The sequence below is a fragment of the Paramisgurnus dabryanus genome, chromosome 11 (assembly GCF_030506205.2).
Source record: "Paramisgurnus dabryanus chromosome 11, PD_genome_1.1, whole genome shotgun sequence".
Classification (NCBI taxonomy): Eukaryota; Metazoa; Chordata; class Actinopteri; order Cypriniformes; family Cobitidae; genus Paramisgurnus; species Paramisgurnus dabryanus.
Window position 1 is genome coordinate 2,224,523 of NC_133347.1, and position 144,179 is coordinate 2,368,701.

General features: G+C 36.5%; 5 protein-coding genes across 12 annotated transcripts; 3 read left to right on the plus strand and 2 right to left on the minus strand.

Annotated features, from left to right (window-relative positions):
- The first annotated feature begins 1,434 nt into the window (after positions 1-1,434).
- Positions 1,435-32,132, plus strand: trim33 (tripartite motif containing 33). Of its 4 annotated transcripts, none has more exons than XM_065248105.2 (20): positions 1,435-2,081; positions 8,031-8,149; positions 8,584-8,731; positions 9,463-9,595; positions 12,254-12,370; positions 12,823-12,937; positions 14,855-15,001; positions 18,578-18,695; positions 18,958-19,304; positions 19,542-19,709; positions 20,224-20,433; positions 22,121-22,256; positions 22,371-22,434; positions 22,891-23,041; positions 24,335-24,723; positions 24,958-25,081; positions 26,442-26,516; positions 27,604-27,756; positions 31,085-31,135; positions 31,309-32,132. In XM_065248105.2, the coding sequence occupies exons 1-20, from the start codon at positions 1,547-1,549 to the stop codon at positions 31,525-31,527; spliced, it is 3,519 nt and encodes a 1,172-aa protein (XP_065104177.1). In that variant the 5' UTR covers positions 1,435-1,546; the 3' UTR covers positions 31,528-32,132. The 4 variants fall into 4 exon arrangements, with proteins under 4 accessions (XP_065104177.1, XP_065104178.1, XP_065104179.1 ...); XM_065248104.2 differs by having other exon boundaries at positions 1,436-2,081; positions 24,332-24,723; XM_065248106.2 differs by lacking the exon at positions 31,085-31,135 and having other exon boundaries at positions 24,332-24,723.
- Positions 32,133-33,572: 1,440 nt separating this feature from the next.
- On the plus strand, positions 33,573-40,486 carry slc66a1 (solute carrier family 66 member 1). Its single transcript, XM_065270358.2, has 9 exons — positions 33,573-33,708; positions 34,352-34,409; positions 34,514-34,685; positions 36,623-36,752; positions 36,855-36,942; positions 37,191-37,351; positions 37,439-37,531; positions 39,305-39,489; positions 39,845-40,486. The coding sequence occupies exons 3-9, from the start codon at positions 34,516-34,518 to the stop codon at positions 39,930-39,932; spliced, it is 915 nt and encodes a 304-aa protein (XP_065126430.1). The 5' UTR covers positions 33,573-33,708; positions 34,352-34,409; positions 34,514-34,515; the 3' UTR covers positions 39,933-40,486.
- Positions 40,487-43,517: 3,031 nt separating this feature from the next.
- Positions 43,518-54,895, plus strand: nr1h5 (nuclear receptor subfamily 1, group H, member 5). 2 transcript variants are annotated; one of them, XM_065248109.2, is made up of 11 exons: positions 43,518-43,991; positions 46,635-46,767; positions 49,645-49,992; positions 51,118-51,258; positions 51,460-51,608; positions 51,695-51,790; positions 53,087-53,174; positions 53,267-53,383; positions 53,474-53,563; positions 53,676-53,789; positions 54,509-54,895. In XM_065248109.2, exons 2-11 carry the CDS (start codon positions 46,671-46,673, stop codon positions 54,718-54,720), a joined length of 1,452 nt encoding a protein of 483 aa, XP_065104181.1. In that variant the 5' UTR covers positions 43,518-43,991; positions 46,635-46,670; the 3' UTR covers positions 54,721-54,895. The 2 variants fall into 2 exon arrangements, with proteins under 2 accessions (XP_065104181.1, XP_065104182.1); XM_065248110.2 differs by having other exon boundaries at positions 43,521-43,991; positions 54,512-54,895.
- A 3,752-nt stretch (positions 54,896-58,647) lies between these two features.
- On the minus strand, positions 58,648-74,088 carry brpf3b (bromodomain and PHD finger containing, 3b). 3 transcript variants are annotated; one of them, XM_065248112.2, is made up of 13 exons: positions 73,669-74,088; positions 69,865-71,377; positions 69,627-69,783; positions 69,389-69,520; positions 67,029-67,157; positions 66,400-66,712; positions 65,918-66,199; positions 62,946-63,500; positions 61,979-62,057; positions 61,795-61,889; positions 59,786-59,874; positions 59,509-59,663; positions 58,648-59,401 (listed from the first exon to the last, which is right to left on the minus strand). In XM_065248112.2, the coding sequence occupies exons 2-13, from the start codon at positions 71,340-71,342 to the stop codon at positions 59,218-59,220; spliced, it is 3,648 nt and encodes a 1,215-aa protein (XP_065104184.1). In that variant the 5' UTR covers positions 71,343-71,377; positions 73,669-74,088; the 3' UTR covers positions 58,648-59,217. The 3 variants fall into 3 exon arrangements, with proteins under 3 accessions (XP_065104184.1, XP_065104183.1, XP_065104185.1); XM_065248111.2 differs by having other exon boundaries at positions 69,621-69,783; XM_065248113.2 differs by having other exon boundaries at positions 65,957-66,199; positions 69,621-69,783; positions 73,669-74,087.
- A 1,369-nt stretch (positions 74,089-75,457) lies between these two features.
- On the minus strand, positions 75,458-94,311 carry mapk13 (mitogen-activated protein kinase 13). 2 transcript variants are annotated; one of them, XM_065270386.2, is made up of 12 exons: positions 93,934-94,309; positions 92,074-92,203; positions 91,695-91,753; positions 91,114-91,219; positions 89,268-89,297; positions 86,653-86,700; positions 86,450-86,564; positions 83,793-83,864; positions 83,164-83,243; positions 82,823-82,901; positions 78,135-78,308; positions 75,458-78,044 (listed from the first exon to the last, which is right to left on the minus strand). In XM_065270386.2, exons 1-12 carry the CDS (start codon positions 94,044-94,046, stop codon positions 77,962-77,964), a joined length of 1,089 nt encoding a protein of 362 aa, XP_065126458.1. In that variant the 5' UTR covers positions 94,047-94,309; the 3' UTR covers positions 75,458-77,961. The 2 variants fall into 2 exon arrangements, with proteins under 2 accessions (XP_065126458.1, XP_065126459.1); XM_065270387.2 differs by lacking the exons at positions 75,458-78,044; positions 78,135-78,308 and adding an exon at positions 78,315-79,696 and having other exon boundaries at positions 93,934-94,311.
- Between the last annotated feature and the right edge of the window lie 49,868 nt (positions 94,312-144,179).

Consider the following 144,179-nt stretch of genomic DNA (forward strand, 5'->3'; position numbering starts at 1 on the left):
TGTTAATTTGAGGATAAATGTATTGTTTAAAGTTTGTGTAACTAAAATACTCAAGAAAACATACAAAATTGTAATGTTATTGGTTACAGATTCTATAGTGTTATAGATTTCAGATGGATGATTATTGGTTTTACCAAAAATGCATTTTCTCTCATTTTTAAAGCAGCAAGGTTAGCGTCCCTAAATTAGCATTTTTTTTATGTTTGCATGCTTTTGTAGAAGAAAATGTAAGAAAACAATGATATGATACCGTTCAAATAACATTTTAAGTGCTAGGGGGAGGAGTCAATTATAAACAATATAATGAGAATACTTTAAAGAGAGTACATGCTTGTAAAATATGGATAGCTTTTTGTTTTTTCAAGGGAAAAATTTTATTAAATTTTTTTAAGGTATTTTTTTTTCTGAGAATTTACACTTTTGAATGTGATTTTTTGCCATTAAAATAAAAGATTATTAATAAGTGTGGGTTTGTTTATCATTGGAGATTACAATAATACCTAAAAGAACATTTTGGCAGAAAAGAGAGACATAATGACCGTGCCAAAATAAATGAACAGCTGTCTCTGGCTTCTGTTTGCAAAAGCTACAACTTTTATCTATATAGTTTTGAATTTGGTTAAATAATGTTTAGTAGGATAGGTTTGGAAGGTTTATGTGCTTTTGTCAAACTCCCCATTCAAAGTTGTTTTGATGTAATAAGTTTGTGTGTTATTTGCTTTTTATTGTGACGTTATTTTATTTATGTACAAAATGTATAACAGTTAAAAAAACAAAATGAAACAAAGATATACAAAACTAAAGCGTGATTAATTCTATAAAAATAAAAAACAATACAAATATTAATATTGCTGTAGTGTGATATAACCCATACGCCAAAAAATATATTTCTCTGGCCAAAAATATGTTTTAAATATATGGTAAATAAATTTTGTTGCAAGTAAAACCTAATAAATATATATTTTGGATTTAGAAATATATTTAGTTTTAACCTTCATATATTAATATATATTTCAAAATGTATTTCAGGGGCAACAAATACATTTCTAATGTTCAACCCATACGGCAACAAATATATTTTTTTCTGGACAAAATATAAAAGTTTGTATAAAATGTATAAAGTACAAGTGGAAAATGAATACGTATGTATAAAATATAAAATCATAAGTGTATATATAACATATAAAGTTTTTCTTCCAATGCTAATTAAATATATATGCTTTAAAATCGATTTAAAAAAAAAAAAACTATATTTCAAAATAAAAAATGGCTAAAAAATATATTGATTTAAAATACATTGCTGTATATTTCAAAATGTATTTCAGCACATACATTGTTGGCCATTTTTGTATAAATCTAATATAACTAATCAATCTAATACATTTAGCTCTCTATGCATATTTTTATAAAAACATGCGAGCTTTTTAGAGAAAGTGCGTGAAAACGAGTCAAATATCTGTGACGAACGCGAGAGCGACGGCATGACGTCAGAGCCGTCGAACATTCTGAGCGCGTCGAGCGTCAGGCGGTTCAAAGAGGAGCAAAGATGGCGGATAACAAAGGCCATGATAGTACGGAGAGCTCCGTTAACATGGAGGTAGCGGCTTCGGGAGGAGAAGATACCGGTGATGGCGGCGCGAAGGACCAGGACACAGCCGTCTTAATCGATGCGGAGCCAAAGGACGGAGGGGACGGGGTTAAACCCCAAGAGACGGTTTCCCAAGCGCCGACGGCACCCAGCGACGGAGCTCCAGACGGGACCCCGAATGTTGAGAACAGCGAGCCGCCTTCGTCGTCCGCGGAGAACAGCGGCGCGTCTCCCGCTCTTACCACCGAGATGTCGCCTCCTCCACCAGCAGCACCAGCAGCATCATCATCGTCATCCTCTACTTCCTCAACGCCTGCCGCCCCGATAAACCTGCTGGATACGTGCGCTGTATGTAAACAGAGCCTCCAGAACCGCGATTGTGAACCCAAACTGCTGCCCTGTCTGCACTCCTTCTGCCTGAAGTGCATCCCGCAGCCAGAGAGGAAGATCACGGTCCCGGTGCAGGGCCCTCACGGTCAGGACACTCACATCGGTAAGATGGAAATGGGGAACTAAAATACTTCAATTTAGTGCCTATTAATTCAGATGTGCTCTAACTGTATGCATGCTGAAGACTATTGCATGAAGCTCAGTTGTGTTAGCAACGCAAAGATGAAGGTTTGAACCCCAGGTAACACACACACACACACAAATAAATATCGCACAGCTAGTTTTTATTTTGTGTCTGCAGAATGCAATTACTTTACTGTGATTTGGCTCAGATCAGGGGTTTTCAAACGTTATGATGCCAAGGACCCCCAAATATCACAAGCCCTTTGTGAGGGACCCCATACATAAAATATATATTATTATTTTGTAGCAAATTAAATTATTCTCTACGCAGCGATTCGTATGTTGAATTTTAGTATCAGCTGTCAGGGCTGTTTTAAGTTTGGCTCTTATAAGCATGTGAAGTAAAAGGAATAGTTTACCCCAAACTTCCTCGAGTTAAACACAAAGGGGTAACTTATATTGAAATGCTGTCATGTTATCTTCTAATAGGGGGCTTAACATGATAAAGCTTCAGAAAGTACATCCATCCTTCATGAAAGTAATCAGCCCATCTGTTTAAAATGTCTTCTGAAGCAAAACAATATGTTTGTGAGGAAAAATAATTGGTATTTTCTGATTCTGAAATTGTAAACAAGCAGATCCACTGGCAGATAATAAGCGATTACATCTTGTTGTCATGCGACCCAATCTCAAGCCATTTTTGTGGTATAGTCACAAAATATTATTTTTTTATTTGTGTTTTTTGACAAGATTTTCAATTTTTTTTATAAATAGATTTTTGAGTCATTTTAAGTATTGTTTTTTTCTTTTCTATTTTTAAATCGTTGTTGCTTGCGTTGTGGTTAGATTTGGGGTTCGGGTTAGGATGACATTTTATGTATTGGTTTCTACATGTTTTTCTTCCGATTTTTTTACTTTTTTCACTTGTGATTGGGGTTTGGATGTCTGAAATGTAACAAAGTTGTTCTAACCCCAACCCCAAGCAACAATGAAAAAAAAATAGAAAGTTAAAAGGAAAAACAATACATAAAATGACAGGAAAAAGAAAGTCGTCCACTAATAGGGACACAAATAACTTTTTATAGAAATTCATGGTCAATGACACAAAAAGGCCGAAAATGGTCTATATGAACATGAATAAATCAATCAAATATTTTGTGACTATACCACAACTCGCCTTGACATTGGGTTGTGTCATGCGCGTTTAACAATTAATCGCAACTAATCGTTTACATATAGTAAAATTTGTATAATAATTATATAAATACACACACACACACACACACACACACACACACACACACACACACACACACACATGGATGTATATATTATATATTTTTATATTAATAATATATTTATATATCATTTATATTTGATATAAATACTTAATATATAAACTTTTTTTCTTGTGTGTTTATATATATACATCATTATTATACACAGTACTACACACATATATGATGTAAACAAAACTTTTATTTTGCAAAAGATTAGTTGCAATTAATCGTTATGCAGCCCTAGCGAGAACCAATGAGATTTAACGCTACAGACATCCTTTCATGTTCAAATTTATCGCTGAAATCTGCTGACATCTGTGTTTTATTTTAACATAAAATAATTTGTTTATGTTTAACTGGGAAAGAAAGTCAACACCAGCAGACGGTTCTCTGTGTACATTCATTAACCAGAGTTTACATACTAATGATTGATTCTCTAACCAGTTAAAGTCTTAGCTGAGGTTGTTTCATTTAAGTTATCTTGAAAGTGTGCACACTCGGACCAAATTATGTGACAGGTGTCGGTCAGATTGATTTTACTGTATAAACTCTTGCTTAAAGACACGTTGCTTTTTCTCAGTTCTGTGGCTTAATCCTTTTGTCAAATGCACGTGGTCGTGATTTTGTAAGAAAGGGGTTTTCCCTGTTTTGGCACCATTGAATCAGTGCTGTGTCAGTGCCATAGGAGTCACTGATTATTTCATAAGGATTAAGAGTCTAATGGAGGTGATACTCCAGGACCTGTACCCTTCTGAATGCTCATCTGCAGTGTGTGTATGTTGTGCTTTTACCATCATGCTGTGTGTTTTTGACCCTAGACTAGATTGGGGGGGGCCTTTCTGCAGGACCCTGTGGCGGCCGATTTGTATTTACGATGCATGATTTAGCACAGTGGGATTCAAACTTGCGATTGTTGAAGTGTGGTCAAGCAACGTAGACGCAGTTTGTTTTGTGTCATTGTTGGTGCAGTGGAAACAAAACATGAGCTGCTGAAATTTTAATTAAGTGCAATTGGGTTGCCAGTTATTGCAGTTGGCAGCCTTTTAGTTGAATGACAAAGGAACAGTTTTGTATATAATAAAGATGTTTGATGCCCTGTGTTTGCTCAGGTACTGGTATACTAACGTTTAAAAGCCTAAAGGGCACACGCATCACAAACTCATAAAAAAAATCTGCGTTGTTATAAATGAATAAACATTTGCTTGTACTGCAGAGTATTTACCATCTATAGAAGTAAAAAGTTCATTTCAGACCTGAAGTATAAATGATGAGATCTGCAGTGCATTGGGAGCTATATGTGGAAAAATGAGTTCTTGCATTATAAGGTTTAGTTGGTACTTTTCATAAATAGTGTATAGTCTAGGGCTGCATGATAAATTGCATGCGATTGTTTGGCAATATTGCATTTATATTCGCCTGCAATAATGAATGGGATATTACCTAGTTTATCAATAAACTACTGCGTAGTAAATGCTAAAACTTTAATTCTGCAAACAATTAATCACGATTATGCAGCCCTACCGTGATCTTGACCATTTTCACGTAATCTTTTAAATTCATGTTCATTTTGTTATTAGAATAAAGTACTTTCTTAAAATTAACCAAAACATTATGACCATTAAATGATGTTGGTGTAGTGCTGTTTCCTAAAATAGGTGAAATATTTTATTTTAATTTCTGTATTCAATGTAAATTCATGGGTGTCTCCTAGGGCTGCATAACGATTAATCTTGATTAATTGTTTGCAGAATAAAAGTTTTTGTTTACATTTTATATGTATGTGTATGGTGTATAATTATTATGTGTATATATATATATATATATATATATATATATATATATAAATACCCACACATGCATGTATAAGTTCAAGAAAAAGCTATATTTATAGAATAAATATTTATATTATATAAATGATATATAAATACAAAAATGTATATACACATGTAAATACCTCTTAAATATCTACATGCATGTCTATTTATTTATACATAATTATTATACACAGTACACACACATATATGATGTGAACAAAAACTTTTATTCTGCAAACGATTAATCGCAATTAATCGTTATGCATCCAACTCTTTTTGTAAATGCTGATGAACATGAGAGCGGGTATTTTGTTTGTGCTTTTTTTACTTTTAATTTCGATATTAAAGCAGCATGAAATGTTTATATCTGTTCCTAGATTTGGTCAAAACTCGTTTTATTATTTATGTTGATTTTTATTTTGACAATGTAATGGAGCTTTAAAGGAAACATATGTTTGCTGTCCTTTTTTGTCTTGATTTTTTTTTGGGGAATTTTGTTGATTTAAATAGATTTGTTTTGGAAACTTCATGGGGCGATACTCATACTTGATCAGTGTGACTCATCGAGTAACCCAACTAAGAAAACTGTGTGACGTACTCTGAACGCTTGTAAATACTCAACAGGCCTTTGCTTAGTACTGATTTGGCAGATTAAATCACAAAGCGACGATTGTTTTGTTAACTCTTAGAAATGTTAAATTTTTAATGACCCTTAAAGAAATCCTGAGTAATCTTGAGTAATAAGTTATTATTAATGGATTTACATGTCTTTGCATGTGCACATGTGTCACAGATGATGCATGATTGCCTCCAGTTAATATCACTCCAGAGCAACAGCTGCGAGCTGCAGTGTTTTAGTGCAGTGTTTGAGTCTCCAGCTGTGCCTGCCAGCCAATCATCTGCACCTGGGGCTTAGGAGAAACCGGCTGAGAGCAGTATGAGCCAGTGCAAACTGGCTTAAACCGGGTTGATCTGGTTATAGCTGTACTGTGTTGTGTGTGAGGATTGATGGGCTGTCAGGAATGTGAGGTGGGGGAGGGTTGACAAATGTGGGAGGGGTCACACTATGATTTAAAAACTGAGGTTTACGACGGGTCGTTTTTGTGGGAAAAGCCAGTGTGACACATTTTAAGAACAGACTGTTATTGTGGTTGATCTAATAAAGCCAGATTAAACTTTATGAATAATTTATTAGACAAAAAAATCCCATTTTGGCTTTTAAAAGCATAAACATTTGTCATTATCTGCTGTATTTAAAGTGCCCCGTTGACTTTCAGTTATTGTTCCCAGTAGTGTGATTTAATAGCGTTATAGTTAATTTCATTATTACATTTGATAGTTTCCGCAAATTTGTTGAAGAATAAAGCGTCAATAAAATGTTCTTCTAACTGCAAGTAATGACATCCTGATTACGTCAATTCACAAAATAATAATGAACCAAAGTAAATTAACTTTAGTTTTTCACAAGTATGCTTATAATTGTGCAATGAGATGCGCATGACAATTGCATGTGATTTATCATGCAGCCCTAATCTGGGTCACATCTTCTGGTAAAAAACATAAAAATGCAACATTAGCAATTCATTAGCAATTCATTGAAGAATAAATTGCCATAATGAAATTTCGTAATTTTTTTTGTCCAGTCTGTAAGTAATGACATCTTGATTAAGTCATACATAAAAAAAATTTGTACCAAATAAATAATAGAAATAAAGTGCCCTGACTGTAAAAACCCAGCTAAAGTCATTTATTTTTGATTTACAACAAATCATCCTACATAATGTAAAGGTCATTTTGTGACTATATAATATTGATATGTTTAATATGAATCATGTCAAACATTAAAATTAATGGTTGAAATCAAACTTTGATGATTGTTTTCTAAGAATTTGATTAGGAGACTTTAGCTTGGTTTTTACAGACAGGGTCACGTTTAGTATCCTACCCATCAGGCCGGGTGCCACGAGAGGACAAAAGGGGGAATTGCCCCCTCAGATGTGTTTTGTGCCCCCTCAGTTTATTTTTGGTTATTTATTGCAAGGTTTAAACACAAGGCTTCACAAAAAAGATAACTAGTTGAAACTTGAAACTGTATTGTGTGTTTACAAGACTAACTGAAATAAACTTAAAATTGAAAGAAAATTCCTTTAGGTTTCGTTATTTTCTATTTAATTTATATGCAACATGGCTGTGTCTGGCAATGAAGTATAGATGAATAATGCACTAAAAGAAAATTATCCATTATAAATATGCGCCATTAGTTTAGCAAGTTTTAGCTACACTTTGTGTTCAAAGATTACAGTTTTTCTAAAGATTTTTTTTCCAAATTAAGATGTAAAGTTATAATTTTGTTATTTTTCTCTGCTTGGTTAGCAGCGCAATATACAAATATTGTGTTTACGGAAACGCTGCGTTCAAAAATCTGCCAAAAGCAAGTAATCTGTGTGTTTTTATAAAGTTTAGCCCCCTTAAAAAAAACTATTGCGTTTAGTTTCGCATGTGCACGTGAAACTTTTGCGCACGCACGTGAAACTAAACGTAAAAAAAATTCTGCACGCGAAAGTTTCACGTGAGGACGCGAAAGTTTCACGTGAGGACGCGAAAGTTTCACGTGAGGACGCGAAAGTTTCACGTGAGGACGCGAAACGAAACTTTTGATTTTTTTACTCCAATGTCACCTTAGGGGCTCGGCACATTTTCTTTCTGCAGCCGGACCTGCTGCCCATACTGTCCAAGTTGTATGTTGTTGCATAAATTTGAGTAGATTTTGACATCTATCTTTCTCTTCTCAGACTTCACTAACGCTTTGTGTTATTCTTTTGTTTTGTGCTTCAGTGAACGTCATGCGTTGTACAGTATGCCATCAAGAGTATAAACAGACTGACATGGTTGACAACTACTTTGTCAAAGATACTTCAGAAGCCACAAGTGCTTCAACAGAGAACTCAACACAGGTGAGCATCAGCTGGGTCTACATTTCATGGGTCAATGCTTTATCCAAGGGACGCACACATACTCATTTAAAATATTGGCAAGTTAAACTCTCTCTCTCTCTCTCTCTCTGTTTGGAAATAGCTGTAATGCATTAAAGTAGAATTGAATTTGGGGTGTGATGATTTATACTTTTATCTTCTCAAGGAATCAATTTCAATATTGCTGATTCGATCTTATATCAAATAAGAAGTATCTTAAACGCATTAAAAAAGTACTAAATTAGTTTGCTGTTCATTGTATTAAAATAAAATTGAATTGTTTTGAAAAGTGTTTTGAACCAAAACAATTATTAGATTACACTCCTAACATGTTTTCTTAGCTTGCTTGCATTCACGTTGATAAATATTTGATTTTGAGCTAATTAATCAGCTGTTTTATATTTGCTTTATGACAGGTCTGCACCAGTTGTGAAGATAATGCCAGCGCTGTCGGATTCTGCGTGGAATGCGGGGAGTGGCTTTGTAAAACCTGCATCGAAGCGCATCAACGGGTCAAATTCACCAAAGACCATACAATACGCAAAAAAGAGGAAGTGTCTTCTGGTATGCATTATACAAAAATGACAACTGATCTAGGGCTGCTAAACGATTAATCGCGACTAATCGTTTGCAGTATAAAAGTTTTTGTTTACATCATATATGTGTTTGTACGGTGTATAATGAAGTATATATAAATATACACACACACACACACACACGTATAATTTTAAGATTTATTTATTTATTTATTTATTATTTATTATATATATTGTTATATATAAGTATTATTAATTATATATAACATATAAATTATATTTAAATATAAAAATGAATATACACATGTAAAAATATGTGTGCATGTGTGTGTATTTATAGTACATACATAATTATTATACACAGTACAGTACACACATATTATTTAAAACTTTTATTCTATAAATGATTAATCGCGATTAATCATTCTGCAGCCCTAACCTGATGGATTTTGTTTTGCATTTTTCACTTTTTAAACATCAAATGCAGCTTTGATCTAGCAGTCTTTCTGTAGTTTGGTTGCTTCTGTGACCGTATGAAGGATCTGTTTTGCACATGTAGCAGCCTGAATCGTAGTATGGTTGCTATGGCAACAGGCAGAGTTTCGAGCGAGCCGTAGCGCTTTCATTAAAACCTAACGCACTTAGTTTGGCGAACGGCTTTTAGAAACACATGGCAGGCATACGCTGAGAGAATCAGGAGGGGATCATGAGAAGACTCGAACATAAATTGAGCACTGTTGTTGTGTATTCTCTGTGTAGAGTCGGTCGGGACATCGGGCCAGAGACCGGTCTTCTGTCCGGTGCACAAACAAGAGGCTCTTAAACTCTTCTGCGAGACGTGTGACACTTTAACCTGCCGAGACTGTCAGCTGCTGGAGCACAAAGAGCACAGGTCAGTGCTTCATAATGATACTTCATCTGCTGTTCATCAACTCTGTAATGTCTGTGATAGAGCCAACCATGGATATGGCCCACAGATTTTATAGATCCAATTAGTGTCCAGTTTCACTAGATTGTTCGTTGACATGTGATTTAATGACATGTGACTTAAATCTGTGCATGACTGATGAGTTTAGAAAGTTATAATGACAAATGTTAGCATTACTTTATAATAAGGGTCCATAAATCATAATGAACTAATACCTAAATTAATTCATACTTAATGCTGAGTTAAAGCATGTACTAATAATAAGCTAATGAAGAGTAACCATTAACTACAACAACATGCATGACTGAACACATGAATTAATTGTTAATTAATATATTAACTAAAGCCCTGGATACACTCCACGATTTTTGGCTGTCCCAGTCGAAAGATTACCATCGTAAAACAATCGTGGCAATTTCTGTGATCTGTTATCGTATGTCGTACAGTGTGAGAGGTTCAAAGACGGACGCTTTTTCTTCAGCCTTGCGTCCAAAGATAGCCTACGATAGTTTTCTGACAGTGTCAACTATCAACTATTTTAACACAGCTACCAGATCCGTGTATTATAGTGAAGACATTAGCATATGGCCAAATATAAAGTGCCCAGGTACATATATACGTATATTATATTAGTGCAACCAAACGCAACAACCAGACATTTTGAAGCTGGGAAACCGTTAATAAACTTTCTGAGTTGCTAACACGTTAGAACCACTGGGGAATAACACCACTTACGTTGCCTAAATGCGTGCGCAGGCTATTTGATCACGTGGGCTGTAAAAGGGTCTATGTGTTTACCAGTAGCACATGCTGGTGACGTTGCGCTTACGTGTGATGCAGCCGTCAAAGCCGCCGACTCAATAGGTGTCATCATCATGCAATCTACATCAGGGTTCCTCAAATCTTACCCTGGAGGGCAGGAGCACTACAGAGTTTATCTCCAACCCTTATCAAACTTGCACACCTGTGTTTTTTTTGTCATCATGAAGACCTTGATTAGTTTGCTCAGGTGTGTTTGATAGAAGTGGCAAAAACAAGCTATTCGCGCGTAGTTGGCATGTCTTCCTGCGATAACAGGACTATATTTTTAAACTTGTGGCCCGCATTACTGCAGCACACTTTGCTTTCATCATACGTATTAGTACAGCATAAGTAAAGACAAAACACCACCTGAGACTTATAACATTTTATTTAAAGACATGGGAGAAATATGTTTAGTGTAGTTTTCAGACTTCCGAAAAATTTTCAACTCATCAACTTAAAGAATAAGGAACTTACCAATTACAATCATTTTAATCTCTTTTAAAAACTTTTATTAACGTTTTGTTGTATTGTCAGCTTTATTATTTGTCCACTGTCATTTACATCCACACCAAACAATCCAAGCTCAAGTACCCGAAACATTTTTAAAACCATAAGGCCAAAAAAAATAAAAAACACATCATAAAAAGAATAACAAATGAACTGAGAAATCAACACGCCACCCCATTGATTTCCCACCTTATTTGCAATCCTTTTTTTTTTGTAATGTGTTTTTTTTTGTTTTTAGTAGTGCTGCGCCACGATTAGTCGTTTGCAGAATAAAAGTTTTTGTTTACATAATATGTGTGTGTACTGTGTATGATAATTATGTTTATATAAATACACACACATGCATGTATAATTTTAGGATAAAATATATTTATATAATAAATATTTATATTTATATATAATATAAATATAAATGTGTATATACACATGCAAATGTTTCTTAATTATATACATGCGTGTGTATTTATACATAATTATTATACACAGTACACCCACATATGTCAACAAAAACTTTTATTCTGCAAACGATTAGTTGCAATTAATCGTAAGGCAGCACTAGTTTTTATGCCAAACAATGGGCATTGTTGTATGAGTGCACAGTGAGTGTGCTCTGACCTCACATAGTAATCATGATATGACCGCAAGGCTAGTGTGCCGTGACCATGATTTGAGCGCACCACCAGCGGACAGTGCGGACATGCGTCCACTTTATACAGCACCAGCTGTGAGCTTACAATTAAAGTCAGGGGATGGTGCTTCATACAACGAAGATTAAATTATGTTTATTTATCTGTGGCTACATTTATTTACCAGCACATCCATTATTTTTACCAGTTTTTTATTATTATTTTGACATTTAAAGATGTTTTACTATTTAAAACCTTTTTTCTTAAAATATAAAAATCAAAAAGATTATATTAGTAAACCTCTGTAGTAGTGTGTGGCTTTTGCACTTTTAAAAGTAAACTTCTGCAGGTGAATACCATAATTCAGTGCCTTATTTGATAAGTGAAAAATCTAATTGAGTAAACATTAAGATTTTTACCCGATTAGTCGATTAATCGGAAAAATGAATACATAAATAATCGCCTAATTAATCGATTATGAAAATAACTGCTAGTTGCAGCCCTAGTGTGGTGTGTGGTTACACTTTTAGATTACTGTGACCCACACATCGTGAACACATCATGAGTATCTTGTAAGCTGAAATTGTTGACTTGGAAGGGAACATACATACGTGAGAAAAAGTATACCTGTTTATGTTTGTTTGTTTTAACAGTTTTTGAGGCATTTTTATTTTTGGATATGCAGGTACCAGTTTCTAGAGGAAGCTTTTGAGAACCAAAAAGGCATCATTGAAACATTTATGTCTAAGTTGCACGAGAAAAGAAACTTTGTGGAGTTCTCTGTGTCTCAGGTGCAGAACAGGTGAGGCTGCTATTGAACGTTTTGGCTGTTTGTTAGCACAATAACTCTGTTTTCAGGTCCTGAAGCCTTAACTTAACAGTGCAAGGTTTTGAGAATGGCAGCATTTTCCTGTGCTACTCAAGTACTCAAGTTTATTAACACTTTTCAACAAACTTTACAAAACTTTTTGGTTGTGGGTCAATTATAGTTATAAGCTGCATTTCTAGATGCATCATCGTCTTGATTGTTTGTGTTTATCATTCTGTAGGAGAATGTGTTTGTGTGCAGGTTTGCAGTGTTTCTTTACAAAGTAACTTCGCCATCTACTGGCCTGGCACGAACAATACAGCGTTTTTAATTATTTGAATGTACTAAGTAAATGTGTTTGCACCTAATGACAAACATGATTGGATACTTGGCAGAGATTGCAGTGATTTTTCACAACTCACTGAACTTATCCAACTTTCCCACAGAATCAAAGAAGTGGCAGAGACACACAAGAAGGTTGAACATGAAATAAAGATAGCAGTGTTTACTCTCATCAATGAAATTAACAAGAAGGGCAAATCTCTACTGCAGCAGTTGGAGGTATGTATGCAAACAATTGCAATGAAACTCTGGATTTGGTGTCCAAAAGTAACGAGGGATGATATATTAAAAGTCTTTGACAGAGAAATGTACAGTCACCTGGTCATTACTGCAAAATAATCCTTGATCAAAACCGTTTATGTGAAGCAATTCAAAAATATTTATTTCAGAAATTATAACATTTTTTGGAAAGGACAGATGGGAAACTAGCACAGCTATGTTAGAAATTGGTTTGAATCTGCATTCAGAGATGGTTGTAGACAATGATTTGAAGATGTGATTGATCGCCTGTCAGTCAACCACTGCAACGCCGTCTCGTCTGAGCTGGATATTTATCCCAGGTGTTAACGGTTGTTTTAGCCATTTGTCTTGACTGATAATGGAGACAGATGTTAAAACAGTGTCATTTTAGTCCCCACATTGAGTGAACCTTATCACACATCATAGATCTTGTAAATTGCTTTGTGGAAAGTGTTGCTAATGTTGTGAGTCGCCAGCAGAGGTGTAAATTGGAGCAAAACTGTGGTGGCAAAGATTAAAGGGCGATGATTTACAAACAAATGGTGCACGACTGAAATCCCTCCAGACGAATGCTTGATGTGTTTGTTTTGGTCAATCAGATTACAAGTCGCACTAAATACAGGTGTGAAACGAACGTGGTGTGAAACGTTTTGCGCTTTCACCACAGTAGTAAATGTGGGGCACAGTAGCCATTTTGTCTTGGTATGCATGATTTTTTTTTATGATTAAATGAGTCATATGACGTTGCTAAAATTAACATAATTTTGTGTAATGCAATGTGTTTATGTGGTTTATGGTTCAAAAAACACATTATTTTCCACATATTGTACATCATTGTTGCTCCCCTATGCACTGCAGTGTAGTGATTGGCCGAATACCTCAAGCGTGTTACGGAAATGTTACGCCCCTTACCATATTTGGGAGATCAGCTCCCAAAGCAATACTGATAGGTGATAATTAGGGCTGTGCAAAACATTTCCTGCGATTCTCATGCGTGTTTCATCAGTAAAGCCGGTTCGGTGATTAGTAGTAAATCGGCATTACCTGCTTTCAGATGGAGCGGCATTTACTACACAGAGCCGTAGTTCACAGAGAAGCTAAGCAAAATCGCGTACATTATTGGAGTCGATTTTCCTCTATTATGAATGCGATTTTTGCCTAGGTTCTCTGTGAAATACAGCTCTGTGTAGTAAATGCCGCTCCATCTGAAAGCAGGTGATTCACTTTCTAATAAAGGTCCGCATGTATGCATTTCATCTCGTCACACCCCTACACATCGACTGACGGCTCAGGTGTCTGTACAGAAATTATCATGTGAGACCGAGGTAGTGATAAACATGATGTGCAAACATCTATTTGTGCTGGGCAATTTTGTTTATGTGGCTGTCTGAGGAATGAATAAATGAATGTATGAGAAACACTGCATTCCAACGATGCTCGCTCGCACACTTTTTGTATGATGTCACAGCAGTAGGCAGCGCAAATATAACGACACATCTATAATCCAAAAGTTAAAAAAAGATGGATAAAAATACCAGGTGTAAACATAAAGGTGTCTTTTTTATTTACTTGTGATCTGATCGACCAAAACGCATCTTAATACCAGGTATAAACGGCCTACAAGTCAATATTAAACATATCATGGTTATATTTTCCTGGAATGTTGTTTACATGACTTTAGCTGGGGTTTTATATAATTGTTTAACTCAGTAGGTGGACATAAACACTACAACCGCTTAGTTTTACTTCTCAAAGATTTGTTACTAAACATCACAAGTGGTCGTGTGATACACATTGTTTTTGGGCTGAGGGGATTTAAACTTTGCCAATCTGTTCTGTCAAAATGTATAATTTGGTTGTCTAATTTGGTTGTCATGTTCTTCTCATCTCATGTAGACTGTGACCAAAGAGAGAAGCATAAAGCTGCTCAGCCAGCAGAGGGACATCAGTATTTTAGCACAGCAGATCATTCATGTGCTCAACTTCACCAACTGGGCCATCAGTAATGGCAGCAGTACAGCATTGCTCTACAGCAAGAGATTGGTCAGTCACAACACTTCATTCATTCATTTCTCTCTCTTACTTCTCTCAAAGTACTGTTTTTGCACATCTTCTAGCCATAGATGACAACATCAGGGTGCTGGAAGTAAAAGTGTCATTTTTAATTCTATCTAGTAAAATTGATTTGTTTCTGTAATTGACTGTCTCTGATCTGGGAGGATAATCGCTTTTATTTGCTTCCATAAAAAAACTGTACCCATAATTCTGATAAGACATTAATCCATATGAAAAGTTGCTGTTACCATGTTTGCTGAAGAAGAGCTTTACACAATCCCATAAAGCATTGTGAATGATGTCATCGTGTTGGTATCACTACCCTTTCAAACTACTCGAAATTAATGAAAAAAATAAAAAAAAATGTTTGGGAATGATGTGGTATTTATTACAAATGACTTATCTGTGAGCTTCATTATTTTTTAAAGTTTGTGTGCCCTAATCATATTTCATCAAAAATGCCAATCTCCTCCCCTCCTCAAAACGATCTCGCTTTACTTCCGGTCACAAGCTATGGCACCTGGGTGGGCAGGGAGATTAGCAATTAGCAACATGACTCAACTTCAAACAATTCAATCAGTTCTCGATGGACCAATTCAAGTCCCGTCTACCTTTTTATCATTTTAGGGGCAGTTTCACTTGGTATACGTCACCACAGGGAAAATAATTCAATTCAATTCAATTCAATTTTATTTATATAGCGCTTTTCACAATTTGTGATTGTTTCAAAGCAGCTTTACAGTAATAGAAGCAGTGGAAAGCTTAAAAAAACGACAGATAGCACAACATAATACACGATAGCAGCTAAATTTGCTGCGGCTATGAATCAACATTATAAGCGTGCGTATTGCTAATGTAACGTAAAGAAGAGGGTGCTAAGTAAAGCCCAAGAAGGCTGCCTCCCCGGGTTGAAAAACCCCCTATGAGAAAAAAAAACCCCAGACTCAGCAGGGGAAGTAAAAAAAAGTCTTAGGAGGAAAAAACCCTTGGGAGATATATTTATATATACATTGAAACGATTAAGGAGATTAGGCGGAGGTAAAGCGGGTTCTGCTGGTGGTCGTTGGTCATGCATCAGCTGGGCATCACGTTGACGGTCTGCCGGTGAGTCAGAGGTGTGCCAACTTTCACATTTACCGGAACTGGGTCTGTTTGTCTCAAGTGTCCTCGGAGACGAGGACGAGACATGAAGAAAGAAAAACAAAACCCAATTAGCGTAGGGGCCATTCATATGTATACACATGTACATATAAACAAACATACATATATATATATATATATATATATATATATATATATATATATATATATATATATATATACTTATACATACATAAATACATACATACATACACACACACATACATATACGTATTGAAGATACGTCATCCCAGTGACAGACTCTGCACAGTTCGGTTTAGGGAGAACGAGAAAAATGCACGGGATGGCGAATGTTTTTAGGAAATGGATGCAGTGACGCCCTTTTAAGGACTGAAGTCCCGCCCCCGACTAGTGGGCTTAACACCACAAATCTATACCCACCGAGCTTTATTAAAATCCGGACGAGCAAGGGAGTAAAGGGGAAAATAAGACAATCGCTACTTTCGTTTCATGGCAACTTTAATACTTTGTTAAAACTGTCAAAATAATAACTATTTTCTAATCACCCTTGGGGGTCCAAAGTAGTATTATTTTAAATTCAGAAAATTTTTTTTGGAAAATTATAATTAGGCATCAAAGAAAAATGCATTAATTGACTAAAAATAAAAATTGAAATGAAAATTTACACACAATAATAATAATAATAATAATAATATATTTAGTAAATTTAAAATGTAATATAGGATGTTAACAGTATGTGACTGTTTACCAAAAATTTTTATTTTGATAATATATTTAATATAATTTGATACATGTACATGTATCACTGGGCGATATGGCATAAAATTTAATCTAGATTTTTTTTAGGGCATTTGACCAATTCATGATTTTGTTTATTTTTTACTAATCAACTTAAAACTAAACTACAACAAAACTGCAATAACATTCCCTTTGAAAACTGCAATAATTTTTTTGGTAATTCCCACATTTAAAAAAAATTAAAACGTTAATTCAAATTAATTGAAAAAATCTGTTAAATCACCCAGCGTTACATGTACTTCTCTTCCATTAAGGGTATATGGCCTGGAAAAGTAATTTATTTTCTTAAAGTGGACATATCAAGAAAATGTGACTTTTTCCTATGTTTAAGTGCTATAATTGGGTCCTCAGTGCTTCTATCAACCTCGAAAATGTGAAAAAGATCAACCCAGTAACTTAGTTTTGGTAAACCACTCTCTGAAAGCTTGTTAAAAATTTGGTTATTCAGATTTCGCCTGTTTTGTGTGTATGTAGCTAGTCTCATTACAACAATACCACCCCTTAATCTGCACTATTCAACCACTGGCACTGCCATTTAGTGCAGAGAGAAAAAGAATTATTGTCAGCACAATTGGGTTTCATTTTCAACAAACCACCATTATTGCGATCAGCCTTTTCATTTCATCTGCTCATTTGCATTTTAAAGGGCACACCCAAAAACAGCACATTTTTGCTCACACCTACAAAGTGACAATTTTAACATGTTATAATAAATTATCTGTGGGGTATTTTGAACTAAAACTTCACTCTGGAGACACCAAAGATTTATTTTACATAAAAAAAATCTTAATATGACCCCCTTAACTCTTTCACCGCCAGCGTTTTTAAAAAAAGTTGCCAGCCAGCGCCAGCGTTTTTCATGATTTTCACCAAAGTTTAATGCCTTCCAGAAAATGTTCTTCTTTAAATAAATAAACATACAATATACCAAATGAAAGAACAGACCCTCTGCTTTGAAACAAAAAAAAACGTTTCATCCTACCTTTAGTGGTTCTTTTGCAATCAGCTTTTGAATATGGGTAGGTTTTTGCAAAAACACCATATTTTGAGCAAAAAGCAGAGATAATTCCATATTTGTGACGGACTTTTCATAGAGATCCAATTCAGAGCGATCTTTAAAACAGACACGGACATGCAGCAGCTTGCCATAGGGCAATACTTCCGGTTTTAAAAAGTTGCGGAAGGGCGCCACCTGGTGGATAATAGCGGTATTGCGGAAAGACGGAAAATCTCGTCATTGGCGGGGAAGCGTTTTCTCTTAATTGACGAGATATCTCGTCAATGGCGGGGAAAGAGTTAATAACCATTTAACATCAAACATTTTTGTTCTACCGTCATGTTATTGGTTTTATTCAATTATAGATGGCGTGTCTCCTTTATGTTCTCATTAATTTCCGAACTGGTTAAATTGTTTAAGGGCTTAAAACTTTTTTTGAAGAAGTTCTTGAAATGTTTGTATACAGTTTCTATTGCCCCCTGGAACAGTTCTATCGTTGGATATGCTACTTGAACAATATCCAACAACTGACTTAGAAATAGTGCAAGTGTCTAAATGTCTCTATGCATCAGTTACAGCTTTATAAACTTTGTTAACTTTGTCTTTTGCATTTTCCCCTTACGTTTGTTATTTTGTCACCACTTTAGATAACATACCAGCTGCGTTTCATTATGAAGGCCCGTGTGGACCCGGTACCTCAGGCTAACGGTGCAGTGCGCTTCTTCTGCGACCCCACCTTCTGGGCCAAGAATGTGGTTAACCTCGGTATTGCTTTTACACTGACTTAACTAGCAGATTCAGTACACTAAGAATAAAGGTCCTTTTACACCAGTCTTGCAAAAGTAAAACATTGACTGTGATCATTTTTGTCATATTTATCTGTAGGGCAAGTTTTGTTTATGCATACATTAGCAAAAATGACTCTAGTCTCTCAAAGTCCGCTTGCACATGTTTGTTTTATCTTTGTGTAAACGGACCTTTGCATGTTTTTGCCCATCGCTCTGAAACACCCTCATTTTTTTCGTAGGCAATTTGGTCATCGAAAAAGTGCAACCAACTCCTCCACCCAACATGATGGTCGGTCAACAGATCTCTCCCGGTCATAATCACCCCGGAAAGCACTCGGGTCAGATCAACCTCGCTCAGCTGCGACTGCAGCACATGCAGCAGGCTGCATTGGCTCATAAACAGCAGCAGCAACAACAACAACATCATCAGCAGCAACAACAACAACATCAGCAGCAACAACAGCAGCAGCAACAACAACAACAACAACAACAGCATCAGCAGCAGATTCAGCAACAGATGCGAATCGCCTCACAGATGTCTCAGCATCCCAGACAGGGAGCACCCCAGCAGATGATGCAGCAGCAGGTAGGTTAGAGATCAGTGCGGCCCTGATAAAAACATACATTTCAATGTAAACATTGGCTGGTTTAAGATCGCTCTGCCAATTACCATGAATCTTAAAAAAGCCAGTAGACCAGCATGATCTGTCTGAAAAAGGTTGCTACATGAGGTCTTGCTGGTCAAGCATAAAATTAAGCCTAATGAAGACATCAACACTCTCAAAACCTCATCTTAACCTAATTTTCTTCGTCTGTCTTTCAGCCGCCGAGGCTCATTAGCATGCAGGCCCTCCAGAGGGGCGGAATTAATGGCTCCTCCCACATGTATCCACCTCAACAACTACGCTTGGTGTCAGGGCAGAACCGTATGCCTTCAGGGCAGCCCAGACTCAACGGCCAGGCGTATCCCATGATGCAACTTCAGAGACAGGTCAGTACAGAGGCTTCAATCTGGTCACATGACGAACAAATTGCGACACTTCATCATCACTGCTAATATGCAAACTGAAGATAAGGCGTAAACAAAGGGCTGCTTTGCTTAATTTGGTGAGATTTTGGTAGATGTTGACCTAGAATCCAATTTAATACATCTAAAGTGACATTAATGCCCATACATTTAAAATAAATTATGCACCAAGTTTTAACTATTCATATAGTACGAGTTTCAACACTTCTGCTTTGGAGGAAAAGTCCTGCTGATGTCAGTTAAGCATGTGACTGAGGCTTCTTTGGGTCACATGACCACACTTAATGGTTCATATAATCTAATAGTAGTATTTTGGAAATTATTAACATAGTCAGCTCTTTCGAGTTAAGACTCAAGTGGACTAAACTTGAATGATTGTGATTGGACATTTACATCAGAAGTCAAACTATAAGCACTGTAAGAGAGTGCGTTTTCCAACCTTTTCATGTTTTTTATCCTTTACCTTGTTTCCTCATAGCACTCAAACCCAGGGCACGTGGGGCCTTTCCCTGTAACATCGCTGCACAACGTTAGCGCTGCCAACCCCACCAGTCCCACCAGTGCTAGTATGGCTAATGCTCTTGTTCACCGAGGTCCCACCAGCCCTGTCATGGCCCCCATAGAGCTCATACCATCAGTCACCAACCCTGAAAACCTGCCCTGCCTGCCCGACATCCCTCCCATTCAGGTAACTTCACCTTATGCTTTTTGTTAGATTTATTATTGGATCCTGTAGTGGTGAGGCTTAGTGGTCAAAGATCCGTGCCAGATACCCAATAGTGTGTGATCATGAGGGCACAAATGCAATAATTGGTTGTAAATGTAATAAAGTACCTAGATATAATTACGTTTGGCCGTAGATGTAATAAAGGACCCAGGCGTAATTGGGTTAAATTCTTAATCTAATAAAAGATCTAAAAATTATATTTGGGCCTAAATTTAATAAAGGTCCTAAATGTAATTATGTTTAAGGCACCCAAGTTAACTAAACCAAAATGGTTCCTGTTTACGTCTGCTATTATTATTATTTTTTTTATAAAATGTGTCCTTAATAAAAGCAAACAACTCCAGATAATTCAAATGGGCTTTAGGTTTGGTATTTGATTCATAGAATTTATTAAAAAGCTACTTTAGTTTAGGAAACATCTAAAGCAGGGGGGTCTTCAACTTTTTGTCTTCGAGGGCCAGATTTTAAAAATATAAATATGATGCAGGACAAACTTTTACCCATAGTTTTACTGTTTATATATTTTTACCTTTTATATATATTATTATTAAATATGTTATAATCTATGTGGTTTTTGTTACATTTTGTTATATATTAAAAAATGATTCAAAAAAGTTGCACACAATATTTTGCCTTTTAATTACTGAAAACTCATTTTTTTTCTTTTTTATATTTGAAAAACAATTGCAGTTTAACATTGCAAGAGCCAAAATGTTAATAGTTCAACTATGAACATTGCACAAAAAATTATTTTGTTTAATTTTCATAAATTGTTTCATTTCAAGTATTCACAAGTATTTTGAGTATTCACAACATATAGCCAGCCTTCTTCTAATGACTTAAATTGCACTTTGGTTTCTTTTTTAATATTTTAAAGATATATCGGCTAAACTGCCTTTCCTTTGTACGCTACATTCGGACACGACTGTCGGAGTTCGCCCCCAGTGGCAGTCGTAATGAAATTTCAGTTTAATCTTAAATCCGTGTCAACATAGAAGACAAGCTCATTCCAACACAACAGCTTTTAATCTATGAATATATTTATATTTAATATAATTTATATTTAATTGACTTATCAGTAATCAATCATTTTAAAGGATTCAGGTGTTACTGATAAAGTTAAACAAAAAAAGGATTATTAATTTTCACCTTGCACACAGTGTTTTGATTAAAACGCACTGAAATGCTTCACTTCCGGTCGACGTGTCACATGCGGTGTAGGTGCACACATTTTTTATGCACCCAAAGCTCAAACTAGATTCGAAAATAATGTACCAGGGGGCACAGCCCCTTTTCAACTCTGCTTCTGGTTTATTGGCCGTCATTTGTCATGAACAGTTGAAAGGGGGCTTTAAAGGTGCAGTGTGTAATTTTTAGAATTTTTTATCTCTTGACAGAAATGTTAAATAATATATCAAACAATTTCAGCAGGGGTGTATAAAGTATAAATATACATTATATGCATAATAATAATAATAATGCAAATTGTCTTAGTTTTTGTTAGTTTTAGCATTTACTAACACAACACAAATAATTGTATGGGCACTAACTAATATTACCAAAGAGTAAGAAATGCTGAAAAACTAAACTGATTGAAAGCCAAATTGATTTGTTTCCTAAATGATGTGACTCCTTTTTAAATCTCCAGCTTGAAGATGCCGGTTCGAGTACGCTGGATAACATCCTCAGTCGATATATATCTGCTAGTTCATATCCTCCTGTTGGCCCCACCAGCACCTTAAATCCTTCACCAGGACCTTCTACACATTCTCCAGGATCATCAGGTATTTCAGCCGCTTAAGAAACCAAATCGAAACATTACAGCAGTAACGACAAAAGAAAAAATTATTTAGTTTTTAGTCTTCATGTTTTGATGAATAATTTTTCTTTTTCTCTAGGTTTATCTAATTCTCACACTCCAGCTCGTCCCTCCAGCACCTCAAGCACAGGCAGTCGAGGAAGGTCAGAAGTTTATGCATTTCTATATGGCTAAAAATGCTTGCTTTTTAAAATAATGTAAGCGTGCACTCAAACATCATCCAAACCGAACTGCGCCTAAGCCTGGTTCATTTGACTAGTGTGAACATTTAGGACAACTGCGCTTGAACACTAGTATGAGTGTGTCTTAAAAAGACGTTTTGTAATCTAATGCTGTGTGCACACTACCAGCGACTTTGGCACTGTGTGTCACCCATCTCTTCAGATTAAGGTTATTATTAGTTCCTTGTTCTTGTTGTTATGGGTAGATTTGAGTACATGAATGTAATGTGTGTTAAATAGGATTCCACATGAAGGCTGAATTAGATGCAGAAGTTTTTTGGGGATTTGGGGACAATCCTTCACAGCTATACAACATAGCATTAGTGTTGAGACAATGCATTTAAGATTGTGTTGTCTTTCTGTTTATGTGTGTTTTAGTTGTGGGTCAGCTGGTAGACCTGGCACAGGGAACACAACTGTGGACCAAATAAAGGTCAAACAGGAACCAGGAGCAGAGGAAGAGTGTAGCTACTCGGGAACAAACGTCAAAACAGAACGAAGCAAAGATGGCAGACGGAGTGCTTGCATGGTATGTGTGTTGTTTTTCATTGGTCACAGAGATCATAAAAACAGTTTTAATATTCTGATTTTTTTATAATGATTAAAAAAACATAAAAGTTATGAACAAGATATAGGAACACTATTTCATATTCTTTTATGTATAGATCATAATGCACAGAGTTCAGCTTTCTGTCTATCTCTCTCTTGGTCTGTTTGTCCATCTTTCTGTCTGTTTCTCTTTATTTGTCTGTCGTTCTATTTCTCTCTCTGTCTGTCTCTCCCTCTCTCCCTGTTTGTCTGTTTCTCTCTGTCTCTCTCTGTCCGTCTGTCTCTCTCTGTCCGTCTGTCTCTCTCTGTCCGTCCGTCTCTCTCTGTCCGTCCGTCTCGCTCCGTCCGTTCGTCTCTCTCAGTCTGTCCGTCTGTCTGTCCTTGTCTGACTGACTGTCCGTCTGACTGTCTGTCTCTCTCTCCCTGTCTGTCTGTCTGTCTGTCTGTCTGTTTGTCTGTCCTTCCGTCCATCTGTCTCTCGTTGTCTGTCTGTCTGTCTGTCTGTCTGTCTGTCTGTCTGTTTCTCTCACTCTCTCTGTCTGTCTGTCCGTCTGTCTGTCTCTCCCTGTCCATCTGTGTCTGTCTCTCTCTCTCTCTCTCTCCCCCTGTCTGTCTCTCTCTCCCTCTCTCTCTCTCTCTCTCCCCCTGTCTGTCTGTCTGTCTGGTCTGGCTCTGTCTGTCCGGTCTGTCTCTGTCTGTCCGGTCTGTCTGTCCGTCCGGTCTGTCTGTCCTTGTCCGTCTGTCTGTCCTTGTCCGTCTGTCTGTCTCTCCCTGTCTGTCTGGTCTTTCTCTCCATGTCTGTTCTCTCTTCTGTCCAACTGTTTCTCATTGTCTGTCTGTCTCTTTCTGTCTGTCTGTCTGTTTCTCTGTTGTTCCGTCTGTCTGTCTCTCCCTGTCTGTCTGGTCTTTCTCTCCATGTCTGTTTGCTCGTCCGTCCGTCTGTTTCTCTTTGTCTGTCTGTCTGTCTGTATCTCTGTCTGTTTCTCTCTGTCCGTCTGTTTCTCTGTTTGTTTGTCTGTCTGTTTGTCCGTTAGTCTGTTTCTGTCTGTCCATCTGTCTCTCCTTGTCTGTCTGTCTGCCGGTCTGTTTGTCTATCTCTATCTCTCTCTCTCTCTCTCTCTCTCTCTCTCTGTATATCTACATTTCTCTGTCTGTCCATCTATCTATTACACATCAGAGCAACTTCGTAAACACATTCCAAAAATAATCACATCTTAAATTTTGTTGACCCTGAGGATGAATACCTTGCATTTATTAATTCTCTTTATAGCAGATGAGCAGTCCAGAAGGGGGCGTAACACCACCTCTTCCTGTCCTCTCGTCCGTGTCCACCGGTTCAGTCCAGGACATGTTAAAAACGCTCGGTGAGAATGTCAAATCAGAACCACAGACCGAGCAGCTCTCATCTTGTACGAACCCCCGCTCTCACACACCTCTGACCAATGGGAGGACTCAGTCAAATGGAAATCAGATGAGGCCTTCGGTTTCCCATCGAGGCAACACGACCACCGCTAACACTCAGACGGGTGCTGGTAAAGAAGACGACCCTAATGAGGACTGGTGCGCCGTGTGTCAGAACGGAGGAGAGCTGCTCTGCTGTGATCGCTGTCCTAAAGTCTTCCACATCAACTGCCATATCCCAACTCTCAAATCCTCTCCCAGGTAACATACGCATCCTTATTTATTCAGATACAACTCTTGCACTATTCTTATGGTCTAATCTGAGCAGGTAACCAGTAGGTTTGAACCCATCATTGCTTGATCCATGAGATATCCACCCATTTAACCTTATATAACATAATAATAAATGTTTTTAAAGCAGAACACAACCCTTTGCATTTGTGAACAAGTCTTGACTTTAAGTTCTGTGTTGTTGTTTTTGTGTGTGTGCTGTAGTGGAGACTGGATGTGCACGTTCTGCAGAAATCTTATGAACCCAGAGATTGAGTACAACTGTGATGACATCCCACCAAATAAGAAAGACAAAAATGAGACGGCGATGAGCCCAGAAGACCAACGAGTGAGTCACACTGAAAACATGAGCTGTTCTCCAGGATATTCTTGTGACACAATGCTGTATATAATTATGGGGCATAAAACACAAAAATAATGCATTCTTTACATTAACAATAGCTGCATGTAAGCAAAATGTATGCTAAGGTATAAGATGTACTGCTAATTTGGGAATAGATTTGGGATGCCTGCAACTTTGTCAGTATGCAAGGGATACTGATGATGATAAAATGGCCAAATATTATTTGTCTTGGTCAATTATTTAAGGTTTGCAACCTCACCAGGCATGCATATATTCAAAATATAGCAGGGCTTTGAATACCTTCTTGCTTTTATATAAAGGTTACAGGATAGTTACACCATTGCTGTTACTTGCTGTGGTTTTTTGCTGGAGTTGCAAATTCTGGGAAATTTTCAAGGCTGGAAACTTTCCATGAGAATTAATGTGAATATATGGGAATAACCTGGGAATTTGAAACGGTTGCAAAGTTGCAAAGAGAACTTAAATGTAGTTAAAAAAATATTGCAGCATAATTTTATTTAACACAACAAGATTTAATGCAATTTCAGTCAAATGCACACAGCTTACTGAAGGGCCATTGAGACTCCTGCAATCATCCATAACATCCATAAATTATTTCTTCAATACAATCAATCAGATATCTAAATTTAAGCTAGCATTTCATTGAAAATGTATTTATTAGCTGTGATGCTCTTCTACATTCTGCTAGCCAGTTTTCTGTTATCATACATAATTACTGTACCACACACATGTTTGGACACATTACTTTTTTAATGTTTTTAAAAAGTCCCTTATGCTCATTAAGCATCCATTTATTTGGTCAAAAATCCTTCAGAAATCAATAATATTAGAAATATTTCTAAAGGATTTTTGATCAAATAAATCCATGGCTTGATCAGCGTAAATATCAGGATTGTTTAAAATTTTTATTACATTGCATGCATGTCTGCTTATGGCAAAAAAAATATATATATTTATGTTTGTATATGATAATTCCTATAAATTCCAGTTAAGTTTCCAATTTGGAATATTTCCAAAATTCCCCAGATGAAGTTCCTATGGAAAGTTTCCATAACGTTGCACCCCTTCACAACCCTAATTTTTTGCACATTTGCAGCATTGCCTTGACCAATCAGCATCCAGGATCAAAATGATAAATTTTTTGCAATTGCATATAAAAACCCATTTTGTTCATTAGTGTTGCTCTACAGCCCACAATCACATAAGTAGAAACATGTGATTGGTCACCTTTATTCATATGATCTGTTAATATGATGTTTTTCCCAACATGTATCTGCTGTTATGAGATGTGAAGATTTGATGTTTCTTTTTTCTTGTTTTGTAGCGATGTGAGCGTCTGCTGTTGTATGTGTTCTGTCATGAGCTCAGCGTGGAGTTTCAAGAGCCTGTTCCTTCATCGGTAAGTCTCCAGCAATCCCGCAGCTTCCTCATTTATAATGAAATGTAGTCATTTATGATGCAGCGCTCTTAAAGGGCAAAGCTGAAACTGAATCATCGCTCGCTGTGAGCTGTAATGTTTAATAGCTGATCATTAATGATATCACAACAGTAAAGATTATAACGGCATTATTGCTCACACTATAGTAAGACTCTGATATTATTTCTCTTTTTACTGGACTGTGTGTGATTTTATTTTATTTTTTTATAATTGCTTAATACCAGAATCATTTGTAAAGATTATTTGGTAATCTCAATGGATTTTATTTTGCATACTCCCTTATTTAGATTTGTGTCCCTTTTTATTTTTGTTTCTTCTTTTCACTTCCTTTGTTCAGATTGTGCACTAAAATATAAGAAATTGTCCTGCATGTATTGCTGTCATTTTTTTTACCTTGTAATTTGAAATTTGATAAAGATGTAAAAATCAGCAGATGAGCTGGTTTAGAACTAAACTATGTTTACACAACAACGATTTAGTAAGAAATGTTTCCGTGCAAATTTTACGTACAGACGACAATGCTGTTGAAGAGATCTGCATTTACACGCGTGCGTGAAGACGACTAAATCAGATGTATTATGTATGCCAAGCCTGTTGATGGGGATATTACTTTGTAAAACAACAACATCATCTACATTACAAACTATTAAAACGGAAAAGCATCAAGCAGTGAAAGGGAACTGTAACAATGTATCTTTAAAGGTAACACCATGTAACCTTGCTCTCAATTGAAATGTGTCCCCACATTTAGTCCTTGAATTTGAGGGTATTAAAAGTCCTTGAAAGGTCCTTGAATTTGAAGTTAACTAAGGTGTGGGAACCCAGGATGTCACCGTTATCACAGATTTGCGTTTACGTAGTTTACACAGAGACGACAAGGTGTCATTATCAAAAACGTGCACTTTAAAAAAACGTAATCAAAAGTAAGCATTTTCAGTACCGTAAAAAAGTTCCCATTTATGGTTGAAATCGTGGATGTGTAAACAGCCCCCAAGTCATTGTTTTCTAAACCCAATTTAAAGTTGAAGCCTTCATTTTTTTTCTCCAGGTACCCAATTACTATAAAATTATAAAGCAACCAATGGATTTAACCCTTGTGAAGAAGAAACTACAGCGGAAACATCCTCTTCATTACAAGAGCCCCAAAGACTTTGTGTCCGACGTGCGTCTGGTCTTTAGCAATTGTGCCAAATACAATGAGGTGAGTCTGAAGCATGTCCTTCACCTGGGTTAGGGGTGTGATCTTCATAGCATGAAGTGTTTTTAAAAGTATAAAATACACTAAGGCAACACAGCATGAATGTGCAGTTTACGGCATGTATTTACACTCTTTTACCACGGTGAGCATACTGCCAAAACTAACTACTGAACTAATGGTTTCAATGAGGCTGACAGCGTTGATCGGTGGATGTTGAATTAGTGTTTGTTAAAGGACTAACACAGACTGAGGTGTTTATAGAGCGTGTGTTTAAACATTGTACTCTGTATGGCAGATTGTTTGATGTTCTTTTGAACGGTGATAAAATGAAATGCATGACGTGACTGTCAGTTTTGCAGTCGTTCAAGAGATGCCTACATTTATTAAGGTTTGGATGTTAAGTGTACATATTTAGTGGACGGGACAAATACAAAATGTAAACTAAATCATTTAGTTGATGAATACTAAACTGATTTAAAGCTTTAAAGGTGTCATGAACTGCATCTTTTTTTATGTCATAATGATAGTCCACTTAATGGGATGTGAAACTTCATCCATGCCTTCCTAATGTTAGGATCACAAGGAAGGTTTTTTTTTCACACGGCACTTCATCTTGTAATCCTCTAAAACAGTGTTTCCCAATCCTGGTCCTCGAGCACCCCCTTCCAGAATGTTTTAGATGTCTCCTTATTTAACACACCTGATTTAACTCATCAGCTTGTTAGGGAGACGTGTTTACCATTTTGGAAGGAGGCTGATAAGTTGAATCAGGTTCTTTTAAAAAAGAAGACCTCTTAAACTTTCTAGGAGGGGGTGCTCAAGGACCAGGATTGGGAAACACTGCTTTAAGGCATCTCTATTGTTCCTGTGTAATCCTGTGTCTGCGTCTCACCTCGTACTACATGCACTTGTGTTAATAGGTGGTTTATGGTACAGATGCAATTATGTAGAAGTAGGCATAGATTAAGGCGGTCTTTCATCACACTATGATGTCATACTGAGACGAAATCTGACTTTAAGCAGCTTGGTTTAATAAAAATGTAACTATTTCCCCGCCATTAAAGAATTATCTCGTCAATTAGAGAAAATGGTTCCATGCCAATGAAACAGTTTTTACAGCAATCCATATTTCTGCTGTTATCCACTAGGTGGCGCTTTTACACAACTTGTAAAACACTAAAGCATCCACTGATCCAAAAACAGTAGGGATGCACCGATACCACTTTTTTGGAGTACGAGTACGAGTACTTGCCGATACCGATACCGAGTACTTAATAAAAACATGATTGAAATTTACAGGTAACAGCTTTAGTCATATAATTTAACAAAAAAACAAGGGACTAGTTTTCCAGTTTGTTGTAAACTCTGCCTCTTTGGACAACACAAGTGGCATTAACCCTTTACACGCTGCTCAAACACAGACATTTCTCAGACGGTGGTATCGATCCCTGGTATCGGGGGACTTTTAACGAGTACTTAAGAAAATGTGGTATCGAGGCCGATACCCGATACCAGTATCCGTATTGGTGCATCCCTAAAAAACAGTAAAAACTCTGTGTATGTTTTGATCATCGCTCTGAATCTGATCTCTAACAAAAGTTTTTTTTTTTTTTACAAAAATTCAATTATTTCAGATTTTTGCTAAACATTTGGGTCTGTTGTTTCTTTAGAAATATTGCATATTTATATATTTAACTTTTTCTGGAAGGCATTACACTTTTTCGAAAATCATAAAATTGCTGGCGCTGGCTGGCCACCTTTTTTAAAAACGCTGGCGGGTAAGAGTTAAGGACTAATGAGGAAGTGTTCTGAAACGTACAGGATATTTTATGATGCAATCAAAAGCACAATGAAAACGTGATTTCTCAATTCATGACCCCTTTAAACTCGCACCCACGTATACTGCCGTTACAGTGACACCGTGTGCAAGACAGCTTTAGGCTTGGATGTTGCCACAAAGTCTTGGATATGAGGGCGATTATAATTATAGGTACATTTGGTGCCCAAAGTCATTATTTTACTGTCAAACTCCGTTACAAAGGTACAGTAACAGTGAGCACGTTTACATGGATAACAATAATTGGTTTTGATTACCATAATCCAGCTAAAGTTATAATTGGCGTAAAAACAAATCGAATTAAGACAAGTGGAGTATACAGTAAACATGTATACACATTAATCACTATTAACATTGTATGGGATGCAACTTGTGTTGTATAGCTCTGGGGGACTGCTCATTGACAATATCAAGCGTGTGATAGCAGCAAGCAGGCTCCTGATTGGTTAATGCGGCGCAAAATTTTTCAACTCAGGCATCAGCCGCAAATTTTCGTCAAATGCAAAATGCACAAAAAGCAACATTCGCGTGTTCCGCAGCAGACGCTCAATTCACGCAAACGAGGCAGAATAAGAAACTAATCAAGAGCAAAATTTTAACAAAAAATGATAAATGTATAATTATTTCATGATAGAAATATTGTATTGTAATATTTCAGACATTGTATTACATTTTTTTGTTCCTAAAATCCACCCTTCTGCTGGGATCAGAATAATCCTTGGATTTTGTGATCCAATCCAGATTCAGAATCCATTTTTTGGTTTTGAACAACCTATTTTTAAAACTTTGATCTAATCAGATAGCCGAAATCCAAATAGTTTATTTTTGAACAACTGTCCCCAGGGCCCTTTATATATTTTTGTTCAACCTTCTCCCTTGTTCACTTTGAAGCCATATCAGATTGTTTTATCTTCTTTGTGTTTGCCATAGTGGCCACGGTATGCCTTAAACAGACAAAATCAATAATTGAGGACTTTACTATGAGTTTAAAGATTTGATTATTGTTATAGACCAATCAGGATCATTTGGCATTTGTTTTTGATGCCGAAAATAACGTCTGTTAAAACATTTTCGTTTACTGTGATGGTTTTGTGGGGTTTCTAAATGTTTTTTAGGATCAATAGAACTGTAAAAATGCCTGTAATGGTATTCATGTCAAAGAAGCACTTTATATAGAAAGCCTTTTTGCATAATTGTTTTACATACAATTTGTATATTTTGGAAAGCGGGCCAATATGTTAGCGTTACTGGCAAAGTAGAACATTATTGCAAATCCCTTATTAGTTTTCTTTTCCTCAATGAAATCTGTTGGCTTACCCCCTCTCAATGTAAGGCATGTATGATAGGCGAACAGAATATTGTGCTCCTTAGACATTATTTTTTCTGTACAGGTGAGGTTGTGACCTCACTGTGTATGGTATAAAATCTTTTTCCCCCTTTTTCTTTTGTATTTTTTTCCTTTCGTTTTTTTTGTGCCGTCATTGGTGTTTTTAGATGTCTCGAATAATCCAGGTTTATGATGAGGACAAACAGAGTAATGTTCAGGTAAGACGTTTCGTACACCACACCGATGGGCTGCGCTGGCACCCAAGTGCCCACATGGAGTTTTAACCCTTTCTGTGATATCTTCTCCTCCTCTTCATCCTTCCCTAATCACCTGGACCTCCTTCATCTGTCCTCATATTTCCACACTCTTTCCCCTCTCCTTCTGCTCCTAGGCGGACTCAGAAGTTGCACAAGCCGGGAAAGCCGTCGGTATGTACTTTGAAGAAAAACTGCTGGAGATTTTTCCTGATCAAACGTTCCCAGTAGTCACGGAGAAGGAGGAGCCAGCCGACGGCGACAAGGAGGATGCTGAGGACTCTGACGATGACGTAGTACAACCCAAACGCAAACGTTTAAAAGTAGATGCTGAGATGTTTCTGCATATAAAATGAGGAGATTCGGCTTCAGCGAAGAAATAAATCGAGTCTTCCTCGTGACCTCTGACGTATTCTGGTCTGTGAAAATCAAAAGATGGATCTGATGGTTATTTATGTCATGTTCTTCTCACCCTGCCGATCCATTGTACATACTGTGTAGAAACTTGCATTGTGGGTGTTGAAGTTGTCATCGACGGTTTTCTCTCCTGGAGGAAGGATTTCATTGGGTGTCAGTGAAGAGACTTGTACAAATTTACATAGGTCATGTTTTGGTCTGATTTAGTAAATAACATGCTTCTTTTTCTTTTAAACTATTGGATATTATTATATTTGTAAATCTATTGTGAATGATACTTTATAAATGATACTCATCTCTCCCTTCCGTTGTATGATAAACTTTATCATGTATGACCCATCTGCTGTCTTTGCATGTGTGTTTTTAAGTTTTGTTCCTTCTACTAATTTAAATCTCTTCGGACGTTTGATGAATGTTTTTAATAAAACTGTCACCACTTTGTTGTGGTCTTAAAGTATTAATCACAGACCCTTTCCTCAAAAATGTAATACAATATGATTTGTCTAAAAGTCTAAAAAGCAATGAAAATTTGGAAAACACTTGATTAATGTTTATTGGATGGCTATTATTTTTTTTTAAAGATTTATGTATTTTATTAAAAAAAAATGCATAATCTTCAGCAGTGCCAATGTAAAATTCAAAGGATTGAAGTATGGAGTAAATTATTCAATACTAAGTAATCCTGCTATTTGTGTTTATGTAGTCTGGGTTCAAATACATTTATCTGGCCAAAAATATGTTTTAAATATATGCTAATTTCGTATTTTTTTTTGTAGAAAAGTAAAGTGTAATTAAATATATTTTTGAATTATTTTGAAAACATATTTAGTTTTAACCTTAATATATTAACATATATTTCAAAATGTATTTCAGGGGCAATTATTAATTTTACAATACTGCAACAAAATATATATTTACCTGGCCAAAGTATAAAAATTTGTATAAATGTTTAAAATAAGAAGTATATTCTTGCAGTTTAAAAATGTATTTTATTATTTTCAAACCAGTTATGTTAACAGGTTTTTAACGTACAAAGTTTTTTTCCAGTGCGACGTGAATATAAATAAATATATTTCAAAATATACAAAAATATATTAATAAACATTTTTGTAAACATATTTCAAAATACACTTTAGCACATATGTTTTTTTATATTTTGAAATAAATGTAAAATTATATTTGAAAATATATATATATTTTCCGTATGGACACTGCTTCATTTACATCTGTATGTCTTTACGTTTAGATGTAATATTTAAATGTTTAGAATAAGATAAATTAATGCATTTAAAAGTACAATCACAATCTATTTAAACGAAGTTTTGTAGCTAAATCTGACGTATTTGAAGCATTAGTTTTTATACTTTTCACACAGAAATGAGCTTTTTATACAGGTTCCTTCCTTTCACAACATATGCATGATTAATCCCTCATTTGTAACGTTTAGATTGAAACAAAATAAATGCAATGTCTGCTGAATAAATGTAAACATCGAAGTACCGCGAGAACTATTTAAAGGCGCAGTTTTCGAATCACTCTCGCGGTACTTTGACGGCAAATAGCAAGCAGTCTCGCAGCGCATAGAGTGACTGAAACTGAAACAGCCTTTTAGCAACATCAAAAGTAAGTAAGACACCCCAGACAGACAAAGAAGACCACCCGTCGGAGTGATTAGGGCATAGGGCTGTTTACCTCCGATTGGAATTGGCCCATAGACTTTCTTACGTCACATGTGTTTGTCTTGTGCGGTTTCTCAATCGGAAGGCTGCAGCCTCCGGAGGTCGCATATGCAGGCTGCTTACGTCATTAAGCCTGATTAATTTAAGTTAACTGAGCATTAAATTCGCAAGTCATAAGCGAACTACAACAATTAACGATTAACTAAGATAATAGTCAACTTTATAATTGCTACTTTTCTAAAAATAATACCGTCTTGATGACGCATGGCGCCTACGTATGCGAACTCCGGAGACTGCAGCCTTTGGATTGAGAAACGGCCTATATGTCTATATGTTTTTTTGCTGAATAATCAGTTTTTGCGGAAGATCAGCTGATCTGATGGTCACACCGCCTCGTACTCTGCTGTCTGTGTGGAGAGGTGACGGACCTTTATTCTGAAGGTAAAGATATATATTTTTACTTTCCTTTAAAAACGTTGTACTGACTATTAATTCTAAGATTGGAATGGTGTGCATTATTGTATTTTTTTTCTTGTACAGTATGTGGCACATTTAATTCATTTCGTGCTTCCTACAATATAATAACTATTATGGGTAAATATAAACACATTTTACAATGATCATTGTTGTTGAAGATGTGTAAACCGTTTCCGTTGAAGCTTTTAAGCTTCTTGACACAAACAAGTCTGACGATAAATGACTTGTAATTGTTTGTAAGATTAATATTACATGTTGTTTTCTATATATACACATATAAGTCATGCTGCTTTCAAGTTTTCTTTTTAATCTGTGGTTTTTAAAACTTTTTTTAATGGCATTATACAACTTCTGAAACTGCTGGAAGCAGCAACATAAATGATCAACTCACTTCCGCGCTTGTTCAGAATGTCCAATGAAAACCGCACCGCTCTTTCTATGGAATGACGTCGCTCCTCCACCCTCCAATCAGAGCTCTCTACGATGAACTTGACGTTCTGTGGATGGTTTATCGCACTTCGCCCATCCTATCAGAGCGCTCAACGATGACTTCATACTTTAACGCCTTTTTTGTTTACATCTTTGGTTTTTCCCTGTGTGCGTTTAGGAAAACGTGGAGTAAAATCGACATTTTACCGGAACACCTTAAGATCCACACACTACAGGTACTGTTTTGATTGTATGTATGAATACTGAAAGACTTTTAATCGTCATGGTTTAAATGACGTGAGTTCATTCTTAACACATTTCATTCCCTTTATACTTCCAGTGATGTCTGATGGCCTATTTAAGCTCAATACTCAGAACTTCAGCTCTCTTTGCCCGAACGGGACAGAATGGATTTGGGTCGGACTGGGGGAATGTACTCAGGACGCCAGAGATATGGCCAGTGTGATTCTCGGCCTGCTGTCTATAGTTTGCTTCATGGTATCTTCAATACCGTAAGTAGCTCAACCATTACTGTTTGTCATGTCTTTGTTTTAAAGCGGTGTTTTTAAACCAGGAGCACAAAGCTTTAACAACCTTACTGAAAGACCAGCATAAGCTGGTAGTTGGTTTAAGTGGCATGAGTTGATTTAAGCTTGTCCAGACCAGCTAAACCAGATTAAAAATTGACCAAAAACACAGCTAGACCAGGTTGCTTCACCAGTGAAACCAGCTAAAACCAATCTGGGGGACCAGCTAAAGCCAGCTCACCAGCTTATGCTGGTTTTAGCTGGATTTTTCAGTAGGGAAGGGTCCTCAAAATGACTAAAATGTATTTAAAATTAGACAAATGAGCACACAATAGGTTAAAACCAAGTAAAAAATAAGCATAGTTTTATATTTTATTGGTGTATATTTGTGAGTGGGAAGCTTCATATATGGTTATGGACAATGCGAGACCTTGAATTAAAAAGGTTGAGATTCACTGTTTGACACCATTAGAGGCACAACTGTAACAAAAGCCATGTTTGTCATAGTTTTGACATGAGCATTCCCATGACATTTATATATTTGACAAAAGAGACATGAATCCTGATAAACATCCTACAGTGCATTCAAGTTAAATATTTGAACAATATGTTTGTCCACTTCACTGTAATACCTAACAGTCAACTTAACTCAAACCATTTAAGGAAACCGGTTGCCTTAAACCATTTAAGTTTTAAAACACATACATTTAAGTACTGTGAACTTGAGTCATGTGTAATTATGCATGTGTATATAACTGCATATGACTCAATTTGTTTAAGTTCACAGTACTCAAATGTATGTGTTTTAAAACTTGGTTTAATGCAACCGGTTTCCTTAACTGGGTTGAGTTAACTTTTAGGTTTTACAGTGTTGGATGGAACTCGTGACCATTGTGCTGTTAACACAAGTCCGCTACAGGATTAGTTATCTTAAATATTTGTGCTTAAAGGGGACAGTTCACACAAAAATGAAAATCCTGTCATTTAGTTACCCTCGGGTTGTTTTAAACCTGTATGTATGTCTTTGTTCTGCTGAACACAAAGAAAGATATTTGTAATGAAGTAAGAGCATACCAAGCCCTAAGGTGACATTGGAGTAAAAAATCGAAAGTTTAGTATCGCGTGCTCACATGAAACTTTTGCGTGCGCACGTAAAACTATTGCACGCGAAACTATACGCGATAGAAACTTTCATGTGCTTACGTGAAACCTTCATGTGCAGATTTTTTTAAGTTTAGTTTCGCGTGCTCACGTAAAACTATTGCGTGCGCACGTGAATCTATAAAAATTATGGAAGTCAATGGTTTCAGTACTGTTTGGTTACAAATATTGCTTAAAGTATCTTTCTTTGTGTTCATCAAAACAAACATCAGACAGAACATAAAATAAACAAAAAAAAAAAACACATCCACAATAATAAAATAAATAAAGGAAGGACAAGAAGAGAAACAATTCAGCTTTAAAAAATCTAATCAGGTGGTACTGTTTTTATATAATAAAAATGGTTTCAACATTTTATCAAATAATTCACTTCTCCCCTGAAGGTTTATGTAGTCTTCTCTAATGGCACACAGTTGCAAACCTCTGGCAAGACGCATGATGCACACAGGTTCACATGACGCAGCAAACACATATTTTGACATGACGAGCTCAATACATGTTGTGATGAGCTTCACATCGTGCGCCCTTGAAAAAGACGTCACCGGCTGGCAGCTGCCATTGATAAACGTATCTTAGGATCCAGTGGAAAATCACTTGATGATAGAATTTAAAATATTTTTTTACATTTAAGTTTCTTGTTTTGATGCTGTTTATGCTATTACATGAACAATGTTTTAGTATTCTCATATACTACCTGTTTGACTGTTCTGCGAAACAATAATATACAGCTCAGATATGTTGTACTGACTCTTCTTTTGTAGGCAGTATTACAGTTCCTGCAAGACAGGGAATATGGACAGTGCTCTTTCCATCTGGTTTCTTTTATTCTGGTTGGCGGGTGACTCTTGCAATCTTGTTGGATCATTTTTGGCCGATCAGCTACCGCTGCAGGTAAAGAGCAATTCAAAATGTCTCTGGGTTGGAATTTTATTCTGTATTTGTTGTTAAATTTGATGAATAGTCAATAGTGATCTGTTTCTCTCTTCCTCTTAGATATACACTGCTGTGTACTACGTCATTGCAGACTTGCTGATGCTGTCAATGTACTTGTACTACAAACTAAAGAATAAAAGAGCGAGGAGTAAGTTGAAATTCATATTTCATAACACTTCTACCCTACATTACAAAAGCCACAACTGTATGCCATCATTGCATTTAAGCCATACTCAAAAGTTTTTCTAGGAAGTTGTTGCAATTTCTTGTTTGCACTCCTGTGTGAAATGCCTCATATTGCAAAGCACGTGCTTTAACCAACACATCAGCATTGTGTTAAGAGGAAGTGCTAATGTCTGAAGTTCAGATTCATGGAAGTGATTTTCTCCACCGCAGGGAGAGATGGTGCTTTACTGAATACGGTCAGCTTGTTGTGTCTTCTGGGAATTTCCTCATCCATCCTCAGCTTTTCTCACTCAGCCCAAGATGATATGATGCCCACAATGTTCAAGGGTCGAGCGTTGCTGGCCATAGAAGAGACAAATAGTTCAGTGCAGGTGATCAGAGTTTTTTTATGATTGTTTTATTATGGCTCTTAGGATCGAGTTGAATTAAATATAATATTTTGTAATCATATTTTTCAGCCTTTTACTACAAAGGAGATTATAGGCTTTACTATTGGCTCTGTATCATCGGTGCTGTATCTGTGCTCCAGACTGCCACAGATATTCAAAAATGTAAGTCTTGTTATAAAACATGTTTGAGTCAAATGACCGGACTCTTTATATATGGAAGTAAAATGCCTGGGATAAAATATGACTTCACATGACTGTATCATTCTTTATTGCTTCATTTGTATATAGGGCTGCAAAACGATTAATCGCAACTAAGCGTTTGCGGAAAAAAGGTTTTTCTTTACAATACCAGTATATAAATACACACATATGCATATATACATGTGTATATACAATACTGTGCAAAAGTCTTAGGCCACCAGGCTACAATTGGATTTGTTGCTTTTGAAATGTTGTATTGATCATATATAATTGATTCTCAGCCTGTCAAGTATTTAGGGTAAACTCTACTTCCACTTGAGCAATAGCAGGAAACTCTTAAACCTAAATCAAATTAAATCCTAATTTCTAATTCTAAACGAATGACTTCAGGACGTCGGTCTCCTCAAAAAAGCTCAACATGTGTTAAATGCCAAAAGAGGTCAACACTAAATACTGACCGATGTCTGAAGAAGACATTTAGTTCTGAAAAATGTTTGTTTATATATATATATAAATAACATATGAATACTTATAAAATAATATTCCACTTTCATAAAACAAAAATCCTGATAATTTCCTCACCCCCCTGTCGTCCAAGATGTTTATCTCTTTCTTTGTTCAGTTGAGAAGAAATTAAGTTTTTTGAGGAAAACATTTCAGGATTTTTCTCCATAAAGTGGACTTTAGTGGACTTTTTTTAGGTTATGAAGGTTAAACTCAAAAATCCAACTGCAGTTGAATTGATATTAATTGGAATGCACAACCAAAAAACGAGATTTCTGAAAAAAAAAACGGAGTTAACTTGTTTTGCAACGAAACTCTTAATTTTTAAGTATTCTTATTTTATCAGTGTTTTTCTTCGGAAAACATACATTTCAAAACATATTATCATAATTTTTACACCACTACATCGTAATTTGAAGTTTTTGGTTTATATTTTATATTTAAGTACATTAAACATCTAGTTTTGTTTCACTTAAGTAAAAACTACTTTCGTCCTTTTACTCAAGAAAAGTAAAAGTACACAATTTTATGTAATTAGGTATTAAATCAAGTTTAATATGCAGTATAAAAGGAATACACAGTATGATTCTATGCTTTAGAATGGAGTGAACATTTTTTAGTAAAGTAAAAATTTTCCCAAGACAAATTTACTTAAAATACTCAAGTAGTGTCCGCATTTCAAATATGTAATGTGTGACCTTTCCACGTGATTACGTAACATGTAAGGTCACACTGGTGCATTATTCAGCTAGTGCCAGACAAGAAGTTGTGGTTTTGTATTTTTCTTGCCAAAAATGACAATCGTTTCACCAGATAACACTCTTAAAAGTCCACTAAAATCCACTATATAGAGAAAAATCCTGGAATGTTTTCCTCAAAACTTTTTCTCTTGACTGAACAAAGAAACGCATAAACATCTTGGATGACATGGGGGCGAGTAAATTATCTGGATTTTTGTTTTATAAAAGTGGAATATTCCTTTAATATATATAAATATATCTTTTTTTCTTAAAACGATACATGCATGTGTTGCAATAAATCATTATGCATCCCTATTTGTATACATAATCCAGTTACATTTCACTGTATTTCATCAAAGTTGTGTCCTCCAGTTTGAAGTATCAGAGGTTTAAAGATTTGTCACTTATAAATAGCACATTAAAAAGCACACGTTGTATAGTTGTTGTTGTTTATTAGTGTTGTAGCTGAAATATTTCCTGCTGTCTGCAGTTTCAGAGGAAGTCAACAGAAGGCGTGTCGTTTTTCTTGTTTGCGCTGGTGATTCTGGGAAACACTACATATGGCATTAGTGTCCTAGTGAAGAACCCGGAGCGGGGTCAGGGAGAGACCAGTTACATGGTGCACCACCTCCCCTGGCTCATCGGCAGCCTGGGGACGCTCTCACTTGACCTTGTGATATCCTTTTAATGTCAGAGACACTGGGAGAGAATGATTAATTTCCAACACAGTAGGTCTATAACCAGAGAAAAATGTGATCTGATTCAATAATGGGCATATTTGGCTTAACAACAGACTTTGCGGTTACATAAAATGTTCAAACAAATAAGATCTCTATGGACTCAAGTTAATGCATTTGCCCTGACAATTCAAATTCTCCGGCTTATGAAACTATTTGCCAATAATTAAATATCCATTGATGCATTTGGCATGTAGGATCCCTTGGATCGAACCCACAACCTTTTGCACAACTAATGCAATTATTTGCCACCGTGCTACAGGAACAACTTGTTGCCTTAACACTTTATTTCAGATATCTCTCCAGTTTCTGATGTACAGTAAATCTTCACAGCCTTCCAAAGATACAGATGAGGAGACTGCTGCCCTCCTGCAGAACTAAATCATTCACTTTCAGCTGTGAATAGTGGAGACACCTTGTTGTGATTTTTTTTCATGGGCATCAAATTTCCTGAAATTCCCACAGCCAACATTATTGTACGGAAGCAAAACTTTATTTATAAACGTTTTATCCATTGGTTTTATACATAGTAATGTTAACGTCTATAGATTTTTTGTCCAATGTTTTTATTTTACTATAGTTCTTATTTGCTTAAAAGTGTTTGGCACCAAAAGGACACATCTTTGTAATGTTTGTACTGTACTTTAATATTGTTTTTGAAAATGCACACGATCATGTATTTTATTTTTAATGGGATTGATTTCTTAATATGGGACTCTATAACCATTAGTGGGGCGGCAGAAAGGACTGTAAAAATAAGCACCTTTACTGTAAGGAATTGTTAATAGGGTGCTATCATTTAATGTTATGTAATCTATTGTACAAATATTATAAATCTTCTTCATGTTGAAAATGTTTTTAATGTATGGAATGTGAGATTTTCAGAATTACATCTGTCAGTCAACTTCTATTGAAGTTCTTTTATTTTTATTTAACATTGTGCCTGTTTACTTGTTCTCTTATCGCACAACATTCACTAAACATTCGTTTTTTTATGGCCAAACATGTTTTGTTGTTGTTATGCTAACACATTCTTTCTTTCTTTACACTTTTTTTCTACAAACTTTACACTCAACACCTTACAATCAAAGCATTTTTACACTGCATGATTAAATGTATGGAAAATCATGCTTAAAATCATGAGATAAAAGTCCTAGTCATAACTAAATTATGACTTTAAAAGTAATTTCTGAGATAAAGTCAAAATTGTGATAAAATTATGAATTTAAAATCCTAATCATGAGATAAAAAGTCAGAATCATGACTATAAAAGTTACAATTCTGAGATAAAAGTCAAAATTATAACAAAAATTATGATTTTAGAAGTAAAAGTAATGAGATAAAAAATAAAAATTATGACTTTAAAACTCCAAACTCTGAGATACAATTTATGATGAAATTCTGAGATAAGTGATAATTATGAGATAAAAAATAAAAATTATGATTTTAAAAGTAAAAATTCTGAGATAAAAGGTCAAAATTATGACGAAAATATGACTTTAAAAGCCAAAATTCTGAGATAAAATGTCAAAATTATGAGATACAAAAAATCTAAATTATTACTTTAAAAGTCAAAACTCTGAAATAAGTCAAAATTAAAAATGAAAAAAGTCATAATTATGAGATGATAAAATCAAAATTATGAAATTATGATTTTATAAATCAAAATTATGACGTAATTCTGAGATGAAAGTTAAAATTATGACGAAATTCTGAGAAGAAAAGTCATAATTATAATATAAAAAATCAAATTTATGATGAAATTATGCTTTTTAAGTCAAAATTCTGAGATAAAAAGTAATGAGATAACAATTATGACTTTAAAAGTCAAAATTTTGAGATAAAATGTCAAAATGATGAGATAATAAAATCTAAATGATGATTTTAAAAGTCAAAATTCTGAGATAAAAGTGATAATTATGAGATAAAAAATAAAAATTATGATTTTAAAAGTAAAAATTCTGAGATAAAAGGTCAAAATTATGACGAAAATATGACTTTAAAAGCCAAAATTCTGAGATAAAATGTCAAAATTATGAGATACAAAAAATCTAAATTATTACTTTAAAAGTCAAAACTCTGAAATAAGTCAAAATTAAAAATGAAAAAAGTCATAATTATGAGATGATAAAATCAAAATTATGAAATTATGATTTTATAAATCAAAATTATGACGTAATTCTGAGATGAAAGTTAAAATTATGACGAAATTCTGAGAAGAAAAGTCATAATTATAATATAATAAATCAAATTTATGATGAAATTATGCTTTTTAAGTCAAAATTCTGAGATAAAAAGTAATGAGATAACAATTATGACTTTAAAAGTCAAAATTTTGAGATAAAATGTCAAAATGATGAGATAATAAAATCTAAATGATGATTTTAAAAGTCAAAATTCTGAGATAAAAGTGATAATTATGAGATAAAAAATTAAAATTACGATTTTAAAAGTAAAAATTCTGAGATAAAAGGTCAAAATTATGACGAAAATATGACTTTAAAAGCCAAAATTCTGAGATAAAATGTCAAAATTATGAGATACAAAAAATCTAAATTATTACGTTAAAAGTCAAAACTCTGAAATAAGTCAAAATTAAAAATGAAAAAAGTCATAATTATGAGATGATAAAATCAAAATTATGAAATTATGATTTTATAAATCAAAATTATGATGTAATTCTGAGATGAAAGTTAAAATTATGACAAAATTCTGAGAAGAAAAGTCATAATTATAATATAAAAAATCAAATTTATGATGAAATTATGATTTTTAAGTCAAAATTCTGAGATAAAAAATAATGAGATAACAATTATGACTTTAAAAGTCAAAATTTTGAGATAAAATGTCAAAATGATGAGATAAAAAAATCTAAATGATGATTTTAAAAGTGAAAATTCTGAGATAAAAAGTCATGAGATTAAAAAAATCTAAACTCTGAGATAAAAGTCAAAATTATGATGAAATTCTGAGGTAAAAAGTCATAATTATAATATAGAAAAAATCTAAATTATGATGAAATTATGATTTTATAAGTCAAAATTCTGAGATAAAAAGTCATGAGATAAGAATTATGACTTTAAAAGTCAAAATTTAAAATAAAATGTCAAAATGATGAGATAAAAAAATAAAATGATAACTTTAAAAGTCAAAATTATGAGATACTGTAAGTCAAAATTTAATAGTCATAATTTAAATTTTTATCTCTATAATTATGATTTACCAGAGCATGATTTTTTTTCTTATGTGGCGGAAATGGGCTTCCATATTAATGTTTAGAGGTGTCAGTGCTTAATTTTATCCATTGGGGATTTATTAAATTATGATGTTTAAGAGGTATAGTCTGAGGATTAGACTCACATTTGAGTAAGTATCATTCATATAGTTTTACAAATACACCTTTGAGAGCAACTGTGATGCTGATGTGGCCTAGTTTGACACCCCTGACCTAGAAGATGTCAGCTGAAAAGATGTTTTGGTAATTGTAATAGTTATTTGATTAAAATATGGCTTACAAATGTTTTTGTGCTGATAGGCCACCAACGTTCAAACCCTAAAATGCTCCCTAGATTTTGGAACGGCCTACGACACATTCTTCATTTGTGATTGAGGTCATTTCGTCGGCCCTGGAAAACACATCAGTGTTGTTTTTCCTCATTAAAACGGTCACTGTCATTAACATCCTGTGAGTTAAGAGCATCAGGGTGGGTCTGTAACCCACTGAATGTCCCCTCTGCCCCAGCGAAAAGACGTGAAGGGCCCACACACGGAGTGAAGGGGGGCTTATAGGAGAGATGATGGGGTTATGTGCAGTTGCGTGTGTCCAGTTAAATTGTGTAGTGTCACTGAGAATGTGGGAGTGCGTTCGGGCGGTTGTGTAATCCTGGCTGAGGCTCAGCAGGAAGAACCGGAGAGATAGTGAGAGACGCTCTCATCCATCAGATGGATGAACTGGGTCTGTTTATAAACACTGGAGTGCTGGGAATGTCCTAATGAGTCCTCTCATTCACATGTTTCTATCTTACTTTCTTAAAGTCAGTCATTACTTAACCCAAACGCCTCACAATTTGTGTCCAACGGGCCCAGACTGTTAGATATCAGCTCTGAGATTTGCTACAGTCGTGCACGTTTATAGGAAACTCCCAGAAGCGTTTCTCACTGACAGCGGAGCTGATCTTACAGTCGTAATGGTGCACTTATCTAATGGCCCAATGTGTTACAGGACGACGTTATCGACTTTGTGCCCCAGTGTTTAAACTGAGATCGAAGACACGTACTGGTACGTATTTGAATTGATGGTTTGTGTTGGACGGGAGCTGTTTGTTCTGCGCATGTGTGTATTTGGCAAATGTTAGACGTCAGGGGTTGAACTGCTGTCAACATCACACATGTAAGAGGCAAGACAAGCTGAGATCCACCACACGCAACGCATCAGAGCTGGTGAGTAGACAAAAATCAATCTGTTGAAATATTTAGATGAAACATTTCAAACGTTTTTTACTTGGGAACCAATTTAATAAGACCTAAAAATCATCTAATGATGCACTTTATGAAAGAAAGAGTAGTTATTTTGACTGATGACTGTTACGTATTTAATGTCTCAGGCCTGTATTGAAATATGTCTTTCTAAAATATACATCTTTGTATTGAATAGATTCTTTAGACTATATAAAGTGGTTTTATTTAAGCTCCTTTGAACGGTTCTTTGGAGAACCAGAAATGGTTCATCTATGGCACAGCTGTGCAGAACCCTTTAGCACCTTTATTTTTAAGAATGTTGATTGTTGGCGCTGAAGTCCCTTCATATTTGTTCAGAAACACTATGCACAATTGATCTCAGACAAGATTTCGTCATTGGGTTCTGAATCTTGTTATGTATCATTTAGGTACAGATGTGAGGTACTAATATGCACCCTATAGGTACAAAGGTGAACGGTTTGAAAGGGTAGCACCCCAGTGACAGCTTTTGTACCTCTTTTCTGAGATTGTGAGAAATTTTGTGAATAGCATAATTCTTTTTTAAGACTTTTTTATTATTATTTCATGGACAGAGAACTCATTGTACAACTCAGAAAAGACTTCACTGGTTTGTGTTTTTATGTGGATACTTGTGGATAGTCAGGCCTGATACACTGTTGCTCATAATCGTACCATTCAGCAGCTTTGGACTTTAGTCTGACACCTCCGTGCAAGGCCGTCTGATCTAAGAGTCTGATTTTCTACTCCAATTTGTAAACATGGTGCTGTGCAGGCCAGGCAACTGCAGACGAACAGCAAACATGATAACACGATGACTGACCCATTCGAAAAGATGAATTTCTATCAATTTCAGTGAAAAAAGAGACGTCCCAGCAAGCAATTTTTCGTTGGTAACATTTCCAATAACCATCCAAAAACAACCCAGACGACGAGGCTAAAACAAAGCAAATTTTAAACTGTCAGTGAAAATTTGGCCAAAAATTAATAAAATAATAAATGAAATGGCTTGGCTTTGCTTTCATCAGACATCTCATGAGTTATTTTGACAGAAAAATACCAAAAATTCAAGTTTATTTGGGCTAGAAGTGGGTTACTTATATAGGCAAACTATATCGGCTTCATAGTTAACCTAGACGGTGATGGCTTTCGCTTGCCGGGGTATTGCGGATGTATGTACAGATGTTTATTTTGTTGATCAAAGATGGGAATGTGTGGAATTTAGCTATTTAACATTCCATTAATGATTTATTTTGTGTGAAATAAAAACTTTGAAAAGAATTTAGACATTGAAGGCCATTAGTAGAAAAAGTTATTTCAGTAAGTTAGATGTGAATCGTCTGACGGCACAAATTCATCTTTTTGTCTCAAAAATTTAAACCTTCTGGATCAGTTCAAATCCGTGAATGTGTTCTGGCTTTAGTAACCATTTTCCCCATTTTAATGAAATCTGTTCTCCCATGCGACTTCTAATGTAAAACCTTTAACAAACAACTGTTGTGATCCACTTAAATCATGTCTATTTGCATTATGTACATTTAGAGAAATGAATTTGATTATTAATGCCTCCCTTCTTCAGTGAAGCGCTCCATAGAGTTCATAAAGGTCCATTTGTCAGCATTGCAGATTTTTCATTGTGATGGATGTTCCTCCCTTGGATCTCAAAGACGTTAATGATATCTATTTCGACACTGGACTAACAAAACCCCAAATGAGATCAAGCTGTTTATGAACAGGGCATCTACCACAACAACACAACTGTTGTTTATGTCAACACAGTGAGTTGCGTGCGTGTGTGTTTGTCATAATTTGAGGGTTTCTGGAAAGCCTGTCCCCCTCCGTGGGGTCTGTAGGGTGGGAAGGTTAGATTTCTGCGATCCTGAATCTTTTCAGTGTCAAAGATTAACTGCATGACAAACAGAGCTGTGGCAAACACAGTGTGTATAAACACTCCCTAAAACTCCAGAGATGAGCCGAATGTCACTCCGGCTTTTCCTCATGGGAAAAAAAGAGCAAATTCCACATTGCCACACAGAACACTGAGATCCTCGAAGTTCAAATAAATGAATCAAGAACTTCAAATTGAGATGAATTGAATGTGAATCATGACAACCGTCCCTTAAACAGCATCCTTGTTTGGTTTATAGGAATGTGACCAGGTGTAAAGGTTAAAGGGATAGTTTACCCAAAAATGAAACTTCTGTCACCCTCATGAGTTTCACCCCAAGGAAGATATTTGAACGGTATCCATAATATTTGTTTTTCCTACTGTGGAGTACCGTCAACTGCGTGCTTACCATTATTTATCAAAATAGCTTCCTACTCCTAGTGAGACATTTTCTGTAAAAGTCCTGCCAAAGCAGCTGTTGGGACACCCGGGTCTAATCTGTGGTCTTATTCTCACAGTCGCCGTTCTTCATCTCCTCTCAGAGGAGCACAGACGGAGATCTCCACAGCCGTCGCTGTGTTCTGTCATAACCTTTTTGTGACAGCGATGCCTAAAATAGCCGATCTAACTCTGGGGCTGGAGAGCTTGTTGTTGTCAGAGCCCTAAAATAAAGAAATGTAGATCAAGATCCTCATGTTCTTGTGCTTATTTTGCTCCAGAGGTTTTCTGTGAAACGGGACGATCAGACGGTTCAGATGAGAGAGGGGACCGATCCGGGTATGAGCATGTCTATCAGCAGCTACCTTTCTGCATCTGACACGTTTGACATAACAGAGCCGCCCCAGTACTATGGTAAGATTACGCTCTGTTAAATCATCAACAATTTTTTTATGAAATTGCAATATTGATAAAACACTTTAGTTTGGAAATCGGAGTCTTGTATAAATGTATATATGTGACCCAGTTTTTATAAATGTATATATGTGACTACCCAAGTTGTAGGATCAAAACTGCACCTTGCATTTCCATTTATTCAACTTTAATATGCATTTTTTTGTCATCAGACATCATACAATACTTGTAGTCACTATACAAATATGTGATTTTATGAAACCATTTTGGCTGTATGGTTTCAAAGTGGACCTTTCTGCTTCATGAAAGCTTCTTTGTAGTAGAAAAAGTTCTTACGGTAAGACAGAAATGTCTAAAACGGTTAGACAGAAATGTTTTTTGGATTTTTAGAAAGGTTCTTCAGGGAAACAAAAATTTTTTTTTCTATGGCTTCGCAGTGAAGAACCTTTAGTAGCACCGTTCGTTTTAAGAATAAAGAGGTCCTTGCAGTGATGCCATAGAAGAACCATTTTTGGTTCCCCAAAACCCTTTCTTTCTTTTTATAGTCTGTACGTTTCTTCACTACCGATGTTCTCCATTTTTGGAACCTTTCTTTTTAAGATTGTGTATAATAGGTGCACGTGAAAGATCTGTTTCAAATCTATATAAAATCTATGCTTAAATGTTTTTTCTCACTGTAACAAATGCAGATTTTGTGTAAAATTAACATATATTTTTATGTTACTTTAACTTCTAAAGACAAGTTGAAATTGTTTATAAGTTGTGTCATCTTACCACAGGTAAAAACAAAACCCGTTAACTGGCGCTGTCACTTGAGCTGGACACCTAAATTTAATATTTTTCATGTTAATGTTAATCTATCACAACTTACTATATATTGTTGGAAAGGTATAAGAATGTAGTTTTCATATTTCAAAACCTTTTAGCAGTATAAATAATGCAGTAACTTTAATTTATTCATTTGTGACAAGAGTATGCACCAAACCTTACAGCATACCAACACAAACCTCAGTTTTTTGATAATTTTATGTATTAAAAATAATACTATATTGCATTTTTTATTTATTACAAAATGTTGCGATGTTGAATGTTTCATAAGATGGGCTAGGCCTGAAACGTTTGTCTTGTTTTGTTTGTCATGGCCTGTTGTATTTTTTCGGTACTTCTCTGTATTTGATTCAGTCTCTGAGTGCGGTCTCTATGCTACTATTATACTATTTTATCATGGAGTTACGCACCGGGCACATTATTTATATTGGACGTTAGGCGCAAACGCCACTCTTATTACGTTATTTATAACAAATAAATGTGAACTGCTATAAAAATAATTTATATGTACCTCCAGACACTTCCATAACAAATGGTAAAGTGTCTTCTTTAAAACAAGACCAAAATTAGGCTTCTAGATCAAAAAAATGGCAGTTATATTAATTTGAAGGTGTACATCACCTTTTCACCACCCCCTCAATCAAGAAGGGCTGCACCAGTTAAAATAGTAGATTAAATTGAACTTGTCAAATTCAAATTTTTTTTAACTTCACGTTGTATTTTCTTACTTTTTGTTCCTCAAACAAAAAGAATGATTTCTTATAATCTTATAAACTTTTTTGACAACAGAGAAGCTTTTGTGCAATAGAAAGGTTGTTCAGATGTTTCTTTTCTGGAGCCAAAAATGGTTCTTCTATGGCATCATGAACCTCGTCACTGCAAAAAATGACTTTTTTAGTCAACTTAGTATTTTTGTCTTGTTTTCAGTAGAAATATCTAAAAATGCATTTTCTTAATTAGCAAAATTACCTAAGAAAATAAGTCTAAATTTGTGCTTGAAACAAGCAAAAACATCTGCCAATGGGGTGAGAAAAATTTGCTTGAGTTAAGTGTTTAAGATTAAGGTTTAAGAAAAAAGAAAAGAAAACTTATTTCAAGATTTTTTTTCTTACCCCAATGGTAGATTTTTTTGCTTCTTTTAAGCACAAAATCACTTAAATTTTATATTTTTTGTTTTAAAACTAGATTTATTTTCTTAGGTCATTTTGCTCATCAAAAAAATGCATCTTAATTTAAGAATTTTTAGATATTTGTACTGAAAACAAGACAAAAATACTAAACAAGAAAGTAATTTTTGCAGTGTTTATTTTTAATAAGTGCTCAGATACATTTCATAAAAAAAGTTAAATTCTCAGTTATATTCTGTCATTTCTTTTCCTGTGTCACTATGGTGAATGGACTGACCCGTCAGAGATTATATTTTAGCAAAGCTTCTGACCAACACGAATGTTTACAGAAAACTTCAGTGGTTTACAAACAGATGCTAACACAGAATAGGGATGTTCGAATCTTATCAGAACATAAACCATCTGTGAGAAAGACAGAAGTGAAGGCCACGCGATAGACTACCGGATAGATTTATTTTACTCATTTAATTATTAGCATTAATTCACCCAAACACTCAATGATCCCACAGCAGGGATTCTTGACTAAAAACATATCAGTCTTCCTCATTCGCACTATAACAACAGTTCATACTTGCCTGCACAGATGTGCTTCGGAAAATCTGCCAGCAGTGACGTGTTTCTCTCAATGGAGGATCTCAAATCCATCTTCACAACCCTCCATCCAACAAAAAAAAGAAAAAAAAGACATTACAGAGACTTCATTCAGTAAAAAACTAAAACTGTAACCTCTTCAGCTGCATCCTGTTTCCAGAGACAGAAAAGATTCAAAAGGTCTTGCTCTGGCTTTTTTTATTATGTCCCAATGGCCTCATAAGAGTCTTTAGGTAATTCTAGAATCGTGTGAAAATGGAAGAGATTTCTTCTGTTATATGAAACCACTGGAGATGTTTCTCAGAATGTTCCTCTGATGTTCTTGCTGCAGATGTTCTTGTGGATCCGTTGGGCTGCTCTTACCAGGATCAGGATCTGCAAAGTCCCATCTATGGGCAGCAGCTGTTTAGCCCCGTGCAGTTCTCCATGTACGGCTCGCCAAACGTTCAGCCGTGTAACCCACCCTATCCGTACGGCCATCAATGCTTCGAGTACACCTGTGAACAAGACGGGGAGGTCCAAAGCCCAGGACGGGGCAGCATCGTCAGCATTCCCCTGATGAAAAGATCAAGGATGGGGCATGGAGCTCGAGTAAAGGGCCAGGATGAACTGTGTGTGGTTTGTGGTGATAAAGCCTCGGGATATCACTATAATGCCCTCACCTGTGAGGGTTGCAAAGGTACGAATGATCACAGTGTGTTAGAAAGTACGCTGCATTAGAGAATGGACAACATCTTTGTACTTCATTACTGAATGTAGGATATATACAAAAATCAGTGGCTTGACTTTTTTCATTCTGAAAAATTAGAAAAAGTCTGTACACTGCAAAAAAATGATTTTCAAGAAAAAATATTCTTAGTGTTTTTGTCTTGTTTTCAGTAAAAATATCAAAAAATTCTTACTTTAAGATGCTTTTTCTTGATGAGCAAAATGACCCAAAATATATTATATTTAAGTGATTTTGTGCATAAAACAAGCAAAAAAAAATCTGCCAATGGGTCAAGCAAAAAAATATTGAAAATTTTTCTTAAACACTAAATTCAAGAAAAATTTGCTAACCCCATTGGCAGATTTTTTTGCTTGTTTTGTGCACAAAATCACTTAAATTTGATATTTTTTTGTCTAAAGACTTTTTTTGGTCATTTTGCCCATAAAGAAAATACATCTTGATTTAAGACTTTTTTGATATTTGTACTGAAAACAAGACAAAAATACTAATAAAGTAATTTTTGCAGTGTAAAAAGTCACTATAAATGTTAAAAGTCAAAAACTTTAACTTAAAATGTATGGGGTCTAAATTCAGATCACCCTTTTCAAGTCCCATAAGAAAAGTCATGCCACTCGGCGGCCATCTTTGCAGTGCCTTTATTTCAGTCCTACAGTCCTATGTACTATGAAAGATAGATATATCTCTAAAATCACAATTAAACACAATATTTCTGACCAACAAATTAACCTGACATCAACTGTACCATAACTCTTCTTCTTAAGCGATTAAAATTGTGCTTGAAAAAAACTTTATTTGAGGTCGTTTTATTGATGAATGATTGGTTCTTTTAAAGGGGATATTTCACAAGATGTCAAATAAATATTTGGTGTCCCCAGAGTGCATATGTGAAGTTTTTGCTCAAAATACCATATAGATCATTTATTTTTGAATATAGATAATTTAATTTTAACATAAACCTTTGTAGGCGTGAGCAAAAATGTCCCGCTTTTTGGGTGTGTGTTTTGATTGAGCATTGCTTTGTCTCCAAAAGCAGTGCTCAATTTTGTTATATCCAATATTTTTGTCTTTATTTAGGTTTCTTCAGACGCAGCGTGACCAAAAAAGCGGTGTACCGCTGCAAGAGTGGCGGCAGTTGTGAGATGGACATGTACATGCGCAGAAAGTGTCAAGACTGCAGACTGCGCAAATGCAGAGCCGTCGGGATGCTGGCAGAGTGTAAGACTGACACAACACTTGAGAAATAAATTATGCATTATTTAAAAAAAAAAAACTTTGGGTTGTAATTTATCTTATGCTGGGTTGTTTTAACTCATTTTACAAATTTTCTGGTTTAATTTAACCCAACAGCTGGGTTTTTCCCCTTTTGACCAAATGGTGAAATAGCGTCTTCATAGTAATAAAGTCAACTTTTTTCAGGTTTACTTACTGAGGTCCAATGTCAATCCAAGAGATTAAGAAAGGGCTCCAAACACAGAGGACACCACGGCTCCACACACAGTCCTGAAGATGATGATGAATGCTCTGAAAGCAGAAGTGTCTCATCGACAAGCAGATTCACCACACGGGTGAAACACTTACTCCATATAAAAAACTCTTTTATATCTCAATTATTTTTCATACAACATGACCCAAAGAAATACTCTGCTTACAGGTAACATCTGGTTTCTCCAGAGAACAGAAATGCATTCTGAACAGAATTGTCGAGGCGTACCGTAAATACATTATTCAAGACAACATGAATTGCCAGGTATTGCAAAGTATTATTTTGTATTGAGAATACATTAACAGCACAAACGTCATTCGATTCCAAGACTGTCAGAAAATATAGTCCCTAGCTGTCAGTGGGCCACCTGTGGTTTTTATGTCTGTGTGGTGTTTTTAATATGCTTTAAAACAAATCATGTGCAAAATCAATATTCAACACCATTATTTTCTCCATAAAATTGGAGTTTTCCAAAAGACAATCTCCTTCCCACGGTTTGAAATCGGCTTTGTTTCCTAAGTCATAAGCATCTAACCCAGGGTTCCCCAAATCTTAACCTGGTGGACCAGAGCACTGCAGAGTTTAGCTCCAACCCTGATCAAACACACCTGAGCAAACTAATCAAGATCTTCATGATCACTAGGAAATCACAGGTGTGTAAGTTTGATTAGGGTTGGACCTAAACACTGTAGTGCTCCGGTCCTCCAGGGTAAGATTTGGGGAACCCTGATCCAACCAATCACATCATCACACTTGAATGAGTGGATGGGACCCAGTGGCTTCAGCTCGACTTCGGTGATGTTCACACCTGTAACATCAGCACTAAAAGATTAGTGCTGCAAACGTGCAGTTCACGTATGCATTGTGTGAAACTAGACTTAGCAGTTATGTGTCGGATGTAGCATCTATTTACATATATATCTATGGTCTGAGGTGGAGCGAAAGAGTGGGGACTAATGTGCATATTTATATATTTTTATGCTAAAAAAAAATGTTTTAAGTGATAGGTTGTGTCTGAAATAGCTCCTATTATAATAGTCACTATTTGAGGGGACAGTCATTTGTAATGGTGTCCAAAAGTATCAAGTGCACTTATGCAATCTCGTAATGCACTGCAATAATGAGTGTACACTTTATTGTAAGGCATGGGCCAAATGAACTCCTGTGTTTTGACACGATTGACAGTGTCTGAATTCACTCACTTGTTTTCATTCATTCATTGAAGTGGACTATAAAAGCAAAGGGAATGAGGCTATATGGGGCTATTTCGGACACTTATCGATTACAGGGGGAGTTTAAGAAGGTCCTAATACCATTTAGGAACAGATATCATACATTTGGTTTTGATATGTACCTCTGAGATAATAATAGAAACTCTTTATGTGCAAAGGTGTACTTTTTGACAACTAGGAACCATTTTTTTTTTCTGACAGTGCAGGAAGACACGTGCTGATAAAAACATGCATTGTTGTCACTTTGGATGAAAGCGTCGGTCAAATGCATGACTGTGATATTAAGCAATAATGCTGTGAAGATAAAATTCCAGGTTTCTTTCCCCAGATATCTATGTGGTCAAGTTTAACAAGCAGTGTGGACTTGACTCCACCTCAGACAGAGAAACTTTTGCAGTTTTCAAGAAGTGTACCTGGTTAGTTTCCTCTTTAAATGCCACACACTTTTTTCAAATCATGTTTTAACAAAAACTAATTGATGTGTGTGTTTGTGTGATGTGGTGTTTAGGGTTTGAGCTTTTGGAAAGTTCTGACCAGAACACGCTCTTGTCAAGCTCCTCAGTTGAGGTTATGTTCCTGCTCCTCGCTCAGCAGTTTTCAGACAACCCCACTGGTGTCAGCGCTGGTATTTACATACAATACTCCATACTTACTCTATATGCATTACTGTTCTGTTTAACTATTTGAATTGCAAATTTGTATTGTTTCTTACTAGCTTTACACCCTGCAAGTTTAAATAATTTAAACTCTGACTGGGTGAAAACTTCCAAGATTGGGAACAACCATAGGATAACAACACACTCAGGTGGATATATAATATTCACATTACATGCATGGACGGATAAATTGCTGCATTATGATATTGCCTTAAAGTTTAAGTTTTGGTTTGGTTAAAAATGTAATATATCCTTGATCAGGGCTGAACGATGAGCTCTTGAGGTCGGTGGTAAACTTTCTCCACAGTATGGTGGCCATAGCAGTGACCGAGGCTGAATACGCACTTCTAACGGCAACCGCGGTATTGTGTTCAGGTCTGTTGATTATTATTATCAACTTTAATCAATTGACTTCTTCCAAAGTGATGTTAGAATATTAAGGAAATTAGTTTGTGGGCCAAACATCAAATCATACATATAGTTTTTAACTTCGATTTCAGAGATTACACGTACTGATATAATGTATACTATGAATGCACTGTCACTTTGAATAAAAGCAACTACCAAATGCATCAATTGTAAATAAGTATAAGGTCCTGTGTCCACAAAGTGTTTTTTTCCTGTGGCTGACGTATGTTCGCAATTGTTTCCAATGAAAGGGGCGCACATAAAAAAATTGGTAGCAGTTGAGCCCCGAAAATTGTTAATTTTCGGTGAAAAGCTGAGCTCGTCTGTACCTGCATTTCCATTACCCTTCAAATTGCACAAATTGAAAAAATGATTTAATAAAAAAAAAATCTTGATCAAATTTTTTTCTCTACACCAAAAATATCAAATTTAAGTGATTTTGTGCGTAAAGCAAGCAAAAAAATCTAAGAATCTTTTTCTTGAAAATCATTTTTTGCGGTGTGAATTGAAAATGAATTGAAAATGACTGTTTCACGTCAAAGACAGTTTTTATAAATATGGACTTTGCCGTGGATTTTTGCGTACGCCACTTTATAAATTAGGCCACAGGACAAGAATAATGGGTATTATTTTTTGTTTGAAATGAACCGTTTCTTTAACAAAGTTTTTTTTCTTGTGTTGTGAAGCAGACAGGCCCTTTCTGCGAGCGGTTGGTTGTGTCGAGAGCTTACAAGAGTTTGTTTTGGAGCTCCTGTCCAGATTATGCTGCAGCAGTCAGGGAGGATCTCATGACCCGAGGCGCTTCGCCCGGCTCCTCAGTCGACTGACAGAACTGAGAACTTTACAACACAATCACCTCACCCTTCTCCCACATCAATCCTGGGACATGCAGTCCTGAGACTGGAGGAGAGATTTATGACATCTAGTTTATTTTGCAATACAGTTTTATAGTTTTGTTTAAAACAATAATCCGGTTCATTGTACTGTTGACTACACATGTGCAGATATAGTTCAGCTAAAAATATACATTCTTATTCTTACATGCAATGAATAAAATGTTTCTTTTCACTTTTTATCATTTTGTTGTAAATCATACAGTTTTTCAATTTTATGAATTTGTTTGTAGTCATAATAATGTCCATGATATAATTTTTTCACCCAACTGAAGAAGTATATTGGTATGCTAAGTTTAGTAGCATTATTTCTGCACTGCACCATATAAAAGACAAATTTACAACTAAACACGGAAAAGAGACTAATTATATAGTTATTTAATTTTTTATATAATTTCATTTTTGTGCAAATTTACAACTAAACCCTAACGTTAGGATTAGTGTTAGCGTTTGGTAAGATACGTTAGGGCAACGTTTGGTAAGATAAGTTAGGGCAACATTTGGTAAGATATATTAGGGCAACGTTTGGTAAGATACATTAGAGCAACGTTTGGTAAGTAACGTTAGGGTTAGTGTTAACGTTTGGTAAGATACGCTAGGGCAACTTTTGGTAAGATACATTAGGGAAACGTTTGGGAAGATACGTCAGGGCAACGTTTGGTAAGATATGTTAGGGCAACGTTTGGAACGATACGTTAGGGCAACGTTTGGAACGATACGTTAGGGAAACATTCAGAACAATACATTAGAGCAACGTTTGGTAAGTAACGTTAGGGTTAGTGTTACCATTTGGTAAGATACGTTAGGGCAACGTTTGGGAAGATACGTTAGGGCAACGTTTGATAAGATACGTTAGGGCAACGTTTGGAACGATACGTTAGGGCAACGTTTGGAACGATACGTTAGGGCAACGTTTGGAACGATACGTTAGGGAAACATTCAGAACAATACATTAGAGCAACGTTTGGTAAGTAACGTTAGGGTTAGTGTTAACATTTGGTAAGATCCGTTAGGGCAACGCTTGGGAAGATCCGTTAGGGCAACGTTTGTTAAGATACGTTAGGGCAACGTTTGATATGATACGTTAGGGCAATGTTTGGAACGATACGTTAGGGCAACGTTTGGTAAGATACGTTAGGGCAACGTTTGGAACAATACGTTAGGGCAACGTTTGGTAAGATACGTTAGGGAAACATTCAGAACAATACATTAGAGCAACGTTTGGTAAGTAACGTTAGGGTTAGTGTTAACATTTGGTAAGATACGTTAGGGCAACGTTTGGGAAGATACGTTAGGGCAACGTTTGGTAAGATACGTTAGGGCAACGTTTGGTAAGATACGTTAGGGCAACGTTTGGAACGATACGTTAGGGCAACGTTTGGAACGATACGTTAGGGAAACATTCAGATCAATACATTAGAGCAACGTTTGGTAAGTAACGTTAGGGTTAGTGTTAATGTTTGGTAAGATACGCTAGGGCAACGTTTGGTAAGATACGTTAGAGCAACGTTTGGTAAGATACGTTAGGGCAACGTTTGGTACGATACGTTAGGGCAACGTTTGATAAGATACGTTAGGGCAACGTTTGGTAAGATACGTTAGGGCAACGTTTGGTAAGATACGTTAGGGCAACGTTTGGTAAGATACGTTAGGGCAACGTTTGGTACGATACGTTAGGGCAACGTTTGGAACGATACATTAGGGCAACGTTTGCTAAGATACGTTAGGGCAACGTTTTGTAAGATACGTTAGGGCAACATTCGGTAAGATACGTTAGAGCAACGTTTGGTAAGATACGTTAGGGCAACGTTTGGTAAGATACGTTAGGGCAACGTTTGGTAAGATACGTTAGGGCAACGTTTGATAAGATACGTTAGGGCAACGTTTGGTAAGATACGTTAGGGCAACGTTTGGTAAGATACGTTAGGGCAACGTTTGGAACGATACGTTAGGGCAACGTTTGGTAAGATACGTTAGGGCAACGTTTGGAACGATACGTTAGGGAAACGTTAGGAACAATACATTAGAGCAACGTTTGGTAAGTAACGTTAGGGTTAGTGTTAACGTTTGGTAAGATACGTTAGGGCAACGTTCGGTAAGATACGTTAGGGTAACGTTTGGTAAGATACGTTAGGGCAACGTTTGGTAAGATACGTTAGGGCAACGTTTGAAACAATACGTTAGGGCAACGTATGGTAAGTAACGTTAGGGCAACGTTTGGTAAGATACGTTAGGGCAACGTATGGTAAGTAACGTTAGGGCAACGTTTGGAACGATACGTTAGGGAAACATTCAGAACAATACATTACAGCAACGTTTGGTAAGTAACGTTAGGGAAACGTTTGGTACGATACGTTAGGGCAACGTTTGGTACGATACGTTAGGGCAACGTTTGGTACGATACGTTAGGGCAACGTTTGCTAAGATACGTTAGGGCAACGTTTGGAACGATACGTTAGGGCAACGTTTGGAACGATACGTTAGGGCAACGTTTGGAACGATACGTTAGGGCAACGTTTGGAACGATACGTTAGAGCAACGTTCGGTAAGATACGTTAGGGCAACGTTTGGTAAGATACGTTAGAGCAACGTTTGGTAAGATACGTTAGGGCAACGTTTGATAAGATACGTTAGGGCAACGTTTGGTAAGATACGTTAGGGCAACGTTTGGTACGATACGTTAGGGCAACGTTTGGAACGATACGTTAGGGCAACGTTTGGTAAGATACGTTAGAGCAACGTTTGGAACGATACGTTAGGGCAACGTTTGGAACGATACGTTAGGGCAACGTTTGGAACGATACGTTAGGGCAACGTTCGGTAAGATACGTTAGGGCACCGTTTGGAACGATACGTTAGGGCAACGTTTGGAACGATACGTTAGGGCAACGTTTGGAACGATACGTTAGGGCAACGTTTGGTAAGATACGTTAGGGCAACGTTTGGTAAGATACGTTAGAGCAACGTTTGGAACGATACGTTAGGGCAACGTTTGGTAAGATACGTTAGAGCATATTTGGAACGATACATTAGGGCAACGTTTGGTAAGATACGTTAGGGCAACGTTTGGAACGATACGTTAGGGAAACGTTCGGAACGATACATTAGAGCAACGTTTGGTAAGTAACGTTAGGGTTAGTGTTAACGTTTGGTAAGATACGCTAGGGCAACGTTTGGTAAGATACGTTAGGGCAACGTTTGGTAAGTAACATTAGGGCAACGTTTGGTAAGTAACGTTAGGGCAACATTTGCAGAGTCTGCAAATCAATATTTTGTGTGTATGTGTTCAGTTATCTGAATTAAACTTTGTGTCCACCTCCCAAGAATATTAGTACCAGCCGTCACTGCTCTCATTTTTAATCTTAAACTTGGCACTAAATAAGGGAATAAAAACTAAATCAGGTTTAAAAGAGGAACACCAGCAGTCCCAGTAGAGTTTCAATAAGACATTTATTTCTCCCACAATGAAAATACTGTTTGAACAGATTATTTGGTGGGTTGGTAAAATCTGCAGTTTGTACAAGCTTAAAATTTCTTGGAGGTTCCATCTTATAAACAGTGAACAAACGCTCGACATCTTTCTACAATAAATACAAGGCTCTGTGCTTGACTGTGAAATGGATTTGTACTGTTGAACAGCAAGTGTATGATACATCTCATGTGTAGTTAGATCTTAAAAGTCTATTCAATAGTTTATCTTAAATAAGAGATTTGATTTCCATCTTCAGCCAATATAATTTATTTCCTTTGACTCTCTGCTGTCCATAAATAAATTACATTTTTTTTTGTATCAAAAAATGAGAATATATATTTAACCATAGACAACTGCAGGTTGGTACATATACACATACATATAACGTATGCCAGTAATGTACATATAAATGAACATACTTACACTCTCTGATATCATAAGCAAGACCCTTTCTAAGTCAGTTCATTTGAAAATCTTTACATGTATGTACAGATCCTTCTTCATTTCATCCTACCTCCAGGCATTTTATTTCACAATAAACCAAAGAAAAAATTAATTTAGATACTATACGATAAAAAACACTTATATACACGAGTGTCTTTACAATATACAAGAAGTGGTTTGTAAAACTTTAAAAAGCTATCGTAAGAACATGGCAGTGATTCATTCAAACCTTAATATTATTCATTCGTTCTTTTAAAATGACGATTTTTGCAAAAATGAAATGTACCCAAAAGCTAAAATTCTGAGTCTGGGGGATTTAAACTCATCACTATAAAGTGACACCAGTAAAAACACAATTAACTGACGGCCACCCTAAAACCCAAACCAATATGAACCATAGCTTCAAACAAATAAAAAAAACATAAAACACCTCTCTACCAAACATTCAGGTTAGAACTAAACCGCTACTCTGCTCAGGAAACTAGTACCTGGTGCATTAACCACATAAATCACTCTTAGTCTGCTATGGTGGTTGAACAGATTTAAGGTCATGCACCCATGTAAATGGTAGATGAGGACTTCTGTCCTACAGGAAATTGGAGCTGGCAAAACCGTGTTCTCCCCGAACGCGACTCCGGTGAATCATAGCTCGATGGTAAGCCACTTGCACGGACTTCCGGATGCTGGTCTTCTTGCCCTCCATCATACGCAGCTTATCAGTTGTGTCGTCCACGCCCAGAGGAGTCACCTTATCTTGTGGAAGCCACTGCCTGCATGCACAAAAGATGGCATTAAACCTTCAACACAGCCATGTTTATTCCAGGTTCTTACAATACTTTATCTGCATGCATTTCATATAAATATTAGAGGTGCTCACCAGGTGCGTTTGTTGTCGAAGAAGAGGACAAGATAGAGTTTCTCGCCGGCCTCCTCCTGTCTCTGTTCCCCCAAGTTCAGCACATCGAGAGGAGGCACAGGAATGGGCACACCGTTATGCAACAGACCTTCCTGAGGCATGTCTGGATCTATGATCTACAAAATATAACATTAAAATCATGCCTTTCAGATAGAAAGTGACTGTATCCAATGGCAAGTGTTTCTGAAAAGTATGCATGACTCCTAATGTGACGTGTGTGCACAGCGCCCTCTCTCACCAGAGCAGGGTATGACGGATATCCTCTGCATTTGGCCCACACCAGGTCCAGAGGTTCAGGTTCAAAGATGTCACCATTTGACAGCACATCTACAAGAAATAAGACTGATCAGATCAACGCATGTACTCCAAACATACACAGTACTCTTGTATCTGATCATCATGGATTTAAAGGCACAACATTATTGAATATACAACATTATATATAATGTACATTATAATGAATTGCAACATTGTAATAATAGGAGCTTAACCCATTACCTGCCGCTGTACTGTAAGCGGACACCTGAGTTTAATTAATTTAATATATATATATATATATTTGAACAATGTTTTATCAAATAAATTATGTAGGTAGAGTAACTGATGGAGTGTTGCTTTAAAACATTTATATCCAACTAAATGTCACTATCCCGCCAGCAGGACGTCATCTACATTTACTTAAGTGTTTTGCATGTGAATTCTTATCCAATCGTGACAAACTAAATATTGTCTGAAAGCTCTAAGGATGTCGTTTTCATATTTTATCACCATTTTGGGACAAGAATGACGTAGTGGGAGTAAGTTTCTAAAATGGCCCTTGCTCACAGGTGGGTTCATTTGTTATTTCATATTTGCAACACTAATGACCTGTTATAAATCTAAAAAATCTTGACAAACTACATAACACTGGAAACCTCTTAGAGTGTAGTTTTTATATTTCATCACCGTTTTGTGAAAACAATGATGTTGTGCGAGGCATTTACTAAAATGTCACAGGCCCACAGGTGGGCCCAATTTGATTTTACATGTTTATTACACCAAACCCTATTCTAAACCTAAAAAAAACCCTTGACAAACTTGATATTGTTGTAAAGTTTTAGGAGTGTAGTTTTCATATTTCAAGGTCATCCGATGACAGAAATTATATAGTGACAGTCATTTCGCTACATATCACTCAGCAATGCATATTAATTATAATATATTCATAGCACTATATCCGATTATAAATCTGCAAAAATGTTGGCAAAATACATATATATGTGAAAGGTCTAAGAAAATAGTTTTCATATTTCAAAACCTTTTAGCAATAGTAATAACGTAGTGAGAGTAATTTATTAATTTGTGACAAGAGTATGCAGCAAAATGTTGACACCTAGTGGCCTTTGTTGGTAAAACCACTACATTTCAAAGACAAACCTATTTTTCTTTGTGAATTTATTTTGTAAGTTGGATCACAACTAGTTTAGACTTATGTCTTTATGCATTTCTGGTGTTTATAATGTTATGTATACAATATTTACTTTATTGCATTAGTTATATTTATGAAAGTATATAACTATTATAATATTTTTTAATTTAAAATTTTCACATTCCAACTGCAGTGAAAAATTTAGTTTTCTTTAACTCTTTCACCGCCAGCGTTTTTAAAAAAAGTTGGCAGCCAGCGCCAGCGTTTTTCATGCCTTCCAGAAAATGTTCTTCTTTAAATAAATAAACATACAATATACCAAATGAAAGAACAGACCCTCTGCTTTCAAACAAAAAAAACCGTTTCATCCTACCTTTAGTGGTTCTTTTGCAATCAGCTTTTGAATATGGGTAGGTTTTTGCAAAAACACCATATTTTGAGCAAAAAGCAAAAATAATTCCATATTTGTGACGGACTTTTCATAGAGATCCCATTCAGAGCGATCTTTAGAACAGACACGGACATGCAGCAGCTTGCCATAGGGCAATACTTCCGGTTTTAAAAAGTTGCGGAAGGGCGCCACCTGGTGGATAATAGCGGTATTGCGGAAAGACGGAAAATCTCGTCATTGGCGGGGAAGCGTTTTCTCTTAATTGACGAGATATCTCGTCAATGGCGGGGAAAGAGTTAAAACAAGACCAATATTATGCTTCTAGACCATAAAAATGCCACGGTTATATTAATTTGAAGGTGTACATCACCTTTTCACCCCCCCAATTCAAAAAAGGGCTGCGCCAGGTAAGGGGTTAATATTTTAATCAAAGACTTTTATTCCTTACCAGTCCCAGTGTAGTCAGCATCTCCATTAACAGTCTCTAAGAAAGGGACTTTGGACAGTGCAGGTTTCCCTCGACTTTTCTTGGGTGGTGAGGCACTGAAAGCAACAGAAAGCGTGTAAGTTAACGGCACCTGTGACCAGTAAGCTTGAGGTTACTGGTTTTACTCATTCACGTTTTCTCTTACAGTTCCCGGAGTATCGGCGACGCGCTGTATTCTGAGTCAGAACTGCCGTCTCTGTGCTTCCTGAAGCCGTTTGTCAGAGCTGAAAAACAGACCAAAGGTAAAGCTGAAATTCCTCAGCATAAAAAACAGAATTAAGCTGGAAAAGCAAACAAAGCGCTCTCTATTTTAAATGAACTGCTTATAAAATGTAATCTGTAAAAATGGGTCATAAAAAAGAAGAAATTGCTGTTGTTGTTATGATGTCACCACCATGAGCTCATATCATGTGACCGCTCACATTTCCAAAACACCAAGTCAGCAACTTGACTATAAAACTTGTTCCTCTCAGTTTGAAATATAACTTGTATCACCTGTATTACACACTTGTATTACCTGTATTAAAAAACCAACCAAACAGCTTAAGTTATAAATAATTAGTTTTATCTTGGAGAAAGAATTTATCTTCTTGCTCAATAACCAAAACAGTTACAGATTGTTTTAAAAGCAATAAGATTAACCAAACGTAACATGTTTCTAATTTAGTAGTAGTGTATTAAACAGGGGGAAAGGACTGAAAATGTACACACATAAAAAATTGTGCCTATGTGACCTATGTGATGTGTTTTTACATTTGTAAAAAAATGTAAGCTATTAATTTAGTTTGTAGACATTTAACTTTCATTTTTCCTAATCTGTATCCAGCTTGTGTTTAATGTGTGCATACTTTCCTAAAATGTCTCCACAGAAGCATAAACAGCCTTTTAAATCCAAATGATATATAATCCAAATGACAGAAAACTAAACTACCATGGTTTGGTGCAAGAATTATAATTGACATTTTAAATGGAGTTCAGAAGAAAAAATTACTATAAGGGTTGCACATGAAATTGACCATGATTTTATAAAAACAAACCTGAAAATAACTCATTAACTAGGTGATCAGATGATTACTAGTGCATGCAAAAGAAGCATTGTTTTTTATTTTTACCTGGTTCAATAGTAAGGCGAGGAGGAGTTTTCTCTGACTCTGGGCTACGGCTTCTGCTTCTCGCTCTCTGTTTGGTTGGGGTTGATATGGGCGGAGGTGTCTGAGGTTTTGGCTGGGCTGTAGTTTCGGTTTTGTTGGGTGTGCGTACAGTGACCGGCTCAGTTTTGATCGCCTCTTCTCTGTTTCCGTTCTGCGTTTGATTGTCTCTTTCGCGCTGGAGCTTGGCTCCATTTTTTGCTTTTTTGAAGAGCACAGACGTTCGTCGCCCGACTCCCGTCGTGGGACGGGTCGGTGAGGACAGGCCGTTGATAAGTTTGTTCTCGCTAGCAGGCAGACGGTCTTCAGGTTTGGTGCAGCTGTTCACAGAGGCGGGGTCTGTATCTGCCTCTTGGCTCTCGCTGTTGAGTTTGAGGCGCTTGGGTGGGCACGGAGATGTCCTGGGGTCCGATGTCATGGGTCGGAGGGTGGGAGGGTCCTGGGGTGTGTCTCCTGGGGGAGGAGACAACGCCAAGCCTGTGGGCTCCAGTGTGGGTGGGGGGGTTGATTTAAGGTCATCTAGATGACAAAAAGCATGCGTGTATGAGAACACCTGCCACAAGTCAAATGCAGACGTGATTGACGTAATCAAAAGTCTTCACTTTAGTGGTTTTTATACTTTATGTTTACTCTTATGTGTGACCCACGATTTGTCCACAGTTTCAACTATAATCTTACATGAAAACATAACTTTGTAGACTACATGTATTTCTGGCTCCTTAAACAAAATGTTAAAATGCTTTTCATTTCTATGTAGGTTAATATTCAAGGCTCAACATAAAGGACTGCCTGATGGCCCGGGGCTAGCATTAGAGATGCTTGGCCCATTAAACAGTATTGTCAGTGGCCCGATCGAGCCAGTGCTTCGCCCTCAGTCAATAATAGGGCTGTCATAATGATAAAATAATCGTCTCATCGCCATTGTTTGACCTCATTGCGATAATTTCAGATCACCGCAATGATTGCACATCTCTCTAAAGAACACAAGGGGAGCTGCAGGAATTGATTTTTTTGCACCCGCTACAGACATGTGGTCCAGTACTAACATGACCTTAGCAGGATTGGCTACTATATAAGGCCTGTTCTGGTATAGTTTATTTTGATTGCATTTTTATTTTCAGATATTTTTGTTAGACATTTTTTGTTGTTTATTTCTTGTGAAGAATTTTCTGTTTTTGAAAGATATATTCATTAAATAATTACTTTTAAATATATTTTATGTGTATAAATATTTACTGCCAAGTAAACCTTGCAAAAGATTTCAATTAAATAATCACAACGTGTGAAATTATTTCATGAACAAACAAAAATGTATGAGAATTAAATGTTAAAGCAATAAAACAGACAATGAATCATCATAATCGCCAAAGCACACAAAAAATAATTTTAGACAATTAACCATTTTTACCAAATTTCATAACCGTGACAGCCCTAGTCACTAAAATATATTTTTGCCTGTGGCCGTTTGTAAGTATTCTTACCATCAAGAGGCATTTTAAACGATGTGAACGTTAACTTCTCAGCAATTTCATGAGGTTTCTCCTACCTTATTGGTTGTTGTAGACACTGTTGCGTGTTACGTCAGATGGTAGAGCAAAAAGACGTTAAATGCAATGCCCTTTAATTATGAGGCCAAATGAAAACATATTTTTTTTACGTCTTGGAAGCAGATTTTCTTCACAAAGAAACAATGCAATGTTTTTCACAGTTTGCCATCAGTTACCAGGTAAAGCAGACAAGTCGAGAGCCTTTTTTGTTGGATAAAGTGACTACCCAGCACATAGCATGCAAGGTGTCTAAAAGAGTTGGCAAAAACCCTTCAACTGGTCCACTAAAATTAATGGCGAGACGTTTGAATGAAGAAAATTTTAAACGCATCGAGAGACCTATCAATATATTAATAACACAGTTTTACTTATATTAATTCATTATCTTTCTTACAACAAGATTCCTTTTATATGAATTATATACTTGAAACTATTGACCCTGATGAGCGGATTGTACAATTTCAGAATTAGAGTTTACATTTAAAATAGCCAATTGTCTTAACAAATGATGAATAAAATGTTTATGTATACAATTATATTTGACTTTTAAATTATTATTTTAAATATGTAACAATTAAATCTTTTTTGGTGGGGCCAGTGAAAATTTTAGCAGGGCAAGTGAAAACCTGAACCACAAAATTATTAGCATTGAGCCCTGATATTTGTAAATTTCACGCTTGGATAACAGCGTCTGTTGAATGAATAAATGTAAATGTTTTGCAAATCAAAGGGGTTACATTTGAATTGCAAAGAAACTGAGTAACATTAAGAATAAAGTTCATTGAGACTCAATCATAAAGCAAAATAACCTATAGAGAGTGTGAATGCTGAATGACATATGAATAGGGTTGCAAAGGGGCGGAAACTTTCCATGGGAACTTCATCTTTGGAATTTTGGAAATACTCCAAATTGGAAACTTAATTGGAATTTATGGAATTATTTGAAAATTTGGGAAAATGTATATAAAGTTTATCATATAAAAATATAATGAACATTTTGTTGAGCACATAAGCAGACATGCATGCAATAAAATAAAATTTTTGAAGAATGCTGATACTTACGCTCATCAGGCCTGGATTTATTTGATCAAAAATCTTTTGCATCCTTGATGAGCATAAAAGACTTCTTTCAAAAACATTAAAAATAGTAATGGGTCCAAACTTTTGGGTATTTTTTTAATGATCTCACCTAAATGTTTTCTCAGTGTTTTTGTCTTTACAATGGTATAATGTTGGTGCACACTAGCTTACACACAGCACAAGTACATTTTCAACAAAGGAAACTTTACAATTTTTTCAAATTCCCATATATTCCCATGAAAAGTTTCCAGCCTTAAAAAAATTCCTCTACAAATAAATGGAATGTATTTAAACATTTCCATGCCTCACCCTTGTCTAACGACGAAGCTGACATGTTATGCTGCTCACCATCGATCTCTTTGTCTTCATCTTCGTCCTCTTCCTCTTTAAGGTCTCCATTGAGCATGTGCGAGTTCCTTGAGCGCTGCCTATAGCGAACACTGTTGATTTCCCTCCGCAGCAGGCGGATGCGGCGTGTGCGTGCTCCGCTCGTGCGCATGGAGGTCACCACGTCCAATTTGTCTAGCAGCTCCCTCAGCTGGTCTTCAGCCGTCATGTGCAATCGATTATCAGGATCTAGCAGCGTATCCACTTAACAAATAACAACACCAAACCATCGGTACATAGAAGAAGAGTAAACTGTATCCTGTTTGCTTTATAGAAAAATGTTGTCATGTCATGTTACTTCACTTAGGTTTATTCGCACCAACAGAATGATATCTGATAACTACAGAGGAAACTATTCAGCTAGTTCAGGCCTAATTTCATCACATTTCTTGTAAAGTACTCACCATCCTCCAAAGTGCAGCGGTAGTAGTCATTTTTGTGTGGTGATTCTGGTAGGTGCATGCCCGTGTCCAGATCAAAGCCTGTGTTTTGGGCTTGTCTCTGAGCGTGCCTCAGGATGGCGCCCCCTAAGTCCCTCAGTCGTATTGCAGCTTGGTAAAACACAGTGTCTTTAGCATTGTAAAGCAGGCAGTTGGAGATCATAAGGTTGAAATCAGACTCTAGGTCAGTAACCGAGTGATATTTGTGAGCCTCCAATTTGGTTCTCATGGTGGAGAAGTCCATAGGGTGCGAGACAAACTCCAGGTAATCAGGTACCTGAGAAGCCAACAACACAATTTGAATTATATGATTAACGGCAATGAATGCATCTTCATATTAAAATTTGTCAAGTTCACATCATTTGAATTTAAATTGCTGACCAAGGATATCAACAAACTTCATACTGACAAATAGACATTTACATTTATGCATTTAAAGTAACTTGCAGTGCATTACAGGGTATACATTTTATCAGCATGTGTGTTCCCTGGGAGTCAAACATACAATCTTTATCATGCTAATGCAATGCTTTACCAATTGAGCTACAGAAAATACAAATGATTGCCTCAGTTGAAAATAATAATAGACGCACCTCTTTCAAGTTGACAGGCTGTGCAAATATTTTCGCAGTATCTTTTTCCTGAAGCTGGTCCAGGGTGGACCGTAGCAGTACCAGGACTGGAATTAACTGATGCTCGGTCGCAGCTTGGTGAATCTTCACCTAAAAAAGAAAAATACAAATTGTCATGCATCTGGGAACTGTTGAGAGTACTGTTGCTTTTTGTCCATGAGTGCATATTTATGCAATGCACTCCTAAATATAAAATGACTAACTTTTCATGCATGGACATATAAATTGCTGTTTAGTGAAAATATCTGGTCACCCCCACCAAAATTGATGTGCACCTTTAAATTAGGCTGCATAACAACTAATTGTTTGCAGAATTAAAGTTTTTGTTTACATCATATATGTGTGTGTGTATAATAACTAGGTATATATATATATATATATATATATATATATATATATATATATATATATATATATATATATATATATATAAATCCACACACATGCATATATAATTTTAATAATAAAATGTGTATATATTAAGTATTTATATTTATATATAATACAAATTAGATATAAATATTAAAAAGTATATACACATGTAAATATTTCTTTGTAAATGTAAATTAACATGTAAATATATACATGCATGTGTAATTATTATTATACACAATAAACAAACATATATGATCTAAACAAAAACTTTATTCCGCAAATAATTTGTTATTTTGCAGCCCTACTTTAAATTTAAACTTTTGTTTTAAAGTAAAAAAAAATTATATTTATATTTTGGAAAACGACTCTCACTACGTCAATCTTTTACCAAAACGATTATGAAAAATTTGAGCAACGATATATAGTTTGTCATGATTAGATAAGAATTTACATGCCAAACACTGAAGTAAATGTAGGCGTCCCGCTGGTGGGACCGTGACATTTAGCAGGATTATCAATGTTTTGAGGCTTTTCATAAATGAATCACTTACTCTCTACACATAATTTATTTTATAAAACACTGCTGAATATATTCTCTAGAGACTTAGACCTTAACAATGAAATATAGTCATGATTCGATAAAAATTACATCCAAATATTGAAGTAAACTTAGGTGTCCTGTATACAGGCTGGGTGACAGTTTTAAATAATACAAAAAGCACCTCCAATGTAGAAATCATGTTTTGTTGTTGTGTCAGGCTGTAATATAACCTAGCTAAAAAAAACAAACAAATCCTCTCAAATTTGTCCTGGCCTGAGTTTCTGCTTCAACTGGCAACACACCAACACATGAAAGTGCTCATCAAACTGCTTTATTGAGTTGTAAAGTCTCAGGTCTTAACATTTAAGTGTTGAGTCAATATTCAAGACATAAGGTCAAGTCTTAAAGTACTGTCTGTCAGCCGTGACATGTTAATAACAAAGAAGGCTTTCTGAGTTGCTTAAACTAATCTCATGCTTAGACATCACATTGTACCCACCAAAATAAATCACAGGTCGAAACTCAGGGAGGGTATATTCTTGCATTATTAATAACACAAATAGTTAGTTTTTAACTTGAGTAAAGTTTATCATTCATTCATTCAAGCTCATCCATCGACTGTCATGCAACAACACACAGCATTCATGACAAACACAGGGTTCCCACACCTTAGTTAACTTCAAATTCACAGACATTTCAAGGACTTTCCAGGTCCAATACCCTCAAATTCAAGGACTAAATGTGGGGACACATTTCAAGTGAGAGCAAGGTTACATCGTGTTACCTTTTAAGATACATTGTTACAGTTCCCTTTCGAGGAAACTAACACTGCATCACTGCGGTGACACTTTGAGGACGCCTCCAGGGGTAAGTGCGTCTGAATGTGTATATCAAATTCAACCAATGGTGAGGCTTAACGACAAAGACAGGGTGACGCAGGAGTCAAGAAGTAAATCGCTATCTGAAATATTGGCAAAGACAGCATTACAGGGACGCAGAAAGTATGGCAGGGGAGACGCAGCGTCTCGTTCCCTTCTCAGGGAACAACAGTTACATACGTAACCCGAGACGTTTTCATGTGTCAAACACAACTATGCAAAAAAGCATTTTGGTATAAATCAAACTCTCATATAAAGAATATATAAGCATTTAAAGCAAACAGTTTAGCACGTGTGCTTAAAAAGTCTAGAATTTTTATGATATAATCCTACACTACACAGGGAATAATATGGATTTTTTCCAGAAAACTTCTTGCATAAAATAGATTCAAGCACTTTCAATGACCTGTATCTATGTATGTATATTTTCAAAAACTTCCCAGGGCCTTGAATTTTTTCCCCAGATTCACAAACTTTCAAGAATTTCAAGTACCCGTGGAAACCCTGCAAACATTATCATATGGTACCTGCTCTCGCTTCAGTTTCTCTCTCTTGCGGATGAGCTCGATCAAGAGTCGAGCTCTCTCCAGGTCATGACGAAGCTTCTGCCAGTATTTCAGCTCTTCTCTCACAGCGTTCAATTTTTCGTCTGGCTCCGCCTACATAGAAATACACAATTTACAACTACACATAATATCCAAGGTTAGCTGTGAGTGTATACATTAAGATATAAATAAAAAGTATTTGATTTTCACGAACAATAACCTGCTCTGCACTCCTCTGGCCCTGTAAATGTGAATGTAAACGGCGAATGAGAGGCACTCCGTTGCGTGATTGACGCTTTAGTAACCAATAGTTGTGCAGTCTCTGCATGAACTGATTCTTCTTCTGTATGATAACGTCTTTTGAAATTTTGTTTAACCTGTAAATAACACAAACAGAGCATGTAAACAAAAAGCTTTCCTAAATTATTTAGAGGAATAGTTCACTGTGACGCTCATACCTGTGAGCAGGTATTTCTGGGACAGTGACCAACGGTGTTGCTGGTTTTTTGGACGCCTCATCTTTTGTTCCTTTCTTTTTCTGCTGCCGTTTGGAATCCAGTTTACTGTTTTTACACTTTTTCAGCTGTGGCGTCTGAGTATAGGCACTGCGGCCCCTGTTAGCTCTGCATCCCAAAACCCTCCCTCCGCCATCTTCATCATCAGACCCCTCCTTCACAGGCGGCGAGTGCGCCTCGCAAAACGCCGTCTTCTTCACCGAAAACGTAGTCCCATTCACGGTGGTCTCTCGAACCGGTTCGATTTTCATAAAGAGTCCCGCTCTCTGCGCGCACGTGACGTGAAAAGCCGTGTAGCAGTTGGCCTTGTGGCATTGGATGGACGCCCCGCGACCTTTCTGTTTGCACAGGTAACACGTAAGCTTCCACCTCGCAGGTGGGATGTTGTCCACACCCTCAACGGGCTCAAGGAAGACAGTGTTGGCGAAACACACCTCTGGGATCCAAATAGCACAGACTACGTGTGCCCACCGCCCGTCGCTGGTCTGTTTGAAAGCACCGCCCTGATTAGGGCACAGCACGCAGTCTACGGGGTGGGAGGGCGATTGCAGGCAACAGCGGCAGAGCCACTGACCCTCCGGAATATAAGGAACTCCGTAACACTCCTGGTGCACGGCCAGGTTACAAATATCACAAAAGAGGATGACGTTACTGTTGAGACACTCGTCGTCGAGACACACACAGCAGAAGGCATCTTCATCTATTTCGCTTTGCGAGGGCGCCTGGCTTCGCGACTCCAGGAAGGACTCCTTTTCCAGACGGTCTATCAGAAGCTCAAAAGTGTCCGGCGAAACTTCCGTCTGGCCTTCGGAATCTCGCCTTTCGTTCACCAGCTCCAACCACGCCGTGTCTTCCTCGTCCATGTCGTACTCGGCATCCGCATCTAACTCCTCTCCAGACTTCTCAATGAAGCGGTAGTACGCCGTGGGTCGAGACGGAGTCTCCGTTGGTTCGTAAGACTCCAATAATCTGAAGGTGGGTTTGGGTAAGGAGCCACTGTGGCTGTTCGACTGTGCCTGAGATTGTCCGTGAGAGTGGTTTTGCTGCTTGGCATCCTTCTTTTTACCTCTATGGGCAGGTGTTCTGCGTGGCGAGACGATGATCGTAGTCGCTAAGGCCTGTTCGCTGTTCTCTTTGTTGCTGTTGCACTCTGCGATGTCCTGAGCTGTCATTTCATCTTCAGTGATGACAGACAAAGGGTCGAAGATGCTGATCCTATGCAGCCTTCCATCCAGGTCAACTTCCACAATCTTTTGTGCCTGGGCATACGTCAGGGTTTCCCTGGAGGGTGAAACCTTACGGCGATAGGGAGAGGGTGACCGCGGCCGTGACACCCTCTCTGGTTCCTCACTGCCGGTGGCATCGCTTTGTCGGTCGTCCAAGGCCCCAGACAGGCCTCCTCTCCGTCGTGGTTTTCTCATGGGCGCCCACACCACGCAGCCCCACGTATATTGACCTGAATAACACAGTGAGAAAAGAAGCAGCACACAAAATAAGATTTCCTAATAAGATCTGATTCACATTATAATAACTAGGGCTGTGATAAGACGTTAACATAAATTCATTATAACAACACTAATTGTATTAACGTGCAATTAACCGTGATGAAGACAGAAATATAACGACAGTGCCTGTAATTGTTTTATAGGCTGCTCTTGTGTTTTTGAGCTGTATCTGAATTAAAGCAGACTGCTGCATCCTAATGTCAAGTTTAAAACGAATTTGCGCTTAAGTTGCATGCAAAAAACACATGCACAATATAGTTAGTGCAGTGTAAATACACTATTAAGTGTTTATGTCCGCATACTGGAATTAAAAATGGTGTACGCCACCTGTTTTGATACGATTATGCTTGCTGCGATTATGAGCTTAATCGCATTATTTTTACTGAAGTGTAAAACATGTGTTTACATGAGGTAAAGTATAACCACAATGTTCCCAAAATCCAGTTATAATCGCATTATGAGGGTGCATGTCGTGGACAATTGAATTGAATTGAATGTCAATCAAACAATAACAGAAAGGACAAAAGTTGAACGTATATTTTCCTAAAGATACCGTTTTCGACTTGGTGTGTGCTAAATCTATTAGTTTTACCAGGGATTTTAAGGTATGGATGCGGTGATTTTGTTTTTGACCCTTCACAAATCTTTTTTTTTTTTTTTTATTATTTTTGCTGATTCTTTCACTAATAATAAACATACATATTCATAAAGCATCCATATTTTTCCACGCCCATGTTGTTTAGACTATTAAAAAGTGTTAAATGAAGCTAAATATAAAACAGATAGAAATGTGCGATTAAGTTGCGATTAATCACGAGTTAACTCCTGAAAATCGTGTGATTAATCTAGATTAAATATTTTAATCGATTGACAGCCCTAATAATAACACATTTTGCAACAGATTGAAAATCTTTTTTATTCATCAATACACATAGACCCTATTTTTTTCCATTCTGAAAATAGTCAACCTTGAAGTCTGCACATTAGCCATAATCGACCGAGTCACGTGCTTTTTAAATACCGTGAGCGCGCTCTTGTTTCCGGAAGTGGTTAACCCCGCATCATGACAGGTTGTTGGCTGAATGTTTAAGTGTTAAAATCATTTCGGGTTTGTTATTAAAAAAAAAGATATAATTTCCTGTCAGAAAATGTTTACAATCGTCGTCAAGTAAACCAAATGTGCAACGTTTTACCTTTATGATCCTTTAATATGTCCACAAAGTTTGACTATTTTTGTAGAACAAACAAACAATATTACAAACAAAGCAAACGAAATGACCCATTTTACCAAAAGGAATAAATAAATGTATTTAATTCTTTACAGAAGAGACTCAACTAAAGTGAACAACTTAGTTCGGATGATTATCAAACGTTAAATATACATTTAATTCCTTAAAGAAATGAATTTATAAGTGGTAGACACAAACATTTATCCACTACTAGTTTAGTAAACGACATTTGATTACATAAATTCATTGTGGGACTTAACTTTTCAGGCGGGTTGCCAACTAAAGAGTGTTTTTATTTCGCCGTCCAATGGGCGGGACTTTAGATATTAAGGCCTCCAACACTTTGTTCTCTTTCCGTCAACACTACACCATTTATAAAGACTGATACAGATTCACACATCCGTCACGCGTTCATATCAACTTCCCTTACTAACATATTAAAAAACTTAATGCGAACTTTGAGGAATTTATCACTGAAGTGAGACGACCGCCAGAGTCTGCAAAGTTTATCAACCCCCACGTACTTGAATAGCCAATCACAGCCGTCCACACTTTCGCTGTAGCCAATCAGCGATGAGGAAAACCCTCTCAGCAGGCTACAGGTTAGGTTGCGCCTGCTCGATTCTAGAACGAAACGTCAGCCATATTTACAAAGCAGTAGAACTTCAGATTTCGCCAAGTTTACCGTTTCCCAAAACCCCAATTTCACTTTAAATAAACGATGACAACACTTTATCCCTTCAAATCAAATAAACGCTCATTAGAGACTGCAAACACACGAATACATTTAGTGAACCAACGAAAGCCTAGACGATAATGCCGTGAAGGCTAAAGCTGTCGGGCTGGCTAGCTAGCCGCGTTCGCCCGCGTAACCAGCACGACAACGCCGCGTATGGTGGTAACGAACCAGCCGGTGTGCGCTAGCTGGTTTAGCAAAGCGACGGTTGACATTGGCACACAACTCAATTCGTAACAGACACCCCCAAAACAACTCGATAAAGCCGATAGATTACCTTGTGTTCCAGCCGAAACTCCGCAAACCGTCTTTAGAGAAGGAGAATCTTTCGCGCTGGCGGCTTGGCCGAAGAACCGGCAAAAGAATCGCCGATAAAATGTCCTCTTTCTCTCAGTCTTCCATAGTTTCCTTCATGCAGATGTATTTTGCGTACTCATCAATTTGGATGCGTGTACCGCACCCTAACTTCTGATCAAGTGCTAGTTAGATTAGATTGTTTTTTGACGGAGCTAGCTGGCTATTTTCAACCTCGTATTGCTACTAGGACCGACCGTCGCCGCCTGGGTAGATAGTTAAGTTAGCAGCTCGCCAGCTACAGAGACAGAGCGGAGCTTTCGGTCGAGATAGTAAGAACACGCCCCTTAACAAAAGCAGGCCATTGACTGTGTCAGCTTTACGGCTAATTTAATAATACATAACAATGGTGTTTATTTACATTACTATAGTGTGTGTGCGTGTAATACTTGAGTATGTACATGTGCTTCCCACACAGCTCATGCTATAGCTCGAGTTCATCACGACCTGTCACCAGTAATGCATGCAGCTCGATTGGTTGCAGAGATGCAGCAAAAGCATTTGGCCAGAGATCAAAGAGGAGGATATTACAGGATAAACCAAACTTGAGTATTTGAGTCAACAAAGAATAAAGGTGCAAACAGACTAACGACTTGCATCAGAGAAAGTCACATTTCTAAATTTCCACACAAAAAAAAAACTATGTAATGCATAATCACACAAAAGATCATAAAAACAGTAAGAACTACCACAAACAAGTTTAGATCAGTGGTTCTCAAACTGGAGGCCGCGAGATGGTGCCAGGGGGGCCCCAGTTTTATGATATTTTATAAAATACATTAATTTATCATGAATTCTGTGTAATTAAAACAAAAAATAAGCCAACTAACCAACAACACTACTTTGTATAATTTAATATGTTATGTTTTGTTTAATTAAAATTTAGAACTAGTTTTTGTCAAAAACTTTCTTTCGAGGGCCGCGAAGGAATGCACCGTACGCAAGGGGGTCGCACGCTGAAAAAGTTTGAGAACCACTGGTTTAGATTGTGATCAATCAATTTGTTTTCAATGATGCATTCTTGAATTATTACATTTTGGTCTCCCCAATCCAGAACACTTTCATACTTGAAACACCATGGAAACGAGAGAAGCACTTAAGTTATAACATATCAGTTAAAATCCATCATAAAGTTTGTAACAATGGAGGTAACATCAAGCTCCTTAGGAAAACAGATCTGAATAGGCTTCTACATCTCACACCATTGTGCTAATAAAACCCAAATGTGCCATTTGTTGTGGCCAATCAATGAATTCGTTTACATTTTCGTCCAAGAACAACATCCTGTCACACCTTTCAAAGTGGCTAAACAAGACTCAAGTAGCTACCTAAGCATTGAGTGTTTTTGAATCACTACAGAACTAAGTCACAATATTGTTTAGCCGAGAGTTTATCATACCTCTGTCAGTCTGTCTATGGTCGTGAACTGCATATTTTTGCGTCCGGGGGCATTATGTCACTTTAACCGATAAACCCCATTTAGTTTTGGGTATTTTTGATAATAAATACAAATTTGCAAAAATTTGGTATGGCAACTGTCCATACCAATTTAATACAAGTTTAAGGCAACTGTTAAAAATGATTAAATGATTAAGAATTCAAAATAAGATACCTTGGAATCATTTTATGTTTGCAACCTTTAGAAAACAAATTTCACAAATAGTTGTTGGGATTACCGACAAGCTTTTGCCCAGCAATTTGTGTCAAGGTAGTACAACCGCAATCATGGGCCTTTTATTTAGAAGTGAACAAGTATAAACAGTAAACATATCATCACATCAAACAGTGAACCCCAGGTGCTCTTTATGGATGAATGAAAAGTCTCTCAAAAACTGAAAAAATAACTAATTACACTTTATGTGTCAAGTGGTACAACCAATGTAAACCTAGAAAAAATGATATTTTATCAAACACGTATTAATTGTATTTTAAAGTATATTTATGAATTTGATATCACAGGCGAAACCTTATACAGCATCCAAGTATAAGTCTGTTAAATGTGAATTCATTGTAAAGTCAAAGAGTTCAACTGCTATGAATGCTCATATAATAATAATAAAGAAAAAAACATTAAGCTAAATAATTGTAATTTAGCTAATACTTTTAGTTTAAAAAAAAATGCAAGCTAAGGTTGTCTATAATTGTTTTTACACAAAAATGATGGTTCTTAAATGTATAGTTTTCAAATGTTATAATTTTAAATGCCACCATCAAACAAATCAGCATGCAACAGGGAGCACTTCAAAACTTTTCTGGCAAAAAGACAGATGATTGGTTGTACCACCTGACATTTATTTGAATGTGGATATTACAAATATTATGGAAAAATAATAAAATGTACTGAAATGTTATTTAATAAACAAAACATTTTAAAAACATTGTTCCTGACTCAAAAATATTCAATACATTCATTTTTAAAACATTTTTTAGGAGCTTGTTTTGTCACTGACCCTTATATGAAGCTCTCTTTTGTAGAGCAGTTCATTTCCTTGTAGTATTTTGGGGGATAGTTCACCCACTTAAAAAAAATATATCATAATCTTTCCCATATGAACGTGGATGATGAAGATCGGAAAAGTACAGAAAAAGGATTGTATATGGTTTGTGCCATTTGTAACCTTCAAATCCTGGCTAAAATCTCATTACTAGGAATATAAAGTTTGATTTCAATCTTTCACATGATGTTACTCAGTCAATATTAAAGATATCAAGAGTATTTTTCACAGAATTGATGTTGATGTAGAAAACAGTAAATCACAAACAAAATACTTGGCTGGGTTTTCAGACTGGGTCACAAATGAAAGGTTAAACTGAAAAGTGTGTCATGTTGGGGCTTGACTTTTGGTTTACTGGCCCGTGTGGTGTGGTCATTGCCCACTCATTTTCACCAAAACCCAGCCCACAGAAAGTGATAAATAACAGTAACTGTAGGCTGAAATCACATGTGTTTGTTTCAAAAATCATTTTTTTAAAGCTATGAGGGTTTGATCAAGTGTGGTTTTCTTTGTTTTTGTTCAATAAATCTTAACATTATAGGCAGCAGTTTTATTAGGCAGCAAAACCTTAATCCACTACTTGGACACGTATTTACATTTTCTTTTGTTTACATTTACTGTGTTGTTATTAATAAAAGATACAGTCTGATTTTGTGATTTAATTTTTAAATGCCAATGACTATTCACAGGCACACCCGAGTTATCATTTGCCCCGTACACACTTCAAAGTTTCGGGAGCGACAATGTATTTAAATGTGGGATTGAATCCAGTCTCATCTTTCCATGTCTGTACAGAACAAGACTCAGTCCCGAAAATGCAATGATTGACACAGAGGTAACCACAGCAACATACCCATTCACTGCTTTAACCAAAATAATAATGCAGCTTTATGTTCAACAATTTTAATAAACCCTCTGCCTTTGCATTGTGTGTTGTAGTGTGAGGTTACTTCACAGTGCGCTGTCTTGCAGTGTTGCCATGTTCACGTCTTTTTTGGGCTTACATAATGTGCGGCGCTTAACCGTTCCATGAACAATGAAACGATCAAGTTTTTGTTGTTATTAAAGTGGGAACGTGCTGGTCCCAATATTTTGGTCTTTGGGGTAAAGCATTAATTTGGTAAAAGAGTGTGATTGTCAATTGCGTAAATGAGAACAGGATTACGTATTAAAAAGTGAAGTGACAACCGAATTTAGCTGCAGTGTGTACGAGGCCAGATGCACTTTTCACAAAGCAGGCCCAATATAACAGTGCATGGTACCTTTGGTACTTATCAAACATCCCTTGTAATGTTCTGCTCTGTTTGTAAAGTAACCACAAAGTCAATGTTTTTACTTTATAAAGTATATCATCCTATATCACATGGGCTCAGAAGATTTAATATACTTTATGTAGGACTATAGCACCCAAGTCATATCAAGCAATAAGGGTGAGAGAATAATGACAGAATTTCATTTTTGGGTGAACTATCCCAGCAAGGTGCTAAACAACATTAGGAATAAATGAAGGACAGTTACCACTATATATAAAAAAATATTACCCATACATACCCCCCTCCCAGTGGCCTAGAAGTACCACATACTCCTCAAGCAGTCAGGTGTTTTACAAAATACTCAAATTCGTATACAGTAAGGAGTAAACACACAATCCATAGTAGAGATTGAAGGCCTAAAATGTATGATTGTAATACAGTATTTCATTAACACTAGTCAAAGCCTCACTATGTCATTGTAAGCGTGTTTCTTCTCTTTGAATCTCTTCTTGGGAACGGAACAAAACTTCTGACTTCTTTAAATGATAAACCTGCGAATAGAGCGATCAAAACATTTAATGCATTCAGTATATGCATGTGATATCATGCAACATATAACATAAAAAAAAACATTGACTCACGTTTCCATTCTTCTAAGGGCAATGTGGCGTTGTCGTAGCTGTCGTCATATGGCGTCGGCTCTGGCCAGTCGTCTGGGTCCCTCAGGCCATCAAAATAACTGTGTGCCAATGCACCATCAGCAGTGAGACGGGCTCCTGCATCTAACACCAGCATCTTCTCAAGCAGGTCTACCGCTGGGATTAGTTAGCATGCAGGGGTGATTAGAAAGGACACACAAAGCAACAGCACTAGTTTAGCTTTAATGCTTGCATTAGTATAAATTAATGATGCATGATACTAAATGCATGTGCAGTTACCAATATTAAATTTTTTTTTGATCTACTGATAGTTTTGCTTTTTGTTTTAAAATATGATGTTGTGAAATCCTAGAAGTGCAGAGCGTACAAACTACATTCTGTTGTCATTGTTACCCAATTCAAAATAATCACACAGTATGAGATCTGATGTGTTTTCATTTGCAAGGACCCGATTGCAAAAAATCCTTAAGTTAAGAAAATCCTTTTCCATAAGATTAAGGTTACTCTTACTGAAACACAGATTGGATATATTGAAGGGTTTATTTAAGAAACCATAACGCTGTCAATAACTGTTGACCCTTAAATGCTAAAGTATCCCCTTAAAGCATGATTTAGTGCATGATTTTCGAAAAACACTGGAAAAGGGAGTCAGGCTGAGTACCAAAACACACTTGTAGCCAATCAGCAGTAAGGGGTGTGTCTACTAACTGCCTGGATTGCGTATGTGTGGGGCGGGTCTATCAAAAGAAGGTCCAGATTCTATTGGGGTAGGGGTGTGTTTGTTTAGGTGATTTCAAATATCAACATTGGCTTTCAGAGATCATGCACCCCGCCTTTAAGTTCTGATATGCATTGCTACAAAGCCTTTAGTGCCTACCCCCCCCCAAAAAAAATAAAAAATAAAAATAAGGGACCATAATAGATCCCTTTCCGTCAAATGCCAAGGCTGATTTCATGGTTATTAAAGAAGTGGAAGTACAGAGGCACATTTCTAATGATTGAAATAATCCCTGAAGTGATGCACAGTAATAAGGAGAATATCAGATTGATCATCAGTCAATCCAAAGTGCTTAAAGTTTCATTTGCTGTGAGGTTTTATGCATGCAGTACTTTACAGTCTGATATTGGCGACGTCTTCAATGTACACAAATTCGCCATCTGTTGAGCTGGGTCCCATCATGTTGATGTGAGATTTTTACAGCAACTGCTATGAGACTATCATAAAATGCTCAGCATAAACACTTAGGTAAATTTGTTTCTTCCCTCCCTCAGGGAAATCCTTATTTATTTATCTTGCACCAAGGCCAGGTTATAATCTGCCCTAATCATCGGCTGTTTTTTGATCTCCGGAAAAAAAATATCTGCTGATATCGATTGTAGGCCAATATATCAGTGCATCCATAGTATAAATGCATTGTTAATTATTATTTGTGAGTCCTATTGTGCAAGTATGGGGCAAGCTGAGCTGGTTTGATGATTTAGAGTCATTCTGATATTTAAATATGCGTCATTAAGGCTGATTAGACATTATTTTAAAGTGTTACCTAATTCAACAATAATAAAAACAATAATAAAGATTGTTAGCATTGCTGAGACTGGTTAATGTTAATTCATACATGTACTTATACAATGGTTCTCAACTCCAGTCCTCGGGCCCCCCTCCCAGAACATGTTACATGTTTCCATATATAAAACACCTGATTTAGTTCATCAGCTTGTTAGTGTGTTAATTAAGGAAATGTTCAAACATTCTGGACGGAGCCACCTGGAATCAGGTGTTTCATATAAGGAGACATCTAAAATATTTTGGGAGGGGGCCCGAGGAGGACTGGAGTTGAGAACCACTGTACTAATACATGTTTCACACTTACAAATGAACAGGAATAACAATGTACAGAAAAGTGTGAGCATTAATGTAGAATTACACGATATCTAATGTTTTCACATTCAAATGACAAACTTGACTTTAAAAGTATTTCTGTACTAACAACTATACATATTTAAAGGTATAGCGGAAGATTATCTTTTTCCGGGGGGATCATCAAGTCTATTGGTCATCCCAGTTGTCAATCATTCTGATGATATCTTTACGTAAGTCCGTCGTACGTGCTCATCCCTAGGTTCACTTTCTGCACATGCGCACTTTCAAGTGTATGGGCCCTATTTTAATGATCTGAAACGCAAGTGCGAAGCGCAATCCGCAAGTGACTTTGTGGGCGGATCTTGGGCGCTGTTGCTATTTTCCCGACGGGAGAAATAACTCTTGCTACGGGCGCAAATCAATAAGGGGTTGGTCTGAAGTAGGTTCATTATTCATAGGTGTGGTTTGGGCGTAACGTCAAATAAACCAATCAGAACGCTATCCAACATTCCCTTTAAACGCAAGGGTGCAAGTTCCATGGCGGGTTGCTATTATTATGACGGATTTACCAGGTGCACGCCAGGAGCGGTTCACAGCCGAGGAGACCGACGTCCTTGTAAGAGCAGTCAAAGACAGAGAAGTTGTTTTGTATGGGGATGGGAGAAACCCGCCCAAATCAGCGTAGGTTAAACAGGCGTGAGAGGAAATAGCCACAGTCTCATCAGCTGGCATCCCCATCGTTGCGCCAAGCGCTACAATGATGTCAGGAGACGGGGGAATCCCAAGCTTGCCAGCATAAATCGGGGACGCCGTGTATCGGGAGGTGGATCTGCCTCTACACAGACGCCAGCAGAGGACATCGCTGCGTCCACCCTCACCGCTGAAAGGGTTTGGGAGCTTTGAAATCGGACCCAAGAAACGCAAGCAAGGTCCAACCCTGAAGTACACTTACAAATCAAGTTCATATACATTAAGGTTTCTTATGAAAACATTTAATTACTATTTAGATAAAATAAACGTAATACAGCAACACAACAAACTTATGAAAATATTTTAATCGTTATTTGCATGATAATTTTTTAACGCAGCCACACAATAAATAAAAACTATCACCACAATGCTCACCACTATGATTCCCCTTATCTCATGTGTTAATATTTTTTATTGTAACAATTTATGATTTGCAAAAATAACTGTTGCATCTGTGTAGTTAGATAAGCAAAGTGTGTGCGTGTTGTGCACGCTATACATTATGGTCAAGCATGCGCCCTTAAAATAGCATAATGAACCACGCGCAACGCGCCACTGACTTTAGACTAGTTTTTTTTCTGGTCAGTGGCGCAATTGTTTTATGAAACTGCAAAATAGCATCAGGGATGGTTTGAGCCGCAACCCGCCTCTTTTTTGCGCTGAACCGCCCAGGGAGCGCAAGTTCATTCCCTAGTTTGCCGACGTGCGTCTGTGGAGGGAAAAACCCGCTGTGCACCGGTGCAAAATACGAATTATACATGCGTCACTGACAAAGTCAATTGCGCTGGGTGCAAGATAGGGCCCATGTGTGATGGTTTACGGTTTCAGCCATTCATTGAAGCTCGCGTTCTCACCGTATTTTTTCAAAATGTCTGAGGGTCGCAAGAGAAAGTGTCTACGAATTGTATGACAAGAAGAGAAAGGCCTCTGAAGAAAGAAACAAGACCAGAGTGTTTTTGGGAGAATATTTCACACAGGTTGATGCCTCAGTCGTGAAGTTTTCACCCGACAGGTAAAGTTTGGAGAAATCCATTTAAAATCACTGCTAGTAAAAGTTGATGTAAGCTATGATTAGCGATGCTAGCCCTGGCACAAGTCACGAACCGCACAGACAAGGTAAACATCTCAATGTATGAGCCATGCCGGCAGTAAACAGAGCGAAGAGAAGAACTAGGCTCTTGCATGCTCTCTCTTTCTCGTGCACGCGTTAATCGCTGTTCCCTCTCGGGAGGAGGTAGAGTGTTGCGCATGTGCATTTTTTTTTTAAAGTGGAGGGGTGCTTCTTTTAAAAAAATCTGGAAAATATTCTGCTATACCTTTAAACAACTTTTTTTGTAGGAATTGTAGATATTTCTATATTTAAATAATAACCTCAGTCCTAACAAAGCATTTTGTACTGATTGTTAGATATTACTATCATCAATTACTGAACATTCATGATATAAAGATCTATTATGATCAGGTGACATGTCAAACACATTTTTGCAGGAGCGTAGGAATCATGATGTAAATTAATGTGCATAGGGATGATATAAAACCAGCCTTGCTCATCAATATTAATTACACAATGTAAATTTGTCTTATGTCAGTACTAATGCTGTGGGTCAGGTCACTGGAAATGCTTGGTTGGGCAAAACATTAAGCTCTTAAAACTTAATTGATGATTATCTCCCGAACAGACGATGAGTGCTACCTTATAAATTGGGGGGGGGGCAGTAAGGATCCCTATGCCCCTGAATTTTGGCATGTCTATTAAATTCCCAGCTGAAATATATAACTAATCTCTACTGTCATGCAATAGCAAGCGTATATGTGTGGCAATCCATTCTGGTGGTGACATTCACATTCTACCTGAGGTTTTGAGGAAAATATAAAAACCATCTTACACTGCGAATACACTGCATCTTGTCATTTTGTCAGAAATAATGACACTTCACTTTGACAAGCAGAAACTTTGCAGGCAAAGTAAATCATAAGTTTTACAATGAAAAAAGCTTCTTGCATACCAACTAAGGTGACAATGTGGCAGAAAAGTAATTTTGTTATATTAGGGTTTTACCTTTTTTACTGGCTCTTGGAAACAACGCAGAGAAGTCCTTGCGTGGGTAGACGGGCAGTGAGCTGACGTAGCTCTTTGCCTGTTAAACAATGTACTGACTTTAAACAAGATAGAGACTGACAGCTAACCACAGCAACCATCATGCAAGATGTCAATAATTCATGCAAATGATTTCTCCAGACATTCAAGCCCAGATTATCATCTGCTATAAAATTACCAATTAATTTCTTGGTTACACTTCAGACTAAATGAAGACTCAGAGCTACCACACACACACAAAATGCATAATAAAGATAAATTAAGGAGCTGAAGTATTGAAGTGTATTTGTTTGTGCCGTTACCTCTTGACTTTCTAGTTTGCCAATAAATTCTTGACCAGGTGTCCCAGTAACTTTCATTATCTGAGTCAACTGATCCATGTCTGAATGTTAAACGTTAAAGACCCAAATACAATTCATATAAAATAAATAATTCATATTAAAAAATATAAAGAGCTCAGATACAAAACCCTTTAAGGGTGGCTGACATATTTTCTTGTAAATTAAAATTTTCATCAAACTCTTACTGTATGTTTAAGTTCACATTAATGTAAATTAAAAGATAAATAGTCAGTAACGGAAATCCCTTATTTTTCTGTCACTTTAATGGCACTTTAATATTTTTTTGGTTTTATCAAATTTGACTGTCTTTCACCGCAAAACCATCTAAGTGCATGCAAGCTTTTTTGGCCAAAACCTCCACTTTAAATGGGCTCAAAAATGTGGTCAATATACTAATAAATATGTTAAACCTAATTTAACCAGGTCCAAAAACCTCTCAATCATCATTATCTCATTTTGACCGAGGAGAAGTTTAGCAGCGTTTGCATCTGAGCTCTTCATTTGTATTTTGAGAAAACTTTCTTGGAATGTAGACCTAAAAAAAATAATACTTCAGTATGAATTAGGACAAAGTGAACGCTGAAGGATACAGTCTTTTCCTTTAAAGAGTGTTTTTCCATTGAACATTTCACCCATGATGCACCCAACCGACCAGATATCCACTAAAAAGAGAAAAAAAGCAACGATTGCAATAAATATTGAACTTTAATCATTACTTCTACAAGCACCGCCCATTAAAACAATGCAAACTATTTGACAAACAGCAGATTCATGCAGCGGTATTGGACTCTGTAATTTAGTATTGATCTTGGTAATAAAAATGAGAGAACATTTAGTCTGTTGAATTAAAGATTCATATCTGCATAATGAAAGGAAGGTGTGCATTTGTGAAAACATTCAGCTGAAGGAACACAAAGTCTGATTGTGACTACTAAAATATTTTTAGATAATCTGATATAAATACTAAAGTTTAATTATTCTATATTATAAAAAACTCAGAAGTCCCTCCTTCCAGTTAAAAGAACCAATCATCAATCGATAAAGACTGACGATGCTCTAGGGGAAGAGCTTTATAATTCATAGTCTCATGAAGTGCTTGCTATCCTGTGCGCATGCACAGTAGCACCAAGAAAAAACAGTGATTTTACCGCAATTTGAGCTTAAAGGGATACTCCAGCAAAATATCAAAATTACCCCATGCTATGATCTAAGATGCACATGTCCATCATCTTTCAGACAAACACATTTGGAGTTATTTTAGTAAATGTCCTTGCTTTTCCAAGCTTATAATGGGAGAAAACAGGGATCATGGAACAACTTATGACTTTAAAGCCGAAGAAATCCACAAGGCTCCAAGGGGTTAATAAAGTTTTTTCCAGCAGGGTTCCCACACCTTAGTTAACTTCAAATTCAAGGACCTTTCAAGGACTTTTAATACCCTCAAATTCAAGGACTAAATGTGGGGACACATTTCAAGTGAGAGCAAGGTTACATCGTGTTACCTTTTAAGATACATTGTTACAGTTCCCTTTCGAGGGAACTCACGCAAACACAACTATGCAAAAAAGCATTTTGGTATGAATCAACATTCGCATACAGAAGATATAAGCATTTAAAGTGAATAGTTTAGCACGTGTGCTTAAAAAGTCTAAAATTTTTATGATATTATCCTACACTACACAGGGAATAATATGGATTTTTCAGGAAAACTTCTTGCAAAAAATAGATTCAAGCACTTTCAATGACCTGTATCTATGTATGTATTCACAAACTTTCAAGGATTTAAAGGACCCGTGGGAAGCCTGTTGCAGATAATAAATGCAATTTTGTAAGAAAAATATTATGTTTGAACCTTAATAACTAGCTTCTGCTTACGACGCCATATTGGAGTAGCTGCGCATCAATAGTCACTGCGTGAGTCCAAGATGGTGTTATTACAAACTAGTTATTATAAACTAGTTATTACAGTTTATAAAGCTTGAAATATGGATTTTTTTCCTGAATGCAACCCCCTCCCTCTTCACTACTACGCAAGGGAATAGATGGGTATACCTGGTATCATTTTTGTATGACTCTCTTGCATCTGCAAGGGACTTTTGTTATACACATAGGTCACAGATGTTGCATTCTTTAACACCTTCTGAGTTAAGAAGTACAAACAGTAGTTTTTCCCTACACGCAAAGTTATAAAAAATGCACACCCTGCCACACGCACTCAGCGCATACCCAAATGTACAAGTTTGTGAACGCAAAGTGTGGGCAGACATGCACATGAGGGTTGTAGCTTTGCGTGCGGCTCGTCATCCTCCACCCTCCCTCGGGAAGCTTTTCTTCTTCTTCTTGTTTTATTGGCGGGTGTCGTCGGAAAGATATTTTACAGCTTTACTGCCGCCTGCTTTACTGGAGGTGAATGTAGCAAACATTAAATACAACCAGTGGGATTTTTATAGAAAGATAAAAAATACGTGAAATTATTTAAATGGGATGGGATAAAGTGGTAAAATACGGGAGAATCCCAGGAAAATGGAAGAGTTGACAGGTATGCTGATCTCTTAATGTAAAGCTTGGAGGAGCAAAGACATTTTCTAAAATAACTCCAAATGTGTTTGTCTGAAAGATGATGGACATGTGCATCTTGGATTACTTGAGGGTGTGTAAATCATGGGGTAATTTTGATATTTGGCTGGAGTATCCTTTTAAGAAAAAATAAAGTTATGGTATGGTTCATGTTTGTCAGAAAAATGTTATTTAATAGTGATTTTTACAGCCAGCGATTTTAAAGATAGCTGTCTTTCCCCATTCAATTAGATAGGATTTTAGTTTTGCATGACTGAAATATCTGCCCAGAGGCATTGCCCTAGTGACACCACTTCCCTAAAGGGACTATGTCAGTACTTAGGCTTAGTAAATAAAATTTTTCATTTAAATATGTAATTTATCCATTAATTAAATTCTGATGGTACTACAAATAAAACTACCTGTGGTATTGTTTAATTCATAATGAATGTAGTTATTATCTCATAAGTAAGCTCATTAAAATCCAATTAAAATGAAAACACTGTTGGCAAAGTATGAAATGCATTCAGTGGCATTAATCACATTTATGTAATCCTACAAATGAGATGACTCGGATGACTCAATCAAGAATTATTTAACGCTGTATTTTCATAACCAAACATGTTGGTTCCACTGAAAGACTTTGGCACTTGGGAGTTTTTTAAAAGGCGTGTCAGTAAAAACGTCTTGCCTGTCTGCGTGTAATGCATCCAGTTTAGAATGACCTCAGGGGCTCGATACCACCGCGTCACGACATAACCCGTCATCTCTGCTTCCGTGTGACGTGCCAGGCCAAAATCCAGGATCTGCAGCCAGACCAAAGACAGGGTGTTATTGTGAACTGTTAGCGGGTCGCTCTTCTCTCTTTTATGGTGAAAGAATGATGGCACCAACCTTCAGCTCACAATCCTGGTTAACTGCCAGATTTCCCGGTTTGAGGTCCTGCAATGCATTAAGGTGTTACTCTTGCACAAAGAAGATGTTGTCATGAGATATTATTAGTTGTTCCTAACAAAACTTGAATTGGAATGAAGCAATAGTTTTCACATGTTAAGTGTGCAGTGCAGCTGTGAACAGGTTTAAGCATGTACAAGAAATGCCTCACCAAACAGGAAACCACATGACAATACATAAAAGAGCAGAAGCAAAGTCTAAAACCTACTCATGACAATACACTTATACATATAATACAATAGTCTGCATTATACATGTGAAACAATGATAGATCATAGTACTGCTCCATGACTAACTTTCAGACACTTACTGACACGGCTCAGACTCTCGTATAGACGGTTTCAGCAGTAACAACATAAACAAACGGCTTTCGTGGTCAACATGTAACTCATGGTTTACTCCGATAAGAATAAATAACACTTTCATAAAAAATCTGATAATTTACCCACCCCCATGTCTTTCAAGATGTTGATGTCTTTCTTTGTTCAGTCAAGAAGAAATTAAGTTTTTTTTAGGAAAACATTTCAGGATTTTTCTCCATAAAGTGAACTTTAGTGGACCTCAACAGTTTACAGTTTCAATGCAGCTTTAAAGGACTCTAAACAATCCCAACGAGACATAAGGCTCTTATCTAGAAAAACCATTGTCACTTTCACCAAAATAAAGTACTTTTTAATCACAACTTCTTGTCTTGCACCAACCATGTGATGTTACGGTCTACGAATAACCTATGGCATAGCTACGGCATAGACCTTACGCACGACTATAACATGGGCTTAAAGGAACAGTATGTAAGAAATTTATATCAATTAATCATTAAATTGCCCTGAAATGTCACTAGATATTAAGAAATCATTTTCATTTCAAATACTTATATCACTGACAACAGTGGTCTGGCCAGGATATTGTCATTTAAAAAGTGGAGTTGCAGCCCTCAACTGATGTTTATGTTGTCGTTTGGTATATTGGCCACCAGTTGTGTGATTGCAGTACCAGTTTTAGCCACACGTTTTGTGATTGCAATACCAGTTTTGGCCACAATCCTACATACTGTTCCTTTAATGCGTGATTACATAATACGTAAGGTCATGCTAGCGCATCACACGGCTAGTGCAAGATGAAAAGTTGTGATTTAAAAGTGCATATTTAATTTTTTTTGGTGAAAATGCCGATGGTTTTGCTAGATAAGACCCTTATGTCTTGGTTGTGATCGTTTAGAGACCTTTGAAGCTGCATTGAAACGGTGAAGTCCACTAAAGTCCACTATGGCTATGTTTACATGCACAAAATTTTGTCAATCCAACTAAATTTAATACGATTGAAGGTACGACGATACACTTTACATGCACCCTAATCATTGCCATCTGATTTAAATGTTCGTTTACATTTGTATTATATAGAATCCGAAAACAAGAGTCTGCGCAAGCGCACAGCCAGGGTTGCCAGACTCACGTATCAAAACCATCTGACTGGACGTTCAAAACTAGCCCAAGAGCACCCCAACGACTACCAATAACTTATCAACGAAATAATTTAATCTTTAACCCGCAAAAAAAAAAAAAAAACTGGTGGAAACAGTTTAAACAGTGGCACAAATCTAAACTCCAAAAAAAGCAGAGGACTTGGCAACGCTACGCTGCGGACAGCATCTCTCGTGGAGTTCACGCTTTATCTCTGGATAAAAGTCAAAACAGAGTTGAAGTAAGTTGTTCTTAAGAAGTTTTCAGATATAGGGAATGACACTTTTCAAAAGCACAACGCTATTTTAAGTAGCCTAATGTTTTAAAAGTATACATAAACGCTGCAGAATTTAGTACATCGCGTGTACAGCGGGTGACCCCATTAACGTTACCTTAATAATGTGTTATGCGTATTTGTTGCATGTTTCTGTAACGAGATTCATAAATATAATACCTGAACTTGGAGTGCAAATGCCTGCGCATGTGCACAACGTATTTTTGCATCCGATTTGGAAAATACTAAGTTTCATGCGTTTACATGCGTACTTTTCTCCTGCTGATCGGATCACATATCAAAGTACACCACCCCTTCAATACGATCCAAATTTGCATCTGATCGTCCTCAATCGTATTGATTAAGACGTTTACATGAAGACTTTTCAATACGATTGAGCCATCAATACGATTACAAACGGATTATTTGGTTGCATGTAAACGTACCTTATATGGAGAAAATCCTGAAATGTTTTCCTCAAAAAAACTTAATTTCTTCTTAACTGAACAAAGAAAGACATAAACATCTTAGATGACATGGGGGTGAATAAATTATTGTTGACAATTACATATTTACTATATATGCATGCTCATCTTATGAGTATGTGATCCCTGTTGATAGTTCACCGATCAACACACATTAGCGAATTAGCGGTAACTAGATGTAATTCGTGGAGATGAAAGCCTCCCGAAGGAGCGCATTTACGCTTCCCAGCTAAGAACTACAGCGATCCCAAGAGATGCCATGTGTCTTTGATTCAGCTCTGTGTGGAAATGATAATTATGAGCAGATGCTGTTTATTCATCGCCAGTCTCACTTACTCTGTGAATGATGCCAGCACCATGAATGTACTGTGGAATGAACAGAAACACAGAGATCAAGTCAGTATTTATTCATTCTTTTCAATCCCATGTTTTTCTACTTAATTATACTAATAGAAATAAACTTATGAATTATTTTAATCCACACATTAGCTGTCTGTAGTTGTACACAAATCATTATTGTAAGTGCCTCGAAAACAGCTCTGCATGATTGTAAGGAGGACACATTTCTGTTCTGACCTAGTAAACGGCAGATGTCATTGGCAGAAGCCAAATTTATTTTTTTCCAAGTCAACATGAAAAGCATTTGCAGCTTATTTTCCGAATGAAACAGGAAAGGACCAACTGGATTGTGAATTGTGGTTTCATACCAGTTTGGAAGCAGACGTCAATGTGTTTTGCAGTGGAAAAGACAAGTTTTAGCTTATATCACACACAGATTAAAAAATCTTCAAGATTTGTCTTGATTTTGGTTGATTCAGACTGCCAGTGATTTTCCGGGATCTGTGCATGGGTTTACTCACACACATGCCGTAAAGACACAAGATGTGACTTGTAATGTATTTGTAATGTTCACATGGTGGATTTTTTCCTTAGCATACTAAGGTTGCTTGTTATTTTTTGCAAAACCATGCACATGACTTTTTGATTCTTCTTCAATGATAAACTAGCTCATGACGCGCTGTTCTATTAAGCTGCCGAACGATCTCAGTTTCAGTGTGAGAAGCTCCCTGATCTCAGCTTCATTCGAGTTTGTAGACATTTTTCACTGTGAATGTTAATTTGTAATAACAACCCGTGTCAAAGAGCTGAATATTACTGTGTTGTTGCAACGACACGCGTCCTCACTACCACTTGGTTGCCTTTTATTTACACAGGACATGTTGTCAACGTTACTTGGTCCCCGTAATGGGAGCAATTCCATAATCAATTAATGTTTGCATTCACACTGCAATTTTATGGAAATTTTCTGGGATCAACATGTTGTGTGAAAGGGTTTTAGTATTTTAATGTTATAGACTGGTGTATCATGCACAATAAGACCAGGCATATAAATGAAGTATAAATGAATATAGAAAAAAATTTGGTTTCATGTTAACTTTAAAGTGAAGATTGTAAAGTGTAGGTCATGATTTTGATGCCGCTTTGTCCTAAATTAGTGATATTTCAATAGTTACTTGGTTTCCATTTCTGTCAGGTTGTGCTGGGTAGCCCTATACACAGTGAAATCTCACCTTTCCAAAATTTAACACCAAATACATTGTAAATAAAACAATGTATTTTACATTTTAAAACAAGCAACTGGGTTAGGACTAGGGTTGCAAATGGGTGGAAAGTTTCATGAAAATTTCTGGAAACTTTCCATGGGAACTTAATCTGGGGAATTTTGAAAATATTCTAAATTGGAAACATAACAGGAATTGATGGGAATTTACGGGAATTATTTGGAAATTTATATAAACCATATCATATACAAACATAAATAAACATTTTGTTTGGTCATAAGCAGACATGCATGCAAGGTAATACACATTTGGAAAAATCCTGGTACTTACGCTAATCAAACCGTAGATCAAAAATCCTTCAGAAATCCTTCTAATATTAATGATTTTTGATCAAATAAATCTACGGTTTGATTAGCATAAGAGACTTCTTTGAAAAACATTAAAATAGTAATGTGTAACCAAATTCCCAGGTTATTCCCATAAATTCCTGTTAATTCCCATAGAAAGTTTCCAGCCTTGAAAATTCCAGGAATTTTGCAACCCTAGTTAGGACATCAGCTCAAATATAATTCTTATAAATATTATAATTCTGCCTCTCTGTGAGATTGTTTAAGTTTGACCTTTAGTCCGCACAGCATCTGATAGACCAGGAACTGCACACGATCTTCTGAGAGAAGGCCTTTCACTTTAGAGAGATCTGTGAACATGTACGGCATCACCAAGTAGCTAAAACAGAAAAGAGATTACATTTTGTTTATATTTTCTGTCAAATATCTACACACCCTCATGTTGCTCTAAACCCATTTTCCAGGGAACACAAAGGAAGAATTTTTGAAACTCTTTTGATACAGCAATTTATGCTTTACATCTGTCATACCCCCCCAAAAAAATACAAAGAAAGTGGCATAAGACTGGGAAAGATTTCCCAATCTTTGTAGTCATACAAGCCTGCACCATTGCTCGAAAATCTCTACATGTTGGGTTACAAATACACGCAAGATCCATAAGTAAGGAAGGTACGTCAAATGGACAACCTCAATGGACTGTTTTTACCTTTTTGGAGCTTGACAGATCTCATCACTATTAACCACTCTTTCATGATAAAGATGTATATAAAAAAAACGACATGATAGTGAAAAAGATGAACTACTCCTTTAAACTAGACATATGGGTAACTGTTAAAATTTCAGCCAAGACTTACAAGTCTTGGAAGTCTTCCAGTCTGGTGGCAGGAGTGAAGACGTCTAGCAGGCCTATCACCTGGTGTGCAACATTGACATAGTTCAAATAAAGGAAATTAGTCACATTTCTTTTCAGAACAAAATAATTGCATCATATTAATATTGAGCATTGGTAATTTTAACACTGCAATCACACATCAATGTGTCATCAATAGGAAACAAGCATTCTGTTCTGTACATAAACTAATGAGATGTTTTAAATTCACATGATGTCATTTATGCCCTAAAGTCCCAAACTTCTCTCAGGGTTGTACTGGAAACTAATAGTTAACTATGGAAACAATGCAACATTATTTGTAAACATAACATCAAGGTAAAGCAGGCACAAGAGATGCTCACATTTTCGTGTTTCATGTGCTTAAGGAGCCTCAGTTCACGATAGGCTCTCTTCGCAAAGATCTCTGACTGAAAGGGCCGGTGCAACTTTTTGATGGCCACCATCTCTTTGGTTTTGTTTTTGATGGCTGAACTGAAACAGGAAGAATGATCACAAACATAACATCGCCATCACAACAATGACAAATGCAATCAAAACATGCAGTTAAAAGTTCAATGTCCGGTTTTTAGAAATTCAGGAACTGATACTGAAACAAGATGATTAAAATAAAGTAAACAAAACAATTGTGTTGTTAGATGATAATACAGTTCAATCTTTGATTTTATCACATTTTGCTTTTAGTGCATTACTATGCAACACTGAAACGTTTTCAAAACCCTAAGAATGAGCCACACGTGTACTTATATGACCACAAACACAAGTGAGATTAATTGAATGTTACTTTACAGTATGAGCTTTGGATGCATGAAAAAATAAACTTGTGCAATTACACCGCATGTGACATGCTGATCGGAAGTGATGTATTTCAATGTGTTTTAATCAAAACACTGTGTGCACGCCAGTGAAAATTATTAATCTTTTAGTGGCGGTTTCCTGGACGGGGATTAGATTAGTCCTAGACTAGAATAAATGTAAGAGCTTGCACTAACATAGCTTAAAATACATCAGTGCCCTTTGTTTTTGCCTCAGAATGCACATTAGTAATGTTTTTAGAAAGGCATGTTTGTTCAAACTAGTTAGATTTCCTAATTTAACTAAGGACGACTACGACTGACACTAGGGGGCGAATTCTGACAGTCGTGTCCGAATGTGGTGTACAATGGAAAGGCGTTTTAGCATATATATCTTTAAAATTTTAAAAAAGAAAACAAAGTGCAATTTTTAGTCATTAGGTGAAGACTGACTATATGTTGTGAATACTTGAAATGTAGCAATTTATAAAAGTTAAACGGTTATAAACAAAAAAAGGATAAAGGGAACATTTCACAAGACTTTTTAAAGACCTTTAGGATCAAATCTTTGGTGTCCATAGAGTAGTGAAGTTTTATCTAAAAATATCATATACATAATTTATTATAGCATATTAAAATTGACACTTTGTAGGTGTGAGTGTGTGCCATTTTTTGGTATGTCCTTTGGTTGGATAGTGCAGATTAAGGGGCGGTATTATCCACTTCTGACAACATTTGTAGCCAAATTTTAATTAGCTATTTTTTCACATGCTTGCAAAGAGTGGTTTACCAAAACTAAGTTACTGGGTTGATATTTTCCACATTTTCTAGGTTAATAGAAGCACTGGGGACCCAATCATAGCACTTAAACATGGAAAAGTCAAATTTTCATGATATGACCCCTTTAAGAGCTCTGCATTACAGTTAGTGCTATACAAAATTCACGTGTTGATTATTTACACTTGCACTTTTTTTTTAACTATTAACATTTGGCTCTTTTAATGTTAAACTGCAATTGTTTTAAAAATATGAAAGACAATATGAGTTTTTAGTATTAAAAGGCAAAATATATTGGATACAAGATGTGTGCAACAGAAACAACATTATAACATATATACTAATACTATATATAATAAAAGATAAGAATAGGGGTAAAAGTTTGCCCGCATCTTTTAAAATCTGGCCCTCCCAGAAGAGTAACGTTAGTTGAAGACCCCTTAAAATAAAGATGCGTGCAAAATTAAGATTCAAACCAGATTATATCCAAGATATAACAGAAACAAAGCGATCTGCACTGCCTTGCCCAACATTACAGCACCATTTCAAGGGCACATTAGTTCACCGAGTCCTGCTTCATGTGGTAACCTGTTGAGAGGTAGTTTACCAGCGTCTACCTGTCAGTTAACTCACCACACACTGCCGTACGCCCCGGTTCCGATCTGCTTTAAACACACATACTTGTCCGGAACTTCCCATATCGTGTTGTTGATCTCCTCCCGACCGAACCCGACCGGTGACTCCATTTAGCGATGAAGGAAAACAGACAGAAAGCAAATCTTCACCGCGCACGCAGCGACTCCTACGCGATATTCTGCATGCGATCTGCGAAAGGTCACTGCGTAGGAACGAACTGGGCTCAGGCGAAATTAAAAACACACACGAACTGTTTACCGCGATTCATTTAGCGCCAAACGACCGCAGCATCGACACGCAAAATCACGAGCCATTGACACTTTCACTGTAGCTTTAGGGCTGTTATATGTTTGATGATGTCATATTCCAGTCGTTCACGCCCACTTTCGATTTCAAACAAGCGCCGGTTTGATTGACACTCGCAACAAATCCGGGTGAAAACAAATTCAACAATAACTTTGTCAAAAAAATGATGAAATCTGAAAAAAAAACACATGTGACCCAAAGCCATTTATTGTCAATGTGTGTAAGCTACAATGTACAATGAAAACTTTTTTGAATGCTTTTCCTCACCAAGACAAAATACAATGGACACACAAAATATACATATAGACCAAAACAAAAAATAAATATAAATTAAGCTATATTTTATACTAAATTAACCATGTTTTTTCTTTGTGGTAAAAGTGTAGTAACCATCCATGTTTTTGGTGTATTTGCTAATAGTCCTCCTAAAAAAATAAAAATAAAACCATTACAGAAAATTCTAATGGTTTTATTGGTTTTATTGGGAATTTTATTGGTTCTAATGGAATATGACCCAAAACACACTACAGTGTATTGGTTTTTGTTGGTCTCTTATGGTATGTATTGGTTTTATTGGTTCTATGTATTGGTTCTAATGGAATATGTCTTCCAGCATGACCAGCTAAGTCCAGCTAGACCAACTTAAAAAGTGACCAAAACGCAGCTAGACCAGCTTGCTACACCAGCAATACCATCTAAAACCAAGCTGGGAGACCAGCTAAAACCAGCTCACCAGCTTATGCTGGTCTTAGCTGGATTTTTTAGTAGGGCAGTTAAAACCAGCCTAAAGATAGCTGGTTACTGGTGTAGCAGGCTGATTTTCGAGGGGTTTGGCCATGTTTAGCTGGTCAGGATGAGAGACAGTGTCAGGGTCTTGACGAGGCTGGAAGACCAGCTTTGCCAGAGCCATCATAAACCAGCTACTTCCGTCTTAAAGTATCACGCTCACATTTTGGGAATTTAGCTTATTCAGCGTATCCCCCAGAGTTAGATAAATCCATACGTACCTTTCTCGTCTCCATGCGTGCTGTAACTCTGTCTGACGCAGCCCTCGCCAGCTTAGCTTAGCACAAAGACTGAAAGTGAATGGCTCCAGCTAGCAGTGATTTGCACAACTCTGACCGAACTCTCTGCTCCTCACCAGGGGCTTCTCGGGTGCTGTGAGCAAATCACTCCGCCCATGTAGCAGTGCTTCGCCTTCTGTGAATATAGTTCCCAGTATGTATGCTGTTAAAAGATCGCTGTGTCTCACCTTGTTATTTGTACACAGTGTGACTACACTAATCACAACAAACATAAATAGGAAAATGTTCACGTTATTTTGACACTTATTGGGACATTATGCTAGCTGGAGCCATTCACTTCCAGTCTTTCTGCTAAGCTAGCGGGGGCTGCATCAGACAGAGTTACAGCACGCACGGAGATGAGAAAGGTATGTATGGATTTATCTAACTCTGGGGGATACGGTGAATAAGCTAAATTCCCAAAATGTGGGCGTGTTCCTTTAAGCCAGTTAAGACCTTAGTCAAGCTGGCCAAGCTTTCAGCCTGACTAAGATCAGCTAAAATGTGTAAACAAAAACATAAAAAAATCCTTAGATTCTTTTGAAATCAATGTTTGAAATATACCTTGTTTCACACAAAATGGTCCCATTGACTTGGCCATATGTTTTTTTTTTTTTTTTTTTAATGGGTCCCATTTTTAGGGTGGACTACTCCTTTAAAGGATGTTTTATCATATTTAAAAACAAGACAAAAATGAGTTAAATTATTTTATTTTTGCAGGGTAACATTATTGAAATTAAACATTAATGGCCTGGTTTCACAGACAAGGCTTAGCTAAAGCCAGGATTAGGCCTTAATTAAATTAAGGTGTTTAAGCAACATGCCTTAGAAAAAGATGTTACTGGTGTGTATCTTGAAACAAATCAGTAGCACTGGCACTATTTAAGATCTGTCAGTGAAAGTTATTTTCTGTTGAGACACCTCAAACATTGAAACCTTTAATCCTTGTCTGTGAAATGGGGGTACATGTGTTGTTAAACAGTCTTTGCATCGGGGTAGAAACTATTTTTAAGTTTTGTCATGCTTTGTTTGAGTAATCTGCTGTTTACCAGAGGGCAGAAAAGAGAAGTGTATCTGTCCAGGGTGACTGTGGTCATTTGTGGCTTTGTCAACATAATTTGCCAAATTCATAATGCTGTTCTGTATAGCTACCTCAAGCACACTATTTTAGCATGACATTTGACAAAAAGATTTAAAGTTCTGGATAGTTTAGCATTAGGGGACAAAAACCTATTTTGCATAATAGGAATCGTACATTACTTAAGTGTATATGCTGTTTAGAAACTGTATACATGAATAATGTATGTACTGTATACATGAATAATGTATGTTTATCATACAATAGGGCATCTAGGCCCTTATCCTCTATCTGTCAGGACAAAATACTGCCCAGCTTCAGGACTCGTATGGCTAGATAGTGAAAGTGGGTGGCATATCCCCTAGGTATATCAGAGCAGTAATGCCAATTTGATGAATAGTATAGTAAAGGTTATAGCCAGCCATCACAAAATTAAATGCAGTGGAGAATCTGGGAGTACTATCTCTCACATATTCCCTCAGGGGCAAATCCATCTCTCTACCATTTTTATGGGTATTGAACCTCTCAATTATGGGAAGGCTATAACTACGAAAGACTAAATAAATTCTTACAGGCGTCAGGTACTGAACCATAAATGACATCTTATTTTTGAAATATATAGATGTTAGCCACTAGATGTCACTGTTCTACAGTCATAACGTGGACAGAATCATGTTTCATAAAAGCAAGCATTGACTGTTGTGTAATAGTCATAAAGGCATCATTACAAACTGATGAGATGCATTATTTAGATAAATAGAAAGCAGGGGACCACTAGAGGGCCTATATAACAGATGACTAAAATGAGTATACAAAATTCAAATGTTGTTCAAAATGAAAGGTATAGCTGTCTATAGTTAGCTGCTCGATTATGGGCAAATTCATAGTCACGATTATTTAACACAATTACTCTGTGAGTTTGAAACCATGCATTTATTTAACCCTTTATTAAGTAAGTGTTGCAATTGTCTATACATTAAATAAAAAAATGAAATAAAAAAAATCCAAAACAATTAATTGCACACTGTAAACCTGGACTGGAAAAAATTGGAGGAAAGTTGTTGCCCTAAAAAAATGTAGTAATGTGAACTAAAATGAGTCCATTGAACTTAAAATTCAGCATGTTCGGTAAACTTAATATTAAATTGAAATAGTTTAAATAATGTTTAAAGGGGACAGAGAATAAAAAACCATTTTTACCTTGTCTTTGTTGAATAATGGTTGTCTACCCGCATTCACAAACATACAAAAAGTGCTAGACATGCTAAGCATCTCAGTCTCATAGAAATTCCTCTTTTAGAAATGTCAGCCAGAAAACGGCCCAATCTGAAAAACTGATGCTTATGACATCACAGGCATCTCACTGCCCCTCCAAAATAATTGGCTACATTTTTTGAGTGGCAGCAAAGTCAGCCAATCAGTAATGAGATTGCAAGTTAAGCCAGTAGGGGGAGCCAAATAGCTGCAAAACCACTTGTTTAAAATCCCCCACCCTAATAGAGGTATCTGAGAGAGGTTTTTAGGAAGCTTCTAAGGCATTACAGACCCAAACAAAAACTTTTTTGTCTACAGGTCACATCACAGAACAAGGATAAATACCCCGTTAAATCATTCTATGTCACCTTTAACATCAATTGCTCTGTCCAACATTTCCATTTAGGGTGTTTTCACACCTAGTTCGTTTGAGCCCTCCAAACGCTCTCAGAGCAGTTCAGGGTGTATTATGTGAACAAACCAAGTGATCTCAGACCCCCCTAAAAGGACCCAAAAGCGAACTGTACTCAGACCACCTCCAGACGTGGTCTGAGTACGGTTTGCTTTTGGGTTATTTTGTGGTTTGATTTCTTTTATGTGAAATCAATGATGTCCCGGTCCACTTCGCATGTGGTTTTGACATTGTATCAAAATAAACCAGTAGCGCCTCACTGCAGAACACGACATCCAGGGGGTGGGGTTGGATTCAGATCCAGGGGCGGAGCTGGATCCAGATCCAGAGATCCCATTGGATCCCATAATAAATTGAATGTTTATCTTGTATGGACTTTGAACTTGTTTTAACGCGTCTTTGCTTACAGCCATTAGGAAACAGGTTTCCCTTGTAGAAAATTTTTTTTTTAATAAAAGATCAAATAAATTTGTTTTTATATTTACTCGTATAGGAATAGGTGTGTAATAAGTGGAATAATGTACAAATAAATCCCTTCAGTGATATCACACTGTCGGAAATGTGTCCTTACCTCCCCTTACACCTAACTGTGATACTTTCTAAATTATGAATCTTTCTCGACTATATTATTAATCAAATGTACACTTAAATTGATAAGAGCAAACGTTGGCGACCACAGGTTGCAACTAATTTCGGGCTGCAACAATGCAAATATACTGCTTCATTTGGCAGAACAAAGTATATAAAGTGGGAGTAGTTGGATCTAGATCCAACCCCGCCCCCTGGATGTTGGGTTCTGCAGTGAGATCCAGCTCAAATCAACTACTGCACAGAAAGCTACGGTCTGAGATCACTTCAGTTCTGAAGAGGACCAAAAAAAAGATTTGGGTCCTCTTTTGAGTACACTATATTGTGAACACCAAAAGGACTGAGGTCACATTCGGCTAGTTCCTTTTCTGGTTCACTTTAAGTGAACTGGGTTTGGTTCTTTTAAAGCAACACTAAAGAGTTTTTTTATACCTTAAAATGACATTTCCAAAAAAGTTTCAGGCGTTCATCCACTCGAAACAGGGTGAACGGCACTTTCACATTCGATTTGCAACCCTCTATCGGCCAAAACCAAACTAAAGAAGTTTCCAACCATCTGGTCGCGGTCCTGTAGTTTGAGTGAAAACTCCAAAAACTTGCTTTACGGCAGACCTACAATCCAATCAGAGCCGGCTTTGCTGCAGCATTATTTACGGCAGTGGTAATTGACAATTCCGCTTCCAACCTATAGGGGGAGCAAAGACTAAAACGCTTTAGTGTGAAAACACCCTTAGTTAACCAAGTTACTTTTAGGGTTATAAATGGCAGTATAACACAAAAGTCATGACTGATAATAAGTCAGTCATTAAATAAATAAACTTGATTCTCATAAACACCCACATTTTTGACATGAATTGTAATGAGATCTACAATAAAATGTGCTGAACAGGGTTCATGTAAGAAAACTATGATCACATGAGTGGTGACTTCACAAAATTATCATTACAATGTAAGAGCTCTATGACATTTTATTAACAAATATTTAAAGTTCTTATCAGTTCTTATTCAGGGAAAAAGCTTAAATATTTAAAATATTCAGGCACAAAAGATTATGGGTATATTCCTAATATATTTCACTTGATTTTGTATGCATAAAAGTTAAATGAACTAAGATTTAAGTATAAAAAACACAAAATATTAATATTACTTCATTGTTTAAGTAAATATTTGGTAAAATATTTGGGTCAACAGTGCACAGCCCTGGCTATAGCTATACGAAACCCTTGAAAAGGACTTAATATATCCATTTATGTATAGATGTACCCTCTGAGGTTTAAATAAGTAGCGTTAAGCTACAAATATGCACTCTTTTGTACAAAGGTGTATTTTATGAAATGCACCGCCCCAGTGACATCTTTTCTGAAAGTTTGGGTGATGGGGGACTTTAACCCTTAAACAGGCAATGTGCACCACGGGATACGCTCTCTTCAGTGTCTTGTTTGGGGCATAAAAAAGATTTTTCAATCAAATCCTTATATCACTTACCAAACCTTGGTCTGTCTTGAATATGTGGGTAACATTATTTGCTTCAAGTTTTTTTTTATCAATTGGTCAGCCTGACCTAAATCCAACATGGCCACCGGTTTTGCAGGACAGTCAGATTTTGTTGTAAGTAAATTAATATTAATCTTACTTTTCTTCTTTAAAAAAAATATTAATACTGCTAATATTAATTGTGAACATTGTCTTGAGGTGCTAAAGAAGAAAATTTGGTTATATGTTGTTTATTTTGTTATTTAGCGCATTTTGAAATATACGTATCCCCTGAGATACATTGCCTGATTAGGGTATAAAAAAGGGATTAACCACAATATTGCCTATCTTTGTATTTTGAGTTGAAAAATGTAATAAATGGTCAAATTTGCAGGTTAAACTGATATTCGTATATTTAGGTGACTGCATCTTAGCATTTTAACTGGATATTTTCTTTTACGGCTTCACAACAGCTAATTTTATGGTATAAGGAATAATAGGAAATATGAGTTATAGAGCTGATACCAATGAATTCTTCAGATTTTGAGAAAAGTGATGAAGATGAATTTTTTTTTGACAGTGCAGTGGTGTATTAGAACCAAGAAATTTAGGTAATTTTCCTCATGCCAGGCATGCATTCCTCTAAATTGCAGCCAATAAGAGGCCTCTGATTGAAACACATATAGACCCATATAGTTTACATTGAGGGGTAGGTCAGGTAGTATGCAAAATTAATCAATTCTTAAATAATTTACCAAACTATTATTATCTAAAAAAAATATATTTTTTGCAGATGGAGCAGAAAAAGCACCAACGAAGCCAATAAAGACATTCAAAAACTGCTCATTCTTAGTTAGGCCTACTTACATTTAGTTGTGTTATTTACATGCATTGTTACTAGTAAACCTGTTGTTTACCCTTTTTAAAATCGATGAAAAAATATGTATGGCATGTTTTAGAGCAAGAGAGGATTTCAGAATCACATAATTTTTGCTGCAAATAAAAAATATATTTTGATGACTTAATCCTTTTTTTATACCTTAATAGGGCAATGTATCCTGGGAGATACAACTCATAAAATCCTGAATATATCAAATATTTAAAAAATTCCAATGAATATCTTTTACATAAGTCCAGATGATACAAAAAATGTCATGAAATGATTTTTTGCTCAACGTTTTCCACTCTTGCCTGTTTAAGGGTTAAAAGGTTAAGATCCACAGATTTACAGATTTTAGGTGATATCTGAGGTAGTGCACTTTTGTCATGCACACAGTTATTGTTGCAAAGTTTCAAATATTCAAAAATACTTAAAGTAACGCAAAAACGATTTAAACTTGACGTCCTTAATAAGGTTTGCGTCTAACCTTGCTAGCGTCAGAGAGCTGACATGTAAAACTAATGAATAAAAAGTCCCCTCTTCCTGTGTTGCAGTACAGAGATAATTGGCTCATTAGTAGCAGACGGGTTGTGGTGGGCCCTTCCTTCCTGAACTAACGCTTGTGTGGGGCTTTGCCTCTTTATCCTCGCTGCATAATCACACTGGATGGAAATGTCACCAGCCTCGCTCTAATATGTATTCATAACACAGGGGGTTTTATTTATTAAAAGATCTGGGTGGTGTAAACAGCAGTTTAAATCCACATTTATGCACACAGTGACAGATCGGCACATCATCGCAAATGAATGCATTTAGTTTTTTGCAACTTATTTATGGGATAACATCAAGGCATACTGAATAAAGCCATTTGTTACTTATTTGCAAGATTGTGAATTATATTCATTTTATTTTACAAAGAATGTAAAACTTAATAATAATTTGTTTTTAGTCAGAATAAAAGGCTGAATGAATGTACAGATCTAAAAAGCTTGATTACTGAATGAATCCCTGCTGAAAAACATAATAGAAATTCATGGTTTCCATTAAAATACCATTAGGAAACATTTTAACCATTAAAACCTCAACAAAATTATTCTTAGTAATGTGTTTTGGGACATATTCCAGTAGGATTTAATGGTCCAACCAATATATCCCAACACATACCAGTACAGACCCACAGAGACCATTAAAGTTCCCATTACAACCAATAAAAATCCCATTAAAACTATTAAAACCGCCTAACTGGCCCAGGCCTTTGTAAGTGGTGTGTGTGTGTGTGTGTGTGTGTGTGTGTGTGTGTGTGTGTGTGTGTGTGTGTGTGTGTGTGTGTGTGTGTGTGTGTGTGTGTGTGTGTGTGTGTGAAAAGATGATGTACACCTTCAAACCTTCAAATTAATATAACTCTGGCCTAATCTTGTTCTTGTTTTAAAGAAAACACTTTAAATTAGTTTTTTCACAGAAGTGTCTGCGTGTGAAAATATATATTAAAAAAATGTTTTAAATGTTTACATTTATTGTAATAAATTAAAGTAATGCAATAAATGATATGTTTTATACATACCAAAAAATTTGTTTTGTATTACACTTTTAGTGGTTTAACATCAACGGCCACTAGGTGTCAACGGTTTGCTGCATATTCTAGTCACAAATTAATAAATGACTGTCACTGCATTATTAATACTGCTAAAGTTTTAGAAATATTACAATCACATTCTTAGACTTTCCAACGATATATAGTTTGTCGTAATAGATAAAAAATCTTCATGCAAAATATTGAAGTAAACTCAGGTGCTCACGAGACAGCGCAGTTAAGGGGTTAAATCTGAAATAATTTGTGTGATGTCTACAGTTTTTTTAGCAGGGATAGTGTGACTTTAAATACAAAAGTCTCTCTTACACATACACAGACTATATCAGTGATGTCCGCTGATCTCATACTTGGCTTATCACTTATTAGTGAGTAAGTTAAACAAGACTAAAACATGTTGGATAGTGGCTATCGAGGTGAATAGCACAAAATGTTTAGTCCAATAGTGTTTAGCAGTGACAATGGTTTTGATATCTAACCATATGGAGTTTTGGCATTGCGTTTAATGTTGTTTTGGTCACACTTTATTTTACGGCATCACTGTTACAGTGTTATTATACATTTAAGTACTAAGTAATAATCATTAACAACATGTACTTACAAGAGGGTTGGGGTTAGGATTAGGGTTTGGTTTAGGGTTAACTATGCCTAATTAACTATTATTACTATGATAATTTCATGTAACGTGTAACAAAGACACCGTAAAATAAAGTGTTACCGTTGTTTTTTATTTAATTTCATACAATGATAAGCAGAATAAACAGCTCAAAGGTAAAGAACTGCATTAGCAACACAAATGTCATGGGTTTGAATCCCACAGGACACGCATGGTGAAATGTAAATCTTGAATGCACTGTAAGCCACTTTGAATAAAAGTGCCTCCCAAATGCATAAATGTGTATTTCCATCATATTTCAATTGAATAATATTTGGTAGGTCTTGAAATATATTATATAGGTCTTGTGCCATGAGTTTTTGGTTGAAGTTCCCACTGGGATACAAACACACAAATGCACTTTCAGTGCTTAAGCGTGTCTATATTGTCTCGAGTATTCACTTTATTTCACTTCAGTTTAAGAGATGCATATGTGTTTAACATGTATGCATGTGCTTGATGATTATATATGATGTGTCCTGTCACTCCTGAAAAGCATGTGAAGGTGCAGAAAAGTTGAAAGTACATAATTTCCTAAACCCCTTATGATTGTTGTACATTGACCTTATATGAAACTACACTGAAGTTGATCCAAACTATTTGGATATTAATTTGACTAAATCTTTGTCTTTTCTTTAAACAACTCAATCTACAGTTTCTCTTTAAAACTGTGTCAGCTTAGTTCTCCTCTCAACTCATGAATAATTGAAAGCATGAGATTTCATATTAGTGCAAATACAGGCATTTCCGTCTCCGGCCGAAAAAGAAGGACATTTTGAGGATGTGTGTTTATTTGTTTGCAAGGAGAATGAGTCACGTAGAGCCTGAACAAATAAAACATTTATTATTTTCACTTTCTCATAATCAGATCAACAATTCATGATTCTGCTTGATTCACATTTCTGATCCTCTTTTCAGATCTCACGTTTGGTGGGACGGGCAGTGTAAATTCAAAAGAATATTGACGGACAGCATGCTGGGAAAAGTCATAAACTTGGGTTCAATTCAGTTACAAGACAAATAACATACATTTTATATATAAGGACTTCCATTACATTTAAATGTGACTCCAGTCACCCGTGAAAATCCAGATCCCTTTTCAAAAAAGAGATTATGGAAAATACATGGAAAATGCATCCGGGATTTGTCTGGGATCATTTGATTTTTGATTCATTCACACTGCTAATAATTTTCTGGAATCTGTGCATGCATTCACACACAAACTGTAAAGTCGCATAATCTGATGATGAGATTTGTAGCATCAAAGTTCAATTTCACATTGACTTCAGTCAAGATATCAAAGTTACATTTTCACAGAATGTTCTTTACATTATGTAGGATGATTATAAAAATGACTTTAGCAAGGATAATAATAAAACATTTCTAAATGAGTCAGGTGATCTTGTAGGAAGCAGCAAATAATGCATAAGGATGCCGCCAGGAAGACCTCCATCGTTTTTTTCATGAGTCTGGGTTGTCACGTGACCGTCCAGCCAGTGATTAGAAACAAATGTCCAGGCTGGACTACTGCAATGCGCTACTGGCAGGACTTCCAGCCTGCACGACCAAACCCTTACAGATGATTCAGAACGCAGCGGCAAGAGTGGTCTTCAATGAGCCAAAGAGGGCGCACGTCACTCCTCTCTTTGTCAAGTTACACTGGCTTCCTATAGCAGCCCGCATCAAATTTAAGGCTCTGCTCCTGGCCTTTAAAACCACCACTGGGTCAGCACCCCCTTACCTTCGCTTGCTTATAGAGCCTTATGTACCCTCTCGATCACTGCGCTCTGCCACCGAGCGACGACTTGTGGTACCATCTCAAAAAGGGAAGAAAACACTAACGCGTACCTTCTCAGGAACTGTCCCACAACTGTGGAATGATCTGCCGGTCGTGACACGATCAGCTGACACTGTAGCTGTCTTTAAGACTCGGCTAAAAACCCATCTCTTCCACCATTACCTAACTTCCTAATTACAGATTTACTATCTTTATTTAGTTACCCTTCTCTTTATCTCTTTCTCTATCTACCTTCCTCTTTATCTAAAAAAAAAAAAAAAAAAAAAAAAAAAAAAAAAACCACTAACATACCCTTGGCTATGTATATTGTGTTGGACTTGATGAGACTATTTCCAGTGCACTTATGTATTGCTGTTCTTATGTTGCCATAATTGCTTCTATTGTCTACCTCACTTGTAAGTCGCTTTGGACAAAAGCGTCTGCTAAATGACTAAATGTAAATGTAAATGTAAATTAAAGATGTGAATTCAGAAGATCCACCTGCTTTACTGGGGAATTAATCATTGGCCTCAATCAATGATGTTATCTGGGATTGGCGGTGAAGAGGGTATAAGGGACGCTGGCATGATTAATGACGATAACCTTCTCCGTGACCCAAACTCCTCTTCTCAAATCTCTTCCATTTAAATGTGACCTCAGGACAGGAAGTTTTGTAAAAACCGTCAGCATGCTAATGCAAGCGTCTAGCTCGCCGGAGACCGAGCAACAGCGTGCTACGCCTCACCGGCTCCGCTGCTGTCAAATCTTGCCGTCTTCCTTTTAAGACAGCAAGGCATCTTGGGAATGACGGTTGAAGAACGACAGCATCTTCTCCATTCGGAAAATCATGCAAAACATGCCGTAAACCCGTCACTTAGCAGCAGGTTTAATTCGCTTCATTTATGAGCTGATTTGGCAGCGTGACCTGCATGCTAAAGGCTATGTAAATATCATTTACTAAGGTTAGATTTTTTGTTGGCCTTCAGGTCTTCATTTCCTCTCATTTTACCAGTTACTGGTGTCTAGTCAGCGGCTGTAAAAGCCTCTTTTAGGGCCGAGAATAGAGATAATGAAATGTTCCTGGTCTTGTGAATGTTTCATTTGTTTTAAAGAGATTGAAATTGGATGGCAGATGGGTAATAAGCTTTCCTTTCTTTCTCACAGGCACACAATCAATCACGACTCTTTTTCATCTATGGCGCATACACACTTAATTATACTCGACCGCGTACTGTACGACCGGTCAACATACATCTGGGCCACTGTAAGCATTGTCATCACCATCATTACGTTGAGATATGAGCCTGATGAGTTTTTTACTATACGTTGTCTCTCTTTCTCATGCCGTCTCCCTGTTATAAACACCTAATGAGACGCTATTGTGCCGAGAAGGTTGTTACGCTGGTCATTTATTTATCTTAATTATATATGCATGGGTTTATTTATCCATTAATTTGCATTCACTGGGAAATTAAACACATGAGACGTTCGGGGTCCTCCATTATTCCACAGCACTTATCCCTCATTGTCATGTTTCTCTGACAGAGAATATAAAACACTCCACAAAATAAAGGCAGCTATTATGAGCCAAGACCAATAAATACAGAGAGCTGAATTTCTTCCAAGATCATATATTAAAATGATTTGTTTTGCTCAAGCGTATGCGTAAAGCTCAGATGCAATGCAGTTATATCAAACTAAATAAAAGAGACTTTCTTTTCTTGCATGCAGTTTTGGTGAAGGCTATTTATCTCATTCTGCTATCTTTGGTAAATTTGCATTTTGCATATCAATCATGTGCATTATATGACACGATCGGTCTGATATGACTCATGCACCATTGGTCTGATATGACTCATTGCATAGATTGCATATACGTGTTTTTGGGTGGGTACGTCTGTGTTTCTGACTGAATGAATGTGGGCGCTTCAGCTGTGTGTCACTGTGTATTAAAGTCGGTGAAAAAATGTGTTACTCATGCCTGTCATCCCCGCAGACGGCCACGGACCATTAAGTGACAGTGATGCTCAATGTCTGACAGCGAAGCCCAGGAGGCCATCACCTGTGAGCGAAAGAGAGACACGACCGGAGATAGAGAGAGACCCGTCCCGTCCTTCCTACCAAACGTCAGGTCCAAGGCTTCATGTCTCACATGTGACCTGGCACAGGTTGCACATAACTTCCTATACACGTGACCTGAAAGGAAAACAGGCATGGCTTGTCTCCAGAATGGCCTTGGGTTCAGAATAGATGTGCACCCCAAAATGTTTTTGTTTTTTCAACCTCACGTAGATCCTATTGACTTTCTCATCTGTTGAAAAAAATACAGACTAGTGAGAGAAACATATAATTTTATTCAATCTCATTGATATAAAATATAACAGATTGTGCTGACTCTCTTACAGTCACAGTCTGTGTCAAATTAAACATGATATCCACTGACTGATTCATCATAACACCTGACTTCCACTTTTAACTATTCATATAAGACCCAATATAAACATATGCATGTTTTCTTACAACATCAATATTTTATGCATCAATCAATAACAAGTTTGTCAAACTATATAAAAGATTTCAGATTTATTAATTGTAAGATGCAAGACTTTAAACCTGTTATGTGGGTTGTTTTCCTTAATGAGAGCAAAACCGATTACTATGTGTATAAAAAAAACCAAAGAGCAAAGACTTTGCTTGCACTTTGTAGTTCACAGTTTTTATATTTGTAACATATTTGGGTTGCAAATTAGCGTTTACACTTCGCTTTAATGTCACACCTTTAACAAAGTGCCACACAGAACAGAAAACACATGAGCGAGAATCACAATGTTGGATGTTTTTATATCATATTAGCTAGATATATTGCTATGCATTATTGGTGCTTTTATTTATTCGTTCATCTTTTGACTCCAGACTATTCATTTACCAACAGCTATGTTGACACATAAAGCAGGACTTGATTTTATCCATTGGAAATTGATTGGTTCATGAACAAATCTTTATATGACAGATGGGATGGGAAGGGTTGAAAAATAAAAGAGCTAGAAAAATGAAAGCTGTTTTAAAGGCAATTTAATGCTATTTGATGAAAGATTACAAAGACAAATATGTTTTTTACTTTGAACCAATGAGTTTTTCAGACACAGAAGTTTAAACAGTCAGATTTGATGTCATGCAGACTCAAGCAAGAACATTATATCTGGTACCTTATTCAGTCCCCCACCATCGTGTGCTTTAAACCTAGTGTTTCTAATCAGGATGCTGGTCATTTAGCCATCAAAACAAATTTCTACAGGACAATGAACCTCAGAATGGATTGTTTAAATGAGAAGGGATATATGAGCTAATTTGAGATGAGAATAGCGCATTTTCTGCATAATTTCTGTTTTGGATATTGGCCTGTTGGCTAAACGCTAATTTCTCATGTTGTAAGCATGTTTCAGGTTTCCCACACCTTAGTTAACTTCAAATTCAAATTTCAAGGACTTTCCAGGTCTAATACCCTCAAATTTAAGGACTAAAATGTGGGGACACATTTCAAGTGAGAGAAAAGTTATATCGAGTTACCTTCAAGATAAATTGTTACAGTTCCCTTTCGTGGGAACTCGCGCTGCGTCACTGCAGTGACACTTTGGGACGCCTCCAGGGGTAAGTGCGTCTGAATGTGTATATCAAATTCAACCAATGGTGAGGCTTAACAACAAAGACAGGGTGACGCGAGAGCCAGGAAGTATATCACTATCTGAAATATTGCCAAAGACGGCGTTACAGGGACGCAGGGAGTATGGCAAGAGAGACGCAGCGCTCTCATTCCCTTCTCAGTTAACAACAGTTACATACGTAACCCGAGACGTTTTCATGTGTCAAACACAACTATGCAAAAAAGCATTTTCTAAAAAGCATAGTCTAGAATTTTTATGATATAATCCTACACTACACAGGGAATATTATGGATTTTTTTTCCAGAAAACTTCTTGCATAAAATAGATTCAAGCACTTTTAATGCCCTGTATCTATGTATGTATATTTTCAAAAACTTCCAAGGGCCTTGAATTCCCCCCCCCCCCAGATTTACAAACTTTCAAAAAATTTTAAGGACCCGTGGGAACCCTGATGTTTACTTACTGTACAACAATACAATTTACAACTAAGTACATCTTCAGTTTGTATAGATCATAAGAGTATGTCCTATGTATTTTCTCTGTTACGCTTGTTCAAGACATGAACATTGACTTAATAACGTGTGATTGACTTGATATCAAGCTATTTATGTGATTGTTTGTTGTGCAAGTATTCTTAGAGGTAAAACCCCATATGAACCCCCAAAGTTGTATACAAATGTTATTTAGTTAATCCTAGAAATGAATCCAGCTTCTGTTGATTCCTCAATGTGCTTAAAAAACCTTTAATGTATTCACATCTTGCATACTTTGTAATCTGTATGAATTGGAGATTTTTACTTATAGGACTATATTAGTCTTTTTAAAGAAAAGTAAACATGCTTACAACATAAAAAATTTGTGATTAACCAACAGGCTAATAACAAAACACATTTTTTCTCACACATTGCACTGCTCTTATCTCAAAATAAGGTAGGGTTGCCAACTTTCTCACTCTGAAATTCGGGACAAAACATGGCCTGCCATAGCAGAGCAGATATGGTTTTGTGTATACAGTGTATTTAAGCCATTTGTCAAAATGATAGCTAATAATTCAATAATTGGCCACACACAGTTGGTATATGAATCGTTTGTTAAAAACGTTAAGTAAGATGCAGGTTTTATAGAGTAAACATCAAATTAATGTAATTAAAACACAATTACAGTCTCTGAATTAGAAGCATAAGAATTTCCAAAGTTGGAAATGCCTTAGGGCCGCAGATTGAGGCGTTTTAGGCAGGTCCGGATCAGCGATCTCTTCAGTAAGGGATAATGTAGAGGCAGCCGGTAGTTATCGGGAAATAAGCCCCGACAGTGTGATCAGGACCCGACGCGAAGCGGAGGGTCTTGTATCACACTGAAGGGGCTTATTTCCCGATAACTACCGGCTGACTCTACATTATCCCGCTTATTACACGGCTACTTGTCACATAAGAAAAAAACTGGACATGAATATGAATTTGAAACATTTTATTGGCATATTTGTTTTAAATTAACATTTTTATCCTTCCGCGAAACTTTGCACAGATGCATAAAATGATCGTAATACCTTATTAAGATCCTCTGCTTCATACTTGTCTGTCTCCATTTTTTTCTCTTTTAGCCAGTCTTTGAGAAGTTTTAATCCCCATTCTGTATTTTTTTGTGTGTTGGCTTCGTAGCTGTCATGCTCTATTTTGTCAAGTTCAGTCTCAGTAAGCTATCTGTGTCTTGTCGTGGTTGTCCAGTGTTTGTCACAAGATGGCGCCAAACAAACAGTAATCTTTATTGGCGCGGAGCGATCTTACTCGTAAAAGTAGTCCGGCTATGCGTTATTATTTTGGAGCGGTTATTATTCGAAAAGAACGAACCTGCAAATGTCTCAACTGACCAATCAGAATCAAGCATTCCAGAGAGCCGTGTAATAAGAATTGATAACGAATAATGCTAAATGTCTACATGCACAAACAGCTAAATAACCCACTATATAAAACAGAAAACAAGTAATTGTATTATTTGACCCTCTTAAACGTATACTGATTGTGCTTGAACGATCTGTGGGATTGTATGAAAGGTGTTGAAGATCATTCTTAAGTGTCGTGATCAGCACTGCTGTTGTTGCTGGTGTGGCGCCACAAGAACTGTCAGGTGGATGACATCAAAGTACCGCAAGAGCATTTTGATAGCAGTCTTGAATGATTTCTCAAATCGTTCTCACAGGATTTTGATGTTTTCTGCCGCTCGGTTCTTGTGGTGCCACATGAAGTCAAACAAGCCTGTGGTATCAGATAAAAATGGGACACGAGATGTCCCGTACCGGACAAATAAATAAGGCTCAAAATATGGGACGTCCCGGCTAATACGGGACAGTTGGCAACCCTATATGTCCCTTCTCATTTTAACAATCCATGATTTCTGAGGGGCTTTGTTCTGTGGAAATTTGTAAAATGATGTATTTTCTGTGTTTTGATCTCTGAACGTCCATCCCTCACAGCTTTGGTTTAGAATCAACATTGTGTGGGACTGAATAAAGCGTATGGAGAACAGTAAGAGAGAAAAGGTCTCTGTGGTGAGAGAGATGCCACTGTTTGACCCATGAAGCAAATTGAATTGTAGTATATTGGTCAGGAAACATATAAATAGTGTGCAACACTCTTAAAATAAAGGTGCTTCATGAGGCCAAAGAAGAACTACTTTTGTATGAATGGTTTCAACAATAACATCTGAAGAACCTTTCAGTTTCTTTGTAGGGAATAAAGGTTCTTTAGATTATAAAAAGATATGAAAGAAATGATTCTCCTAAGAACCTTTGACTGCATGGTTCTTAAGAGGAACCAAAAATGGTTCTTCTATAGAATTACTGTGAAAAACCTTTTAAGCATCTTTATTTTTAAGAGTGAACCTTACAATAATCTTCTTTCTGTTCTTTGATCTTATCAACATTTTAAACCTAAACCTGGTCAATTAAAATCTCTTCAACTATTATGACACTTCTAACTGCCTTATACATGTTTGTTATCCTGGTATAAAAAAGCCTTAGGGGACTAGTTTCCTTTAGGTATCTCATAGTGTTTGCTCAAGTCTAGACTTGAAATAGCAAATTAATTCCAAGAACCAGGGCACGCCTGCAGGATGGTGAATAATAATTTTTCCCTTATTTCTAACATGTCGACTGCCTTTTCTTCAGGGTACAAAGTGTACAGAACAGTCATTAGACTTATGTCTCTATGTGTGCCAGCTGACTCAAAACTTGTTATAAATGATCCAGTCCACCATTACACCATATAAATTATGCAAGTTTCAAAATCTTATTGCCTTAGTACTTCACAGCACTTAAGCTTCATTTATGGCATGTAAGATGAGCTGAGTACTGTAAAAGAAAGCCCCAAAATACTGATAGGAAATATATGTACTATATTAGTTTTAGTTTTGCCTTTGTACTATGGGCTAGGGGTCTTTATGGGCCCACTTCCGAAAACCCAAGGGCAGACTGAGACTGGAGCGGGTTTGGGTCTAAAAGTTTCACGTGTGGCTCGCACATGGGTCGGGTGTAATATTAGCGGCATCTCTGGTCATTTAAAATTAATGTGTTTTTTGCTGAATGGACCTGAGAAGACCCGAACTATCCTGCGTGTGTGCATCAAGTCCCCCCCCCGTTTGCCAGGAGTGCTTGCGGCATCGTGTGGCTGGCAGTAGGTTAATTTTCATTAAACCAGACCTGTCAATCAGTTTTGAATATATAAAATTGCTACAAATGAAAATAAATGTAGCAGCGGGCCAAATGGTTCCAAGGCCAACAGGCTTTCTTTCTTTCTGACTGGTGCGTGCAGGGCTGCTGACTGTATACACAGTGTGCCGTTTACATTTGGGTCCAGTCAGGTTGAAAAATTGCCATTTGTCGGGTCAGACTTGGGTATAATTTTCTCGGGGTTTATCTCCGGTCGGGTCTTTCTTTAAAAAAATATTTATGCACCTCAGGTTCGGGTAAATAGTGATTCGGGTCTTTTTGGGTCGGGTACATTTCTTTGGACCCAAGAAGACCTCTACTATAGGCTCATATCAGTAAAGCTACTTTACAAATAAATACTTGTATGGCACTTCTCATATTATTGCTTTCCTTTGACAAATCCCTTTGCTGTTTTACCTCGCTTTTCTAAGTAGCTTTGAATAAAATGCTTAAATGTAAATCTAAACCTTAAAACCATAGCCTCATTTTATTTTTAAATACTAGCTTGCTATGCCTTGAACTATTCATACATTTAATTTAATTAATGTAATTTATCAAAAGAAAAAAAAGGTGTTATATTGTATATTTTTTATTATTATATTTTAAACAATTAAATATTATATTTTTTATTATTGCAACCAGAGCAACAATAAACAAAATTTGATGAGCATGTTTAACATGATTTATTTTTATATTTTAATGACAAAATAATTAAAATGCATTAAACAATATTATTTTGTGTATCAATACACACACATAAGCTGTGTTTAAATACATAAGGTTACTACATTTATTAAGTAACTCACTGTAAAAAAGTTTGCTGTAGTTATGCAGCTGTTTGCAGTAACTTACTGTAGATTTAAATGTACACTGTAAAAATTAGCTGTAATTATGCCGCTTGTTGCCAGTAACTTACTGTAGAAGTTACTGAAAGGTTTCATGTTCATTTAACTTTAAACAAACTGTTGTTAGTAAATAACATAAATGTAAAATCTACAGTACGTTACTGGCAGCTAGTTGCAGTAATACCCAGTAATACTGTAATTTATACAGAATTTTTTACAGTTTTACTTACTGACAACAGTTTGTTCAAAGTTATATCAACATTAAACATTATCAAGTATTTATCTTTACAGAATAAAACTATAAAATAACAACCTCATGCAAAGAATTCTGGGAACCAATATTTAAATCTACAGTAAGTTACTGCAAACAGCTGCCAGGAATACTGTAATTTTTTTAGAGAAAACACACACATTAAATGTGTATAATGCTGCACAAACTATGTTTAAATTCATAAGATTACTACATTTATTAAGTAACTCACTGTAAAATTTTTTGCTGTAGTTATGCAGCTGTTTGCAGTAACTTACAGTTTATTTAAATGTACACTGTAAAAAATTAGCTGTAATTATGCAGCTGGTTGCCAGTAACTTACTGTAGAAGATAAAGACTGAAAATGTTTCATGTTCATTTAACTTAAAACAAACTGTTGTTAGTAAATAACATAAATGTAAAATCTACAGTAAGTAACTGGCAGCTAGTTGCAGTAATACTGTAATTTATACAGACATTTTTTACAGTGTTACTTACTGACAACAGTTTGTTCAAAGTTAAATCAACATTAAACATTATCAAGTCTTTATCTTTACAGAATAAAACTATAAAATAACAATCTCATGCAAAGCATTTTGGGAACCAAAATTTAAATCTACAGTAAGTTACTGCAAACAGCTGCCAGTAATACTGTAATTTCTACAGACTTTTTTATAGTGAAAACACACACATTAAATGTGTATAATGCTGCACAAACTATGTTTAAATTCATAAGATTACTACATTAGTCCCGAAAGTGAGACGCAGAGGGCATCAAATATGCAGTCAATATTACAGAAATGTAGCTACGCCTTTAGTTTTCTCAGACGGTTACTGCAGGCCTATACATGTACTTTATATCACTGCATCATGTACAGATTATTCTGATGATCTGTGTCGCACAGGCCCATGAATGACAAAAAAGTCATTTTATGATGTAAAATTGACGGCATTCCAGTCGCAGCCTTTTTATTACTTTTGCTTTTTTCTCTCCTTTTCTCTGCCTGCTATTAAAGTGCTGCATCATTAAGCTGTATAATGCCATTTTTAAAAAGGCTGACAGTCTTCGGGTTTTTATGAGTGGCGGCAGAGACTGTGCAGGAATAGTGATGAAACCATATGGAGAGAAGCGGTGTAAATGACTTTTTAGTAACGCAGCGGCTCGTGAAGGGCACGTTGACGGGCGACCGACAGCAAGCTAATGATCTACACAATCCACACAAACCTAAACGCAGAGACGGGGGAAAACAGAGCGGTAATTAAAAACAACACCAGGAAAGAGACACAGCGCTTTCGATCCCGTTTGGCCTCATGGCACGGCGCAGTGAAGTCTGGGAAATGCGATGGCCGCTCGGGGAGTATTAGTTAATCAGATGCGTGGGATTTTAGGGATTGTTGCCAAGTGATAAAATGGCAAATGTCTATATGACATTCACCGTATAGACGTTCCTCTGGGAACTGCACTGCATGCATATTTCTGGTTCGGTTAATTAGGCTATCCAAGCAGTGGTACTGTCTGACAAAATTTGTATCACACTTGTAAACTTGCATGACTATCACAGATAAAAACCAAACCTTGTAAATGCAATCCGTATACGTAAAAGTGAACTGGTGATGCCATAGCTTAATTTAAAGCCAGATGTTTGGTGCAGAACAAGATCTGTGTTGATAGATAAACAACCGTGTTGGCAGAAACATATCATTATATAAACTACAAAAAGCGTCTCTCTTTTATTAGCATCGTTTTTGACCCTAACCAATAGACAGGTTTGATAATGATGCTGTATAATTAGTGTTCTTTCTTTTCTTTGTGTCTCATTCCTCAGAATAATTAGGCCGCCGTGTTTATTTTCCTCGCTAATTAGTGTATGCTAATGATGTAGAGGTCGCAATGTGTGATCTCGACCAACCATGTGAATCACCTGGCACCAAAGCTATAGAAAATATGAAACTATTAAAAACCCTCTATTTAACTTTGAACCACAAATATTGAGTCGTGTGCCAAAAATGAGTTTATTTATCACTCCCTTGTTGTGTGGTATGGATTCATAAACTACATCTCCAAGCAAGCACCTTAATTCAAAATGTGTAATTATAGCAGGAGTCTGCCAGCTCATGTACAGATGGCCAATAACAACCATAAAGCTTTAATGTATTCATTATTTGATATAAAATAGGTTAGCTTAGATTATGTTCCTCTTCTGTAATAAGTGTGCTTCAAACTTTTAGTAACAAGATAAAGTTTAGCCCTGCAATCTGTTTACTAAACAGCACATATGATATTTTTCTCAGTTTGGCTAGATTTGTTATCATCGCTTAAATTTGGCTCATTTTCACAAATACGATCCAAACCTGGAACACGCTGAATATCTGAATCAAATACATCTGTCGTAAAAGTTTGGCTCACACTTCAGTGCATTCGATTACGTCAAGCTACAAATGAACAGATGCCTAAAGAATCCATCTAAAGAAACACGTACTTTATTTATAATAGTGTGACTGTTAAAGGTGCCATATGTAAAATTGTATTTATGTAGGAATAGATTAATAAAAAGTGTTGTGTACATGGTAAAGATGACACATTGTGAGATTGTTTCCTCCTGCTTATGTAAACCTCATGCATGCAAAAGACCCCTGAAAACAGACCAATCACAACATAACACCGACTGTGATGTCACAGTCCAGATGTACGACTCCGACATTAAATTACAAATTAAAAAATTAATTACAATGTTGTTACAATGATAAAAACAAAGTTGTGACTGCTAAGTTAGTGCTATATGCTAGTTAATGCTATCTGCTAGCATTTAGCCTGAAGTTCTACTATTGACGTTACAGTTAAGTTTGGCAGGTCCATACTAAAAAATAAAAACACAAACTTCCATTAACAATCTCCAAACAATTGATTATTCCTCAAAATCTGATACAGACTCAAACATAAGATCTGTTTACACACACAGAGCTACTGAAGGAGCTCAACATTATTATTCATGACCCTTTCAACTTGTTATGTCAACTTACCACAAGCCAAAACCTAAAATAGTAGATTGCAAAACCAAGTTGTTTTAACTTCATGCTGCATATTTTTTTTTAAAGAGGTCTTTAACCTTTAACCTTTTTAGGCCCCCTTAATAGATAGAAAAGTAGATCAGAGAACTCCAGTGTATCAATGTATCAATTTAAGACTGGATTTTCTTTGTTATGTTACAAATAATAAAAAATATATATTTTCGGCATACTACATAACATTTAAACAACTAACTGAATCAATTTTATCATAGGAAAAAATGCTTTTTATTTTATTCAAGTTTTAATTTTTATTTTTAGCCTATTAATCTCCCTGTTCAAAAAAAATATAATAATAAATATTTTATAGTTTATTTATTTAAATCCAAACTATATTTGGAGAACCACCTCTTTTATCACCTCTCAAATATGGGTAGGTTTCTTCCAAAATACAAAATTTGAGCAAAAAGCTGAGATAATTGCATTTTTAAAAAAGGACTTTTGTTAGAGTTTTTACCGTTTTTGGATCAGTGGATGTTTCAGTGTTTTATAAGTTGGGTACGAGTGCCACCTAGTGGATAATAGCAGAAATATGGCAAGGAAGCGTCAATAATTTGTCAATGGCGGGGAAAGAGTTAACTCACTTCAGACAGTGACCAGGTGCTTTCAAAAGCACAATAAAAGTGTGATATACAATATATAATACACTTTGTGATATGCTGAAGATTTAAAAAAAGTTTTTGTCAACATTTCACCATACCTATAGCATGTAAAACTATTTCATTGTGTTACAGTATTGCATTCGCTTGTATTGATTACTACCAATGTCCCTTTAAGACCCTTCTGCACTAAATGGCAGTGCCGTGGTTGGACAGTGCAGATTAATGTTCGGTATTATTATAAAAAGATCCCCTTCTGACATCACAAGGGGAGCCAAATTTCAATGAGCTATTTTTTGCATGCTTTTACCAAAACAAAGTTACCGGGTTGATCTTTTCCACATTTTCTAGGTTGATAAAAGCACTGGGGACTCAATTATAGCACTTAAACATGGAGAACCCAAGAAACCATCTTCTTCTTCCGAAATTAACAGCGGCCAAATTTGACCCCGTGGGCTCTCCGAGGTTAAACATTGAAAAACTCTGATTTTCATGGTATGTCCCCTTTAAATGGAAGGCGGGACCTCTCGTCGCCAGATCGGCCATGTAGTATTACGAGTAGCATTATCACCTATTCATAGTAATAGAAGTGCTGATCAATCTTGTTATATGTCAATATCTTCGTATGTGGTGCACGCTCTGCACAGTCGGCAAACTTTAACATAAAACAGTCTATTGGGCAATGCAAACTGACAGCCTAAGTGTGCAACCATTAACACTTGTTTAATGTAAGGCAAGCAATCCCAGTTTATCATTAAACTGTCAATTAGAGGCCAGAGTGTTTACTAATAAATAGAAAAGCGCCCAGCTTCAGCCTAACAGAATTACGGCCTTCCTTATCGCACAAATCCAACTTTTCATTATAGTAAGCACGCATCTTCATTTTAACTCATCTAAAGGTGCTTTTCACAATAGAAAACCCATCATCCATGCAGTCGTATGGCCACAAATTGGGCAAAATGGATAAGTGGGGATTTTATATTGCCCCGTTGGTGCTTTTCCATGAGATTGAGCTATTTTAAAACCGCTAAGGGTTGATTTTGTGGTTTGACGTTTGGCATATCACACAAATCAGAATTGAGTTTGAGGGTTAACAAATCAACAGCCAATCTTCTGCAAGTCAAAACAAGTCATGATGGATACTAGTTTTATATGTGAACAGATAGGTGGTTGGGAATACAACACAACTAATTTTGCTACGGATAATATGAAGTCTAAATGTGGGCTTTTATCTGTATTTTAAATGAATAGATTTTTTAAACCTTGAGACGGTTTTATCGATCACCGGTAGACCATGAATCTAGAGACTTGGAAACATATGCAGAATGTGTAAAATGAATCTGACAGCGTTACGGTCTCATTGTTAGCCGAAAGCATATTCAAATTGCCAAAATATTTAATAAACAAAAATGAAAGCTGGCAGGGGATGCGTAAAACCTTCTGAATGATGGATGTTTGAATTCCACAGGGCACAGATTACGTCCGGCCCGCATCGTTGGGCTGTTTTCGGGCGAGCTTTGATTGGACATTGGGCCGTGTTTGTCACAGGGACCTGGCAACCCTGAGCTCGGTGTTGTTTATGAAGCGTGTTGGGATGCATGCAGTGGTTCAGCGCTCTGTGAGCCGGTCTGTCTGTTTCAGAGGGTAAATTATTCCTGTGCTCTTCCGCCTGCTGGCTGCTGCCTTTGCGTTAGTGAGCCGAACTAAATGCATTTCAATGAGACTCCAAGTTTTACACTCCTCAGGGGGAGTGGGAAAGAGAAGAAATAAGTCAAATGATTTAGTTTAGCAAAAGTTTGCTTCGGTATGTAAAGTGAATGTTTAATAAAGCTTGTTGGCTAGTGGGTAAAGGGCTTCATGCAAGGATTGCATTTGGCAGATATTTATCCAAGACGACCTATAGTGCACAACAGAGTATAAATTTTTATCAATATGTCTGATTTCTGGAATTAAACCCATGACCTTTTTGCACTGCTAACGCAATGCTCTGGCAACTAACCTACAGAATCACACAAATTTTATGTAATCAGATTAGTTATATGATTTTCAATTCAAAACATTTCAATTTATAACTTAATACCAGTGTAAATGTTTTTAATATGTTTTAATGCACCTTATTTTCATATGTTTTTATTAGTATGAGGTATAAAAATAAGTAAAAAAAATCCAGGGTTGCAAACTCATCATGGTAAAAAAGGTGACAAAAACAAAGTATATATACTCTCACCTAAAGGATTATTAGGAACAGCTGTTCAATTTCAAATTAATGCAATTATCTAATCAACCAATCACATGGCAGTTGTTTCAATGCATTTAGGGGTGTGGTCCTGGTCAAGACAACCTCCTGAACTCCAAACTGAATGTCTGAATGGGAAAGAAAGGTGATTTAAGCAATTTTGAGCGTGACATGGTTGTTGGTGCCAGACGGGCCGGTCTGAGTATTTCACAATCTGCTCAGTTACTGGGATTTTAACGAAAAGAGAAAAACATGCAGTATGCGGCAGTCCTGTGGGTGAAAATGCCTTGTTGATGCTAGAGGTCAGAGGAGAATGGGCCGACTGATTCAAGCTGATAGAAGAGCAACTTTGACTGAAATTACCACTCGTTACAACCGAGGTATGCAGCAAAGCATTTGTGAAGCCACAACACGCACAACCTTGAGGCGGATGGGCTACAACAGCAGAAGACCCCACCGGGTACCACTCATCTCCACTACAAATAGGAAAAAGAGGCTACAATTTGCACAAGCTTACCAAAATTGGACAGTTGAAGACTGGAAAAATGTTGCCTGGTCTGATGAGTCTCGATTTCTGTTGAGACATTCAGATGGTAGAGTCAGAATTTGGCGTTTAAAAGAATGAGAACATTGATCCATCATGCCTTGTTACCACTGTGCAGGCTGCTGCTGGTGGTGTAATGGTGTGGGGGATGTTTTCTTGGCACACTTTAGGCCCTTTAGTGCCAATTGGGCATCGTTTAAATGCCACGGCCTACCTGAGCATTGTTTCTGACCATGTCCATACCTTTATGACCACCTTGTGCCCATCCTCTGATGTCTACCTCCAGCGCGATAATGCACCATGTCACAAAGCTCGAATCATTTCAAATTGATTTCTTGAACATGACAATGAGTTCACTGAACTAAAATGACCCCCACAGTCACCAGATCTCAACCCAATAGAGCATCTTTGGGATGTGGTGGAACGGGAGCTTCGTGCCCTGGATGTGTATCCCTAGCCTGACGTTGTCATACTCAATTCTAGTCAGAATTTGAGTCTGATACCGCTCCATTGAGCTAAAATTATGAGGCGTGTCTCAACCGAAAAATGCCTCTGCACTCAATTGGATAGACATACGACCAATCAGAGCAACGGAGTGTGTGATGTTGAAATGGCGTCTTTAGCAGCCTGACCGAACTGCTAGTAATTTCGCTACAATGATACTAAAATCATTGTAATTATACTAAGTCTGAGTTAGCGAAGGTACATCAACACCTACTATGTTTACAACATTTCATTTATATCACAACATTAAGTATTTACTAAGTCATACAGTAAGACTATCTCTTACCATTTGAACTTCATCCCAGCGATAGCTACCCATTACGTTGGCTTGAAAAATATCGGAGCCTAGCATGTCCCTCCACTTATTCAGCAGTCACGATTCCAGGCTTCCGAAAAGAAGCTGGCAACGACCGCTAATTATATCCATCTCGTCGTGCACGCCGAGTTGCATCGCTGTGATACCCATTTCAGTTGCTTCTTTAACTTTGTCCTCCATAGGAAGGACGGCGAAAACATAAACAAATGCCTTCGCGTTTCTCTGTTCCTCTTTTTAAATCAATGCTCTGTCGATATCTTTTAGAACAGACTCAATGTCAGAATCCACACATCTGAATTCACCAGCGGCAGCCATTTCATTGTAAACAGATTGAACACACGCGCTCTTTGGTGACGTGGTTGATACGTTACTGTTGATCATCTGTCCATCATCGTATAAAGCCCGCCCTCACAATTTGATTCGTCGGCCTGTTTTGGTATTCGCATAGTAGCTCCTCAACGGTGAATCCCCAGACCGATCTTCCCTGTATTTCAAATCGTGGTGGGCGGGGCTAAGATCGGCTGGCACCCAGGCTAGTGTATCCCACAAATCTCCATCAACTTCAAGATGCTATCCTATCAATACGGGCCAATATTTCTAAAGAATGCTTTCAGCCCCTTGTTGAATCAATGCCACATAGAATTAAGGCAGACCAGAAAGGGGGTCAAACACAGTATTAGTATGGTGTTCCTAATAATCCTTTAGGTGAGTGTATATATAAAACATTATATTATACAATTATAAAATAAAATTATTTTTTGTATTTTAATGTGAACTTTTTTATTTATTAATTGTAAATCTTATACATTTTTTTTAACCAAAGTTGAAACTGCTAACATTAGTTATGCACCATTAACTAACATGAATAACTTTACTGACATAAACCAGAATTAAAAACTACATTGATCATTGTTTGTTCATGTTAGATAATGCATTTACTAATGTGAACAAATACAACCTTATTGTAAAGTGTTACAGAAATTTATTTTATATTATTTAGTACACATAAACAAATAATCCAGGGTCAGTTTTACACAACATCTTACAGTCACATCTCTAATACAGTTTGTATACAATACCCTGACCTGTGAGTTAACCTTATCTAGGACTTTACTTACTGCACATGATGTTTCTTGTGTCTGAGCAATTTCTGTTAAGGCAAACAAACCAGCGCGCCTTTACTTGTTGCTTAGTGATGGTTATTCAGATGTTGAAGCCAGAAACACGCAGATGCTGCACAATTGAACTATATCCAACAATTTGTTTACATGCAAAACATTTTGTCAATACAACTGAATTTAATCCAGTTGCAGGGCACGAGAATACAGTTTACATGTACCCCTAAAAATTGCAATCTGATTAAATTGTTCATTTACATGTACATTCTATATAAGGGTTGCCAGGTTTGCGTATCAAAACCAGCCCATTATACATTTAAAACTAGACCAAAAGCATCCCAATGACTATTTACAGCCCAAATACCAATAACTAATGAACAAAATCCCTTCATCTTTAACCCGCAGAATCAACTCGTGGAAATAGTTTAAAAGTAGCCCAAATCTGAACTCTGCCAAAAAGCAGAGGACTTGGCAACGTAGCGCACAGCATCTCTCTTCGAGTTCACACTTTATCTCTGGATAAATGTACAAAGTCAAAGTTGAGTTGGAGAAAGTTGTTTTTAAGAAGTTTTCAGATATAGGCAAAGAAAACACTTTTCAAAAGGCGCAACGCTATATTATTTCTTTATGTAATGTTATGAAAGACATGAACACAGTACAGTGCGTGACCCCATTACCTTTATAATGTGTGTTGCCAGTGCCTTTCTATTGCATGTTTCTGTGATGAGAATCATGTGATATGTAAATAAGAGGTAAATATGAGACGTGAGAGATTTTTTTGCTTGTACAGTACACTGTAAACTTTGCTGTAATTATGCAGCTGGTTGCCAGTAACTTACTGTAGAAGATAAAGTCTTGTTAATGTTTAATGTTCATTTAACTTTGAACAAACTGTTGCCAGTAAATAACATAAAGGTAAAATCTACAGTAAGTTAATGGCAGCTGGTTGCAGTAATTCCCAGTAATACTGTAATTTCTACAGAATATTTTACAGTGTAAATACAAGCCGGGCCAAAGTCTTATGTTTCACAGTTGAAGGTATTCACGTTTAAATTATTCAAAGAAAATAAAAGGTGATTTGAAAAGCCATTCTGTGCATACAATGTTGGGTGGAATGAAAATCAAAAAATACAACTTGAAATGAAATAAAAATAATAATAATAATACCTGGAAGTCAAGCGTGGCACCATTATTCTTCAAGATAGAAAGCCTCAGTTAACTGAACGTGTGAAAAGCAATCAAAGAGGTCTATTGTACCTGGAAAAGCAATCTGTTAACATTTTCACTGATTTCAGATCAGCGCGGATGTTTCAGCCAGATGAATATGAGTGAAAAGATGCTAATGTATCAACGTATGGAGGCAATCACAGAACCAGCAGAGCTTCAATGGATGCCTGAGCATAGCAGCCAAGCTTTTTGGATATATCATCTACACTCATACAGATCAAATTCCTGAAGTGCAGATGTGTTTATTTTATAACAAGAGCATCTGATTGAACATTATCTCACTTATGCTACTGCTACTTAATAAATAAAATACTTTGTTTAATTATGAGAAAAGAATAAAGCAGGAGTAGATTGGTTAACACCATAGACAGTAAAAGAAATGGACACAGCGACCCCATTAGATTCAACGGAGACAAGAGAAGTCAATTAGAAACACGCACTTCATTGAGCGTACTGCGCAGACTCAAACTGAGCTTAATGACGTAGATTTCACGTGAGCAACCTGTCTGACAATTGTAAGTCTTCTAATAGCCGTGCCACGCGAAATCTGAATCACCCACCAAATCTTGCAGAGATGGTGAGCGTGAACAGGAGCACATTTTGGTAAGTATTCTGATTAATAATCGCTCGATTAATAATCGAAGATTTTTCATGGCTTCACAACACTTTTTGTCCAGTGTTTACGACACATCAAACATTTTAGAAATGCACAGAAGTCTGGCTTATGACAGTACAGTATATCCTGGTGTCACTGTTCATACATAGTATTAATACATAACTAAATGTTTTTGTACATTTAAATAGATGCTAAAGCATACAATGAACATTAATCCTGCTTCTCTCTTCCAAGGCGTGCATTTCAAATTTCAAAAGTACATTGACTGAAAGACGGCAATATCACAAATCTGTAATGTAGCACACAAGAGCCAATGGGTGTTTGATATCACTGCTGTAAAGCTTCATGAGGCAAAATATTTAAATTATAATTCATAATGAACGCAAGGTTTGACATTTACGGTTGCTGATGAGGACTGAGATCAAGATCGCTGGATAAAATTAAGATATTTTGTGAGTTTAAGTTGTGTTTTGGTATAATTATTGTTGCATAAGAGAAAATGCCTTTTGTGTTTTATTCCAAATAAACTAAATATTACAAAATGGTTAAATGATTACAGAAATGTTATTTATTTTAAGGTTGTAAAGTATAGTCTTGTTTAATGTTGTGTCATTCTCTGAAAGTCATCAACATTTCATTAAGTAATTTTCATTAAGTCTTTAATAAATAAGTCAGATATATGACTGAAAATCTATTTATGAGTAAGAAATGGCAATGCTCAATTTTAATAAAGCTGTTAATATGTAATTAATTCATGTATTAGTCCTGTCAACACGTCGACATTATACATTTCAGTGTGTATGAAAACATAAGTAAATATACGTGTGGTACAACCACACTAAAATACACACATAACTCTCCTGAGATCACTATGGACAGTAAGAGATAAAGACCAAAAGCACAAATTGCTCGGTGTTGTGTAACCAACTAGTAAAAGATCTGTGCTACAATTAACCATGTGTTCATTTGTATTCCGCTCACCTCTATACTTATGACCAGTGACATTATATATATTTATTACACGGCTCTCTGGAATGCTTGATTCTGATTGGTCAGTTGAGACATTTGCAGGTTCGTTCTTTTCGAATAATAACCGCTCCAAAATAATAACGCATAGCCGGACTACTTTTACGAGTAAGATCGCTCCGCGCCAATAAAGATCAATAAAGATTACTGTCTGTTTGGCGCCATCTTGTGACAAACACTGGACAACCACGACAAGACACAGAGAGCTTACTGAGACTGAACTTGACAAAATAGAGCATGACAGCTACGAAGCCAACACACAAAAAAATACAGAATGGGCATTAAAACTTCTCAAAGACTGGCTAAAAGAGAAAAAAATGGAGACAGACAAGTATGAAGCAGAGGATCTTAATAAGGTATTACGATCATTTTATGCATCTGTGCAAAGTTTCGCGGAAGGATAAAAATGTTAATTTAAAACAAATATGCCAATAAAATGTTTCAAATTCATATTCATGTCCAGTTTTTTTTTCTTATGTGACAAGTAGCCGTGTAATAAGCGGGATAATGTAGAGTCAGCCGGTAGTTATCGGGAAATAAGCCCCTTCAGTGTGATACAAGACCCTCCGCTTCGCGTCGGGTCCTGATCACACTGTCGGGGCTTATTTCCCGATAACTACCGGCTGCCTCTACATTATCCCTTACGTAGTGATCAGTGTTGGGCAAGTTACTTCCAAAGTGTAATACATTATATATTACAAATTACTGTCATTTGAAAGTAATTAGTTACATTACAATATTACTGTCTCTGAACTGTAATGAGTTACACTACTTTTGCGTTACTTTTGAGTTACTTTCATCAAAATAACAGAAGTATGACGTTGCATTATAAAATGTTAAAATGTAGTTTATCGATGCTTATAAATCTAGAAGTTATGTGTTGGCCCTCAAGCTTTGAATAGGCACAGTGAAGACTTATGGCAAAAAACAGTAACAATCACTGTCAGAATCATAAACATAGACAAATGATGATCTGGTAAAAGTCTGGTAAATTATGGTACACATACCAAACACAATAAAGCTAGAGCCCACTATAATGCAACCTATAGCCTTATAACATGGCAAGACACGCATCCGCTTTTCATTACTATTCTTTAATTCACTTTTAATTCAGATTCATAGCACAAACCTGGCATGCACTGGGTTAACACAACTTATCAAAAAAGTGCTATTGGAGGATCAGGCCACAAGGAATACAGCTCATTTCAGTCCAATATAAGGATTACATGTAGGTTAACATATAATTGCTTAATAAAACACAGACAAGCAGAGGAACACTGCTTTTTGCCAAACAATGAATATAGGCTCCGCCATACAAAGGCTGGTAAACACTTTAACCAGTGATGTTTCAATGTACTATTTAAATAACCATGTTTAATTCTACATTAATGTTATGTTGTAGTTTAGGTTGCTGTTTGTAATAAAACTGTAGATAGCATAGGAATAGCCTAGCAATCTATTATGTATATGGACTGTAACCATAACGTTAGCTTACCTTGTCATTGCTGGTGTGGTGAAATGGATTTTACTGGCAAGATTTCTAAAAGTCTCTTTACTTCTGAGGTTCAAGCAGCACAGGAGACCGATAGAAACTTTCTGTTGCTTTTACTTAGTGCTCTCATTCGCAGAATTTTGCGTGTGCGGCGCTACCGGACCTGATTGCGACCACTTTAATCAATGCTTATACAGCCGCGGACTTCCCAGATTCGGCTCTTTAAGAAACGCGTCAAATACAAAATTAAAGTAAAAATGAACATGCTGCATACAGCACCTGGAAACAGACATACGCTGCGTCCCAAACCGCCTACTTCCATACTTTATAGTAGACAAAGAGTACGAGAAGTAGTGCTTTTCGCCTACTATATAGTATGGAAGTATGCTGTTTGGGACGCAGACATTACTATTTTACCCGCAGCTTTTTCCTGTGTGGATGCTGGTCGCGCGCATTGGTCAAAAATAAAAAAATAAAATAACACGTCTATTTTTGAAATGCATTGTTGTAACGCGCTCGTTACTAAGACTGTAACGAGTAAAATATTACCAACATTTTATTAGTAATGCGTTATATTACTGCGTTACAGCAAAAACTAATATATTACTGTAATATATTATATTTTGTAATGCGTTACTCCCAACACTGGTAGTGATGCTGTTATAAGCTAGTTATTACAGTTTAGAAAGTTTGAAATATGGATATTTCTCTCACACAATCGCATCGATTACCCACAGAAGACCTTTATTAACCCCTTGGAGCCATGTGGATTACTTTTCTGAAGGATGAATGCACTTTTTGGGGGTTTAAAGTCAGATGTTGTTCACTTATCCCATTTTCTCCCTATATAAGCTTGGAAAAGCAAGAAAACTAAAATAACTCCAAATGTATTTGTCTGAAAAATAATGGTCATATGTATCTCAGATTGGTGGAGGGTGAGTAAATCATGGGGTAATTTTGATATTTGGCTGGAGTAGCACTTTAAAAAATGTCTGGAGTCTAAATATAAAAAATTTCTTCATTTCCTCTTAGATTCTATTCGAACGGTGTTATTCAATTTCTGGATCTCACACCTAATCCAGGCTTTTGTAACCTCACCCACATATAGAAAAGACAAGCTCCGCCCCTTTCTCCCACTGACAACATGAGCGCTTGGAAACAATCCATGCACTGCAAATAGCTTGAACGTTTGTTGAATATAATTAAAAGATCACCACCATGTTTTTCCCTTTAATTTTTGATCTAGCCGTTTAAAGGTTGATTTTTAAAGCACACAAGAGAAAAATAAGAAAACACAAGCCCCAAGCTGCTAAATATAAAACAGGAGAAATACATTGAAATGCATGGAAACCCCTTTAATATTTTGTAAAGATAAATGAAACAATCTGCTTTCTCTTTGTGCTCAGATGTGTCTCCGGCATGCTGCTGAATATTTGATTAAGCCCGGTTTATTATCAAAGGCTAATAAAAGCAGATCTTTAGAAAAAACTCTCTTTTTTCTTCTAAGTTAAGAGTTCATTACTGTCACCCTGCTGGTTCCTACATTAAATCAGAGCTTTCATGCCAGACAGGCTGGCAAAGGAACAAATAGCTTAGTTACACTGATGCTTTATCAGAGCAAGTGGATGATATACGTTCATGCTTTTTCTCTTGTTCTCATAAAAATCTTTTTTTTCTCGGTGGGTATACAGGGATCTATTCATATCTCTCAATAATCTTGCACTCGGTATCAAACAGACACCAGAAATCAATGAAACACAAACAGTGCAGTCAGACCCATGAACTTATGATTCTGCTACACCATTGATTATAAAGATAACACATAAAAGACCGCTTGTTGTTTACCGCAACATTTTCTCCATGAACGAATTTCTTGATGACGTGATACGTGTAACAATAACTCTGACAGCTACACAATAAAACTTTTTAAAGCAATAAACCTCAGACGTGTCCCGCTGAGATAACTTTGTGAAATAAAAAAGTTAGCAAAAACATTTGTGCTGAATATGATCCCTTGGTAGAGTGTGTCATTATTTTTCCATTAACACCTGAAATGTTTAACTTTTAAACAACAAAGATTTATAAACTTAATGAAGTTAAGGAAACTTTTCATATAATCCATGAATAAGATAAAGCACTGTCAACTTGCTTCAGGAACCAGATTATACTTAAAGTGAAAACCTAATACTAAATTTGTTTCTGTCACAGAAGTAAGAAATAATTTTTCTTAAACTAAAGATAATTTTTTTAATACTATAAACTACAAAAATATGCAAATTATCATCATGCCAGGCTGAATAGCAGAGTTTATCGTTTCTCTGTTTATTTCTATCCTTTTTGTTGTTGTATGTGAATCTAACTTTATTATAACCTGGATTGTTTCTTGTTTTTGTTTTTTGATGATGATTCATGCAACCTGTCCATGTTAGCATCCATTATCTTTGTACATATAAAACTGCAGAGTATATTGCACAATGACTTCAATACGAACTCACAAAACAACAAAGTTGATACGTCTTCACTCTTAAAAATGAAGACATTTCATAAGGATCTTCACAGCGATGCCAGGAGCATTTCTTTTTCTTGATTTTATAGGAACAGATCCAAATTCAGCCATTTATCCAGCGATCTTGATCCCAGTTCTCATCAGCGACCATAACCATCAAATCTTGAGTTTGTCACAGATTTGCGACATTGCCGTCTTTCAGCTGATGTACTTTTGAAATGTAAAATGTGAGAGAAGTTGGATTAACGTTCTCATGGATGAATAACTTTAATATTTCTCTGTACTTCATAAACTCCATCGCGACTGCAACACATAATCATTTTAACTACTTTTGGTTCTGCTTTTGAAATAAATGATTGTGATTACACTTATCTGTGTTTAATGCTTTTTATTAATAAACTCTTTTGGGTAGGTTTAGGGTTAGGACTGTATTAGTGGCTTAAAATATATTTTAGTGCTATATTGTTAATAATATTTCCTACACATTTCTGTCCATTACGTTGCAGAATATAAAGAGAATGTATTACGAATTTTTACATTTTTGGGGATAAAAAGGGTTTGGGTTTATGGTAAGGTTTGGGTAGGGTTAGGGTGGTAACATATCGATAAGATAGTTAAAGGTAAATTATACAGCAAATGTTATGGCATGAATGATTTGTAAATGTTTTATGTTTTGTAGCTGTAAAAACATAATAATGCTATGATAAAATTGTGCAAATACAGCTACATTGTACGCTTCCACATCTATTTAAACGTACAAAAAAGTTCCCTTTGTGCTTTTGAAAGTTGCGTATAAATAGGTATTAACAGTGAGACCAGGCTGATAGAAACTATACAACCAAAAAAAGGTTCTTCTATGACATTGTTTACAACCAGGGTGTATTTATTTTGCATAATTATATGGTTAGTTGCATTTCGAAATGAACATTTATTTACCATAGTTGATGTCAATGACCCTATCCGAACCAACCTGTGACACATTTTCGTTCCCAACCACATTTGGAGCGGCATTAACTTCCGCATCATTGGAGCTGACATTTACAACCAAGCAAACAGAGAATTGTCAGATTCACAGCGCATTATTTTCCAGCGGCTTCTGGAGGCTTTTCATTGAATCATAGGTTATAGCCTAAGAGATATAGTGCCTAATAAAGAAATGATAAATAATCTTCAGTAATAATCTCATCATGCTGTTGTTAAGACACACACACACAAGCTTTAACCTAAACTACACTCAGTGTGTGTGTGAGTATGCATGAGCACTTTAGTGAGGTTTAGATGGTCAGATAACCCATCACGGGTGCTGATGTGAGAATTGAATGGTTTCTGGCTTTGTCTCATCCACCAGTACATGAAGCAGTTCCCTGCGGCCTTAATTATAGAGAAAGCTCGAGTCTTTCAGTGCCATACTGTCCCTCGCCCAACATTTCTCTCTCTCTCCCACTGTCTCATCAGTTCAAACAGCATCTCACCTGCTCCAATTACTCTGCCCATTTTCAGCGGTGACACATGGGCCCTGAAAATGTGTCGCAGTCGCCATGCTGTGGATCTGGAACTGAATATATAGGCTAAATCTGTATGTTTGATCTTGAAAGAATATGATCATGCATTCAGTGTATTTTCAAATGTCACATCATATAGATGTATTTCATAATGTTAAGAACATTCAGTGCCTGATATCTTTAATATTGGTTGAGTAAAGTCATGTCAAAGATTGAAATCATTTTTGATTTCAAAGACAGGCTCACATATGCTATTGAAGTATTGCTCATTGTTAGTTCATGTTAGCTAATGCATTAACAAACATAAACAAATATACAAAAACATAAATAGTTTAAAGGTTGTTTGTTTTGCTCAAGCAGTATAGTTCACTTCTACACATTTGTTTTAGTTTTTTTTATTGCAATGCATAATACTGACATAAATAGGCAACTCTTTGACACAACTCTAACTTTTCTTTTTGAAAAACTTAAATCAGTTAAGGAGCTTAACTGCTTGCTCAATTAACTTAATTTAGATGAGTGTACAACTTTATTGTAAATATGTGTTTTTCTTTGGAATCGACACTATAACCGTTTTGTTGCTCTGGTGATTGAGGTACAGGATAACTTTGTGTTGTGTAAAGAAACAGAGCAATGTTTTAAAAGCACCACACACAGCAGCATTTCTTAAAGATTGGGTCACTTAGTTGTCTTGACTGTATTAGTTTCCATAAAGTCATTTAATATTTAAGAAAGTAATTATCACATACAGTAATATTTGTATTCGACAATTAACACCCAAAGAAAAGCCCCAATGCTCCAGAGACAACATGAATCACCTGACTCACACAAAGCATCTTATGTCAGAGTTTTAAGTTTTGAATTCATATATAATTTCAAATATCAGTCTGACAATAGCTGTAGGCTTTAACCGTGACATAATCTCTGTGACAGTTAATCCTTAAAGAAAGCCAGGATATGTCGTAGTGACTGCAGGGGTTGGGATGACTAAATTTACCCGCGGTGCAGTGACAAAGAGCCTGATCTCAATTCTCAAATTGTTAATTGACATTCATATTTCACTGTATATCAAATAAAGATATAATGTATGAGAGGTTGTGGATTTTTGTGAAGCTAGATAAATAAACTTGAATTTGGTTTTTGCTGAAATAACTTGTGAGAGCCATCATGTAAGCAAAGTCAACAGTGATTATAAAGTGTTTCATTCATTTGTTTATTTTATTTTATTTATGTTTGGCCTACCGTTATAGCTCTATTACATTTTTACCTATAGCCCATATTTTGTTTTGTTTTAGCCCAGACATCTGGGCTGTGTTTTGGACAACTGTTAGACATCTTTTAAATGCAAAATTGCTTGCTGGTTTGTTCCTCATGTATTAGTAAATGGTTGCCACATAATAAAAATATTAAAAAGATCATGTTTAGTTAAAGGCTTTTTAAGTGAAATCATTAAATGCCATTCTTCCATTTAAAGATAAATTCCCAGATGTATAAATAAAACAGATTGTTGTGTAAAAAAAAAACAATTGTAATGACCTCCACCTCAGGGTTTTCTAAATAACTCTGCTAGTTAACTTGTTCTCATGTTCCCTACATTACAAAATTATTTATGTTGAAATCAATATTTCATATCTTATAGATCATTTTTGATAGTTCCTATATAGTGACGACTGCCTGTACATGATTCTTTTTGATGTTTCTGTAAGCACTTTATGTGGCATGTTTCCTTGTAGCTATTTGACACGAGTCATGTGATATTGCCTGCTGGCTGTGCGACGTGATCTCATGTGAATATGTGTGTATTTTTACATAAAGAATAGTGGTATTGACAGGACTAATACGTTATTTCTGTATTAACAGCTTTACAGACATACACATTTGTACATATTCCTATTAAAATTGTGGGCATTAGCATTGGTTTTCTACTCGTATTAATGACTTATTTATTTAAGACAGTTTACTCATTTACTTAATGAAATGTTCATGACTTTCAGAGATTTAAACAATATTAAACAAAGACTACATTATAAAACCTTATAATGAATAACATTACTGTAATCATTTAATCATTTTGCAATATTTAGTTTGTTTGCCATGACACACAAAATGCGTTTCTCGCAACAATAATTACACCAAAACCCAGCTCTCATCAGTGACCATAAACATCAGATCTCGCGTTCATTATGAATTTTAATTCAAACATTGCACCTTATGAAGCTTTACAACACATTGCTTTAAGGCAGTGATATCAAACGCTCATTGGCTCATGCGTGCTATGTCACAGATTTGCAACATTGCCATCTTTCAGTCGATGTACTTTTGAAATTTGAAATGTGCGCATTGATAGAGAGAAGCTGGATTGATAACTTTAATATTTCTCTGTACTTCATAAACTCCAGAGAGGACCACAACTGCAACACATCAGCATTTTAATTACTATTGGTACCGCTTTTGAAATTTCACAATAAAAAAGACATTGTGAATACACTTCTGTCTGTCTGTCTGTTGTGCTTTTTGTTTCTAACAGTTCATGTTTTTAATAAACTGTTTTGTGTAAGACTGTATTAGCCGTGTAAAATATCTTTTAAATGCTATATTGTTACTATTGCTATAAATATCCTACACATTTCTGTCCGTTATGTTACATAACATTAAAAGAATATTATATCTTAAATTTTTGGGGTAAGAAGGGTTTGGGTTTAGGGTAAGATTTATTATCGATAAAATGGTTGAAAGGAAATGATGCAATCTTTATAGTATGAAAGAATTGTTTTACATCTTGTAGCTTTAATTATGCGACAATTCAATGCTGCAAATACATCTACATCCAACGCTTCAACATCTATTTAAACGTACCAAATATTTTTGTGTGTTTTTGAGAATTACATATTAATATACATATTAACAGTGAGACCAGGATGGATATTGAACAAGCTGGAAATACAGCATTTCATCACAAAAGACAGGTGAAGATTTTAAGAAGCAATTGGGAGATTTTTCAAGAAATATCAAAGAACAACATCTTTTTTTTATTCAGGACACATGTCTGGTTACAAAGGGGGAGGGAGAGGGCAATATCTCCAAGCTGCGAGATTAAAATCACCAATGCCGCTTTTATTAAAGACTGAAAGATTTGGTTGTTTTGCTAATGTTTTTTGATTCACACAGCAGGGGAGATCAAGCAAACGAATCACTTTAGCAGATGTAGCAACCCGAGCAGAACTTTGATATTTCATAGCAAATTACTTAGGCTTACTTTCCCTAATAGATGGAAATAATTTTGACATTTGTGGTACCATGTGTTCTTTGAAAGTCTCATTGACCCCGTCACAGTAAATGAGAAAGCATTAACATACAGAATGTTGTGCAAGATCAGAAAAAGATTAGTTTGGTTTCTTATTATGCATCAGTTTGAATGCCTTTCTCACAGTTAATCTGCAGAATCTGCTTTTGACTCAAAAAGATACACTGATGTTGTGCATTTCAATCGCAATGCACAAGAATGCATGCATACACATTCAAATTCTCACCACCATCTTTAACATAGACCTTGATCCTATGTGGTCATAAAGGCAGCATGCAAAAAATATGCATCTATCAAAAACATGTTGTGGATTTATGGAGATGTTTCTACTAAGATTTAAGTTGTTGGCTATACCCTGGTGACAGACAGATATGTTGCTTATCATTCTTACAATTTGGCATAAACTATGTATTATGTTTTAAGTTCCTAATAAAGTTGCCAACAAACTGTTAATAGCTCCTTTTAATCTACTGGCAAAAGTAATTGCTTACTCGCTTTCAGTGGGCGTCATTTTGTGACTCTGGCATCATCCTGCTAAAAAAAAATTCTAGTGGGACCAGAAAAAACAGTTGAAGGACCAACCTCTTGAAGACAATCTTAATGCATGAAGATCTCATTTATGGTCCTTAGCGGTGCTGAAGAGCATTGAAACCATTCACAATGTCTTTCAGAGTTGAAGCCCCTTCATTGGATTCAATAAGAAGGAGCAGGTGCAGAAGAGATGCACATCTGTTGAAGATATGATTCAGCTCATTCCCTTCTTCATACAGGTCTGAATTGATGTCACGCTAGTAGACGTGGGTAAGAACGACAGGCGCTAATTGCTCGGTACTCTCCTTTGTTCTCCACCTCATTGGTCACATTTCATTCTGTCTGAATTAAGTGAACCTCGAGAGACACGATGGGATCTTCTGAAAGAGAGAGACAATATTGCAGGAGTTTAACTAACAAATGATAGAAAAAGTTCACCCAAAAACTTACTCACCATCGCATGACTTTCTTCTGCTGAGCACACAACTTCAACATATTCTGCAATGTCCTGGATACTCTTTTCCATGTTATAAGAGCAAATTCTGGTGCTTGGTGCTTTCTTGTCAGTTTGGAACATTGTGGATATTCCTATAAAAATATTTTTTGCATTTGCAATAACATAATTATGATGTATGAAAAGTCATTTCAGTGAACTATTTCTGTTTACGCCTTTGGAGTGCAAGTGTGTTTGCATATCTGCAGCTCAGCATGTCAGCATCTATGCATTTGTTCATAAGCAATAGCGGACAGTGACTTCTTCTTTTTCGAGGGCGCAAAACATGGATTTATCCCGTCATGTGTGTGGCATGTCAAAATATATCTTTGTCGTGTCATGTGAACCTATGTGCATCATGCATCATGTTACAATATGAGCCACACACAGGTAGCACCGAACTTTGACATAACACACTGAACACATATTTTGACATGACGAGCAACACAAACGATGCACCGAACACATATTTTGACATGACGAGCCTTACACATGATGCACCAAACACATATTTTGACATGACGAGCTGCACACATGATAAACCGAACACATATTTTGACATGACGAGCCACACACACAAAGCACCGAACACATATTTTGACATGATGAGCCACACACACGAGGCGCTGAACCCATATATTAACATGATGAGCCGTACACACGACGCCCGAACAGATATTTGGACATGACGAGCCGCAAACATGATGCTCCAAACACATATTTTGACATGACTAGCTGGACACACAATGCACCGAACATATATTTTGACATGAAAGGTAACACATGACGCACCAAACACATATTTTGATATGACGAGCTACACACACGAGGCGCCGAACCTGGTATCTTGACAAGATGAGCCGCACACGATGCCGAACACATATTTTGACATGACGAGCCGCACACATGACACACCGAACACATATTTGACATGACGAGCCGCACACATGACACACCGAACACATTTGACATGACGAGCCGCACACATGACACACCGAACACATATTTTGACATGACGACTCTCACACACGACGCATCGAACACATATTTTGACATGATGAGCCACACACACAAGGCGTTGAACCCATATCTTGACATGACGAGCCGCACACATGACACACCGAACACATATTTGACATGACGAGCCGCACACATGACACACCGAACACATATTTGACATGACGAGCCGCACACATGACACACCGAACACATATTTTGACATGACGACTCTCACACACGACGCATCGAACACATATTTTGACATGATGAGCCACACACACAAGGCGCTGAACCCATATCTTGACATGATGAGCCGTACACACGACGCCCGAACAGATATTTGGACATGACGAGCCGCAAACATGACGCTCCGAACACATATTTTGACATAACTAGCTGCACACACAATGCACCGAACAGATATTTTGACATGACAGGTAACACATGACGCACCAAACACATATTTTGATATGATGAGCTACACACACGAGGCGCCGAACCTGGTATCTTGACAAGATGAGCCGCACACGATGCCGAACACATATTTTGACATGACGAGCTGCACACATGACACACCGAACACATATTTGACATGACGAGCCGCACACATGACACACCGAACACATATTTTGACATGACGACTCTCACAAACGACGCATCGAACACATATTTTGACATGATGAGCCACACACACAAGGCGCTGAACCCATATCTTGACATGATGAGCCGTACACACGACACCCGAACAGATATTTTGACATGACGAGCCGCAAACATGACGCTCCGAACACATATTTTGACATAACTTGCTGCACACACAATGCACCGAACAGATATTTTGACATGACAGGTAACACATAACGCACCAAACACATATTTTGACATGATGAGCCGCACACGATGCCCGAACACATATTTTGACATGACGAGTCGCACACATGACGCACCCAACACATATTTTGACATGACCAGCCACACACATGAAGCAACAAACACTATTTTTACATGACGAGCAACACAAACGATGCACCGAACACATATTTGACATGACGAGCCTCACACATGATGCACAAAACACATATTTTGACATGACCAGCTGCACACATGACACACTGAACACATATTTTGACATGACAAGCCGCACACACGACGCATTGAACACATATTTTGAATTTGCGCCCCTCGGAAGAGAAGTCACTGGCTGCCACTGTTCATAAGTTCACTGGTATTATACTTTACCAAGACAACATTTACTTTACAGGATAAAAATAACATTAAAAACAATCAGTGCAATTAAAGTGTCATAAAGAAATGAAATGATAATAATAGAAATAATATTACATCAATTTAAACACAATTCCAATTTATTACACTCATAAAACATCTTGAATTTCAATTTGTCACAGTACGCCGTTTTATTCCAGAAACAAGCTGCTTTCCACTCCATGAAGTTCTTTGCGTCTGTGGCTAACAAACATATAAAACGAATCGCTTGTAGATGATATTATATATTTCTGTTTATTAACTTTCTAATAAGGTTTAATGAGGGCAGTCGGTTCAGATTCGGTTAATGCACATACCGCTTTGCTGCTCGGCTCCTTTACCAATTTAGATTGAGAGAGAAAGCAGGGCGCATTTGAGACAAGGATGGAAAGTGAGAGAGAGAGAGAGAGAGAGAGAGCCATCTGGACATCGCCTGCCTCTGGGGACAGAGGGCACCATATTGGGTCTGGCTTTCTCTTCAAGGCACATTTCACAAAATTTGCCAGGAGACCTGGATAACAGCAGCTCTGCGGCCCAGCTCACTGCTTATAATTCATCCAAGCTGTTGGGTTACGGCTCCAAACATCCCTCGATGCTAAATCTGTCAATTTCGTCAATTCTTTAGACCGGTGGGTATTGATTAACCATTGGTACACATGAACATGTTTCAAAAGTTTATGAAGGGATGAAGCTTAAGCCCAGGTATGATCCATTGCTTGTTCTTCTCACACATGCATGAAAACATGATCTGAAAGTGTTGCTTTGGTGTTTATGTAAGAACAGTCTGTCTTCTTCACATATATGAAATTGGTTTATATCAGTGGTTTTCGATTCAGGTCCTGGGGGTTCACAACGCTGCACATTTTGTAATTCTGTTGTGTCTGACACACTTAGTTCAGGGGCCTCATTTATAAAGCGTGTACGCACAGATTTGATTATGAAGTGTGCATATGCAAAAATTCCTATTTATAAAACTTTGACATGGAAAAGTGCTTATAGCGCCACGTCAGGGGTCTCATTTATAAAGCGTGCGTACGCACAGATTTGATAATAAAGTGTGCATACGCAAAAATCCGTGCAAAGTCCATATTTATAAAACTTTGATGTGGAAAAGTGCCACATCAGGGTCTAAGCAGACTTAAGCCCTTTTGCTTGTCCGATTGCTGCCAGTTTTTGAATAAATAAGTATTTTTGCTGCTTGTAAAGGATTTAAACATTGACAGGTGCTTTTAAGGTGACATTAATAAGTCATTGTTTAAATGCAGAGATTTAAAACTATTTAGCTGTGCACAATTTCAAAATGTGCGATTTATAGTTTTCACATCTATACATGCATTTTCGCTCGTTTTATGAATCACACATACGCACTTTTGAGAAATGTATGTATGCAATGTAATTATACATTATAAACATTTTTGCTGCATGCCTTTAATGTTTAGGCATAATAAATACTAGCTTGACAAGTCATATCACAACTAGTTAAAAATTTTACTACACTTTAAAGCAACACTATGTAGTTTCCATGTAAAAATGACTTACAGCTCCCCCATGTGGTTGAAAAGCGCAACAGTGCCTGGTATCAGACACTCTTCTGCAGGCAGGGGCAGGGGCGGGGCTGTGTTTCCTACCCTCCACCGCCACTTTCAGAGTGTGCTTGTAGCAGCTAGGAGGCTGCTTAGGTTGCAGCAACAGTACAAATTGTACAGTTAAAAGTTGTTCTATCACTGAAATAATTTTAGAGACATTATTTAAAGGTAAAAAAACTACATAGTGTTGCTTTAAATTATCAAATTACGCTAAGCAATAAAAAAATACGTTGAAGCAACTTAACTTCATTTTCAGTCTGTGAACAATGTTTACTTTGTAAAATTATGTTTACAATAATAATAAGCTAATATTACATTACATCCATATAGCCTACAGTTTGTTAACATTAATTCATGCAATGACACACTATTAACAATTACATGTATTAATATTGCTTATTGATAGTTTCTGCATATTTTAATATATTTACATTGAATAAATTCTAGTACTGTATTTACTGTATAAATAAACATGAACAAATAAATGAATCACTATAATGATTCATTGTTATTTCAGGATAGCTAATGAATTAAATCTTATATTCTTCTCGAGTTTATACAAAGACAATTATGAAGTTATTTGCTAGTTGTAGATTTATTTCCTGAATAAAATAAACACTGTGGTGTTTTCAACATGTTTTGTTTTGTTTTTAAAAATGAAAGCAATCTAGATGATGCAGATCAATTTTTGTCATTTGGGATCTGTTTGTTTTGCATACACAGTGACCTGTTTCTAAATGCTCTCTGACATTTTGTTGCTCTCGCTGTGTGTTTAAGCCGAAAACAAAAGCGCAGAGCAGATGAAGGGTAAATAACAACACAAACATAGATGATTTCCTCAGGAAACAATCATTTCAAACATTTGAAGCTAATTAAACGCAGGCTCGTGGCTGAATCTCTCTGTTTTTGAAGGGTTTTGTTTAAAGGCAGTGAGATGGAAACTGTGCCTTTATCTTCTGGTTTCAGTGAGTTGTAAAGCAGCTCTGTTTAATTAACCAGATATTAGTGATTGCCATGAGATCGTGTCATACAGTTTGTGGGTACAGCTAGGACTCGAGGAATCCAGAGTTCCTAAAAGGCGGTACCACCCTTTTGAAATCATGCAAACAAACATGTTTGTGCATGCGAGAGGGAATTAATCTGAGGCTTTGATACAACTAATGTTTGTTTTTCTTTTGAAGACTCTAGATGTTGACTGAGGCTCTTCAGACGGCATACTTACAATTAATGCTGTTCTTTTAATGTTAGTGTAGATTATTTTAAACGAAGCCATTGAAGAAATGAAAGAAATGGTCTGGAAACAGGATTATTCATAGATGCTGTATGATGCTGATGGAACAGGCGGAGCACAGCTGCTGGGTTGCAGATCTCAGAAGTGCTGTTGCCATGGAGGAGCCGTTTCAGATTCAGTGCAAAATACATGAGTCACGCTCATCGCTGGTATATGCTTAAGAGTTTAAAGGGGTCATATCATGAGAAAATTCATTTTTCTCGACCTTTAAAATGTAAGGATTTGATGTACTATGAGAACATAATGCAATAACTTTCTGAGCTCAACCCTGTTGAAGAAGTGCATTTATTGAGCTGCAAAAATGCATGGCACACAGATATCATGATAACATGACTCAACATTCACTATTCAGAAACTTAAAATGAGAATAATGAGAAAACTGGAGTGATAATATTATTCATGAACACCAGGAAACAATGTAAACATTTTGCTTTGTGTATGCTTTGTTATTTTAAAGTGGTTTAAATAATCCAATGCCAGTTCTTCCCCTATAGGTCTCTAAATAGCAACAATCACATAGCTTTACGACGCTATTAAAGAGCGTGGAATGATGGGAGTTATAGTCTTCACTTTCTTAAGAAATCAATCCAACAGGACAAATTATGTTTATAGACGGTTTCATTGGACGCATGCAGTTACGCTTCTGGAAGCGACTTAACTTCCGGTCTCTGTTTGTTTAATGTTTTGGTTGGTGGCTAAACTGAATTCTAGAAAAGTACCTCATCGAAAATAAGAAATGTTTTGGTTTCCTAAAGACGAGGGGAAATGGCGATTATGGATCACCACTATGTGAAAAGAGGTTTGGAAGCCGATCTGTAGTTACATAGGGCTGGGCGATATGCCAAAAAATTAAATATAAATTAGATTTTTGACCGATTCACGATTTCAATTTTTGCTTTTTTACTAGTCAACTTAAGCCATAACTACAACAATACTGCATAGACATTCTCTTAACATTCTTTTTATAAGATGCAAGTGCACAATAAGGATAGTTATTAACATGGTATAAATATAAAATGAATTCACTTTTAAAAATATCTATGCAGAAATCAGGCATTGTTTAGAAATATAAAACCCTAAATGCAAAACTTGACCTAAAACTAGACTTAAAAGTATATTCAGGCATTTTTATAATGTTTTGTAGTATTTGATTGTAGCAGTCATAATCACACATCACGTTAACTCATCTACACTTTTGTTGGTTGCTTTTGAATTGGGTGACCATACGTGCCATTCTTCCCGGACGTGTCCTGGCCAGGATTTCGGTCTTCCGGAACTTATATTTGTTGACCGCTTACGCCATTTAGTTAAAAATATAAGACATACAATCGTAGTTTCATTCTTACCTCAAGATGTAACGCTTGCTTTTCTGTAAAAATAATAATAATAATAATCCTTTATGATGTATGCGGTCGAGAAATACGACGCACCCAAAATCCTGTCCAGGACGCGTCTGGTATAAGTTTCATTCTGACTGTAACAAACTTAATGAAATTCAAATCGAAAAACGTAAATTCAAATCTGTAAAATCGCCCATCCCTACATTGATCTAACGTTATTGTGTAAAATTAATGTATAGGCTACAGTGTAGTTTTTGATGAGCTTTAGCTATGATTTGAACTAAGGTAATCTACTTGTTATCAGAAAAAAACTACTCTAAATGGACTCTATTGTTATTGATTCTTTGTGGAAGTTTACCGGAAATTACGTTTGTTTCACGAAAGCCATTTGTTTATGTTGGTATAACCGTCTTTACATAGATGACATATAACCCTTACATTATAACATAAGCCAAGCAAAGTTGCGTACTAGTACAACTGCATACATTATGTGCAACTTTATCGGCATATGACATCACAAGAGCAGTGCTTTCGAATCAATGTTATGATAATTTGATGTTACAGGCCAATCAGATCGTCAAACATACCTATGGTTTCTGTGGGTCACCAAAAGCAGAAACCAATGGTAACCCGGAGGTGATTACATTGACAAGCTTGTTAAAACTGCAAATTCAAACATTGTTGAAAATATTTGGGATACAGTGTGCCAGTGCTTTGGATATTTAAATGCATTTTGTGCCTTTAAGTTTCTTTTGAACAAGGTCCCTTATCATTCCAGTCTTAAAGCAACAGTCTGACAGATGGTTTTGGTAACCTGGAAAAAGTCATTTTTTTCTCAAATACAGTTTTGTAATCATAGTATTTTGGCTTCATCAAGTGACTGAAATTTGTTTTTTTAGTGTGCAAATGAATTTAAAAAACCAAACCAACCAACCAAACCAAACCAAAAACTCTATTGTGTGACTCATGGGTGTTTTATATTATACAGGTCAGAGAAAGATTGAAATTTGATCATGGTAAAAATAATTTGGCACAAAAACATTATAAGTGGTCTGCATACAAAAAAACAAAGTCTGACTTTTTTCTATTACTCCAGATGTGCTAAACAGCAATGAATCTTTATAACATATAAGCTTTCCCCTTCGCTTCACATAATTAAGATGAGATTTATCTCTGTAGCAACAACTATCTAAATAAGTTTTTGACATTTGCCTGACATTTTGCTTCCTCAAGTGGCCCGAATTAAAAATCCCCACCCAGCTGTGCCAAATCCCCATACAGTGGAGAGATGTCAACCAGACAGTCAATTATACTATATTGATCTCCGAGGCTCAGAGGTTTAAAGAATATAGACTAAACTCAAACAGCTAATAGCCTGTGCCACTATCAGCAAACAATACAAATCTATCCGCACACACACAGGTTTAATTTTACAGTAACAGCAGGACTTAAATAAAAAAGATGGCTTGGCTACATTTACAGACAATTGGGTTTGAAGCGTAATAGAAATTCATCTCATTTTTGCCAATTGCAGGTTTTTATGGCTATTATAGCGGCTAATGTGAGCCCACCTGTGCCTGCCTTGAGTAAATGAATGCAGAACTGGGAGTGGCATTACGGTTGAGGAAAGAAATTTGCTTTGCGCCACTGGAGCACAGCTGCCCTCCTCCGGCACGTGTTTACACGCTTTTACTTTGATTAACAACCGATGATCCAGAACGACTGTGAGAAGTTACTTCACGTCAATGTGAAAACTTCTTTGACCTCTGTTCAATCCAAACCGCGAGTGCATTCAGTGCTTTGTACACATGTTGTTGTGGCTGTGCATTTCTGCGGCTGAGTGTCTTTTTATTACCTCTCTTTCGTTTCCATGGCAAAAACCACCGTGTCCACTCGGGCCCTGGAGCTGAAGTGTATTTCAGATTATATATAGAATCTAATCAGGCAGCTATGACCTTATGAAAGGAGCCGAACACACCAGTACATAAACTATTACTTATTTGGTCGATAATTTAGCTGATGTTCGTCTCTGTGGCTCTCTCTCTTTCTCTCTCTCTCGGTAACATTCACATTTGATGATGTATGTAAACTGTCTGTGGATGTAATGTGTAGGCCTTCCAGCCAGCTGCCTGGACGACCGTGCACAAATACATACAGATATTTCACATTGCATGCTGTAATGATTTCATGCAACTCCCGGCTTTTCTGCTTTTTTATTTACGCCTCGCTGATTTTAATCACATGTCTTGTTTCATAACGGCTCTCACTGACGGCTCTTTTGTGATGCTTTTTAACACTTTGATCTTACCTGGCTGATGTTCTCTTCGGGAATATTAACAAAAATGTATGTATTTACAAATTAAAGATATTATTTTTGGATTATTTGTATGATTTTTATATTTTTTAAACAGTTCCTGCTGCCTTTCAATTTACCATGCAAAGGCAAAAACAACTGTGTTCAAATAGCCCACTGACAAACTATCAAAAGGCAAGTTTTGTTTCATCTCGGCATCCTTGGTTGCTTTAGGAATTACATCAAAACAAAGAATAAGAGAAAAAAAAAACGATGCACGCTGTACAATCCAATTTGGCATGCCAGCACATAGATGCTCAAGTGCCCCTGCGAAGACAAATAATATTAAACACAGCGTCAATATTTCCAGGAAGATGCATTTTCCCAAAATGTCCCGAGGCTGTGTAACCCTGTAATTGCACAAAAGTGAAGTCGGGATGCAGAGAGGTGAGCTGTCTGTTTTGCAAGAGTAAAATAAGGCTAGGAAATATTCCTTACTTATTTTGATATCAAGCCTTCATATGATGAGGCTGGTAAGAGAGATTAAGTCTATAAGGTCAAGATGATATCAAATTGAGCCTTTTTAATGTTCCTGGTCTTACTGTGTATGCGTCATCGGTGCATGTTATTCCACCGAGAAAAATTGTTTTCATAATCTTTCATTAAAATGTCATGACTTTCTCCACCTTTGACAATTCCCAATTTCCAGGGCCAGGGCTGTTTCAAGTTCTCAATCACCAGGGGCACGTTCAAGCTCAAACCGGTGCACAATATTTTGCAATGGTAATGTTTCCTGGTAACTGTGTGCAACAGGTTTGAGATAGGTTTTCTCTTGTTTGGTGGGTGTGTCAAAAAT

What these genes read in the sequence shown, in the direction of transcription:
- trim33 (XM_065248104.2), top strand. Translation starts at nt 1,547, where the DNA reads ATGGCGGATAACAAAGGCCATGATAGTACGGAGAGCTCCGTTAACATG. An exon ending in GTGTCTCAGGTGCAGAACAG is followed by an intron (nt 12,371 to 12,822) that starts GTGAGGCTGCTA and finishes ACTTTCCCACAG; the next exon opens with AATCAAAGAAGTGGCAGAGA. An exon ending in TGATGCAACTTCAGAGACAG is followed by an intron (nt 19,710 to 20,223) that starts GTCAGTACAGAG and finishes GTTTCCTCATAG; the next exon opens with CACTCAAACCCAGGGCACGT.
- slc66a1 (XM_065270358.2), top strand. Translation starts at nt 34,516, where the DNA reads ATGTCTGATGGCCTATTTAAGCTCAATACTCAGAACTTCAGCTCTCTT. An exon ending in AGACAAATAGTTCAGTGCAG is followed by an intron (nt 37,352 to 37,438) that starts GTGATCAGAGTT and finishes CATATTTTTCAG; the next exon opens with CCTTTTACTACAAAGGAGAT. An exon ending in TGCCACAGATATTCAAAAAT is followed by an intron (nt 37,532 to 39,304) that starts GTAAGTCTTGTT and finishes TGCTGTCTGCAG; the next exon opens with TTTCAGAGGAAGTCAACAGA.
- nr1h5 (XM_065248109.2), top strand. Translation starts at nt 46,671, where the DNA reads ATGAGAGAGGGGACCGATCCGGGTATGAGCATGTCTATCAGCAGCTAC. An exon ending in CGTCGGGATGCTGGCAGAGT is followed by an intron (nt 51,259 to 51,459) that starts GTAAGACTGACA and finishes AACTTTTTTCAG; the next exon opens with GTTTACTTACTGAGGTCCAA. An exon ending in GTTTTCAAGAAGTGTACCTG is followed by an intron (nt 53,175 to 53,266) that starts GTTAGTTTCCTC and finishes TGTGGTGTTTAG; the next exon opens with GGTTTGAGCTTTTGGAAAGT.
- brpf3b (XM_065248111.2), bottom strand. Translation starts at nt 71,342, where the DNA reads ATGAGAAAACCACGACGGAGAGGAGGCCTGTCTGGGGCCTTGGACGAC. An exon ending in AGCCTGTCAACTTGAAAGAG is followed by an intron (nt 66,713 to 67,028) that starts GTGCGTCTATTA and finishes TTGGCTTCTCAG; the next exon opens with GTACCTGATTACCTGGAGTT. An exon ending in TCGCCGATACTCCGGGAACT is followed by an intron (nt 61,890 to 61,978) that starts GTAAGAGAAAAC and finishes TGTTGCTTTCAG; the next exon opens with TGCCTCACCACCCAAGAAAA.
- mapk13 (XM_065270386.2), bottom strand. Translation starts at nt 94,046, where the DNA reads ATGGAGTCACCGGTCGGGTTCGGTCGGGAGGAGATCAACAACACGATA. An exon ending in AGATGCTGTGCGGACTAAAG is followed by an intron (nt 89,298 to 91,113) that starts GTCAAACTTAAA and finishes TTCATTCCACAG; the next exon opens with TACATTCATGGTGCTGGCAT. An exon ending in TCCAAGAGCCAGTAAAAAAG is followed by an intron (nt 78,309 to 82,822) that starts GTAAAACCCTAA and finishes AACTAATCCCAG; the next exon opens with CGGTAGACCTGCTTGAGAAG.